This window comes from Tachyglossus aculeatus, chromosome 18 (genome assembly GCF_015852505.1).
Source record: "Tachyglossus aculeatus isolate mTacAcu1 chromosome 18, mTacAcu1.pri, whole genome shotgun sequence".
NCBI lineage: Eukaryota > Metazoa > Chordata > Mammalia > Monotremata > Tachyglossidae > Tachyglossus > Tachyglossus aculeatus.
In genome coordinates this window covers 32,607,074-32,732,288 of record NC_052083.1, presented here as the reverse complement: position 1 = coordinate 32,732,288, position 125,215 = coordinate 32,607,074, and the positions used below count along the sequence as shown (strand labels likewise).

The following is a 125,215-nucleotide window of genomic DNA, read 5'->3' as shown; positions in this document are numbered from 1 at the left end:
TCCCAGCGCTTAGTACAGTGCCTGGAACATAGTAAATACTTAACAAATGCCATAAAAAATGAGGATGAACATTTTTGACCATTACCATGCAGTACAGAACTTTCACTTTCAGGGGATCTCCTCCCGGAAATACACCCCCACCATCCCTCCTCCCAACTGCTTCCTTTCCCAAGAAAAAAAAATAACCCCCTTCTTAGGTTTCCCCAGGTCTTTGGCTAGAGGACAGGACTGGCTGCTTACTTCCTGATCCAACTCTGAGTTTTTCCCCTTGATTGAATGCAACCTTATCCTAATGCTTCCAAACTGAAGACTAGTTTGAGACTTGGTCAGGGTCGTGGTTGGAGAGGGGTGAGGTTGGGGTAAGTGGGAGGAGATGGAGAGAAAGTAGAGGAGAGTGTGATAAAAGAGTGAAGTAGATGGGGCGAGTTAAAACTGGCTCCACTCAGGAATCTTGACCTGCCACCCAAAAGATAAAAACCTACTTTGCTACCTGGCATGAACCCATGCCCACCTGCGTGTGCCAAAATCATGGTAAACAGCCAGTTCACAAGTAGCATTTGCATAAAGATAAGTTTCTACTCACAGCTTCCAATCCAAGGAAATGGGGTACATAAGATAGAAAATCCTCCAAGACCTCAGATCTCCACAGCCACTTTCCACAATGTGCCTCTGTGCACTTTTCCAACTCAGTGTAGTGCACTGAACACAGTAGACGCTCAATAAATACTACTACTTTTTATTATTATTAGGAGTAGTCATTGTAGTAACAATAATAGTAATAATAATAATAAAAAATTCAGGAGAGGAAAGAAGCAGGGTCTTCCTTGCTTTGGTGGCCTGGTCTAGGACTTATTCAACAGTATTTATTGAATACCTTCTCTACTAAATGCTTAGAGCACTGTACTAAATGATTAGATGAATATAAGAGAGTAAATAGACATGGTCCCTACCCTCAGAGAGCTTACAATTTAGTTGGGGAAAGTACCCAATTCTCACATAACTCTATGTATCACTCACTCAAGTTTTGCTCTCCTAAGCCAGAAAGTCCTCAAAAGCTAATAATAACAATAAAGGAAGTGTTAAGCATTTAATCAATCAATCAATCGTATTTATTGAGCTCTTACTTTGTGCAGAGCACTGTACTAAGCACTTGGGAAGTACAAGTTGGCAACATATAGAGACAGTCTCTACCCAACAGTGGGCTCACAGTCTAAAAGGGGGAGACAGAGAACAAAACCAAACATACTAACAAAATAAAATAGAATAGATATGTACAAGTAAAATAAGTAAATAAATAGAGTAAAAAATATGTACAAACATATATACATATATACAGGTGCTGTGGGGAAGGGAAGAAGGTAAGATGGGGGGATGGAGAGGGGGATGACGGGGAGAGGAAGGAAGGGGCTCACTCTGGGAAAAAGCACTGAACTAAGTACTGGGATAATTACAGTATTATCAGGTTGGACATAGTACCACATGGGTTCTACAATCTAAGGGGGAGGGAGAACAACTATCTCATGCCCATTTTAACAGATGAGGAAACTGAGGGCCACTTGCCCGAGGACAAACAGCAAGCAAATGGCAGAACTGGAATTCAAACCCAGGGCTCCTGAAAAGGTCTCGCCCTCTCCACCTTCTGCCGGGGCTCCAGTGTCACTTAACTGTCTACACTGGCCCTTCTGACCTTCTACCAAGTCAACTCAAAGAGGCTGCTGACAGGAGCAGAGAGCAAGAGCTGGTTCCAGATGACTGATCCAAAAAACGCTGCACTGAAGCAAAGAAAACAAGGGACAGCAAGAAAAAAAAGCCAGCCCTTAGGCCCTTTCGCCCACGCTGCCTCATTTCACTGAAGCAGCTGAGGAACCCAAACTGGAATATCCTTTAAAAAGTTGCCTTGCTTTAAAATTGAATTTTTTCCCCTAGAACAAGGACCACTGCCCCTCCTTGCAGTCAGTAACATATTAAACTAAATGTAAGATCTCACTTTAAAAGAAAAACAATCCTTCAGGTTCTCTTGGGCAAACAGCCTTCATTATTCTGAACGGGCGTTATGGAAGCTGACCAGCTCCAGACTCTAAAATCCAACCAAGATCTTGGTGGTTTTGCTTTTATTGAGGGAAGGGGGCGGCTAATACATAAAATCATTGAGCAAAAATCGTTATTATTATTATTATACTGGTTTATCAGGTTCAATCACTTTCAAGGTCACTCACTGAGTGGTGGATAAGAGGAGATCTGAATGAGAGGGTTCCTCAGCCAATTGGGGTTCTTTATCCAATTAATAACGCCCAATTATCTAAAGACCAGATCAAGCCACAAGTAGTCAACTATGTTCTAAGAACAGCCCTTCAGGGAGATGGGCAGGGGTAGCTATGTTTTCATCAGTGGCTAATGAAAATCACTGGGCAGTTTTGTTGATTCAAGAACATATCCCTAAAATATGGTGTGCTAGGACAAAGGAAACAAGAACTTGGATTCAGAAAGCTCATCTAAAAAACAACGCGGTGCTGCAATCTTTCATAAAAGCAGTTTAGTGGCAAACACTCAAAACGCTTTCTTAACATTGTATCACTTAGAACTGATTCACAGTGTGCCTGGTAAAAGTACAAAGGGAAACTCCAGATGTTGGCATATGCCAAACATGACTCATGCAACATCCCCTAGACTGTAAATTCCTTTTGGGAAGGAAGCCTAACTACCGACTATATTGCATTCTCCCAAGTGCTTAGTTCAGTGCTTTGCACACAAAACACTCAATGAATATCACTGATTGGTTTGAAGAAAAAGGATATGGGGAGAGAGGCTGGGAAAGAGGCTCATAAAGGATCCTGAATCCTTGGAAGAGAGACTGTACTCAATTGTGGGTCTTTCTTGGCTTCTGGGGCTTCCCGGACTAAACTTATAAAAATGCTTTACTCTGATGCAAACTGTCAGTGACAAGGTTTTGAAAAGACTTTCTCCCACTGGTGAAACGGAAGGGTTTTAAAAACATTAACATTAAAACTTCATTCACTTAAAACACTTTACATCACAGCTTATGAAATAAAAAAATAAACTTGAGGAAAGAAATGAGCAGCAGTGGTGAGGGACTGGCAGTATTTCATCGTGGAATGAGTACACCAGACCATTCAGCACTGGCTCATGGATTTCCACAGCGTGACACATTCCACTTTCAATGAAATGATCCTGGACTAGGGAAAGCCCCGGGAAGCTGGTAGCCAAGGCTAGGGCTGCTGCTAGGTACAGAGTAGGAAAGATGAGGATTGCAATAGCAGCCCCCTGCTCTCATAATCAAGGCTGGCATATCCCGCCATCCTGCCCGGCACACGAGCCTCTGTCAATCAGCTTAGGCACTGATCCTTGCATTACTGTTTTAGGGTCAAAAGCCAACACTTCTGGGCTCTTTGCTTCTGCTTTTTAGCCCAGACTTCTGCTTCTGGCCTCTTCCCTATTCTCCGGTTCTGCCCTGCTCAAGCTGTAGGGCTGTGGGGGTGGGACCCTGGATGGCATCATAGGTTGTCATGGAACCTGAGAGGTTGAAAGCTCCAGGTTAGATCGTCCAGGCCTTGGGGGCAGGGGCCATGTTTACTTTTTCTCTACCGCACTCTCCCAAGTGCTCTGCCTACAGTAAGTGCTCCGTAAATACCGCTGATTGATTTTTGAACTTTCCCAAGTGCTTAGTCCTGTGCTCTACAACAGGAAGCGCTCAATAAATACCACCATGTGACTGCAGTGTGGCCATGGGTGTCCCAGGACCCTTCTGAAGTCGAATCTGTCCCCAGGAGGCCTCCCCCAATTAATTTCTAATCTCCCCTAATATCCGCTTCAGCACTCACACAACATAAACATTTAAGTATTCACGTACTCCAGGAGGCCTTCCCAGACTGAGCCCCTTCCTTCCTCTCCCCCTCATTCCCCTCTCCATCCCCCACATCTTACCTCCTTCCCTTCCCCACAGCACCTGTATATATGTACATATGTTTGTACATATTTATTACTCTATTTATTTTACCTGTACATATCTATTCTATTTATTTTATTTTGTTAGTATGTTTGGTTTTGTTCTCTGTCTCCCCCTTTTAGACTGTGAGACCGCTGTTGGGTAGGGACTGTCTCTATATGTTGCCAACTTGTACTTCCCAAGCGCTTAGTACAGTGCTCTGCACACAGTAAGCGCTCAATAAATACGATTGATGATGAAGTACTTGCAGTCCCACAATCTTATATCTTCTATTGCTTCCTCCTACCTGTAACTTATTTTAGTTTCTAGTGTTCCCACTACTATGCAAGCTCCTTCAGGGCAAGGATCATGTGTTTTGATTCCGTTCTCCTTAGTACAACAGTGTTTAGAAGAGTACTCTACTTATAGTACGTTCTCAGTAAATACTATTGATTGATTGGCACATGGATCCCCTAGTCTACTTTTACACTAATCAGTGAGAAGAAGGGGGTGTTGCCGAAAGCAATGCATGCACTGAGTTACTGCAGAATTTTTAAAATGTTGACTGAAACCTCTCTGAAGATGGGAACAGTTCCATCCTTAAACACTGGAGAAGTAAAATGACAGGGATTAGGGGCAGACGAAAATGTCATTTTTGCTACTCCCTCAGACCATTTACATATCTATTCTATTTATTTTATTTTGTTAGTATGTTTGATTTTGTTCTCTGTCTCCCCCTTTTAGACTGTGAGCCCACTGTTGGGTAGGGACTGTCTCTATATGTTGCCAATTTGTACTTCCCAAGCGCTTAGTACAGTGCTCTGCACATAGTAAGCACTCAATAAATACGATTGATGATGATGATGATGATGAGCCCCAAGTGGGACGGCGATTCACTCCCATTTCGTTATTCTGTATTGACCCCAGCATTCAGCACAGTGCTGGGCCCAGTTCACTGACAAGGGTACACTTAAAGAAGTACTCTTCGAAGGGGACAATTGGATTGATAATAATAACCTAATCTGGAAGGATTTTTCAATTTGTTGGAAAACCGTTTGGCATGAACACCTCCTACGCACTTGCCCAGTAAGGGCCAGGCGAGACAAGGATGAAAAATTTGCTCTTTCCTTTCTCCTTGGAAGAAAATGGTTTACAACAAAATTAACAATCATATACCAACAATACTTATCTGTGGGAAAAGATTTCCCTCAATATAATTCTCTCCTTAGGATCTGTACTCTTTATAGATTACAAGGGCCTGATAATTTTGTGTTGCCTTACAAAACATGGAGCTTTAAGAAGTACCAATATCACTTTCAAGGACAACATCCCTGCTTTTTGGAAGACAAATCGAGCCCTTAAGGTGTGCCATCACTGTATTACCCACTGCGGAGAGTACAAAGAGGCCAAAGGCACAATCCCAACCCTCAAGACCTCGGTTATAATAAAACAACTGGTCCACCAATAGTCAAGTAGGCAAATCATGACTTAGACATTCTCCACCCTTTAATATTCTTTTAGTGATGGTGATTATGTATATCAAGCACCAACTGATCATATGTGTGTTGAAAATCAAATTACTGAGATATAAATTTGATTTTTAAATTGTGAATTGTGCTGAAGGCAATGTTACTCTAAAATGACTGAGGCAAATCTCAAAAATTAATAAAATGGGGAAACAATCAGACCTGCTCATCTGTGCTTTAGATGCTAAGATCCTTGAAGGTGAGGATCTCTACCTTACTTTCAACAACTCCTGGGGAAAGCAACTTATAATGGACTCTTCATAGGTCCTTTATGGGTGATGATGGAAAGAAAAAAAATAGGGAGGAATTTGTAAAGCAAATAAAAACACCTCAAATCACAGAAAACAGTATCTGTAGGAGTAAGTGCCTTGAGATGGCATTAAAAATAATTTTGGGGAATCCCTGACTCCAATTTCAAGTCAGTGGATCAAATCAACCTTTTAACCAGATCCCAAATACACTGGAAAAAAAAAGTGAGGTAAGTGATCCCACAACTTGGTTTGTAATCAGGCTCAAGACAGGTCCCAATGAGAAATAAGAATCATTCTTGCAGAGAAGACAATGCTTCAGAAGAATAAACTGAACTTTAACCCTTAGCTTTGGAATTTAGAGGGTGTTGGGGATAAAAAGAGAGGTCAATATTTTATGTAATTGGCATTTGAGTCAACATCATACTCTCACTTTCCACTTTAAAGGTATACCCTCAGTAGAAATAAAAAAGGCAAAGTAGGAGTTTAAAAGAAAATCAAGACCTGTAGAAAGATGCTGCCAAGGACACACTTTTTTCTTAATTTGGGGTAATTCAAAAATTGGCCTGCACTAAAAGGCGATGCTACTGTTCAACTGCACTGGTGACTTTCAATTACTATTTCGAAAATAATACTATCTATGCTTGTACTTTCAAAGAGAGTGTTAGAAAATTAAAGCTTCAAGGATGAAATGCTCATTTGGGTTTTGACTTGAATTCACTGCAATTAAATCTCAAGTGAAAATATTCCCCAAAATGAGATAGAAGAAGCCTCTTTTTTGACCTTTGCCTGGGTCATTTACAACAAAAGTCGCTCAATTTAGACTATGTACCCTAACCCAGAAGGCATTCTCTCTCCCAAATTATTCCAACTAAACCTTTAATTCTGGTTTAATTGTACTGCTTCTTTCTTTTAGGTTTGTATTTACATTGTTTTGGCACCTTTCTCTTAGGAGTATAAAAGCTATTTTTTTTTGTGTGAGAATTGAATTCACCACATAAAGGAGAAGACTTGGAGTATGAATCCTTCAGCAGCCAAATGATTGCATCACATACTACCTTCCATATCAGTAATCCCCCCGCCCTCTCTGCCCCTAAAAACGTAGCCTTGAGGAGACACAAGAAAGGGGGCACTTATATGTTCAAATTTCCAAATCTGAAATTGGGATAGGATAACATTCCCCCACTCCCTCTTCCCTGTTAAAAACAGGTGGGACAAGTTTATTATTGAAACCGTAGTCATTGACCGGAATTCAAATTGTACCTCAACCCCGTAATTGCTATTATTATTATTATTATTACTATACGTTCAGGTTAATTAGAATCCCACCTCATCCCATCTTTTTCCTCAAGACCTGATGACCTTGTACGTCCCCCAGCGTTTAGCACATAGTGAGCGCTTAACACATACCATCATTGTTCTAGACTGTGAGCCCATTGTTGGGTAGGGACCGTATCTATTTGTTGCCGACTTGTACTTCCCAGGCGCTTAGTACAGTGCTCTGCAGACAGTCATCGCTCAATAAATATGATTGAATGAATACCCTCATTTTATTATTATTATTATTAAAGTGGGTTGACACCTCACCTACATTTCACAGAGCGACCTCCTCAGATCGCACTGCCTCTAACCCCAGCGCTGAGCACCGCACAGGGGAAAAACCGTAATTGCTATTATTATTATTATTATTATTATTATTATTATTATTGTACGGTGACACACCGTAACTGCTATTACTATTATTATACGGTCAGGTTAATTAGAATCCCACCTCATCCCATCCTTTCCCTCAAGACCTGATGACCTAGTACGTCCCCCAGCTCTTAGCACATAGTGAACGCTTAACACATACCACCATTGTTCTAGACTGTGAGCCCATTGTTGGGTAGGGACTTTATATGTCGCCGACTAGTACTTCCCAAGCGCTTAGTACAGTGCTCTGCACACAGTAAGCACTCAATAAATACAACTGAATGAATCATTATTAAAGTGAGTTGACACGTTACCTACGTTTCACAGAGCAACCTCCTCAGATGGCATGGCCTCTAACCCCAGCGCTGAGCACCGCACAGGGGAAACACCGTAATTGCTATTATTATTATTATTATTATTATTACTATATGTTCAGGTTAATTAGAATCCCACCTCATCCCATCCTTTCCCTCAAGACCTGATGACCTAGTACGCCCCCCAGCTCTTAGCACATAGTGAGCGCTTAACACATACCACCACTGTTCTAGACTGTGAGCCCATTGTTGGGTAGGGACTGTATATGTCGCCGACTTGTACTTCCCAGGAGCTTAGTACAGTGCTCTGCACACAGTAAGCGCTCAATAAATACGATTGAATGAATGATTGCCGACTTGTACTTCCCAAGCGCTAAGTACAGTGCTCTGCACACAGTAAGCGCTCAATAAATACGATTGAATGAATCATTATTAAAGTGAGTTGACACCTCACCTAGGTTTCACAGAGCGACCTCCTCAGATGGCACGGCCTCTAACCCCAGTGCTGAGCACCGCGCAGGGGAAACACTGTAATTGTTGTTATTATTATTATTATTATTATTATTCGGTCAAGTTAGAATCCCACCTCATCCCATCTTTTTCCTCAAGAAGGAAACATTTTAGGGAAACAGGAGGGGAAGGGGCGAAGCAGTTGGAGGCGAGGGGGAGTGGCACTCGGTCCGGGGTGGGATTCATTCATTCAGTCGTGTTTATTGAGCGCTTACTGTGTGCAGAGCACTGTACTAAGTGCTTGGGAAGTCCAAGTTGGCAACATCTAGAGACGGTCCCGGCCCAAAGACGGGCTCACAGTCCGCCTGTGCGGCACAATGCGTCGCACCCCCCCATGACATCAATCAATCAATCAATCGTATTTATTGAGCACTTACTGTGTGCACAGCACTGTACTAAGCGCTTGGGAAGTACAAGTTGGCAACATATAGAGACAGCCCCTACCCAACAGTGGGCTCACAGTCTAAAAAACAGCGCGGGCACCGGCTGGGACGCGCAGCCCCCGCATCACGGCCAAGCTGTCGGGCCAAAGCTTCCCTCCTCCAAATAATAATAATAATGGCATTTATTAAGCGCTTACTATGTGCAAAGCACTGTTCTAAGCGCTGGGGAGGTTACATGCCTGCTGTGTGACCTTGGGCAAGTCATTTAACTTCTCTGAGCCTCAGTTACCTCATCTGTAAAATGGGGATTAAGACTGTGAGCCCCACGTGGGACAACCTGATCACTTTGTATCCTCCCAGCGCTTAGAACAGTGCTTTGCACATAGTAAGCGCTTAACAAATGCCAACATTATTATTATTATTATTATTACAAGGTGATCAGGTTGTCCCACGGGTGGGGGGCTCACATTCTTAATCCCCATTTTACAGATGAGGTCACTGAGGCCCAGAGAAGTGAAGTGACTTGCCCAAAGTCACACAGCTGACAATTGGTGGAGAGCCTGGATTTGAACCCCTGACCTCTGACTCCAAAGCCCGGGCTCTTTCCACTGAGCCACGCTGCTTCCCCAATCAAACACGGGGCCGAGAAGGGGGGAAGAAATAAAACCACGACAACCTTCTAGACTGTGAGCCCACTGTTGGGTAGGGACTGTCTCTATATGTTGCCAACTTGTACTTCCCAAGCGCTTAGTACAGTGCTCTGCACACAGCAAGCGCTCAATAAATATGTTTGACTGACTGATTAAATACGATTGATTGATTGACTGTATATGTTGCCAACTTGTTCTTCCCAAGCGCTTAGTACAGTGCTCTGCACACAATAAGCGCTCGATAAATACGATTGATTGATTGACTCTATATGTTGCCAACTTGTACTTCCCAAGCGCTTAGTACGGTGCTCTGCACACAGTAAGCGCTCGATAAATACGATTGAATGATTGATTGATTGACTCTATATGTTGCCAACTTGTACTTCCCAAGCGCTTGGTACAGTGCTCTGCACATTGTAAGCGCTCAATAATTACGTTTGATTGATTGATTGACTCTAGATGTTGCCAACTTGCACTTCCCAAGCGCTTAGTCCGGTGCTCTGCACACAGTAAGCGCTCAATAAATACGATTGATTGATTGTTGGGTAGGGACCGTCTCTATATGTTGCCAACTTGTCCTTCCCAAGCGCTTAGTCCAGTGCTCTGCCCACAGTAATAACAATAATAATAATGACGGCATTTGTTAAGCGCTTACTAGGTGCAAAGCACCGTTCTAAGCGCTGGGTGGGGAGGATGCAAGGTGATCAGTTTTGTCCCACGAGGGGCTCACAGTCTTAATCCCCATTTTACAGGTGAGGGAACTGAGGCTCGGAGAAGTGAAGTGACTTCCCTAAGGTCACCCAGCAGACATGTGGGGGGGCCGGGATTCGAACCCACGACCTCTGACTCCAAAGCCCGGGCTCTTTCTACTGAGCCACGCTGCTTGAGCGCTCAATAAATACGATTGATTGATTGGTTCACCGTACCTCGTTCTCGCCTGTCCCGCCATCGACCCCCGGCCCACGTCCTCCCCCGGGCCTGGAATGCCCCCATTCCCTCTGCCCATCCGCCAAGCTAGCTCTCTTCCTCCCTTCAAGGCCCTACTGAGAGCTCACCTCCTCCAGGAGGCCTTCCCAGACTGAGCCCCTTCCTTCCTCTCCCCCTCGTCCCCCTCTCCATCCCCCCATCTTACCTCCTTCCCTTCCCCACAGCACCTGTATATATGTATATATCATCATCATCATCATCATCAATCGTATTTATTGAGCGCTTACTATGTGCAGAGCACTGTACTAAGCGCTTGGGAAGTACAAATTGGCAACATACAGAGACAGTCCCTACCCAACAGTGGGCTCACAGTCTAAAAGGGGGAGACAGAGAACAAAACCAAACATACTAACAAAATAAAATAAATAGAATAGATATGTACAAATAAAATAAATAGAGTAATAAATATGTACAAACATATATACATATATACAGGTGCTGTGGGGAAGGGAAGGAGGTAAGATGGGGGGATGGAGAGGGGGACGAGGGGGAGAGGAAGGAAGGGGCTCAGTCTGGGAAGGCCTCCTGGAGGAGGTGAGCTCTCAGCAGGGCCTTGAAGGGAGGAAGAGAGCTAGCTTGGCAGATGAAAAATATGGAACGCTTCACGAATTTGCGTGTCAATATTTATTACTCTATTTATTTATTTATTTATTTATTTAGCTTGTACATATCTATTCTATTTATTTTATTTTGTTAGTATGTTTGGTTTTGTTCTCTGTCTCCCCCTTTTAGACTGCGAGCCCACAGTTGGGTAGGGACCGTCTCTCTATGTTGCCAACTTGGACTTCCCAAGCGCTTAGTCCGGTGCTCTGCACATAGTAAGCGCTCAATAAATACGATTGATTGATTGATTCCCCACAGCACCTGTATATATGTATATATGTTTGTACATATTTATTACTCTATTTATTTATTTATTTTACTTGTACCTAGCTATTCTATTTATTTTATTTTGTAAGCATGCTTGGTTTGGTTCTCCGTCTCCCCCTTTTAGACTGTGAGCCCACTGTTGGGTAGGGACTGTCTCTCTATGTTGCCAACTTGTACTTCCCAAGCGCTTAGTCCGGTGCTCTGCACATAGTAAGCGCTCAATAAATCATCATCATCAATCGTATTTATTGAGCGCTTACTATGTGCAGAGCACTGTATCAATAAATATGATAAATACGATTGATTGATTCCCCACAGCACCTGTATATATATATATATATATATATATATATATTTGTACATATTTATTACTCTATTTATTTATTTATTTTACTTGTACATAGCTATTCTATTTATTTTATTAGAATGTTTGGTTTGGTTCTCCGTCTCCCCCTTTTAGACTGTGAGCCCACGGTTGGGTAGGGACCGTCTCTCTATGTTGCCAACTTGGACTTCCCAAGCGCTTAGGCCGGTGCTCTGCACCTAGTAAGCGCTCAATAAATACGATTGATTGATTCCCCACAGCACCTATATATATGTATATATGTTTGTACATATTTATTACTCATTTATTTATTTATTTTACTTGCACACAGCCATTCTATTTATTTTATTTTGTTAGCATGTTTGGTTTGGTTCTCCGTCTCCCCCCTTTAGACTGCGAGCCCACGGTTGGGTAGGGACCGTCTCTCTATGTTGCCAACTTGGACTTCCCAAGCGCTTAGTCCGGTGCTCTGCACCTAGTAAGCGCTCAATAAATACGATTGATTGATTCCCCACAGCACCTGTATATATATATATATATATATATATATATATATATGTTTGTACATATTTATTACTCTGTTTATTTATTTATTTATTTTACTTGTACCTAGCCATTCTATTTATTTTATTTTGTTAGCATGTTCGGTTTGGTTCTCCATCTCCCCCTTTTAGACAGCGAGCCCACGGTTGGGTAGGGACCGTCTCTCTATGTTGCCAATTTGGACTTCCCAAGCGCTTAGTCCGGTGCTCTGCACCTAGTAAGCGCTCAATAAATACGATTGATTGACTGATTGATTCCCCACAGCACCTGTATATATAGATACATATATATACATATATATGTATATATATGTATCTATATATACAGCACCTGTATATATATATATATACACATATATATATGTTTGTACATATTTATTACTCTGTTTATTTATTTATTTATTTTACTTGTACCTAGCCATTCTATTTATTTTATTTTGTTAGCATGTTCGGTTTGGTTCTCCATCTCCCCCTTTTAGACAGCGAGCCCACGGTTGGGTAGGGACCGTCTCTCTATGTTGCCAATTTGGACTTCCCAAGCGCTTAGTCCGGTGCTCTGCACCTAGTAAGCGCTCAATAAATACGATTGATTGACTGATTGATTCCCCACAGCACCTGTATATATAGATACATATATATACATATATATGTATATATATGTATCTATATATACAGCACCTGTATATATATATATATACACATATATATATGTTTGTACATATTTATTACTCTGTTTATTTATTTATTTATTTTACTTGTGCCTAGCCATTCTATTTATTTTATTTTGTTAGCATGTTCGGTTTGGTTCTCCGTCTCCCCCTTTTAGACTGCGAGCCCACGGTTGGGTAGAGACCGTCTCTCTATGTTGCCAACTTGGACTTCCCAAGCGCTTAGTCCGGTGCTCTGCACCTAGTAAGCGCTCAATAAATACGATTGATTGATTGATTGATTGCCCACAGCACCTGTATATATATATATATATATATATATATATATATATATATACACACACACACACACATATATATACACATATATATATACAGCACCTGTATATATATATACACATATACATATATATGTTTGTACATATTTATTACTCTATTTATTTATTTATTTATTTTACTTGTACCTAGCCATTCTATTTATTTTATTTTGTTAGCATGTTTGGTTTGGTTCTCCGTCTCCCCCTTCTAGACTGTGAGCCCACGGTTGGGTAGGGACTGTCCCTATATGTTGCCACTTTGTACTTCCCAAGCGCTTAGTCCGGTGCTCTGCACCTAGTAAGCACTCAATAAATACGATTGATTGATTGATTGATTGCCCACAGCACCTGTATATATATATATACATATATATATATACACACACACACATATATATACACATATATATATACAGCACCTGTATATATATATACACATATACATATATATGTTTGTACATATTTATTACTCTATTTATTTTTTTATTTTACTTGTACCTAGCCATTCTATTTATTTTATTTTGTTAGCATGTTTGGTTTGGTTCTCCGTCTCCCCCTTTTAGACAGCGAGCCCACGGTTGGGTAGGGACTGTCTATGTTGCCAATTTGGACTTCCCAAGCGCTTAGTCCGGTGCTCTGCGCATAATAGTAAGCGCTCAATAAATACGACTGATTGATTGATTGATTCCCCACAGCACCTGTATATATATATATATATATATACATATATACGTATATATGTATATATATATACAGCACCTGTATATATATATACATATATACGTATATATGTATATATATACAGCACCTGTATATATATATATATACATATATACATGTTTCTACATATTTATTACTCTGTTTATTTATTTATTTATTTTACTTGTACCTAGCCATTCTATTTATTTTATTTTGTTAGCATGTTTGGTTTGGTTCTCCGTCTCCCCCCTTCTAGACTGTGAGCCCACTGTTGGGTAGGGACTGTCCCTATATGTTGCCACTTTGTACTTCCCAAGCGCTTAGTCCGGTGCTCTGCACCTAGTAAGCGCTCAATAAATACGATTGATTGATTGATTGATTCCCCACAGCACCTGTATATATATATATATATATACACACATATATATACACACATGTATATATATATGTGTATATATATATATACAGCACCTGTATATATATATACATATATATATATATGTTTGTACATATTTATTACTCTGTTTATTTATTTATTTATTTTACTTGTACCTAGCCATTCTATTTATTTTATTTTGTTAGCATGTTTGGTTTGGTTCTCCGTCTCCCCCTTCTAGACTGTGAGCCCACGGTTGGGTAGGGACTGTCCCTATATGTTGCCACTTTGTACTTCCCAAGCGCTTAGTCCGGTGCTCTGCACCTAGTAAGCGCTCAATAAATACGATTGATTGATTGATTGATTCCCCACAGCACCTGTATATATATATATATATATACACACATATATATACACACATGTATATATATATGTGTATATATATATATACAGCACCTGTATATATATACATATATATATATATGTTTGTACATATTTATTACTCTGTTTATTTATTTATTTATTTTACTTGTACCTAGCCATTCTATTTATTTTATTTTGTTAGTATGTTTGGTTTGGTTCTCCGTCTCCCCCTTCTAGACTGTGAGCCCACGGTTGGGTAGGGACTGTCCCTATATGTTGCCACTTTGTACTTCCCAAGCGCTTAGTCCGGTGCTCTGCACCTAGTAAGCGCTCAATAAATACGATTGATTGATTGATTGATTCCCCACAGCACCTGTATATATATATATATATATGTATATATGTGTGTATATATATATATGCATATATATATGTTTGTACATATTTATTACTCTATTTATTTATTTTACTTGTACATAGCCATTCTATTTATTTTGTTAGTATGTTTGGTTTGGTTCTCCGTCTCCCCCTTTTAGACTGCGAGCCCACTGTTGGGTAGGGACCGTCTCTCTATGTTGCCAACTTGGACTTCCCAAGCGCTTAGTCCAGCGCTCCGCACACAGTAAGCGCTCAATAAACACGATTGATGATGACGGTGATTGAGAGGAGGGGCGGGCGGAATCCGGGGGCCGAAATCCAGCCTGGGTTTTGAGTCCGATCCGCCGGAGTATCCGCCCGCCCGCCCCGTTGGCGGAATGTAACAAAGACCAGGCGGCATGGCGGAGGACGACGCGGAGGAGGAGGAGGATGGAGCGGAGAGGCAGAGCGCAAGGCCGCGGAGGGGGCGCGCGCGCGGAGTGCCGCGGGGGGGCGCGCGAGGGGGCGCGCGAGGGGGCTTGGTGCGCGCGCCTTGGGGGCCCCCCCCCCCCCCGGGGGAGGGGGGGGCGCGCGCCCGTTACCTGCCTTTGGAATGTGCAGACGCGGATCGGATCCGGACTCCAGGTTGCGATCCGCTCCGGAAACTGCGCAGTACCGGAAACCGCGGGCCCCCCCGGGGCATCATGGGAGTTGTAGTCCATTCGCCCCCCCCCACCCCCCCACTCCGCCAGCGCCGATTCGTGTCAACAGCGCGTAGGGTAGCAATTAGGCCGGTGCTCTGCACGCAGTAAGCGCTCAATCAATACGATTGATTGATCAATCAATTTTACCTGTACCTATCTATCCTATTTATTTTATTTTGTTAGTCTGTTTGGTTTGGTTCTCTGTCTCCCCCTTTTAGACTGTGAGCCCACTGGTGGGTAGGGGCTGTCTCTAGATGTTGCCAACTTGTACTTCCCAAGCGCTTAGTCCGGTGCTCTGCACACAGTAAGCGCTCAATAAATACGATTGATTGATCAATCAATTTTACTTGTACCTATCTATTCTATTTATTTTATTTTGTTAGTCTGTTTGGTTTGGTTCTCTGTCTCCCCCTTTTAGACTGTGAGCCCACTGGTGGGTAGGGGCTGTCTCTAGATGTTGCCAACTTGTACTTCCCAAGCGCTTAGTACACTGCTCTGCACACAGTAAGCGCTCAATAAATACGATTGATTGATCAATCAATTTTACTTGTACCTATCTATTCTATTTATTTTATTTTGTTAGTCTGTTTGGTTTGGTTCTCTGTCTCCCCCTTCTAGCCTGTGAGCCCACTGTTGGGTAGGGACTGTCTCTAGATGTTGCCAATTTGGACTTCCCAAGCGCCTAGTACAGTGCTCTGCACACAGTAAGCGCTCAATAAATACGATTGATTGATCAATCAATTTTATTTGTACCTACCTATTCTATTTATTTTATTTTGTTAGTCTGTTTGGTTTGGTTCTCTGTCTCCCCCCTTTTAGACCGTGAGCCCACTGTTGGGTAGGGACTGTCTCTAGATGTTGCCAGTCTGTACTTCCCAAGCGCTGAGTACGGTGCTCTGCACGCAGTAACCGCTCAATCAATTTTATTTGTACCTATCTATTCTATTTATTTTATTTTGTTAGTCTGTTTGGTTTGGTTCTCCGTCTCCCCCTTTTAGACTGTGAGCCCACTGTTGGGTAGGGACTGTCTCTAGATGTTGCCAACTTGGACTTCCCAAACGCTTAGTCCGGTGCTCTGCACACAGTAAGCGCTCAATAAATACGATTGATTGATCGATCAATTTTATTTGTACCTATCTATTCTATTTATTTTATTTTGTTAGTCTGTTTGGTTTGGTTCTCCGTCTCCCCCCTTTAGACTGTGAGCCCACTGTTGGGTAGGGACCGCCTCTAGATGTTGCCAACTTGTCCTTCCCAAGCGCTTAGTCCGGTGCTCTGCACGCAGTAAGCGCTCAATAAATACGATTGATTGATCGATCAATTTTACCTGTACATATCTATTCTATTTATTTTATTTTGTTAGTATTTTTGGTTTTGTGCTCCGTCTCCCCCTTTTAGACTGTGAGCCCACTGTTGGGTAGGGACTGTCTCTAGATGTTGCCGAATTGTACTTCCCAAGCGCTTAGTACGGTGCTCTGCACGCAGTAAGCGCTCAATCAATTTTATTTGTACCTATCTATCCTATTTATTTTATTTTGTTAGTCTGGTTTTGTTCTCTGTCTCCCCCTTTTAGACAGTGAGCCCCCTGTTGGGTAGGGACTGTCTCTACATGTTGCCAGTTTGTACTTCCCAAGCGCTTAGTCCAGTGCTCTGCGCACAGTAAGCGCTCAATAAATACGATTGATGATGATGATGATCAATCGGATTTAGTGAGCGCTTACTGTGTGCATACACAGTATATATGTTTGTACATATTTATCACCCTATTTATTTATCTTACTTGCACATATCTATTATTTATTTTATTTTGTCAGGATGTTTGGTTTTGTTCTCTGTCTCCCCCTTGTATGTATATATGTTTGTACATATTTATTACTCTATTTATTTATCTTACTTGTACATGTCTATTTTATTTATTTTGTTAATATGTTTGGTTTTGTTCTCTGTCTCCCCCTTTTAGACTGGGAGCCCACTGTTGGGTAGGGACTGTCTCTATATGTTGCCAGTCTGTACTTCCCAAGCGCTGAGTACGGTGCTCTGCACGCAGTAAGCGCTCAATCAATTTTATTTGTACCTATCTATTCTATTTATTTTATTTTGTTAGTCTGGTTTGGTTCTCCGTCTCCCCCTTTTAGACTGTGAGCCCACTGTTGGGTAGGGACCGTCTCTAGATGTTGCCAACTTGGACTTCCCAAGCACTTAGTACAGTGCTCTGCACACAGTAAGCGCTCAATAAATACGATTGATTGATCGATCAATTTTATTTGTACCTATCTATTCTATTTATTTTATTTTGTTAGTCTGTTTGGTTTGGTTCTCTGTCTCCCCCTTTTAGACTGTGAGCCCACTGTTGGGTAGGGACTGTCTCTAGATGTTGCCAACTTGTACTTCCCAAGTGCTTAGTACAGTGCTCTGCACGCAGTAAGCGCTCAATAAATACGATTGATTGATCAATCAATTTTATTTGTACCTATCTATTCTATTTATTTTATTTTGTTAGTATGTTTGGTTTTGTTCTCTGTCTCCCCCTTTCAGATTGTGAGCCCACTGGTGGGTAGGGACTGTCTCTAGATGTTGCCAATTTGTACTTCCCAAGCGCTTAGTACAGTGCTCTGCACATAGTAAGCGCTCAATAAATACGATGGATGATGATGATGATCAATCGGATTTAGTGAGCGCTTACTGTGTGCATACACAGTATATATGTTTGTACATATTTATTACCCTATTTATTTATCTTGCTTGCACATATCTATTATTTATTTTATTTTGTCAGGATGTTTGGTTTTGTTCTCTGTCTCCCCCTTGTATGTATATATGTTTGTACACATTTATTACTCTATTTATTGACTTGTACATCTCTATTCTATTTATTTTGTCAGTAGGTTTGGTTTTGTTCTCTGTCTCCCCCTTTTAGACTGTGAGCCCGCTGTTGGGTAGGGGCATTGATTAAGCCTGTATATATGCTTGTACATATTTATTACTCTATTTATCTTACTTTGTACCTATCTATTCTATGTATTTTATTTTGTCAGTATATTTGGTTTTGTTCTGTCTCCCCCTTGTATGTATATATGTTTGTGCATATTTATTACTCTATTTATTTATCTATCTTACTTGCTTATTTATTTATTTATTGTTTATTTATTTATTTATCTTACTTGTACATGTCTATTCTATTTATTTTGTCAGTATGTTTGGTTTTGTTGTCTCCCCCTTGTATGTATATATGTTTGTACATATTTATTACTCTATTTATTTATTTATCTTGTACATATCTACTCTATTTATTTTATTTTGTCAGTATGTTTGGTTTTGTTCTCTGTCTCCCCCTTCTAGACTGTGAGCCCACTGTTGGGTAGGGACTGTCTCTATATGTTGCCGACTTGGACTTCCCAAGAGCTTAGTACGGTGCTCTGCACACAGTAAGTGCTCAATAAATACGATTGATTGATCAATCGGATTTAGTGAGCGCTTACTGTGTGTATACACAGTATATATGTTTGTACATATTTATTACCCTGTTTATCTTGCACATATCTATTATTTATTTTATTTTGTCAGTATGTTTGCTTTTGTTCTCTGTCTCCCCCTTGTATGTATATATGTTTGTACATATTTATTACTCTATTTATTTACTTGTACATATCTATTCTGTTCTAAGCGCTGGGGAGGTTACAAGGTGATCAGGTGGTCCCACGGGGGGGGCTCACCGTCTTCATCCCCATTTGACAGATGAGGGAACTGAGGCCCAGAGAATAATAATAATGATGGCATTTGTTAAGAGCTTACTATGTGCAGAGCACTGTTCTAAGCGCTGGGGGGGATACAAGGTGATCAAGTTGTCCCATGTGGGGCTCACAGTCTTAATCCCCGTTTTACAGATGAGGTAACAGGCTCAGAGAAGTTAAGTGACTTGCCCAAGGTCACACAGCAGACGTGGTGGAGTCGGCATTCGAACCCATGACCTCTGGCTCCAAAGCCCGGGCTCTTTCCACTGAGCCACGCTGCTTCTCGTTGTCAGCTGGGTGACTTTGGGCAAATCACTTCACTTCTCTAGGCCTCAGTTACCTCATCTGTAAAATGGGGATTAAGACTGAGCCCCGCGTGGGACAACCTGATCCCCTTGTATCCTCCCCAGCCTTACAACAGTGCTCTGCACATGGTAAGCGTTTAACAAATACCATTATTATTGGGAGTCAGAGGTTGTGGGTTCGAATTCCACCTCTGTCACTTGTCAGCTGGGTGACTTTGGGCAAGTCACTTCACTTCTCTGGGCTTCAGTTCCCTCATCTGTAAAATGGGGATTAAGACTGTGAGCCCCACGTGGGACAACCTGATTACCTTGTATCTACCCTAGCGCTTAGAACAGTGCTTGGGACATAGTAAGCCTTTAACAAATGCCACAATTATTATTTTTAATCCCACCTCTGCCACTTTCATTCATTCAATAATAATAATACTAATGATGGCATTGGTTAAGCGCTATGTGCCAAGCACTGTTCTAAGCGCTAGAGAGGATACAAGGGGATCAGGTGTCATTGAGAAGCAGCGTGGCTCAGTGGAAAGAGCCCAGGCTTTGGAGTCAGAGGTCATGGGTTCGAATCCCGGCTCCACCAATTGTCAGCTGTGTGACTTTGGGCAAGTCACTTCACTTCTCTGGGCCTCAGTTCTCTCATCTGTAAAATGGGGATTAAGACTGTGAGCCCCGCATGGGACAACCTGATCACCTTGTAACCTCCCCAGCGCTTAGAACAGTGCTTTGCACATAGTAAGCGCTTAATAAATGCCATTATTATTATTATTATTGATTGACTGACTCTGTCCAGGGCTAGGTGTTCCAGAAAAAGGCCCTTCCACCTTCTCCCAGACCCATGCTCTTTCGACCTCATTGCTTATCGTTGTTATTAATAGTATTACAATAATATTCAATTAGAGAAATGCTGAAAATTCATGCCTGCCGATGTACACCAAGCAGGAAGCACCACACTGTTCCTGAAAGTAATGCGAAGGCTGAGCACTGTCACACGAAGACAGTATTAGTCCCTGGCTAGCCACCCTCAGTGACCATGAAATGAAATTACCTTTGAGGGGGAAAAGGTATTTTTAGGTCAGGGTTCACGCCCCACTTAGGGTAAATTCAAACCTATGAACAGTGGCTTCATTGACGGGCCAAGATTAAAAAATAATAATAACAATAAAAACACACCATATGTCTTTTACCTTTTATCCTGACTAGGATAAAGTTCTTCCTCTTAAATATGCATCATAGTTAGGGCATAAAGTGTTATATATCACAATACTTGAATCCTAAGGGAATCAATTCAGTTAAAGTGCATTGCCTGAATCGAAAACTTGCCACCTTGTACTTCCCAAGCGCTTAGTACAGTGCTCTGCACACGGTAAGCTCTCAATAAATACGATTGATTGATTGAAAAGGGAATCTCGGCGTACAGAATCCATCAAACGAAGAGAATAGTGGTTAAGATTTTGTGCATACTTTTATTAAAAAGCTCTTCCATGCTTCCCATCCATATCTATACTAGTAAATCCATGCAGATCTTAACTGCACCAAATTTAGTGTACGACGGTGAATAAAAGTGCTGTAGAGGATTACAATCAGTAGCCAAGTTTTCTTAAAACTTGATTATCAAGCCATTGCACACTTGCAGGGTGGTGGAAGTGACCTGGAAAAAGCCATAGGCTAAACCTATGGTGGTATGTTCCCGATTGCATTAGGAGTCATGCCATCATATGGAACAGTCCTACCACATTGTCAGTATCTCCCCTCTACCCCCTCCACTTGAGCAGAAAAGTGGAGAAGAATTAAATGAAGGAAACCTGAGTTTTCTTTGCAAAAAAATCTGCAATGGCCCCGTTGGTCACTCTAATACCCTGGTTGGTTTTGAGGTCTCAGCACTTGCTGGGTGCTCATAGTTCTAGCTCAGATATAAAGATGGTCAGCTTTCGTCGTCTTTAACCATCTAACTCCATATGACTTTTAAAAACATAAACCTACTTTTTTTTGAGCAAAATGAGGGAGAAGCCAATGAGTCCAGGGTTCAGGCACAGTACAGGCCTAAGGGCAAAACTCAGACCCTTCTTTCCCAGAGGAATTAGAGGCAAATTATGAGTTCAAAACCAGTTCAGCTGAGGTGCTTACACAAAGTGGAAAGTGAGCACCAGTTGAAACCAAATTAAGTCAAGAGCCAGCCATTTTACAAGCGAGGATCACAAGAATGCTTTCTGTCACTTCCAACAGACTGGGAGTTGGGACTGATGTGAAAGGCGCTGTGCTCTACAACCCATCTCCAATCAGCTGCCCCTTTTTTTAATCCCTGTAAAAATCTTCACTTTAAGCAATGAGATAGGGTATTCCTTTAACATCTTCCTGGATCAGTAGATCAACTCAGTGAAACTGTTCTGAGGACCCATCCTCCTCCCCCCCCTCCAAGAGAAAGACATTAAACAAAGTAAACATTACACAACAGTGTTATCAGCCCATTAAAACAGGTGAGCACCACACTCCCTTTGGATACACAAGGATGGAGACATTATGGTAAGAACACAAATCCAGTGCTTGACTAACTCCTAGAAGCCAGAAAATTCCTTTTAGCCGGTTCTTAAAAAAGGCTTACAAAGCCAATAAAAGCACATGAAAAAAGTGTTCTATAGATTAGTATTTAAAGTTTTGATGTTTAATCCCATTTCCAATTTAGCTTCAACTATACATACACACACACCCCTCCAGAAACAGTACATCTCTAAAGAGGGTAGCGATTCGATGGAGGCAAATATTCACAGTATCAATATGGGAGCCCTGTCATCCTGCACAGAGAATCTTTCGTATGAGCCTAAAAACGTAAACTAAAGTGGCTCTAGGACTCCATTAACATTAAAGGGAGCATCTCACATAATAATGTTACTTATTAAGAGCTCACTATATGCCAAGCACTGTGCTGTGTGCTGAGATAAATTCAAGATGACTCAGCTTGGACACAGTCCCTGTTTGTCATGGGACTCGGTCTAAAACATTACGGGGGGCGGGGAGGGGTGTTGGAAGAATATAGTTGAAAACTATTAAATCAAGTGGGGGGGAAAAAGGGACTCTCAGTAGGGTTCCAAAAAAAAAAAAAAAAAGAGGATCAGGATACTTTGGGAATTCCTCAAGCGCTAACCATTTATTCATACACCCTTCTGAGCCTGATGGGACATGGTACGTAACAGGCTAACAAGTAGTTAGGATGAAAAATCATGGCAGCGTAGGGGGCGTTCAGTAGCTCCTGAGATTGTTAGCAGTACAAAAACAGTCAGGAAAAAATAAGTAGTTATTTGTGAAGGATAATACAAAAATTAACGCAGTAGCAAAGTGGTGCGGTAGAAGCAGGGAAGGTGCCCAGTCAGGTTTGAATGCAATGCATGTTTTCACTCCACATTTTAGATGTCTACCAACTGAATATGACCCCGATATGGAACTGGCTTTGTGCACATGTTGGCGAACACGGTGTGCATACTACAACGCAAGCGATTTATCTGACCCTTGAGATTCCTTAGGACCAATAAGCCCTGCGTATTGGACAACAATTATTTTCACTTTAACAGCTAGAAAATAAAAGCCAAAAGCCTATCCCCCAAAACTCCATCTGATGCGCTTTCACTGTAGAGTGTTCAGGGATCCCACTTTAAGGCTTGGAAGGCAAGATGCAAAATTTTGGCTAAAATTGTCTTTGGTGTTCAAATATTAGCTGTTGATTCTTAAAGGATCATTTGGTTTCATTTACCTGTTCTGATTCAGGTTCTCTCTCATACCAGTAAATGGCAATTTAGAGGATATGTTGGTAGTGAGGCTACAATAGAGCAAAAAAAAATAAGTACTGAATCCTAACTTCTCACTTTGTGGCCAAGGGGAGAGGGGGGTGTTGGGAATTTCAGATTTTCCAGTAAGGGATCCTTATGCATTATATTTATCTTGAGACATCAGTAGTGTCTTAGGTTGATTTAGGGTAAGGTGTCTTGTAGGATACTGTAAAGTGACAAGGTAGTGAACCCAAGATTTTCATAAATATGTATTTTTTTAAAACTCAAAATATTTTAAATAAAAAATTAGCTACAATTTTTACTTGTCCATAGAAAATTTTTGCTAATCAATACCCTCCTCTTGCTCTTTCCTATGGTTATTTATGGAATATAGAAGATAGGTATAGACCAGTAGCCCACTGTAGATGGGTTATGGACCAGAAGCCCATTTTAGCTAAGTGTATTTGGTGGTACCCCAAAGCTCATCTTTTCTAACACAAGTTCTTCATTTAATTAAAAAAAATATATTTCCCAGTAATGTCTTTTTAATTATTGAGAAAGACATCAGAACCATGCTAAACAGTCACAATCTTGTACCTTAAAACTTAGGTCATTTGCCTTTACTGAACATGTCAACAAAAGAACTGTATGGTTCTTTTAACCTCCAGGCATATTTTAAATAAAGCTAAATTTAAAAAAATTTACAAGTACTAAGAGATAGGCATCTAGGCTATAAAATATTTGTAAATATTGAAATTCTGGGCCCTGATTACAAGATACTCACTCTGGAAAAAAAATTAAAATCCACTAAAGTGTTCCCAACATCAAAACTGGAGTTTGACAGGAGATATGAGAAATTCATGGACCGAAGTGAAAACTGTAATTTTTACCAAAATGGCATTTTTTAAAAAGACCATTATCTGAGAGACAAAATGATGTTAAGTGTCCTCAAAACTACTCAGTTTGTGGCTTTTGGTAATGTCTGGCAAATGAACTGTGGGCTAATGAAGAGTCACCTAAATAGGGATAACATGCTGAATTAAATATGTATTATTGCTCATAGCTTCAATTATGATAGGCTTGTTACGACATTGGCTTGACAAGTATTCTATGTGAATTTAACTACTGCACTGGCAGTATACCTTTTGATACAGTAGAGAAAAATGTCAAAATACTAAGAACCCGTAAATGCTTTTCATTTGCAAGTAGGTTCAAGGTAAACCTAGAAAAAGATGTTTAGTGTCCTATATGCATAGAGTATTAAGTAATTGCATAATTTATCAAGTTATAAGTTATGGCTAATATCAAAGGCCCCTTCTACGTTAGGCCTACTATATCAAATTGCCAATCTCTATTCCCATTTTTACTGTTTCTGGACATATATTTTTATCAGCCCCTTTTTTCCTTCACTAAAGGCCTCTCTCCCTCTTCCGTCTCATAAACCAATTCAAACAGGGCAGTAATGCATAGCCCCGGAGACGTGCCACCTCCTTACATCAGGGTCCAGATATCTGGCACACAGCACTTCTCAGAGTTTACATTCAGTTCAATGCTGACTCTTCAAAATCAGATTAGATATAGTAAGATTATATCCTTAGCTTAAAAAAAAAAAATCAAACTCTGCTCCATCACTATCACAAAATTAAATTTTTGGTTGGGAATAAGTTCTCACTGAACATTGCTGGCCACCCGGCTTTTTGGACATTATCTTCAAAAAGTCCATACCAAACCCTGTTTTGAGCTCTGGCCTGTCTTCCTTTTTGAAGCCTACGGTTTTGGAAAGCAAAATTGGCCCACTAGGCAGTTTATTACTCCTGGATCACCACACATTAGCGGGTTACGTTAATGCCTGTCGAATTCTACGTTCACATCTTCTAGTGTTGCCTTGTAAACAACCGGTCAGTTGACGTGCAAGTTCAAATAGTCAGCAGCACTGGGCTTTATGTACTGGGATCCACAGAAGTGCCATTCAGTTTACTCTTGCTCCTGTGCTTGGAAAGTATCTTCCTATTCAAAATCCGGGATAGCGTCGCTCCCTTTCCCTCATTTGGCTGCTGGAGGAATACAAGGTCATTGTGGGACTGACTCATCCCGGGATCCTTCTGATGATGTCGCCGTCGGAAGAAGAGTTTCGCCCCCTTCCTTAACATTCCACCTGAAACAGAAAAGGATGGCAGGGGGAAAAAAAAAGGGTTTAGTTGGACCAGGGGATGGAGCTCTTTATTTTGCATTTACTTTGGTTCATGTTAATGAAAACACCCTTTATCAACTTGGGGTGCTCATATTAGTTACTACTCCTTTAGTACGATGCAGAGACTGTGAGTCCCCCGACGCAGACTGTGAGCCTGTTGTGGGCAGCGACTGTCTCTCTTTATTGCTGTATTGTACTTCCCAAGCGCTTAGTACAGTGCTCTGCACACAGTAAGCGCTCAATGAATACGATTGATTGATTGGTTAGTACAGTGCTCGGTACACAGTAAGCGCTCAATAAATACGACTGAATGAATGAAAAAGAGACTACAGTTGAAACCTGAACTGCCCAAGGACAGAGGTTTTCCAGATGGAAAGCAGAGGAGTAACACGGAAACCAAGAATCTCTGAAATGAGCCTCAGGCAGGGTGGTAGCATCATTATCCCACATAAAATGGCCATTTTTCAAATCACTGGTTCCTCCCTGTGCTCTAGTAAGGAAGTTCTATTTTTTCTTTTAAATACAATTTGAATGACACGAAGACTCATCGTATTTGTCGCACTTTGTGCGTGTTGTATAGTTTAATGGCCACTAATGGACATAGAGATCTTGTATTTTCAGTGTCCATGCCGCGTGTGGGCTGACTGGCTTCAGTAGACATTTTTAATAAGGAGCAACCCGCACCCCAAATCCAGCCCATATATGGACTATGTGGCTTCATGAAGTGCTGATATTAGAAACTTGCAAATAAAAGGAGCCCCCCAAATGAGTTTACATATAAAATATACATGCCTCTATGCCCACCCCCTTCCAACCGCTCTTCTTCCCTACCAGTGGCGATTCGGAACTAAAGTGACACATCATTACAGACCTAGGGGTAGAATGTATTTGACGTACTTCAACAAAATGCAAAGAAATAATACAGAAGGAATAGGTCGCCTGTCTGAAATAAGTTCGGTGAGAAGGAGGGAAATGGATTAGATTAGCTCAAGGGCTCTTCTATGAATCGTTTTATAATCAAAAGGTACCAAAGCAGGGAAGTCTTAATAGGGTGGAGCTGGTTCACTTATTAAGATCGCCACTTCAGAAAAGAATACCAATTGATTTTTCAAGATGAACTTCTGAGATATCTCAGACAGACAAATGGTGACACTGGAGAAAGGAACTCGGAAACAGAGGTGGGAAACTACACAGAAATTCCCATCCAAGGCCTCTAAAACACGGGGATAGAGAAACATTTGCCTTCATCCCCAACAACAGTAGTTAAGATTTCCACATAAAGCTATTTTACTTCCTACCATTGATTCAGACAGTATCTGGCTTTGACAAGTGGGGAGAAGAAAGTTAGGGGTACATGCAGTTTGACTGGGTTTTCATGAGGCAAGATGCATTTTTGGCCAAGGATTTTTCTAGGTAAAAATTCCTCACCATCCAAATCTTCATGGAGTGAACCTAGCCTTTAACCCCCGGCTGCAGGGGTCAGGGATTGTTCCAAACTGACCTGGTTCCTGTTTTAAGGACATGTAGAACTCATGTTGACATTCTCTGACACCACTTTAACTGTCTGGCAGCCTGACAATGACTTGCCCAAGGTCACAGAGCAACGACTAGAGCCCAGGTCCTCTGTCTCCCAGACCCGTGGACTGTCCAGCAGGCCACACTGTCTCCCAGTGAAAGCTAAAAAGATTATGACCAAAGAGCTAGATTTTGCAGTAGGACTGAATTTCTGGAAATAAGCAATATTTTAAATTGGAGTAGCAGAAAAAAAAACACTTGGCCAGCAGGCACAGCTATTTGTTGTTATAATCCATAAAGCAAGTTCTCTCTGGTGGTTTCTGCTGTCTGCCCTCTGAGAAATGTGCCAACCTTTGAGGATTGCCCAACCAGTTCTTGGTACGAATGGGAGTACCAGATCAGATGAAAAAGCAAATAAACAGCAAAGGGAACAGGCAGAGATGACTAATATTTCAAAATGCTTTCAAGCCACCCAACCAAACTTAGAAAATGTATCTTAAAAATCCAAAGCAAAAACCTCTATCCAGATGTAGACCAATTAAACTTTACATAATCTCTGCCTTTAGGTCACGCGAAAAGATAAAATGATCAAAAGGGATAAAATTATCAATTTTAACCTGCCCAAATTCCAACAGCAAAAACTGTTGCTAAGACAGGAAGCCTAGGAAAACGCAGCCTGGAAAGAGCACAGGACTGAGAGTGCCTGATGTGTGACCCTGAGCAAGTCACTTCTCTGTGTTCTGTTTCCTCATCTGCAAAATGGGTATTAAATACCTGTTCTCCCTTCCCTCTTAAGACTATGAGCCCCACATAGGAGAGGGACTATGTCTGATTCGATTATCTTGCATCCACCCAGTGCTTAGTCCATAATTAAGTGATCAATCAATCAATCAATCGTATTGAGCGCTTACTGTGTGCAGAGCACTGTACTAAGTGCTTGGGAAGTACAAGTTGGCAACATATAGAGACGGTCCCTACCCAACAGTGGGCTCACAGTCTAGAAAGTGATTAACAAGTACCACAATTATTATTATGTCAAGTGAATGTTAGTGTTGAAATATGCACTGGAGGACAACTTCCCTTGCAGAAAGGACAACCACAAGGACTCCTTCCTTTCTGTATTTAAGGGAGCGGCAACTTCAGGTCCTTTTTCTCAATGGCTCTCTGATGCACTTCCTCTCCCTCATTTGGGGACCTGAAATTGGACTCTGATCTATTTTCCATCAAAGAGTTCCAGAGCATGATTTTGCATATTAGTTCTCTGCTCTTGTTCCCTTTCTAACCCAGCAAAGACCGCTCCCCCTATCCGCCCCTTCTAGCCAAAGTGCTTTTCATGAGTGCTTTTCATGATCGCTTCTGACTTTGCTACAGTCTATGTAACCTAAAATTTCCCTCCTGAGCAAACAGGGACACTTTGTCAATCAATCAGAGGTATTTACCGAGTGCTTCCTGCTTCCACTCTAGCTCCTTAACCTGGTCCCACTCCCAGCTCATTTTCTACAACAAGCAGAAGAGTGCCCAACCTTCAACAGAAATTGATTTCATTTCTTCTGCTCAGTCGCTACGTCAGTCACATCACGCACGAGTAAGCCTGGCAGGGGGCATGGAATCCAGGAGACACGTTTTCTATCGAAACTTGACCAAAAGGCAAGCAACAGCATCAAAACAGCAACGAATATTGGCTGGGGTCTGCGTGTCTTCTTTTCCTACTGGATTTCTCACGCAAATGGTAGAACTGATTCCTAAGGGAGGCCACCTTTACCCATTTCATAGCATTTTTTTCTGGTTCTTAGTGGGAGGTGAAGTAACAGTACTGGTCTCGCTGAGAAGCAGTATGTCCTGATGGAAAGGGCACAAGACCGGGAATCAGGAGACCTGGGTCCTAATCCCAGCAGCAGCTCTTGCCTCCTGTGTGACCTTGGGCAAGTCAGTAAACTTCTCTGTGCCTCAATTTCTTCCATGTTCTCCCTCTCCCACCTTTAGACTGGGCTTTATGTGGGACAGGGACTGCATCTGAGCTGATTGTCTCTGCCCCAGCACTTAGCTCAGTGCTTGGCACATAGTAAGTACCCAACAAATACCAGGCATTTTCCACGTGAGATAATCTACATGAAGGACCTTGCAAATAAAGCAATATTTTAAGGACTTCTTTGGTACCAATACGGAAACCTGGAAGAAGAAAAAGGAGGGAAGCAGGGAAAAGGGAAACAAAGAGAAAGGAAAAGAGCTCACCCACCCTCAGCCCCACAAGCATTTATGTAATCTGTACTTTATATAAATGTCTGTCTCCTCCTATAGACTGTAAGCTCCTTGAGGACTAAGCTTCTACTTTAGACTGTAAGCCCCCATGCGGGACAGGGACTGACCAAATTAATTTGTACCTCCCCAGCACTTAGAACAGTGTTGACATATAGTAAGAGTATAACAAGTACCAAAGAACACAAAAAATAAACAGTGAATGGGTCTACCAACTCTGATGTACCGTCCCAAGTGCTTAGTACAGTGCTTTGCACACAGAAAGTTCTCGGTGTATTCTATTGATGGATCGATGGGTTTTTTGAGCTGGTGGCAGACAGCAACTTTAAGCCCTTTACAACGGGTGTGTATTTTGCTCCCCAAATGGCTACACTTTCTTATAAGAGGAAAAGATGAAAGAAACTTACTGTGTAGGTAACTTAGCGGTCCTCTAAGTTAACAAAGGAAATGGGTAAAAAAGATGGAATCAGAGAAGTAATAAGAGGTAAAAGAAAACAAACTCTGCAAGAGCAAAACAAGACTGGAAGACAGTACGAGTTTCTGAACCATTTACATTTACATACATGAAGTTTTTCTTTAGAACATCTGGCAAAAAGGGTTTTTTTTTTGGTGGAGCAGGGGAAGCAGGGGAAAAAAATTGGCAATACTTTTTCAAAACCAAACCAAAAAAAAGCTTAAATTTTGGTAATAGCTTTGTAGATTAAAAGACTTGAGAGCAGGTATCATATATGCTAATTTTATTGTACTCTCCCAAGTGTTTAGTAAAGTACTATGCACACAGTAAGAGCTTAATAAATACTAGTTATAACTCAACTAGGACTCACAAAATAGAGGGAGAATGGTTTTACTTTGTAACTAGGAAGGTTCCCAGCAGTATTCTATGGACTCTCAAGCACTTTAGTGCAGTCCTCAAAATTCCTGGTTAATCAATCAAAATGCAGTCTTTGTATCCATTTGAGATCCACGCTGCATCCTTCAAAGAAAGGTTCAGGTCTTTACATTTTGCTGAGAATATAAGATTGTTGGGTGAGACGGTGAGCGCTCAATCGGTGGTACTTACTGAGCGCTTAATGTGTGCACTGTACTAAATGCTTGCCGATAAACACGATCTCTGCCATCAGGAAACGTACAAAGCTTATTGTAAACTCAGTAAATGTTAAAAACCCTTTCAGACTCTGCAATATCGCAATCTAGAACGGAAAATATACATTTATGTGGATAGTCTGGAATTGGATTAATCAACCACCACCGGAATGAATATATTCTAAAGAAAAAAAAACCCCTGCCAAATATGTTCTCTCCTAACCCTCTATTCTACGCGGCATGAAACGCTCTACGTTCCGCAAGGCTGAGCAGGGAAAAAGAGGCATTCCAGAAAACAAGTCTGTAGAATGGGACAGGCTACCACATGCTGAAACCGAGTTCCATAAGTGCTTCCTGCTGGCCAGATAGCCACACAAGCCTTTTATGGAGCTGTTCATCCACTTGCCATTTCGAGAAAAAGGCCCAATCGGACAGCTACTACAGGAGCAACAATGCAAAAACGCAAAGAGAAGAGCAAACTGTCAGAACCAAGGACCCTGAAGACGACGGGCTCCATCCCCATGCAAGTCCCTGGCGTTTTCAGAACAAGCAAGGGAGGGGCAGACCATAGCCAATGTTGCCAATTTGTACTTCCCAAGCGCTTACTACAGTGCTCTGCACATAGTAAGCGCTCAATAAATACGATTGATGATGATGATGATGATAGCCAGGTTGGGGAAGTGTCAGTTTGGCTTCAAGCTAAGAAGGGTGGGGGCGAAGAGGGAAGGGAGTGGGATGCGCAAAGGCTTTTTGGCAGCCAGACAGAAGTCAGGGTGACAGTGCATCTTCTTATCCCATGCGTTCCCAGATAGTCCTCTGGCCTTCAGCCCACTGCACGGACCAGCCTGGGGCCAGATGGGTGAGGGCTCCGAATACCACACCCTGACATGGCTCATAATACGCTGAATCCAAAGCTTGTCTCAAACAGAACAATTTACTAGAGAGAGAGATAGGGGAGCAGTACAGGTGGTGTGGGGGAAACCGGCCTGAAGCAGCTCCCCAAATTCATGTTCCAGGGCCATCCAGGCGCTGGATTAAGCGCTTGGGAAGTCCAGTTCATTCAATCGTATTTATTGAGCGCTTCCTGCATGCGGAGCACTGGACTAGGCGCTTGGGAAGTCCAAGTTGGCAACATAGAGAGACGGTCCCTACCCAACAGCGGGCTCGCAGTCTATTAGGGGGAGATAGAGAACAAAGCAAAACATATTCACAAAATAAATAGAATAAATATGCACAAATAAAATGAATAAATAAATAGAGTAATAAATCTGTACAAACATATATAAGGCCCTACTGAGAGCTCACCTCCTCCAGGAAGCCTTCTCAGACTGAGCCCCCTCCCTCCTCTCCCCCTCCTCCCCATCTCCCCCCACCCCCCCCCACCCCCCCTCATCTTACCTCCTTCCCTTCCCCACAGCACTTGGATATATGTATATATGTTTGTACGGATTTATTACTCTATTTATTTAATTATTTATTTTACTTGTACATATTTATTCTATTTATTTTGCTAATATGTTTTGTTTTGTTGTCTGTCTCCCCCTTCTAGACTGTGAGCCCACTGTTAGGTAGGGACCGCCTCTCTATGTTGCCAACTTGTACTTCCCAAGCGCTTAGTACAGTGCTCTGCACACAGTAAGCACTCAACAAATACGATTGATTGATTGACTGATTGATATACATACTCTGGGCAAGGCAGCTGATCCCTCAAAAGAGCAGCAAGTAGGTTAGTTTTTGTTTCACACACATAAACACACAGCAAAGGATAACTACTTTTTTTTCCTCTCATACACTGGTATTGCAGGGAAGAAGACAGGAAGAGAAAAACCATAAAGTGGAAAGGATAATAAGAACTGAAGCAGTGTAAGCGTGGGCCTGATGCAACAGGAAAGAGTGGATGAACACTCAAGAGGGCATATGGGGAGCCGGAAAAAGGCAGAAAGGAGAAACAGCAGAATGTGGCTTACCAAGTCGTACTGGATACCGGAGGTGAGACAAAGGAAGCAATTTTCCACTGAAAGGAGGGCCTGCCTGGGATGTCTGAAGAGAAGCCAGGACCCCAGGCCATGGGCTCAGCAAGCTAGGACCAAGTTCTCCTTCCCTCCATTTCCCATTCCCAACTCAAAGGGTCCTTGGGAATTATCACACAGAACAGGAAAGGTCTTGAATGAAAAGCCCTAAGGAGGTGGCATCATGATTACATTTGGGAGAAACTGCAGTGGCTTAGTGGAAAGACCATTGGCCTAGGAGTCAGAGGACCTGGGTTCTACTCCGAGCTCTGCCACATGCCTGCTTTGTGACCTTGGCCAGGTCACAACTTTTCTGGGCCTCAGTTTCCTCAGTTATACAATGGGGATTCAAAACCTGTTTTCCCTTCTAATTAGACTGTAAGCCCCATATGGGACAGGGAGTGTGTCTGACTTGAATATCTTGTACCTACCCCAGTGCTTAGTACAGTGCTTGGCACATAGTAAGCACCTAATACCATTATTATTATGTTTTGGAATGTTCCTTATTAAGGGTGAACTTGCACCTCAGCAAATCCAGTAACGTGTCAGCACCCCAACTGAGATTCATTATTCTGAAGTTTGTGATCTCCAGTTCTTTACAAAGTGTGCTGCCTTCACTTATGGGTTCATCAGTGGTCATTTTAACCTGCCAGACTTCTACGAGGCTCAAATATCTGGTTTGGAACAACTCCTTGTAGTTCAAAAGTCAGTAGAAGAAAGAGAGGAAGAAAACTGGACTGGAGAATGGGGGTTAGAGGAACTACAGTGGAGAAATGTGTAGAGGCAAATCTGTATGAAAGTAAGAGAGCAAAGGGGGAAGAGAAGGGAGGAAGATGGTACCTTTGGATTTCTTTAGAACTCCTGGCTCAGAAACACTTAACGAACTTCCAGACATCTCTTCAACATCCTGGTCTGACTGGGTATTACTGTTCCACTCCCCAGATGGGATGTCCTTCTCCAACTCCCAGACACCGAGTTCATTTCCCTGGGGGTCCAGGGCAGGTGGCGTATGGGTCGACAGTTTTTCATCGGCAGGGTCAATGGCCACAGCCTCCCCGTGAGGAAAAGGGACTTCCTGTTGGCCTGGGCTGTCCATTGTGGCCGCATAGTCCAGCATCAATGCAGCTTCACTGTCCTGAGTTAATGAGGTCTGCCAAAACCACAAAGAGCAATCATTCAGGAGGAAGTGGGGGTAAAGGGACATCTGGGAGTCAGAAATGGGCAAGAGAAAGAGGAGAAGGTTTGGTGGGAGACAGTGTTCGTTCATTAATTAAATTAACTGTGGTATTTGTTAAGCGCTTTCTCTGTTTCAAGCAATGTCTAAACACTGGGGTAGCTGTAACACAATCAGGTCAGACAGTCCCTGTTCCACATGGGGCTTTACAGACTAAGTAGGAGGGAGGACAGATAGTTAATCCCCATTTTACAGGTGAGGGAACTGAAGCACAGAAGTTAAGTGATCTGCCCAAGGTCACAGAGCAGGCATGTAGTGGACCTGGGATTAGAAACTAGGTGTCTGATTCTCAGGCCCATGCTCTTTCCACTAAGCCACACTGCTTTCCTGTTCATCAATTTTATCATTTCTCAACAATTTTTCTAAGCTTCCATTTGCATGGAAGGGAAGATTCCACCAAACTCATTAACAACATTGATTAACGGGCTAACTGGTAGGCGTGGGTAGGGAGTAGGGTTTGAATATTTGTAACAGGGGCTTACTGTAACATGATCAAGTGCTAGCCCAGTTTCTATAGAGGAAGTGGGGAGAAAAGAGAAGCATGGGAATTTTCACACATGTAAAATGTCACCTACAGACAGAGGCAAGTTTATAACCACAAACACACATGCACAAACACAAAGCATTAAGTAAGGATGATTGTCCAAATTCACCTTCGACACCCCTGATATGATAAGAGTGCTCTTCTTCCGGGGAGACTTGAGTTTCAGCTTTGAAGATTCACTCAGCTGTCGAATAGCTACTTCGGCCACTGGATCGGAACCATTCAACACCAAAAGCTCTGTGGAAAGGGAAAAAAGGATTTAGGGTTTTGGTTTTTTTTTTGGTAAAAGATTCTTAAATCTTTGGGAATATTTCACCTCTCTCCTGTCAGAGGTGCCAACTTTTCATTCTGAGCAAGGGAGTGAAAAAGGGCAGGCTTCCAAGCGCTAACTAAACAGGGCAAAAGCCTACCACTGTAGGTTATTTCAGCCCTGACTGAAAAGTCTCAGATCTCTTCAGAGCCCTGGGATGAGTAAATCTGGGAGTTTTAGCTCAATATGCTGTGGGAGTTGGTAGCCCCCATCACCTGAGAAGCAGTGTGACTTAGTGGAAAGAGCACGGGCTTGGGAGTCCGAGGACGTGGGTTCTAACCCCGGCTCCGCACATTTTAGCTGTGTGACTTTGGGCAAGTCACTTAACTTCTCTGTGCCTCAGTTACCTCATCTGTAAAATGGGGATTTAGACTGTGGGCACCACATGGGACAACTTGATTACCAGTGCTTAGAACAGCGCTTGGCATATAGTAAGTGCTTAACAAATACAATTATTATTATTATGCCTCCTACGCTGCTCTCCAAAATACATCAGATTCCACAGGTGTGTTGAAATGGAGAGAAACTGGCATGGCCAGAAGCGGGCAGGGTCAGTACAGACAGAGGAGTGCACACCAGGATGGCTATGAGATTGGGGTCCAAAACACAACATATCAATCAATCGTATTTATTGAGCACTTACTGGGTGCAGAGCACTGTACTGCGCGCTTATCAAATGGAGAATGAGAATAAGACAGCTAGAAGTCACAGCACCCCTTCCCCAATAGGACAGTACAGTAGATCACTAAGAGTTCACAACATCCCAGTAGCCGAAAGAATGGCAGCATAGCCAAGAGAGCAGAAATGAGCGAACTGTAATAATAATAATAATAATAATGATGGTTTTTATTACGCACTGGTTTCTAATCCCGGCTCTGCCACCTCATTCATTCATTCAATCGTATTTATTGAGCACTTGCTGTGTGCAGAGCGCTGGACTGAGCGCTTGGGAAGTACAAGAACAGTGCTTTGCACATAGTAAGCACTTTACAAATGCCATCGTTATTATTACAAGTTGGCAACAGGTAGAGACGCTCCCTACCCAACCTGCCTTCTAGACTGTGAGCCCGCTGTTGGGTGGGGACCGTGTCTATATGTTGCCAACTTGTACTTCCCAAGCTCTTAGTCCAGTGCTCTGCACACAGTAAGCGTGCAATAAATACAATTGAATGAATGAATATTTATTACTCTATTTATTTATTTTACTTGTACATATTTATTCTATTTATTTTGTTAATATGTTTTGTTTTGTTGTCTGTCTCCCCCTTCTAGACAGTGAGCCCGCTGTTAGGTAGGGACTGTCTCTATATGTTGCCAACTTGGACTTCCCAAGCGCTTAGTACAGTGCTCTGCACACAGTAAGCGCTCAATAAATACGATTGAATGAATGAATGAATGAGCAGAACAGGGAAAAGAGCTAGGGGGAGATTCACATGCAAATAGTGAAATCTTTGAAATACACAAGCTATATGGTACCAGGAATGAAGCAAAACCAGGCTGTATTGGGAAGCTGAAGAACAAACAGACCCTAGCAATCTGCAGTGGACATTATTTATGCCTAGAAACCCGCATTAATTCAGAAATTTGATTTATTCCAGAAAGGAAGTGGACTAAAATCTAAAAGAGGGTCCTCAGGAGGTTGCAACATTCAGTAGGAAAAGAAACTGTCCCATCAGAATCTGGTGAGAGGCTTTATTAGCTATCAGTCCACAGATTTCGGGGATGGTATTCAGATCAGGAAACAATATTCCATTCGTGGATTCTTGCAACATATCAGTTCAAGTTTTGAAATAAGAAGGAAATTGTATAATTTATTGCTGGAAATTCGGGGATTACAAACATGTTTAGTGTCTGTATAATTTGCCTCAGGAAGGTGATGTAAATATATTGAGGGCAAATTTCAAAAGAGTATTTGAAGGCTTAGAGAAGCTAGGCAGCTATAACATTGAGTTTGAAGATTAATTTTGGCCATAAGTGCTCAAAGGAATGTACCATTAACTTTGAGAGAAAAATTTTAAGAGAAACTTAGAACTCTAAGGAATATAAAAAGGAGCATGCTCTCTTAGATTGTATTTAGATCCCAAAGAACTAAATAGATATATTAAAAGAAGACATTTTCCCCCATCCTAGGAGAGATGAAATGTTTGGTCAAATGGCAGGACCAATTGCATTTCCTCTCCAGAAGCATCTTTAGTGCTTAGAACAGTGCTCAGTGCTTAGAACAGTGCTTTGCACATAGTAAACGCTTAACGAATACCATTATTATTATTATTATTATTTTTTAGAGTCCCAACAGATTCATTGAAAGACTTTGGGAACCCAATTCGGAAGACACTATTTTACAAAACTACTATTTGGTTTGTACTCTGCTCATAATGAAGTTTTTCAAAACGCCCATAAAACAAATATTGCAAGATGTAAAAAAAGTACAAAAGCTTCACTGATGACATCGTTTTGGGTCACATTATTACAGTACCTGGACAAAAGACTAGAATACACATGGGTTAAAATTTATGTGAAGAAGAAGCTGAAGTAAATGTAAATTGAGTTTGAGGGAAATTTCATGTTTAGGGGAAAATTGGCTGGCAGGGTTATGTAATATTTGGTAAACAGAATATAGGCAATTACAAGCATGACTGTTCCAAAAGACAAGGAAGTGTTACAGAAAATATCAGGCATGTGTGGAACTGCAGATAAAACACTGAAGGTCTTTACTAAAAAAAAACCGGCAGTGGTGTTGCGGGGAATTAGACAAGTTGAAAGAGTCCCAGCATTAAGGTATTTTGATATTGGGAGAAACAAAAACCACAGGGCAAAAGCTCGACCTGATAAGCAATAAAAGGAGAAGTGCAACAAACCTAAGAAACCATTATCCCATTTATAAAGAGATATCAAAATCCAAAATATAAATTCATTTTAACTGCAGGTTACTAAAGCCGTATTTTATTAATAATAATAACTGTGGTATTTGTTAAGCACTTAGTATGTGCCAGGCACTGTACTGAGTGCTGGGGTGGATACAAGCAAATCAGGCTGGACACAGTCCTTGTCCCATGTGGGGTTCATAGTCTCAATTCCCATTTTACAGACAAGGTAACTGAGGCACAGAGAAGTGAAGTGACTTGCCCAAGGCCACACAGCAGACAAGTGGTGGAGCCAGAATTAGAACCCATGACCAAGACTCTCAGACTCTTGCTCTATCCACCACGCCATGAATGTGCTTATAAATGGAGGACTACCACATTGTAAGACTCAGTCAATCCATCAATAATATTTGAGAGCTGGCTGTCTACAAAGTATTGTACTAGATGCTTCGGAGAGGACAACAGAATTAAAGTAAAAATAAGAATAACTGCAGTATTTGTGAAGCACTTACAAAGTGCCAGGCACTGTATTAAGCGCACGGATGGATACAAGCAAACTGGGTCGGACACGTCCCTGTCCCACATGGGGCTCACAGTCTTAATCGCCATTTTACAGATGAAGTAACTGAGGCACAGAAACTAAGTGACTTGCCCAAGTCCTCACAGCAGACATGTGGCAGATTCAGGATTAGAACCCAGGTCCTTCTGACCCCCAAGCCTGTGCTCTATCCATTAGGCCACGCTGTTTCTCTGACAAGATCCCTACGGTCAAGGGGCTAACATTAAACCCCTCAGCTGTTTCCAAAGATAAACAATGGTCTCAATCACTCTCATTACCTGTATCGGAAGAAGATAAAGTTTTACTGACTGGAGCACTGTGGCAAGAAATTGCTTGGACTGATATATCTTTTTCAATCACCTTCACTTTAATGGGAGTTTTCACAGGAGAATCTGCCGAACAAAATGCTTAATTATAAATAGCATTCAATTGGAATTCATAGCTTCATTTGAAAAAAATCTGCAGATTTCAGTTCATAATTTGTATTATCAACTAGGGCAAAATTCTCATCCTACAACCATATAAAATCAGGGTGCTCTGAGTTCAGGCCTACTTGGTCTCCTTATATAGTACAGTGCTCCGCACACAGTAAGCCCTCAATAAATATGACTGAATGAATGAATTCCCAATGGCAAAGTGAGAGTGTAGGGTGGGGAATGGGAGGGAAGAGGAAAGGAAGTGGTGTTACACAAGCTCTGGAATCTGAGCCCCCCTGCCGGAATACAACCCGTACTATCGGACTGGCTTGAAACTGTTAAATGTGAAAAGGATTATAGCAAAATGCATCTTTAAGACTCGGCAAATATCACCACATCAAACTGGCAGGTTGACAAGCACTCTCGGGCATTCAAAGCAATAGGAATGTAGCCTATTTCACGTTACTGGTGTTCACGCCGCTGTTAGTTCTCAACAGCTGGAATAGTCTTGTTTCAAAGTTTTTCAATTCAATTTGCCGCTGAGATAGCGTTCATGAACATTATGACCAGTGTTCAAGTGTTCCCCCTCAAAGGCAGCTGCTGCAAACGGGTCTGATTGGACTTGCAGTACAGGTCTGATCTACGGCTCTCCAATTCGTGTGCCACCTCACAAGGATTCAGGATTCAGGCTTTGGACTACGGGAGAGTTAGTTGGCCAAACAGAACAAAAGGACTGCTTTGTTTCTTTGAGAAAGAGGAGGGCAGGAAGCCTCTCACCTCCAACATCTCTGATGACACTGCTAACAACATTTTTGAGAGGGTTAATTGTCAACATTATTTTCTTGTATGGAGACAGTTGTGTGTGTGTGTGTGTGTGTGTGTGTGTGCGTGTTGCCAGGGGCAGTCCTCAGGGGAGAGAGGGTGACTCATTGAAACCTTCAGCCTGCAGAGGGGCAGTTTCTAAAACCAACTAAAAGTCTCTTCTAAGCAATGTGGACTGGAGATTTTTTTTTAACGGTATTTGTTGAGCACTATGTGCCAGGCACTACACTAAGCGGCAAGGGTGGATAACAAGATAATCAGGTGGGACACATTTCACGTTCCATGCTCACAGTCTTAATCTCCGTTTTACGGATGAGGTAACTGAGGCAGAGAGAATTTAAGTGACTTGCCCAAGGTCATAGAGCAGACAAATGGCGGAGCTGGGATGAGAACTCAGGTCCTCTGACTCCCAGGGCATGCCACTTCATCTGTTTTTCTTTATCTCCAGCGTCAGGAACCCTGAAAGAGCATGAACGTTTTCACTCACCAGAGTTCAGTGCCGATGCCCGCCCCAGATCCACATGTGGTTTGGTTTTCACAGCAGTTACAGTAGTGACCACAGTTCCACAGGGCATTATAGTCCGGTCCTTTTCTACTTTTGCAGCAGGAACGGGGAAGGGACTTTGCCAGGACTTTGACTCGTTGGGTTCTATATAAGAGAACTGGAGAAAAGTCACGAGTTTTAAATTACTGCACTATGAATTTAGGACTCTAAGGACTGCTAGACTGGATCAGGCCAATGGTCCACTCAATCAAAGGTATTTATTGAGCGCTTATGGTTTGCAGAGCACTGCCTCAATCAATCAGTTGTACTTGAGTGCTTACTGTGTGTGGAGCACTGTAGTAAATGGTTGGGAGAATACAACACAGTTGGTAGATACTTTCCTTGCCCACAATGAGCTTGCAATCTAGAGGGAGCTTGGGATAGTATAACAGAATTAGTAGACAAGTTCCCTGCCCACAAAGACCTTACAGCCCAGAGGGGGAGGCAGAAATTAATATAAATTAATAAATACTTAGAGACGCAGAGTTGCTTAGTGCATGGAATTGGGAGTCAGAGGACCTGGGTTCCAATTCCAGCTCTGCCACTTGTCTGCTATGTGATCTCGGGCAAGACACTTAACTTCTCGGTGCCTCAGTTACCTCATCTGTAAAATGTAGATTAAGACTGAACCCTAAGTGGGACAGGGTCTGTGTCCAACATGATTATCTTGTATCTACTCCAAGGCTTACAGTGCCTGGTGCATAGTAAGCATTTAACGAATACCATGAATAAGAATATATAGATATATCCTCCCAGTATCATCTCTGACACTGGCAAAAAGATGCTGCGAGGACTGTGTGTTGGTTGCCTGACATTCATTTTCATGTCTAACATTCCCAATTTTTCCTTCTAAATAGCCTACCACCCATCATTCTATTTAACCCCACTACTGCTTTCTAACACCCCTTTCTCTTCTACATCTCACTTTCCTTCTGAGACATCACTGACTTCTCCATGAACTTACATTCTCCTCAAACCTGTATTTTATGTTCACATAACTTTCTATGGTAACGAAGTTCAAGCACTCTCCCCTGCTGCGGAAAATGTCTTTCCATTATCACTCCCATTAACATTAAAAGTTCTTCGTATCTATCCACACGTACACAGATATCACCCTTGGAATTGAAGAGGACACAAGGGAGTCATTCCCACCACAGGTGGGAATGGCTGAATCAATCAATGGTATTGAGAGCTTACTTTGCGCAGAGCACTTGGGAGAGTACAATTCAACAAAGTTGGCAGGCACATTTCCTGCACACAATGAGCTTAGAGTCTAGAGGGGGAGACAGGCATTAATATAAATAATTTATAGGATATGATTTGTAGATATGTACATAATCATTGAAGAGACCAATGGCTGACCAAGAAAGCTTCTGTTAGCAAGAAAGGCTTTAAGTAGATACACTGCTTACACAGCACCTCTGAGAATAATGCCTGAAAAAACAGCTCCCCTTTCCCCAATTCAAGCCCCGGGGCTATTATAACTCCAGCTACAACCAGAAATTTGTCTCTGGAAATTATGTGCAAAAATTTTAGTTTGCTCTCTTACTTCTTTTTGTACTAGACATTGGTGTTTTATATTTTCCTGGGTATTTTGCGTTGGCCCTGTCTAATCCCATTAAATTGTAAACTCATGCTCTGTTCTCAACAGACTGCTCAAGCTCTGTTCTCCTCTAGACTGTAAGCTCCCTGTGGACAGGAAATGCGTTTGTTGACTCCAATTTATTGCACTCTCCCAAGCACTTAGTGCAGTGCTCTGCACACAGTTAGTGTTCCATAAATACTACTGTTTGATTGAGTAGGCATTTGTTAAATTGTTCAGCCAAAGGTATTCAACAGTACTGAGTGCTATATGCAGAACACTGTACTAAGCACTTGGGAAAGTACAATATAACAGAGTTGGAGGACATGTTCCCTGCCCACAATGAACTTAAAGTCTAGAGCGGGGAAACAGGAAGGCAGGAGATCATAACTGGGGTGGAATTAGTGCTCAGAGTTGCCAGTGGGCACTGCTACACATCCCTGCATTTTGGCTTTGATCCAGCCCCCCCTACACAAAGACCACAGCTGCAAGCAAGGAGGAGGAATCTGGGTTCTGTTTCTGACCTTGAGGTAGGGACCTGCAGAGTCCTTCTGATGCTAATCCATGGCGGAATATGAGAGCCAGACATCCCACCACACCTGAGCAGCAGCGTGACCAGGCATCAGGCAAGTTTTATTATTTATAAAAACAAACAAACAAAAATAATCACATCCATTCTGGCCTTTTGAAAGTTGAACTTGAGCACTGGGTAGGATATCGAAATATGAGAGACTGAATGAACCGTATCCAATAAGCTCCTGAGACACTGCCAGGGTCTGGAAAGAGCCCTCTACCTATCACCTTTTAAAAAATGAAGTCAGAAAAACAAAGCAAGTTCAAACACCTCTTCTGTGTTTCCTTGTTTCCAAGGAAGATAGGAACAGATTAGATCTGGAGAAGTGACTGGAAGTTCATCCCCAGCTCAGTCCCTCCAGGCCTTCAACTGGGAATATGGCTATCTCAAAGGGGCGGGTGTCCTACCTCGGCGGTGACTGATCCCAAAACGGGGCTACTGTCGCCAGACACGCTGGTCAGGGCAAAGTTTTGGGGTCCAGAAGGCTGTTTCTTGAACAAATCCAGAGGAATGGTTGCCAGAGCAAAGAACGGACCTAAAATAAAATAGAAAATACACATTGAAGGCTATGAATTGTTCACGGTTAGAGCTGTTTGGCCGCAGAAAGAAATCCTGATTAATATGATGAGGTCTCTACCACTTTGGTTCAGAAGTCCAGGAGTGCTCCCTTAAGAAGAGTTCCCTTAAAACTTCTAATGGGGCCCACGTTGTTCATGTCCTGTGGGGGGGGTGAGGTGAGTTACGATGGTGATTGACGGAAGCGATCAGAGATTCTGAATCAGTCAACTTCACTCCATATGCCGAATTGATGACACCCAGTGAAACTCCACCCACCCCTTCACAGAAAATTAGTTCTCATTCCCAAGGGCTAAGACTGTCAGCACAAAACTGCATGAAAAATCCCAGGGGAAAATGATCCAGTTGCAAAGTCCTGCTTCTGCTCCATCACCTTAGCTGCTGGAGTAGGTACACATTAATCAGGTTGGACACAGTCCCCGTCTCGCATTGGGATCTCAGTCGAAGTAGGAGGGAGTGTATGGGCAGTCTATGAGAGTCTACGGGAGTCTGTGCCTCAGTTTCCAGAGCAGCTACTGAAAGACTATCCCAGGACGTCAATAAGCAGTTGTGAATATTTACCATCTGAGGAATTCCCATCTTCTGAAATATGCAGTTGTAACTCCTTTGATTTGGCATTTAATTCACTATGGAAAGAGTAAAACGGTCAGCCTTCATTCTTCACACTGGAATGGAATGACTCTTAATGACAATAATAATGGCATTTGCTAAGCACTTACTATGTGCTAGGCCTGCATTAAGCAGATTGGACATTGTCCTACTGGTATCAAGAAAATTTCTTCCCTGCCCTCTTTCTTCCACTATTTTGCATAATTAAAAAGCACTGTAATATTGACCTATTATTCTTGGTCCTTTTCCCCTAGTTGGATGGACCAAACTATTAGATTATAAACACCGTGACAGCAGGGACTGTGTCTTTTGCTTTCATGGTACTTTTCCAAGCTCCTCAGCACAGTGTTTTGCACACAGTAGGTGCTCAATAAATATCACTGACTGAAGGCTGCATAGCTTTTATCAATAGGCCAGCAAATCCTGCTGACCAGAAGCATGTTTCAATCCCGAATGCTTCAGAGAAACCTTGGGCGGCTTCAACTACCCTAGGAAGCGGGATTTCTCCAACGGGGGCTAAATTCCAATCTCCAGTTTGTAGGAGAGTGGAAGTTCAGTTGGAGCTTCTTCATGCCTGACAATTGATGCCGTGGGTGAAGTTAGCACTCAACATCAGTCAGGACAGACCAGATAGTGCTTATATCATATTTCTTGAGATCCACTCTCTCCTCCACACTACTCTTCTTCCCTTCGCTTTTTCAATTTCATTTCTAGAGAAGCAGCATGGTTTAGTGGAAAGAGCATGGCCTTGGGAGTCAGAGGATGTGGGTTCTAATCCCAGCTCTGCCCCTTATCTGCTGTGTGACCTTGGGCAAGCCACTTAACTGTGTCTCAGTTACCTCATCTGTAAAATACGGATTAAGACTTTGAGCCCCAAGTGGGACAAGGACTCTTTCCAACCTGATTACTCTGTATCTACCCCAGTGCTTACAACAGTGCCTGGCACGTAGGAAACACTTAATGAATACCACAATTACTATTATTATAGTAGTGTTCAAGCATAAGGAGAAGAGAATTCCCTGAGCTGACCTTAAACAAATAATGTTTAAAAGTCTACATCTGTGCTAGGGTAGGAATGGCTAATCTTCCTGGAGAAAGAAACACTAACATCTTGGCTAGGGAGCAAAAGAAGTCAAGCAAATGGGGCTACAAACCATATGTCATGATGGAAAGCACCAAACTTAGTTAACCTCAGGCTTTGGTTATGTACCAATTTCCATGACTCTAAGGAAGTAGAGATTTGTTTCTTTGAGAAAGCAAAGCTTCTGGAAGGGACTTCCCTCTCAGAGGTTCTTTTCTGGACCGAGACCTACTGTGCTATCATAGCCATTTCACAGTGCTTCATATTCACATTTCACATTCAGTATTTTCCTCTAGTACTTTTATATTAAATATACATGTATTCTAAACAGGCTAAAATGGATGCTTGTATTTTTCGGATACTTATTATGACCACTTGGAATGGGTTCAAGTGGAATCTTTGGATTGTAACCTGGAACTCCGAATTGTTCCTGGGCTTCCTGGTGGCTCTCTGTGAGTTTCACACAGAAAAAAGCCCTCAGGTTACTTCCTTCATGGTCCCTTTGAATTGATTTGTGTTTCAACTTTTCCTTGATAAAGCTGCCATTTTGTTAAAAGGAAGGCAGCAAGCCTAATATGAATTGAATCTTGAGTTTGAGTTCACTTTAAAATTATTATATGGCAGGGAGAAGGGGTGGGGGGAGAGTGGAGTCAGGAAATTTCCTCCAAGTCCTGGAAAAAAAAAAGCAACTCTAAAAACTGATGGGACTTAAGAAGCAGCAGAGCCGCGTAATAGTTCCATCTTGTTCTGAACGGCTTCAAAACCCAAGAATGTGTGTAACTGTTAAAAGTTCCTTTCCTCTCCAAATCTTGACAAATGCTGATATGGAAAAACTACTGAGTTGTTGCATCGCTCATCAGTGAAACACAGCATTGCTTCAGTGCGATACAACACTGCAGCAGTTTGAAAAAGGAAATAAATACCTTATTATTCAAGCAGCACTGCAAGGGGAAGTTTAGATATTTAGAACAGAACTTGAAGAAGGAATCTGGCCAAGCCACTGGGACTGACTTCTTAAGAAAAGTTACCAGGTTGCCAAAAACAGAATCCTTCATTCAAAGCAACAGTGAGCCATGTTTGAGGATTGGCTTAGCCAATATTTTAGCATAGTGGCCTGCCAACATGAATGCTTTAGTCTTTTTAGATAACTAGCTGGTGCAATTTTCTGAATAAAGGAAGACCGACCATGACACAGCCTTTAAGGACATAGCAGTCCTCGCTTTATATGTTTACCCATAGAGAATTCAAAAACATCTATTACCAGAATGAAAAATTCTTCATACCTTAAGAATACAAACTGTAGACTATAGACTGTAAGCTCTTTGTGGGCAGGGAAATCTATCTCCCAATTCCGTTGTGTGCTCTGCACACAATACTCTGCACATAGTTAGTGCTCAATAAATGCCATTGATTGATGAGATAGTGATTATGGTAATTAATGAATCGCATTTATGTGCCAAACACGGTTCTAAGCACTGGGTCAGAGATGAGATTATCATGTAGGATGCGGTCCCTTTCCCTCCAGGGCTCATACTATAAGAGGTAGGGAAAGCTGGCATCAACTCCAATTTAATAGAGAAGGAAGTTCAAGTACAAAGAGGTTAAGTGAATTACTCAAGGTCACAACACAGGCCAGTGGCAGAATTTAGCGCAGTGCTTGGCACATACCAAGTGTTAAGCAGCATGGCATATTGAAAAAGCACAGGCTCTGAAGTCAGAGGACCGTGGTGCTAAATCCCTGCCTGCTGTATGTGACCTCTGTACCTCAGTTTCCTCATCTATAAAATGGAGATTAAAAAAACTGTTCTCCCTCCTACTTAGACTGTGAGCTCCATGGGGGATAGGGACTGTTACCAACCTTACTATCCTGTATCTACCCTAGGGCTTTAGTATTGTGCTTGTCATATAGTGAGCAATAAATAAACACTATTATTTTCACTAGTAAATACCACAATGCCACAGTGTAAAGTGAATCAAATCAAAATCAGATCTAAGAATCACTGTAAAGAAGAATTTAACCTCACCACCTTTAGCAGGTTATTTTAATTGTCAACAACAATTCACAGAGCTGCAAAGACACCTATACAACAGACATCCCAAGAGAACTGTGTTTCACCAGCCAAGTTCCCCAAACAGTTACCATGTCTTCCAGAAAGCCAACAAGGAAGTGTTCCATACCTCTTTTTCCTGCTCATCTGAAAACCTGAGCCTATAGCAACTGAATCATGCAGTACACGTGACTGAGAAAAAAAGTTTCTCAAGGTCCCCATATTGGGTTCTCCTTTGTTCAGTTGCAAAAAAGCAAGGGCACAACCTTTCAGCAACTTGTCTCCAATGAATCATGACTTTTTTCTTTTTTTTTAAATTGTATTTAAGTGGTTACTTTGCACCAGGCACTGTACCAAGCGCTGGGGTAGATACAAGGATGTCAGGGTGGACACATTCCCTGTCCTGCATGGGGTTTATAGTCTTATCCCCATTTTACAGATGCAGTAACTGGGGCACAGAAGTGAAATGACTTGCCCAAGGTCTCAGAGCAGAGAAGCAGTAGAGCCAGGATTAGAACCCACTTCTTTCATAGTCCCAGGCCTGTGCTCTACCCACTAGGCCAGTCCCTATTTGAAAATATCTTTCTAGATCTGAATAGTTTATCTTGTAGTAGGCAGGTTATAAACTCCTTAAAGGCAGGGATTGTGACCACTAACTACTGTACTCTCCCAAGAGCTTAGTACAGCTCTGAACAAAGCGCTCAATAAATGTTATTGTTGTATTGTTCCCCTAGCACTTAGCACAGTGTTTGACACATGGTAACTGCTTTAATATATACCATAATTAACTCTCCTCTAGAAACCATTTTATTTGTACATCTCAAAGTATGCTTGAAAATTAATAAATTAAGACTGTTTTTTCAGAATGGTATTTGTTAAGTACTTACTATGTGACAGGCACCGAATTTCCTTCCACTTTTAGAAATATGTCAACCAATGCCAAAAAAAATCAATTCTGAAAATCATATTCCCATTGGGAACATCACTAACACAAATTTAAGATGCTCAACAAGACACCTCCCTTCCCATTTCCATTTCTCTCAGATCCAAACATTTCTGTGAAGTGTTCTGGGACATGGAAATCCAGGGCAGATTATTATTATTATGGTATTTGTAAAACACTTACTATGTGACAAGCACTGTTCTAAGCACTGGGGTATATACAAGTTCATCCATGCTCTTTCCATAAGGCCATACTGCTTTTCTGCCTTATTGAAGGCAGATCTTCGAGGCAATGGGGACCCTGCAGGACCTTAATAAGAGGTGTACTTACAAGGTGAACTCCTCATCCCAAGAGAGGTTTGTGGTATTTTTGGCTACGGAGCTGGAGAATTTCTGCAGAGGATCATTTAGTTGAGTTATGCACACTGGGTTAATGCTACCTATAATGAGGTAATGAGCAGCAAATGTTTTAAATTACTACAGACATCCAACATATGGAAAAGCTCCAGCACATATCAAAGAATCAACATAACTGGTAAAGTTTAGCTAAAATAGTAGGCAAGACCACGTTTCATATTCAGTTAAACCCTTCAAAGCCATCCTCACAGCAAAGTTCTCACATAAGGTTTTCCCTGATTAGGAATTTTAGTAGCTGATACTTTAAAAATGCTTAAGAGAATATTGTTTTAGCACAATTACTGGGCCACTATAAAAAAAAGGATGAAAAATCCTGACTTCCTATTTGGTGGCAAATCTTGGAAATAACAAATGTTCTAAAAATGAGCCATATTGTTAACAGGTGTTTCTAGAGTTTTGAAACACTTGGAATGCCTTGCAAAGAACAGCTTATTTTCTCCAGATCCTCCCACAAAAAATGGTATTAGCACTGCAAATTAAGCTTCAAAAAATAAAGAGTCCTCTGTCTTTCTTTCTATTTACTCCCAACTATTTTATATACTTTGACACTGCAGTACCGGTGTTGAATAAGCTTCAGAATGACTTTAGAACAAACAGCAGTGGATTCTCAATATTTTCTTTAAATTGAAATACCTGCTGGTTATCCAAGGAGAAGATAATTTGAGATAATTCTCAATCCCCAAAGAAGCTAATGATTTGGGAAAATCTGAAGCCCTTGAAAAAGTGGAAATCTTTGAAGAATCTAATAAAAGCAAGGGGTGTACTAACTATTCCCTTATGTAATACCTTGGTTTTTGTATAGCGCTTTTATTCCCAAGTGCTCTCACATTACTTCTCTCATTCTTGCCCTCATTACAACCCTCTGAGGCAGGTAAAAATAATCATAATTGTGGTAGGTGAGGAAACTTGAACAGAACAGAATTTTCTGAGGGTAACAATTTCAAAAAAAGTAGATAAATGTCAACTGAGTCCATTAAAATATTTATCACTAAAAAGTGAAAATTCACAGCATTAGTTTTCCTTGGAACAGGAAAACCAACAGAACTTAAACCTCATCTGTTCTTTCCCTTCCTTGCAGGACCACCTAGACTTCAAGCTTAAGAAATGAAGAAACGCTAAAGGAAGTGATGGAGTCTTAAAGACATCCGTCTGTGCTGGTAGTTTCATTACTCTGGGAAGAAAGCAGAAAGGAGGGAGCTGAGTTTATTTGGCCCCAGGGAGGATGTAAATGCTGAAGCAGCAAAGATTACTCCTGGCAGCAGAGAGAGGCTTTTTTAACGTCCTATTTGCTGCATTCAAGGCTTCCAACGGACACACAAATTGGAACTCTGAAGACCAGACTAAATGAACCACCCCAGCAATAACTTAAGCCCTGAAGTTGTTCCCACTTTGTGCCCTGCCTCGCCACAATGCTTCTGTGCCAACTGGCCCGGGATCCTTTTCAATTTTCTAAAAACCTTCAGGTTTTCCCTACCTGCAGTCCTGGCTACGGCCAACAGCCTGGCTTGGATGTTCTTTACCCGCAGTTTGAGTTCGTGAGCCCTTGGGGGCTTAGGGGGGCAGGTACCTTGGGGAATGGGTGCTTTGTGGTGGGGAGCCTGTGGAAAGAAAACAAACGCGGAGTGACCCACCCTCGTACTGTGGGGACAGGAGTCTTGTTTTTGGCTTTTTCTACTGCTGGAGCCCCTCCTGCTCCCCTCTTGGACTATTGGTCCTATTCCCTGAAAGTCTGGTATCTGGGCTGCTTTCAGCTCCAGAAAAATCTGTTTGTTATACCACTCTCCTCCATACCGTGAGTTTCAGCAACTCATGCCACAGTGGAAGAGCTGTTACCTTTCTCCTTGAGGCCCCTACGTTCCTGCCAGGCCCCAGCCCCAACATTTGTTACTCACTCTTGGGAGGCTCTCCTGTTTTCAGCTGGCCTGACTTCCCTACATATCGCCTGGCATCCCCGCTGACCCTATCTCGGAGGAGGGCTTGACCTGGCCTTCACCAAGGCCTGACCTCAAGACACCTTAGCTTTCCCAGTCTCTCATCCCGGCCACCACATACCCATCTGCAGGTGGCCCTGCCCTGAGGAACACTGGGGCCCGTTGTTAGTTTCTGCACACTCCAGCTGGCTTCCTGGGACTGTGTAGTCTATTCCCCCGGACCCAGCTTTTTGAGGGCTATCCCGCTGATCATTTTACAAACGGAGAAATAATCCCCCTGACAGATAAATGCCAACCCCAAGAGGAGACAGTGAGCCATCTGGCCAAGATTTACCTGTACATCCTTCACATCTGTCGGTTTGGTACTCAAAACCACTGATGGGGACACTGAGCTGACCAGATTTTTCAAAATGTCTTTAAGTGTTTCAGATACTGCATCTGTCCCAGCCATTTGGCCCTGCTGAAAGATGGAAAAGTCATTACTAATCATTCAGAGAAATGAACATAATGCACCAATTTGCAGCTACATCCCTTAACCCCAGAGCAGACTTGGATTGTCTTGTCCATCTCGCTGCCAATCTCTTGACCAGGTCCTGCCTCTGACCTGCAATGCCTTCCCTCTTCATATCCGACAGACAACTGCTCTCCCTACCTTCAAAGTCTTATTGAAGACACACCTCTTCCAAGAGGCCTTCCCTGACTAAGCCCTCACATCCTCTTCCCCTACTCCCTTTTGCATCGCCCTGGCACTTGGATTTACTCCCACGATACACCCCTCCATCAGCTCACAGCACTTACATACATATCCATATTAATAAGATATTCATATTAATATCTGTCACCTCCTCTAGACTGTAAGCTTGTTGGGGGCGGGGAATGGGCCCACCAACTCTATTATATTGTTATAGTATACTCTCCCAATATAAAATTCAAAGGATGAAGCCAATAAATATGATTGATTGGCTGCACAGCAGCACTCCTGTGCCAGCAGACAGGATGGAAGAAGTCAGAAAGGAGATACTAATTTGACTTTCTATTTTATAAATAAGTTAAACAGACATGGATCTTCCGTTTTTTTTCCATCATTGGCAGAATTAAGGTAAGGAGATGTAATCACAGCTTTAGTTTCTGTAAAGAAGTCCAATTAAGTTCAGATGAGATCGTAATATATAACAATCTGTTCTATATCATTTGGTTAAGTTCAAAGTCTCCTGAAACCTAAAATGCCACGTACTTTAGGAGGAGCTTTAACTCTTTCAATCTACTACAGGACTGTTAGTCATTCTTGAACTATACCAATCAATCAGTCAATCATTCAATCAATGGTTTTTGTTGGGTACATACTGTGTGCCGAGCTCTGCACTAAGCACTTGGGAAAGTATAAGACAAGAGAGTTGGTAGATGCGTTCCCTACCCACAGTCTAGAGGGAGAGAAGGGTCTGGAAGAGTCCTGACAATGGGGCACCTGGTTTTCTTCGCTGTCACTCAGTCCCCTGCCAAACCAGTGAAAGCCCCAGATATGGGGATCCTGGATCTGACAGCCTCTTACCTGCTCCCCAAGACTCCCCCGTCTCTCTGAAGTTCTTGTCCCAACTGTCTCTGAGCCAGTAGAGACAATGACTGGTAGAAACTCCGGACCAAGGCGCAGGAGTTTCTATAAAGCCACCAATAACCACGCTTTGCTACCAGAGAGGGTGAACCCTTTGGAAGTTCGGCTTCAGCAACTGAAGCTGTGACCTTGTGAGTGCTGCAGGCTCCCCTCAGGTCAGCTGAGCGAGGAGGCAGGAAAAACAAGGTGAATACACTATTGCCAGGATGTTCAATTAGGTCCTTTGCTTAATCTCTTAAACAACAGAAAGTTATTGATCTCTCTGACAGCATCCTGAATTTTGCTCCTGCCAAGCCGCAGCACAGCTCTTAAGGACGTAAAGGTTTTGAGCACTAAGGAAGTTCAAATGAGTACTGTTGCGGCATTGAGAAGGATGATATTCTGTTTCATTCGATCCAGAACCCAACAGCTTGCTCCTCTTCGCAACAGACAGAGCTGCTAATTTGGGACTCTTACAGTCCCTAATGAAATACTACCCTGGTCTCACATTTTACAACAAACACGAAGAAGCTACAGAATGAGTGTCTTCAGGAAAAGAAGAGATGCCTTTGTCCTTAGGGAAACTGAATGAGGAAAGCAGTTTCTTGATAAATATCCTTGGGATACATATACTCAATCAAGAGGGGATTTTAATAGGCTGAGAGAACTTTCAAATAAAACTAATGTTGATTCAACAAAATAGTGATCTTGAGGACAGGAATCATGTCTACTAATTCTACTGTACTCTTCCAAGCACTTAGTCTAGTGTCTGCACACAGTAAGCTCTCAATAAATACCACTGATTGAAGGCATTATGACCTTATGGAAAGAAAAGATGACTAGGAGTCAATAAATCCGGGTTCCAATCCCAGCTCTGTCACTTACCTGCTTTGTGACTACGTACAAGTCACTTCATCTCTCTGTGCTTCAGTTTTTTCATCTGTAAAATGGGGAAGAGGAAACTTGCTCTCCCTCTCTCAGACTCAGAACTCCATGTGGGACAGAGATTGGGTCCAATTTAATCACCTTGTAGCTGCCCCAGTGCTTACTAAAATGCTTGGCACACAATAAGCACTTAATACTATTATTATTACTCTCATTGTGGGCAGGGAATGTGTCTGTTAGACTGTACCCCCCCAAGTGCTTAGTACAGTGCTCTGCACACAGTAAGGACTCAATAAATATGATTGAATGATTGATGATTGATTGATAACACAAAGGCCGTTCTGCTACGACAAAACTCTCCTAGAGTTAACCCCAAATTTGCTGCAAAGAGTGACTGCAGCCCAGCAGAACAGCTACAAAAGAAAGGAGAAAGATCTTTGCAGTTGTGGTCTGACAGTGCTGTGAAGAGAGATATGCAGAGACTATTGTTTTCAAGTAGAAGAATAAAAACTTACTGACTGACCTTCTGCACTGCTTTAGGCTGGACTTCCACAGTCATTTCCGGGGCATTAATGAAGGACCACTTTATCAGGATGTCTTCCCGTTTTTCTTTCATATTCAGTTCCAACTGTCAGAAAGAGAGTTGATTACTAGGAGATTAGGTGAACCAAAGCCACCATGAGGTTACTGATTTCAATTTCTTCAGGCCTCTCAGTCTTTATTGATATTGGAATGACTGGAAAGACATACCTACAACTACTTCACCATACCCATACAGGTAGAACCTGGTCACCACAATATTCAAGGGATCAAGGAAACACTAAAGCCAAATGTCATGCCAACAGGGATAATGCTCCATGTGGCATCTTTTGTCCAGCCAAGGGAGCAAGACTGTGAAAGAGGCTGTATCAGTTCTGTCAGTGCTCCCTAAGAACTGTAAGCTAGTTGTGGGCAGGGAATGTGTCTGTTACATTGTTCTCTCCCAAGTGCTTAGTACATTGCTCTGCACACAGTAAGTGCTCTATTTTCTACCCTGCTGAAAATGTCCATCTCCCACCCTCCACTATTTTTCTCTGTAACTCCTAGAATGATGCAAGACCAGAAACTGTAGCTCCATTAATGTTTAGCAAATTTAATCTCACAAGAGGTGAGGGTATTAGGAGTTAAAGTCCCTTTGATTACCAGCACCATTACATCTTTCATTACAAGCACACAAGAGAACTGGGAAATACAACATGCTCTTAGCATGAATAATTTATTGAGTCTTTAAAAAAATAATGAAACAAAAACAATGGTGCTAGGACCAACCAGAAATGAGGGTTGCTCAGTACTAATACGTATGATGTATTTAAACTGTTTAAAAGCAGTATTTTCATTGTGGAAAATACCTTACACCCCCCCAGCCTCATCTGAGGCTGAAGACCCCCAATCCTGGGTCAGAAAGGAGACCAGTCTCAGGTTAGTCTGGTCTCTAGTGGCATAGGAAATGCAGAGAAGGTGAGAGGATGAAAAATATAATCTATAATCACTCTGGTTTGGAGCTGCTGTGGGGAGTGGAGTGGGGAGAGAGAGGGAGGGAACAGGTTCTTGGCTCTCCTTGCTACCCAGCAGAGCATGACTCACAGGACAGGGTGGGAGCATTAATAAATCACTCCCCTTCCTAACCCCACCACCATTCCTTCCCACTCCCAAATCCTGAATCACAAAACCAAGCAAAGGACCTTGGTTGGATTTGCCAGCAACCAGATGAAGTGGCAGGAAAGTCCCAAATATCGGGACTTTTATGGGCAGTCTGGGGTCGAAGGTCACACCATTCTCAAGGAAGCCATCATACCCATTTTCTTGGCCCCAAAAATGTGTTCTGCTTTTATGGCTCAGGCTAATCTGTCCCATTGTTCTTCCAGGACCAAGACAGGGAAATGAAAATCAGCCCACTTTACCTGTAAATGAAAAGGCGCTAGCAGCACCCTGAAAGCTTGGTCTCCTGAGAAAGCAGGGGAAGAAGGCAGCACGTTGACAGTAAACTGGATCGAATCACCTACTACATTACAAGACACCACCTTAAGAAAGAAAGCATTTAATAAGCAAATGAAACTCTTCTAGAGGATGACTACTAAATAAACACAACTTAAGGTACATTATTTGCATTTGGGGTGTGGGGGAGAGAAGAGGGAAATCAAATCCATATAAAGTACTACGGACAAGAGTCTAAAATCTTCACTTTGGTGCATTCTATCTAGCATGCGGTTCTACTATACCAGGGAAACGAATGTCAGGGAATTCTCACTGGCTGATTTTGAAGGTACTCTAAAGACCATTTCCGCAAACCCATTTCTTCCCCCGACCTGGAGGCAACACCCCGAGGATCTAGATGCTTTTAATACAGAAAATGCAACTGGTCATCTTATCTCTCCATATGAAAGGGCCCTAACTATACTGACTCCAAGACTATTTTGCTGTAAAGGATAAGAATGCCTGCTGTGTGACCCTGTGCAAGTCACTTAACTTCTATGTGCCTTAATTTCCTCAACTGTAAAATGGGGATTCAATACCTGGTCTTCTTCCTACTTAGACTGTGAGCCCCAAGTAGGTCAGGGACCGTGTCCAACCTGATTACTTCTATCTGCCCCTGCACTTAGAACAGTGCTTGACACATAGTATAAGCATTTGTACACAGATATACATATATATATATAGTGAATTCCACAGTACATATTCATTCAATTGTATTTATATATGGTATAGAAACAAAGATGACTACTAAATCCGAAGTTCGGAGTTTTTATGAAGTTCCTGAATTCCCTTCACACCATGTGGCCAAACCCTAATGAAATGGGATTACAAGGATTATTCTCAGAGGAAAGACAACAAGAAACCATAAACTCTGAACTGATTTGGGCTATGAAGGTTTATTTTTGGTTACCAGAGGACTGAGAAATAGCTAGACTCAGCAAGGCAAGTCCTTATAAAGAACTTCAAGATGGTGAACAACATCTATAAATTTATTGGGGGATGGAGAGAAGAAAGAAAATCAAGATGAACAAATCATCTGGGACAACATTTCCCAGGATTAAAAAATGCCTCAAGTGGGAAATTACTAAAGCCTAAAAACAAATTGTCTAATTTACCCCAGTGCTTCCTTTTGGAAAAACTCCACCCTCGTTCCCTCTATTTCAATCCCATGCCCTTCCCCCCTATAAAAAAAAACAAAACAATTCATTGAAAAAAATAATATAAAACCCAAATGATTACACCCAAGCCCACTTAGTGGAAGGTGATGATACTGGGGCAGAATTCCATCCTATTGAACTTGGAGGGGATGACAGTGTTACGCTGATTAGGCATTAGGAAAAAAACGGGGGGGAGGGCTTGATTTGAGTAATAATAATGATGGTATTTGTTAAGTGCTTACTAAAGTGCCAAGCGCTGTACTAAGTGTGGGGGTAGATACCAGTTAAGCAGGTTGAACACAGTCCCTAGACTGTTTGAAAGAGAGTAACGTTTATCAAAATGGACAACTTTAAACAGTCTATCACGGTCCATCCTCTGGATTGACCAAAGGGTCAAATTTCTCTCCTTAAATAAATGATGTCTCTAGGGAGTTTGCTTACATAATCAAACTCCTTCCCCCAAGGGAAAGGGGCCTTCCAGAATAACCAATCCTGTTTTTAAAGTTCATTATCTTCAGATAGGGCTACTTAGTTTGACAGAACAAGCCTTCACAGCCCAAGTTTTCAAATCTCTCTTGAAATGTTTTTGCGCCGATAATATGACAGCTAGAAAGGCCAGGGGATCAAAAACACCATCCAGGGCTGAGAGAGAATGCATGGCTAGTGCCCTTGGGTTTGCCATGTGTCATGCAGCCACGCTAATAATATTTCCTAAATGTTTTAATGAGATCATGAGCCGTGGGAATGGCAGCACCTTTGATAACTCCCATGCTCCTCTCATGCAATGAGAATGTTTATAAAACCAGTAGGGAGAGTTCAGACCTCCTGCGGCACCACACACTAAGAGCCCACCATCCACAGAAAGAAGACGCTGGAGACGGGAGAGGAGGCCATAGTTCAACACTGGAAAGAACCGTGTGCTGGTTACCAAAAACATCTAACTGTTCAGCCAGGGAGGTCAGCCATCCCCTTATTCAAAACCTTTCTCCACTACGTCGGGAGGCGGTAGAGATTTTGTATCACTCCGTTTTTTAATCTTGGCAAATAAATCGGGAGAGGAATTGCTGCTTTCTCTTGGGCTTTTTTTTTCCTCTCCCAGAATCTGACTTGGTAAAACTCTTCTGGAGCCAAAGAATTTCAGGTTTTTAATAGTACTGTAACTCTTTGTTTCTTCTAAAACTGCTGCTTTCCCAAAGGAAAACGATGTTATCTTGTAAATTCCCAGCGCCCCTTTCATTTTCCTTTTCATTCCTGCATTTTTATGGGTTCTAAGACATGCTTTTTTCAGAAGAATACATTGTTTTCAGAACTTCAGAGCCAGTCAGCCAGTGTTGTCTATAGAACGGGGGTGGGGGGGGGGGGGGGTGAGGCCTGTAATATCAAGGTCACACTCTAAAATGGGGTGATCTCCAGGAAAGGCCAGATGGACGTGAGCAGACAGAATGGAAACCTAGTCTAGGTTGGAGGTGGTGCTACTCTGAGGACAGCCATGACCCTTCACCTCCTCCGGATGCAGCGGGAGCCACCTGCGTAGCTGCGGGTAGTGCCACAGATCATAGGAAGGGCAGGTGGGCTCTACAGCCCAGGGACACTTCTCCATTTTCCTGGCCATTTAGGGCCTTGTTTGGTGAAGGCTCAATGCACCTGTCCTACTGGAACCCCCCTCCCCGGTCCTAAAAATCTCCCCTCATCTTGCCTCCTCCAAGAGAACGAACTGGAACGTACACTGTAAGCTTCTTCTACTGCAGCGTGGCTCAATGGAAAGAGCCCGGGCTTTGGAGTCAGAGGTCAGGGGTTCAAATCCCAGCTCCACCAACTGTCAGCTGGGTGACTCTGGGCAAGTCACTTCACTTCTCTGTGCCTCAGTTACCTCATCTGGAAAATGGGGATTAAGACTGTGAGCCCCCCGTGGGACAACCTGATCACCCTGTAGCCTCCCCAGCGCTTAGAACAGTGCTTTGCACATAGTAAGCGCTTAATAAATGCCATCATTATTATTATTATTATTACTGAGTGAGAAGCAGCGTGGTTTAATGGAAAGAGCTGGGGCCCAGGAGTCAGAGGACCTGGGTTCTAATTCTGGCCCCGCCACTTGCTTGTTGTGTGACCTTGGCAAGTCACTTGAACTTCTCGGTGCCTCAGTTCCCTTATCTGCACAATGGGGATTCAATACCCATTCTCCCTCCTACTAAGACTCTGATCCCCATGTAGAACCTGATTTTCTTGTCTGTAACCCAGTGCTTAGTACTGTGCTTGGCAGAGTAAGCACTTAAATACCACAATTATAATTATTTCTGTACTCCCCCGAGCAATTCTGTAGAGTGTTCTGCACACATTAAGCACTCAATCAATACTGCTGATTGACTGACTGATGAACAAAGCACTCTGCTAGTCTCAGAAAGCCAAGGGATGGACAGGAAGAGGTGTTGATAGTAAAAGTGGCTTTAATCTTAGGTCACCGGAGGGGAGAGGGGGTAGGAGTACCAGACGGCTCTAGGCTCTGAAAGGCAAATATTTTAGGCAATTTTCCTAATTTCTGCATCCAGAGCATTTGTGTCTTCTATGGTCCAAGGCCTCTCGTAACCTGATGAATACTATGAGCCTCCCCTCCTGCTGCCTAGCTACTAGTTCTTTTCCCAGAACCCTCTAGGGAGCTGAAAATAATTTAATTCTATTCTTCTCCCTGGGGAACAAGAAACAAGCTTTAAAAATAAACCTAAATGGTATATTTTACTGAATATTTTGCACTTTAATTTAGTTATACTCTCCCCAGAGGACTACCCAAAAGTAAAAACTCTTCAAAACACACTTACATTTTTGAATAAAAAATGTTACTTTCCCCCATCTTTTTTCACTCCAAAAGAGGTCAGATTAGTTTTTAATGGATGGCATTGCTTCTCTAGAAACTCACCTTGAAATCCTCCCTTTTTGATCGACCATGCTGCTTTGTGCCTCTTAAAACATCTCACAGAATACACGGTTACAGGTAAAAAAAAGTTCTGACTAATAAAACCTCACTCCAATTATTAAAGTCCAGGTTTCCCCTTGGGTACACACATTATTATTGCAGGGCTAATGAAAAAGAAAAAAAAAACTTGGAATTTTATTGGCTGGGCTGTCTATGATGCAACTTCAAAACAGAAAAACATCACATCCTTCTGGCCTATTTGTCAATCTCCTTGGGAAAACACCCTCTCAAGAGGTCAGGTTTGCCTGGCACTGTTCAGTACAAGAGTATAAATGCACCAGGGACACCCTGTGATATTTTATATACAGGTGCTTTCATTTGTACACTCACTTTTTCAACTATTTCATCTTGATTCATTTGTATTTCATCTTGTTATACCCTTCTTCTTTCTTCTGCTTCCTCTATTTGTATATATTTATCTACAAATGCACCGGGGACACCCTGGGATATTTTATATACAGGTGCTTTCATTTGTACGCTCACTTTTTCAACTATTTCATCTTGATTCATTTGTATTTCATATTGTTATACCCTTCTTCTTTCTTCTGCTTCCTCTATTTGTATATATTTCTCTGTCTGCCCATTTTATTTGAATATAAACTTCTGGAAGTCAGGAAGCACGTGTCTTGTTTCTGTTGTCCTCCCCCAAGTGTTTAGTACAATGTTCTAGACTCAATAGTAACAATAATAATAATAATAATTAAGTGCTTACTATGTGTCAAGCACTGTTCTAATTACAGGGGTAGATACAAGATCATCAGTTTGGACTCCGTGTCTCCCATCTGGCTCACAGTCCAAGTAAGAGGGAGAACAGATCCTGAATCCCCATTTTATAATAATAATAATAATAATGGCATTTATTAAGCACTTACTATTTGCAAAGCACTGTTCTAAGCACTGGGGAAGTTACAAGGTGATCAGGTTGTCCCACGGGGGGGCTCACAGTCTTAATCCCCATTTTACAGATGAGGTAACTGAGGCACAGAGAAGTTAAGTGACTTGCCCGAAGTCACACAGCTGGCAATTGGCAGAGCGGGATTTGAACCCATGACCTCTGACTCCAGAGCCCATGCTCTTTCCAATCAATCAATCAATCGTATTTATTGAGCGCTTACTGTGTGCAGAGCGATTGGGAAGTACAAGTCGGCAACATATAGGGACAGTCCCTACTCAACAGTGGGCTCACAGTCTAAAACGGGGAGACAGAGAACAAAACCAAACATACTAACAAAATAAAATAAATAGAATAGATATGTACAAGTAAAATAGAGTAATAAATATGTACAAACATATATACATATATACAGGTGCTGTGGGGAAGGGAAGGAGGTAAGATGAGCCACTGAGCCATACTGCTTCTCTAGATGAGGGAACTGAGGCACAGTTAAGTGACTAGTCCAAGGCCACACAGCCAGTAAGTGGCGTGACCAGGATTAGAACCCTGGTCCTCCCAGGCTCATGCTCTTTCTACTAGACCACACTGCTTTCCTCCTAATTCAATATTTTTCATGTTGATGATAGTTGTCTCTGGCCAACACCAGGTAACCCTTGCACTTTCCACGCATGTTGTATCTGGGAGCCCCGAGATAGCCTAATAACCCAGAGTTTCAGAACAAAACGCATAGCAACATATACACCTGGGAAACAAGTCCCCTTTTCATAATTGAAAAGGCAAATACTGTCACGCCGATGAAGTTCACTTTGCCCTGGTGAAGCAACGAGCCTACAATGAGCTTCCAGTCTTGCAGCTTACAGACTAGATTTACTAGTCTAGTTGCAGCAGTCAGTGTTGTTCCGGGCTCATCGAGTGTTTCACTGCAGTTGGAAAATGGTTCCTCAAATAAAACCACCTCTTATTCCCAGGTTTATCCCACAGATCCTTTACACTGCAAATACAACTCAGTTGAATTGTCCTCTCCCAAGCACTTAGTATGGTGCTGTGCACCCAGTAAGCACTCAATAAGTACGATGCGTGGGGTAAAAGCACTCAAATACCACTGATGCAATGTTTCTCGCACTGGGGATTCTTTGAGAAAATAAAGAACGCCCAGAGCCACTGTCCAAGTAAAACGTTCCATCTGTTGGGTTTTGAGTTTTCCAATAAGTACATTTTGACCCTGCCATGCTTAGGCCTTAAATGGTCAGCTTCAGCCAAGTTATAAATTCCAGGGAGCGTGGTCTGGTAATGGAGCTAGTATTTGCTACCAGAAATACTCTATCTCCTTTAAGTATGCGCAGAAAGGCTTTTTGTTTCTGGAACAAATGTTCGGGTCCCATTTTCTCCCAGGAAGTAGTGGGGAGACAGTAGGAAGAAACCTGCTGCTTTGATACAGCCTCAAACATCGGTGGGAGTGAAATAAAGAGAATGCAGGATTGGCTGGAGAGAAAAAGACAGAAATGTAGAATGTATCTTCCCTTTAACCAGGAAGCAGATTTGCCAATCTGTATAAAGGAAGGGGAGCAGTGAGGCTTAGTAGAAAGAGCACAGGACTACATGTACTGAGTCCTGTGTTCGAATCCCAACCGCACTGCGTATGGCCTGCCTGCTGGGTGACTTTGGACAAATCACTTAACTTCTCTGTAACCCAGGTTCCTCATTAAAACGGGGATAAAATACCTGCTCTCCCACCTAATTTGATTGTAAGCTCCGTGTAGGATAGGGACTGTCTCATCTGATTGCATTTTATCTTCCCCATTGCTTACTATGGTGCTTGGCACCTAGCAAACTCTTAAATACCCCAATTATTATTATTATTCTATCACCACCACTGGACAGTTGAGTCCTTATTCTAGAGGTGAATCCAACTTTGGGAAAATTTCGTTTCCCATTTTCTGGGTAAAAAACGGTATTCTTTGAGATAAATAAAAACATCCCAAGAATCAGAGAGCAGTATTAGAACTCAATTAAGCGTTGGTTTTCAAAGACAAGATCTCAGACTTCAATCACCGCCATCCCTCGCCAACTCATCTGGAATCTACTCACTAGCAATGGAATGAAGAGGAAATCACACTTCCCATTTCAAAAGCGTCAAAAGCTAATGCCTAGAGGTAAAGCCACAAGAAGCAGCCTGGCCTAGTGGATAGAGACCGGGCCTGGGAGCAAGAAGGATCTGTATTCTAATCCTGGCTCTTAAACTTGTCTGCTGTGAGACCCTGGACAAGTCACAACTTTTCTGTGCCTGTTACATCATCTGTAAAATGGGGATTAAAACTCTTGAGTCCCAAGTGGGACATGGGCTGTGTTCAACCTGATTAACTGGTATCTACCCAGTGCTTAGTACAGTGCATGGCACATATTAGGTGCTTAATAAATACCACTTAACAAAACAAACATAAAGACCTAGTTTAAAGAAATAACTGAGTTGACAAAAAAAAACAACACCAAGAGTTTGCATATGTGTGTAAGGAGAGGTGATGCAAATCATAAAAATATGGTGTAATATGGTGTAAGTGACTGATGGTTTAGGTACCCAGGTACCCAGGTAGTCATTGGCATAAAAATCATAAAAATATGGTGTAATATGGTGTAAGTGACTGATGGTTTAGGTACCCAGCTAGTCATTGGCATAAAAACAAACCTTTAGCCAATTAAAAGATGCTCTTTGGTACCACAACAAAATGGAAAGAAAGAAGGAACCACAATTCATAATGTATCACATCATTAAATATGAAAATAAGGTGAAGGGCTGCATTTAAGCCCCATTAGCTGTTTAAAGATTAAAATGAAAGAGGAAAATCTTGACTCCACCAGATGTTTGGAAAGGACTCATCAGAGGGAGCTGTGCTGCTGATGAGCACATCACAGCTATTACTTTGCACTTCTTTTGCATGCATCACAGAGTATTCAGGAATCAAGCCACACAACATGCCTGAGACAAGTAAAGCAGCCTCAATCTCGCCTGAGTGCTCGATCAACAGATGGGATGGAATCAAACCATGTTTAGGGATACTTTCGAAACAGAATACAAGAAATCCTAGCTGTCTGTCCCCCTCACCCATAACGAGCTTACAGTCTAGAGGGAAGGAACATGTTTGCTGATTCTGTGGTACTGTACTCTCTCAAGTGCTTAGCCCAGTGCTCTGCACATAGTAAGCGCTCAATAAACACTATTGATTGATTGTATGATAGAGAGTAGGCCAAACAACTCCTGGTTCCTTGGCTCAGAATCATAACAATTCTTATATGTTTCTACCACTGTCATCATCATCAGCAGTGTTTATTGAGCATTTACCGGGGGCAGAGCACAGTACTGTTTACTCAATTGTATTTATTGAGCGCTGTGTGCAGAGCATTCATTCATTTATTCAATCGTATTTATTGAGCTCTTACACCGTACTAAGCCCTTGGGAAAGTACAATAAAAGAATAATAATGATAATAATGGTATTTGTTGAGCGCTTACTATGTGCCAAGCATTCATTCATTCAATTGTATTTACTGAGCGCTTACTGTGTGCACAGCACTGTACTAAGCGCAAGCACTGTTCTAAACTTTGGGGTAGATACAAGGTAATCACGTTGTCCCACATGGGGCTCACAGTCTTAATCCCCCTTTTACAGATGAGGTAACTGAGGCACAGTGAAGTTGAGTGAATTGCCCAAGGTCATTCAGCAGACAAGTGGAGGAGCTGGGATGAGAACCCATGACCTCTGACTCCCAAGCCTGTGCTCTTTCCATTAAAGCCACGCTGCTTCTCAACAAACAGACACATGCCCTGCCCACAACGAGATTACAGTCTAGGGGCTGTAAGCACTGTAAGAGTGTACAAAGCACTTGAGAGAATACATTCCAACAGAGTTAGTAGACATGAGCTCATAGTCCACTGGATGAAAAAAGAAAAGAAATTGTGGACATCACCCCAAAATGCTATTAGCCAGTATCTACTCCTGACATCTTCAGTGAGTGAGAAATAGAGTGACTGAGGTGGTGTAAATTAACCAAGGAAGGCTTCCTGCAGGTGGTGGGATTTGGGGAGGGTTTTGAAGATGGGGAGAGCTGTAGTCTGGGGGACTTTTTTGGAGGAGAGAGGGCGTTCGAGGACAGAGGCGGGAAAGTGCCTCTACTGCATGTGATCTGCAGAAGATGATCTGGGGATATATTAGGGGCTTCTTCTGACCTCAGGTAGTGAGCTCTAAATGAGGCAAAGACTACACAGATAACCTGATCTACCCCAGTGTTTAGCACAAAGTAAGCCCTTAATAAACACCTACAGTAAAGAGAGTGGTAGGTGGGGCTGTCAAGTTTATTTAAATAATCATGCTATTTATAAAGCACAGACCTCATGCCAGCACTCAAGCAGATATAATATAATCAGATTGAGATAGAAAAGCAGTGTGGTCCAGTGGATAGAGCACAGACCTGGGAGTTGGAAGGACTTGGCTTTTAATTCGGGCTCGTTCCTCAGTTACCTTATCGATACAATGGGGATTAAGACTACTGTGAGCCCCATGTGAGACATGGACTATGTCCAACTTGATTATCTTATATCTAGCTTAGTTCTTATATCTAGCCTGGCAGACAGTAAGCACTTAAACACGTAACTGAGTGGACTAGGAGGGAGAACAGATATCTTATCCCCATTTTACAGATGGGGAAATTAAGGCACAGAGAGGGGAAGTGACTTGGCAAAGGTCACAAGGCAGGAAAGTGGCCAACCTGGGATAGGAACCCTGTGGTCTTTCCACCGAGCCAGGATCTGACACTACCTCCTGACTCTGGGGGTAATTTTAGCCTTGGGCCTTCAGACCGTCACATGGGCATACACCTTGCTCTACCTACCAAACTGGACATTTTCCCCAAACTTGTGCCCCAATCCTGTTGGCCAGACGCTGAATGTGGAGGGGAGGAAAGGAGAGGTGGCAGTGGGAACCTGTGACCTCCTCCTTTGCCCCTCTCCCCACTCAGAACCAGAGAGAGGGGATCCTTTCTCCAATAAACCATGGCACGGGAGCCATATGCCTCTCTCAATGAAGCCCCAGATCTGTTAGCATCAGGTACTTCCCCCATTACAATTCTTAAAGAGTTCCCAGGTTCATGAGCAATTCTCAAGGCATCCTACCAGCAAGGGGACAAGTCAGCCATGGGAGAAAAGTAATTCATCCCGGTGGTCTCCCTTGACCTCAACTGGCCCCTTTTACCTGCACCAAGTGTGGGGCAGAATTCACTATTACTTCGCCTGGCTATGGTTGGGGGTAATGAGAGAGACTTTTGCAGCCCCAAATCCCAGGCCCAGCCCAAGCCAAACCCTTGGAAAGTGGACCTGGGTGAGACCCAAAAGCCAGCCAAACCCAGGTGGCCATCCTCTCCCCCTTGTCCCCTTCTCCATCCCCCCGTCTTACCTCCTTCCCTTCCCCACAGCACCTGTATATATGTATATATGTTTGTACATATTTATTACTCTATTTATTTATTTTACTTGTACATATCTATTCTATTTATTTTATTTTGTTAATATGTTTGGTTTTGTTCTCTGTCTCCCCCTTCTAGACTGTGAGCCCACTGTTGGGTAGGGACTGTCTCTATATGTTGCCAACTTGTACTTCCCAAGCGCTTAGTACAGTGCTCTACACACAGTAAGCGCTCAATACGATTGATTGATTGACTGACTGATTTCCTGGATGGGTGGCGGGGAGAGGAGGAGAAGAGGAGGCTGCAGTGCGGCACAATGTGAGTGTGTCCCCACCAGATTCTTAATCCCCGGGAGTAGAGCCTGGCACAGACTGGGTTTTCCCTGTCTGGCTCATTCGACCCAACCTGCTCAGCCGGAGCCAAGTCAGGCCTACCATTCCAGATTCCAAGTCCAACCTTGGTGCAGAAATACCATGGGAGAAAGGAAGTGTACCCACACGCACGGTGCACTAATCGGGAATGGTGTTCCCCAGGGGCTGCTGGGAATTAAATGGGGGGAGGAAGCAGGAAAACAGGGGATAGGCTACAGGGTCACTAGGGCCTAGCCCACCCTAGCCCAGGCCTAGCCAGATTTGGAGAGTCCCGGCCCACCTCTGAGTCGTGGGAAGTAACGTGGCCTCGTGGAAAAAGCATAAGCCTGGGAATCAGAGGACCTGGGTTCTAATCCTGACTCCACTATTGGCCTACTTGGGCAAGTCACTTAACTTCTCCATGCCTGTTTCCTTAACTGTAAAATGGGGATCCGATGCCTGACACACAGCATTCAACAGATACCACAATCATCACCGGTTCACAAAACGCACACCTCTTTCAATGCTCTGATTACTTGGTATCAATCTAAAGCAGCAAAAACATTACAAAGACCGAGATCAGCTCAATCTGAGGATCAACTGTTGGCAACAGTGAAGTATCCTCTATAATGACTGCAGAAATGAACGAAATCCAGAACGTTGTGAAGACCAGAAATCCTTTCAGCATTCTACCCACAGGCTTTCCCTATCTTTACAATCTGCATACCCCAGAGTCTATCCATCATCTTTAAATCAAATTCACCCATAGGTCCACTGCCCAGATGGCAGCTCCAGGCTCCACTCACCTTCTCCTGGGCAGACTTGACAACGCTCACAACTTGTTGGACTGCCAGTTCTAAAGGTGGCTGAAGCTGGTCCTCTTCAAACTTGAGCAACAGCGGGCCCTGAGACAAGGCAGAGGAGAGAAGGAGGAATTAAGGGGATTCATTTTCATTCTTTCATTCTCTCTCTCTCTCTCTCACACACACACACACACACACACACACACTCTATAAGTTCCCTGAGGCCAGTGATCCCATCTATCAACTCTATTATATTTTATACTCCCAAGCACTTAGAAGAGTGCTGTGCACAAAGTAAGCACTTGATAAGTACCACTGACTGACATCCTGAATGTTAAGTTTATCCAAAGTCATATTATTAAAAAGCTACGATCAGCCACAGGTTCTGTTCCTTGGGTTTGCAATGCATTTAGACAGACACAAAAACAACCAAAGGGAAGATGGGAAGCACATAAACAAGAGGAAAGTGTCCACGGCTAAAGAACAAGGAGTTATCCACTTGTGATCCAAAATGTAATCACAAGAGCACCTTGAATCCTAAAAAAAACCCACAAAAAACCTCCTTTGGGGGAACAGAGTATAAAACTAAATCATAGGAAATGGCTGCATAAATGTCAAAAAAAGACCTAAAACTGTTATGAACAATTCTAATTATAAGCCATTAACAGTTAAAAAGGCCAAATGGCCAACTCAAAAGCTAAGAGGTTCAAACTGTTTTTATTTGTATATTTTAGCCTTACGCTGCTTCAGGGATTTTCCTGTCTCTTGCCCCCCCCACCCAAAAAACAGTCCACAAGGGACTGAAATGTATTTCTTCAGCGGTGAATCATGTTTTCTGAGAAAACTGTAATTGAGATGGCAGTACTGTGCAATGGGGTTGGCTGCTCAACTGATCTCTCTGGGTTGAGTTTTGTTTTGCTGAAGCACACAAGCAAAGGAATGTCATTAGCTTTGTGATGCAGCTGACATTGTTTTGTAAACTGGGAAGCTTGACTGGGAGAACAGAAACAGAGCACTGTGCCAGGCAGAGAATGTATTAAAAGGAAAGATTAGCTCTGATGTCTACTGGGTGTGTGAGACAATGTTTTCCTCTGTATTAGTCTCCCCCCCCCCAAAAAAAGCCCACAATATTATTGCAACATGGAGAACATATACATTGCAAATGTTTTTAAATATTTTAATATTTTTGCCACTGAAATCCTGTGTCTTTTTAATGGTTTTTGTTAAGCACTTGCAATGTGCCAGGCATTGTACCTGTTGATATCAGAGTCAAGCTGGATTCACTTAATGAAATTAATAATAATGTCTTCTCACTTTCCTCTACTGTTTTTACTTCACATACAGAGGCTAGCATGTTAAAGGAATAACGTGCACTATTAAGTCCACACATCGATGGTGTTCTTGAGGGATGAAGTAGCCCCATAACCTGGGTTTTTTTTACCGTCTGTGATGTGGAGTTTTGTTCTTTTTTACGGTTTCTGTTAAGGGCTTACTCTGTACCAAGCACTGGGATAGATACAAGACAATCTTGTTGGACAGTCTCTGTCCATTATGGGACTCAATGTCTAGGAAGGAGGGAGTAGGGTTTAGTCCCCATTTTATAGAGGAGGCTACTGAAGTACAGAAAAATTATACACATTGACCACCGCAGCTGTAGTCCAGGATCCGATCAAGAAATTTAAAATTTTCAGGAAGGAATCCAGAGAGGTCATTATACTCAACTTTGGTTCTGAAATGTTGGGTTTTTTTGTTCCATTTAAAATACTTATTTTCAGAATAAATATAAGGCAAAGGACATGGCTATAAATAAAATACCTCTGATTTTATGCAGTGCTTTTCCTCGCAAAGAACATACCATGGTTCACATATTTTCCTTCATTTGCCCAGATTACAACCTGAAGGAATCTGGGAAATGAGTGTAGAGGCCAGAGAGGTTGTGTTTTCTCCAGAATCACACGTACCCTGATTCAGAAGCAGTGTGGCCTAGTGAAAAGGCCAGGAGACCTGAACCTTAACCCCACCTACACCATTTGCCTACTGTGTGACCTTGGGCAAGTCACTTTGTTGAACTTCAATTTCCTTATTTGAAAAATGGGGATTAAACTGTGAGTCTCATGTGAGACAGGGCCTAATCTGATTGTTTCTACCCTGGTGTTCAGCACAGTATTTAGCACATAGTAAGTGCATAACAAATACCACAATTATTATTATTATTACCAGTTCTCTAAAGCCTGAAGAGACAAGATTGAAGCATACAGGCTATGATAAAAGACAAAAGCAACCCATTTAGGACAGTTTGGTTAAAGAGGCGTGTTTTGTCATCACCACCTTTTCAATGCATGTGTGGGATTTGAGTCAATGACCAGTGGCGTTCAGGACACGCCCAAGATCTGCAGTAGGTCAGAGTTTAGGTGTTGGCCCTTGTTGCAATTGCTGCTCTTATCAAATACCATTTTTTAGATTTTTCAAATATTCCCTAACCTTCCTACCCCCCAGATCTGTCATCAAAATTCCCACGGGAAGGATGTATATCACCTGTATATATGTATATATGTTTGTACATATTTATTACTCTATTTATTTATTTATTGATCTTACTTGTACCTATCTATTCTATTTATTTTATTTTGTTAGTATGTTTGGTTTTGTTCTCTGTCTGCCCCTTCTAGACTGTGAGCCCGCTGTTGGGTAGGGACTGTCTCTATGTGTTGCCGACTCGTACTTCCCAAGCGTTTAGTACAGTGCTCTGCACACAGTAAACGCTCAATAAATACGATTGATTGATTGATAGATGCCGTAGTGCTTTTATAAGTCTTGGATAATCCGAGGACCAAACACCCCCAGTTCACTAACCCCAACCCAAGATGGCTGCATACGAAGTAGGGTTACAGCAGGAACAGATCATTTGGATCTAAATGAGTCGAGATAAAATCCAGGTTAAAGTCTTTCCAGGCACAGAAAAAAGTGCTAGTTTGTAGCTGACAAACATAAAACAGTTCCTGACTGATCACTCAGTTTCCAGCAGTTTCCTTCACAGGTCTAGAACAATGCTAGCCAGTTAGAGTAGTTGCTAAGACAGCATCCTGACCGGCTTTGGGGTCAACAATAATTTCCTCTCCCTCCCACTACTTCATCCTCTCTCTGTATAAAAAAGGGTCTCGGCTGCCACATCCAAAGGTTCTGACTGGCTCGGAGAGCTTCCAGGAGGAAGATGGTTGGGAATGGAGAGGTGTACTTTGGCGTGCATTCTCCTCTCCCCCTTTCCTCCCAACCCCTAGCCTAGTTGGGTTCCTGCAGTACTGACTCCTGACAGAGAAGGTTGTGGTTAAAATGGCCTTGAGGAAGGTGGCAAAGGAAGGCGGCAACCCTCTCCTCTCGGTCATGGCTGCCACAGCCAGAAGAGTTTGATTTCTGAGCCTGGCAGGCTCTATAAACGTTCTACTTTCAGTCACGGGATGCAGTGTGGCTTTGTGGAGAGAACACGAGACAAGGAGTCAGAGGACCTGGTTTCTAAACGCGGCTCTGCCACTTCGCAGCTGTGTGACCATGGGCAAGTCACGTAATTCTCTGTGCCTCAGTTTCCTCATCTGTAAAACAGGGATAAAATCCTACTCCCTCCTAAATGAGTCTGTGAACCCTATGTGGGATCGGGACTATGCCCAAACTGATTATCCAGAATCTACCCCAGCTCCTAGTACTGTGCTTGGCACATAGAAGCACTAAGTACAATAATAATAATAATAGTAGTAGTAATACTAGTAAAGGCCATGTCGGTCATGATAGCTTTATCAGCAACAATGAAGCAGAGCAACAACCATGAGTCCTTGAGAGCAATGCACTCACACCTACAAAATGCTTTTTTTTTTTACCAATTCTTTCTTATTGAATGTTTTAAAGTGCCACTGAGATACATCTCTAACCTAGTCATATTCTTTTCAAGAAATACAATTTGAATTGTTACAATGTCTTCCTTTGAGAAATTCAAAGAGCATATCAAAATACTCATCTCACAAATCTTTAAGAACAGGGTCCCTCCTGCTCCCCTCATGATTTGAGGAAAAGAAGTCTAGATCTCCATTTGGAAAAGCAGGGGGTTTTATTTATATACTTTTGCCTGTCACTGGCAATTGGAAATATTTCCAAATACTTTCCTCCATTTCCCACTTCACTTTCAAGAGACGCAGACCCTAAGTAATACACACAGGAAGTCATCATCTTGTAGGTCCTGCCACCTCAAACCCGTTCATGGACATCAGTTGCGTTCTACATAGAAATGTTAGATCAGTGGACTCCACACCCATTTAAAATTAGGAAATGTTTTCCTATTTATTCTGTCACCTGATTCTCATTCTGTCATTCTTCAGATAATAACAATAATAATGGCATTTATTAAGCCTACCATTCCTCTCCCCCTCGTCCCCCTCTCCATCCCCCCATCTTACCTCCTTCCCTTCCCCACAGCACCTGTATATATGTATATATGGTTGTACATATTTATTACTCTATTTATTTATTTATTTATTTTACTTGTACATTTCTATCCTATTTATTTTATTTTGTTGGTATGTTTGGTTCTGTTCTCTGTCTCCCCCTTTTAGACTGTGAGCCCACTGTTGGGTAGGGACTGTCTCTATGTGTTGCCAATTTGTACTTCCCAAGCGCTTAGTACAGTGCTCTGCACATAGTAAGCGCTCAATAAATACGATTGATTGATTGATTGATTAAGCGCTTACCATGCAAAGCACTGCTCTAAGTGCTGGGGAGGTTACAAGTCCCACAGGGGGCTCACAGTCTTAATCCCCATTTTACAGATGAGGTAACTGAGGCACAGAGAAGTGAAGTGACTTGCCCGAAGTCACACAGCTGAGAAGTGGCAGAGCCGGGATTTGAACCCTTGATCTCTGACTCCAAAGCCCGTGTTCTTTCCACTGAGCCACGCTGCTTCAGATGCGGTGCTTTATGAAATATTCAAAACCCCAGCACTGGTGACCCCTAGGGCCAGTGAACAATGAAAACGTTTATAAAAACTGCATGTACATTCCAAGGCTCGCATTATTTCCAAAATGTATATAGTAGTAGGCCATGTAGCTAATGGGATGATGTCAGTGTCAACAAACCACTCCCAGGAACTAGCCCCTTTATCCCCAACCCCCAGCATTGCTGGGGAGGGTGCTGATGGTGACACTCACCCCTCCCGACCTTCAGCCTCGGCGGTGACTAAACCACCGTCCTTCAAGTGCGACAGTGTAGAACAGCGCTGCGCTTGTTGCACCTGTGCCGCTCCTCACCGACCCTGGAGCTGGGGCTGATGTGGAGAATCAGTAATATATTTTCAAAATAAATACCCTATTCTCAAAATCAGCATCCTTTTTCTCAAAGATGATGGGAAAATTCTCATTCTTTTTTGAAAAATCACATTAAGGGACTTAGAAGATGCGATCCCATATTAAAAACGATCAGTAGTATTTACCGAGCACCTACTGTGTGCAGTACACTATGTTAAGCACTGGGTATCCCGAAATGACAACTAAACGTCAAGAGAATGTGGGTGAAGCGTAAGTGCATAAGCAGTGCCATCGCCGCGCTGAACCAATGATCTAACCAGTCCTGTCCTTTGCTTCCCACGGTGTTTCTGAAGTTACTGAAATGTGTAACATAAACATGTGAAATACTACAAAATTGAGAAAAGATGTCTGAATAGCTGAACAAGCAACCCTATCCTACTGTAGGAGAAAGTTGGTTTGGCTACTGGAAATAAACTAACAGACTTTCAAGGGAGGGAAACATTTTTGGCAGTTATGTTAAACAGTGGCAGGACAAATTACATAATGTAAAAGGCTTTCTTGGTGAAGTTCAACTCCCAGGAATTGGAAGATGCCGTTAAATTAAATTTAACATGCCCAAAGAAAATAAATGCGAGCTCATGAACCGGCATTTTAGGAAACCTCATTCAAAGCCCACGCATCCTGAAGAAATCCGCTGAGGCAAGAATGGATAGGCAGTGGATTCGGCAACTGGCTTTGGCCCTCTTCACCTTTGACCTCATTCACCTCTTTGTGTTGGATTTCCCCTTCCTCCTCAAGCTCTTCCTTTCTCTCCATTGTCATTTTTTTTCCCTTCTCCCACATTTTCTTTCACTCCTCTGGGCGTGCAGCCTCTGCCCCCCCCCCCCCCCCGCTTCTCCCCCACTCCAAATAATTGTAGTTATTTGTTAAGCGCTTACAATGTACCAAGCATTGTACCAAGCGCTGGGGTGGATACAAGCAAATCGGTTGGCCACAGTCCCTGTCCCTCTTGAGGCTCACAGTCTTAATTCTCATGTTACAGATGGGGTAACTGAGGCCTAGAGAAGTGACCGGACTAGCCCAAGGCCACACAGCAGACGAGCGGTGGTGCTGGGATTAGAACTCATGATCCTCTGACTCCTAGACTGTTTTCTATCCACCTCGCCATGCTGCAAACCCCATCCCGGGATGCACTTAAGTTTAAGACTGTGAGCCCCACGCGGGACAACCTGATTACTTGTATCAAAACACAGCTCTTAGAACACTGTTTGGCACACAGTAAGCGCTGAACAACTACCATAATTATTATTTCAAATTATCATTACGAAGAAGGCCGCACCGGCGCACCTTAAGTGCTCTCCGGCAGACAATAAAATCAAATAGCAATAAATAAATACAAAAATCGCGACAAAAGGAGTCAGAATCTCATCGGCTCCACCACCTCTCTGCTGTGTAACTTTGAAGCAGCATGGCTCAGTGGAAAGAGCACGGGCTTGGGAGTCAGAGGTCATGGGTTCGAATTCCGGCTCCACCACTTGTCTGCTGGGTGACTTTGGTTAAGTCACTTCACTTCTCTGTGCCTCAATTCCCTCATCTGTAAAATGGGGATTAAGACTGTGAGCCCCCTGTGGGTCAACCTGATCACTTTGTAACCTCCCCAGGGCTTAGAACAGTACTTTGCACATAGTAAGCGCTTATTAAATGCCATCATTATTATTACTATTATTCTAACTACCTTATATCTACCCCAACACCTGGAAAAGTGCTTGGCACATAGTAAACACTTAATTCCTTTTATCTTCCTTGTATCTACGCCCGTGGCTTGGAACAGTGCTTGGCACATAGTAAGCGCTTAACCCCTTCTATCCCCCTTGTATCTACGCCGGTGGCTTGGAACAGTGCTTAGCACATAGTAAGCGCTTAATAAATTCCATTATTATTATTCTTCTATCTACCTTGTATTTACCCCAGCGCTTGGAACAGTGCTTGGCACATGGTAAACGCTTAATCCCTTCTATCTCCCTTGTATCTACTCCGGCGCTTGGAACAGTGCTTGGCACAAAGTAAGTGCTGAACCCCTTCTATCTCCCTTGTGTCTACCCCGGCGCTTGGAACAGTGCTTGGCACACAGTAAGCGCTTAATAAATTCCATTATTATTATTATTAGCAGTATTATTCTATCTATTTTGTATCTACCCCAGTGCTTGGAACAGTACTTGGCACATGGTAAGCGCTTAACCCCTTCTATCTCCCTTGTATCTACCCCGGTGTTTGGAACAGTGCTTGGCACATAGTAAGCGCTTAGTAAATTCCATTATTATTGTTATTCTATCTACCCTGTATCTACCCCAGCGCTTGGAACAGTGCTTGGCACATAGTAAGCGCTTAGTAAATTCCATTCTTCTTCTTCTTATTATTCTATCAACCCTGTATCTACACCGGCGCTTGGAACAGTGCTTGGCACATAGTAAGCACTTAACCCTTCTACTTCCCTTGCATCTACCCCGGCGCTTGGAACAGTGCTTGGCACATAGTAAGCGCTTAGTAAATTCCATTATTATTATTATTCTATCTACCCTGTATCTACCTCGGCGCTTGGAACAGTGCTTGGCACATAGTAGGCGCTTAACCCCTTCTACTTCCCTTGCATCTACCCCGGCGCTTGGAACAGTTCTTGGCACATAGTAAGTGCTTAATAAATTCCATTATTATTATTATTCTATCAACCTTGTATCTACCCCGGCGCTTGGAACAGCGCTTGGCACATAGTAAGCGTTTAACCCCTTCTACCTCCCTTGCATCTACCCCGGCGCTTGGAACAGTGCTTGGCACATAGTAAGCGCTTAACCCCTTCTATCTCCCTTTGTATCTACCCCGATGCTTAGAAGAGTCCTTGGCACATAGTAAGCGCTTAATAAATTCCATTATTATTATTATTATTCTATCTACCCTGTATCTACCCCGGCGCTTGGAACAGTGCTTGGCACATAGTAGGCGCTTATCCCTTCTATCTCCCTTGTATCTACCCCGGTGCTTGGAACAGTCCTTGGCACATAGTAAACGCTTAATAAATTCCATTATTATCATTATTCTATCTACCCTGTATCTACCCCGGCGCTTGGAACAGTGCTTGGCACATAGTAAGCGCTTATCCCTTCTATCTCCCTTGTATCTACCCCGATGCTTGGAACAGTCCTTGGCACATAGTAAGCGCTTAATAAATTCCATTATTATCATTATTCTATCTACCCTGTATCTACCCCGGCGCTTGGAACAGCGCTTGGGACATAGTAAGCGCTTAACCCCTTCTATCTCCCTTGTATCTACCCCGATGCTTGGAACAATCCTTGGCACATAGTAAGCGCTTAATAAATTCCATTATTATTATTATTCTATCTACCCTGTATCTACCCCGGCGCTTGGAACAGTGCTTGGCACAAAGTCAGCGCTTAACCCCTTGTATCTACCCCGGCGCTTGGAACAGTGCTTGGCACATAGTAAGCACTTAACCCCTTCTATCTCCCTTGTATCTACCCCGGCGCTTGGCACATAATAAGCGCTTAACCCCTTCTATCTCCCTTGCATCTACCCCGGCGCTTGGAACAGTGCTTGGCACACAGTAAGCGCTTAACCCCTTGTATCTACCCCGGTGCTTGGCCCACAGTAAGCGCTTAACCCCTTCTATCTCCCTTATATCTACCCCGGCGCCTGGACCAGTGCCTGGCACCTAGTAAGCGCTTCATAAATATCATTATTATTATTATGATTCTATCCACCCCAGCGTTTGGAACAGTGCTCGGCACCTAGTAAGCGCTTAACAAACACCATCACGATTCAGAACAAATGCCGCAAGACTGACTGTCGTTATTAATCGAGGCCACGGTGGGCCTTTTCCGTCCGGGGTGAGGGGCTCACCCCTCGGCGCTGGGCCTCGGCGTTGAGGGCATCGATCCAGGCGGCTCGCCACTGGCCGGTCCAGCTGTCGAGGGCCACCACCCAGCTGAGGATTGAGTCCGTTTCGCTTCTTTGCCCCTCTGCAGGGGCTCCTTCCCTCCTCCTGCCCCGGGGCATTGCCAGGGCCCGGGCATATTGCACCAGGTAGATGCCCACGGTGACCAGGGCGGCCAGGAACACTGTCACCAGGGCCGGCCACTGGGCCTCACCGAGCCAGGAGCCCAGGCTCGCCATGGTGGCACATGCTCGGCCGGGCGAAGGCCCAATCCACCTGGCACCGACCTGGGCTGCAGGGAGGAGGAGGAGAGGAATAAGAATGAGTGTTAAGAAGCTCCAAAGAGGCGGTGGGTCGGCTCTGCTGGGGAAGGAAGTCAGCTCGGGAAGGGGGAGATGGACTGGGAGAAGGAGGAGGAGGAGGAGGGAAAGCTTGCAATCCGGTGGGCAGGTCGGAAGAGGGAGGGGGTGGAAACCTAGTTGGTCCTCGCCCACCGTGGAGGTGGAGGAGGAGAGGAATAATAATGAGTGTTAAGAAGCTCCAAAGAGGCGGTGGGTCGGCTCTGCTGGGGAAGGAAGTCAGCTCCGGAGGGGGGAGATGGACTGGGAGGAGGAGGAGGAGGAGGAGGAGGAGGAGGGAAAGCTTGCAATCCGGTGGGCAGGTCGGAAGAGGGAGGAGGTGGAAACCCAAGAGGTCCTCGCCCACCGTGGAGGCGGAGGAGAGGAATAATAATGAGTGTTAAGAAGCTCCAAAGAGGCGGTGGGTCGGCTCTGCTGGGGAAGGAAGTCAGCTCCGGAGGGGGGAGATGGACTGGGAGAAGGAGGAGGAGGAGGAGGGAAAGCTTGCAATCCGGTGGGCAGGTCGGAAGAGGGAGGAGGTGGAAACCCAAGAGGTCCTCGCCCACCGTGGAGGCGGAGGAGAGGAATAATAATGAGTGTTAAGAAGCTCCAAAGAGGCGGTGGGTCGGCTCTGCTGGGGAAGGAAGTCAGCTCGGGAGGGGGGAGATGCACTGGGAGGATGGGGAGGAGGAGGGAAAGCTTGCAATCCGGTGGGCAGGTCGGAAGAGGGAGGGGGTGGAAACCCAAGAGGTCCTCGCCCACCGTGGAGGTGGAGGAGGAGGAGAGGAATAATAATGAGCGTTAAGAAGCTCCAAAGAGGCGGTGGGTCGGCTCTGCTGGGGAAGGAAGTCAGCTCCGGAGGGGGGAGATGGACTGGGAGAAGGAGGAGGAGGAGGAGGGAAAGCTTGCAATCCAGTGGGCAGGTCGGAAGAGGGAGGGGGTGGAAACCCAAGAGGTCCTCGCCCACCGTGGGGGAGGAGGCAAACAGGGAGGGTGGGAGGAGAGGGAGGAGGAGGAGGAGGAGGAGCCCAGTTGCACGCAACAACAGGGCTGCGGCCTCCTCCTTCTCCTCCTCCTGCTGGCGGGGAGGCCTGCAGAGCGCCCCCTGCAGGCCGCGGGGAGCACAGGCCGGGCTCGCCCACTCAATCCATCAATTATCAATCGTATTTATTGAGCGCTTACTGTGTGCAGAGCACCGTACTAAGCGCTTGGGAAGTCCAAGACGGCAACATATAGAGACGGTCCCTACCCACAGTGGGCTCACAGTCTAGAAGGGGGAGACAGAGAACAAAACCAATCAATCGATCAATCAATCAATCGTATTTATTGAGCGCTTACTGTGTGCAGAGCACTGGACTAAGCGCTTGGGAAGTACAAGTCGGCAACATATAGAGACGGTCCCTACCCAACAGTGGGCTCACAGTCTAGAAGGGGGAGACAGAGAACGAAACCAAACATATTAACAAAATAAAATAAATAGAATAGATATGCACAAGTAAAATAAATAAATAAAAAGAGTAATAAATATGTACAAACACATATACATGTATACAGGTATATATACATATATACAGGTAACTGCACACAGCTTACTGTGTGCAGAGCACTGTACTAAGCGCTTGGGAAGTCCAAGTCGGCAACATATAGAGACGGTCCCTACCCGACAGTGGGCTCACAATCTAGAAGGGGGAGACAGAGAACAAAACCAATCAATCAATCAGTCAATCAATCGTATTTATTGAGCGCTTACTGTGTGCAGACCACTGTACTAAGCGCTTGGGAAGTACAAGTCGGCAACATATAGAGACGGTCCCTACCCAACAGTGGGCTCACAGTCTAGAAGGGGGAGACAGAGAACAAAACCAAACATTAACAAAATAAAATAAATAGAATAGATATGTACAAGTAAAATAAATAGAGTAATAACTATGTACAAACATATATACATATATGCAGGTGCTGTGGGGAAGGGAAGGAGGTAAGATGGGGGGGGATGGCGAGCCCCGAACCGGTCCTGGCCAGTTGCCAACTTGGACTTCCCAAGCGCTTAGTCCAGTGCTCTGCACACAGTGAACGCTCAATCAGTACAATTGAATGAATTTCAGTCGTATTTATCGGGCGCTTACTGTGTGCATTTCACTTGGACTTCCCAAGCGCTTAGTACAGTGCTCTGCAGACAGTAAGCGCTCAATAAGTACCACTGAATGAATGAACCGTCTCTATATGCTGCCGACTTGGACTTCCCAAGCGCTTAGTCCAGTGCTCTGCACACAGTAAGCGCTCAATAAATTGAATGAATTTCAATCGTATTTACTGAGTGCTTACTGTGTACATTTCAACCGACTCTATATGCTGCCGACTTGGACTTCCCAAGCGCTTAGTCCAGTGCTCTGCACACAGTAAGCGCTCAATAAATATGACTGAATGAATTTCAGTCGTATTTATTGAGCGCTTACTGTGTGCATTTCAACTGACTCTATATGTTGCCGACTTGCACTTCCCAAGCGCTTAGTCCAGTGCTCTGCACACAGTAAGCGCTCAAGAAATACGACTGAATGAGTTTCAGTCGTATTGATTGAGCACTTACTGTGTGCATTTCAATCGTATTTCTGGAGCGCTTACTGTGTGCATTTCAATCGTATTTATTGAGAGCTTACTGTGTGCAGGGCACTGGACTGGGCGCTTGGGAAGTCCAAGTCGGCAACATATAGAGACGGCCCCTACCCCATAGCGGGCTCACAGGCTAGAAGGGTGAGACAGACAACCAAACAAAACAGGTAGACAGGTGTCAAAACTGTCAGAAGGAATAAAATTTAATAATAATAATAATAATGGCATTTATTAAGCGCTTACTCTATTTTATTTTGTTAGTATGTTTGGTTTTGTTCTCTGTCTCCCCCTTTTAGACTGTGAGCCCACTGTTGGGTAGGGACTGTCTCTATATGTTGCCAACTTGGACTTCCCAAGCGCTTAGTACAGTGCTCTGCACACAGTAAGCGCTCAATAAATACGATTGATTGATTGATTGCAAAGCACTGTTCTAAGCCCTGGGGAGGTTACAAGGTGATCAGCTTGTCCCACGGGGAGGCTCACAGTCTTCATCCCCATTTTACAGATGAGGTAACTGAGGCCCAGAGAAGTGAAGTGACTTGCCCAAAGTCACACAGCTGACAAGCGGCGGTGACAATTAAAGCTATATGCACATCATTAACAAAATAAATAGAATAGTGTAGAATAGAATAGAAATAGAGTAGTCATGAATGAATGACCCCGGCGCTGTAGAGGCCCAGTGGCCCCTCGGTGTCTCCTTTCTTTTCCCCGACTTGGGGCCGCTCACCGCCTCCGCCGGAGAGGGTTTGGGCTCCTCTTCTTCCCACGGCTTTTTATTTTGGGGTGGGGGCGGTGGCCCCCCATCGTTGCGCCTTTGGGGGTGCGAGACCCGCGCTGACCAAACCCGGGGCCCGGCCTTCGTGACTTTAGCGCTCCTTCCTTGAATCACAGTTGACACGACTCCAACATGACGTCGTCGTGGCGCTTGATGCCATGGTGCTTTCCCAAAAGTTAAAAACACACACACACACACACACACAAAACCACAACAACAATACAAAGTCGAACATCGACCCTTTCAGTTTCATTATTTTATTATTATTATTATCATTTCCGGGGTCGTTTCCTAGAAAACCGAACTCGGGCGAGAAACCGTGTGGGAGTCAGGGAATTCCCTGGAAATGAATAACCGCCCCAAGGGAGGGAGCCGGGAATTTCTACTTGTAAGCTGATGGCAGCATCTTCAAACTCAATTGCTTCCCCCATAAATCAATCGATTATAATAATTATGATGGACTGTGAGCCCATTGTTGGGTAGGGACCGTCTCTATATGTTGCCAACTTGGACTTCCCAAGCCCTTAGTACAGTGCTCTGCACACAGTAAGCGCTCAATAAATACGATTGAATAAATAAAAGGATGGCATTTGTGAAGCGCTTACTGTGTGCAAAGCACTGTTCTAAGTGATGGGGAGGATACAAGGGGATCAGGTTGTCCCACGTGGGGTCACAGTCTTAATCCCCATTTTACAGATGAGGTAACTGAGGCGCAGAGAAGTTAAGTGACTTGCCCAAAGTCACACAGCTGACCATTGGTGGAGTTGGGATTTGAACCCATGACCTCTGACTCCCAAGCCCGGGCTCTGATTATATTTATTGAGTGTTTACAATGTGCCGGGCACTGTACTAAGCACTCAGAGTTGGTAGACACATTCCCTGTCCAACCTGTAAATTGATTTAGCTAGATTGTAAGGTCCTTGGGGCCTGGGGGCATGTCTTCTAACTCTTGTATTTTCCCACGCGTTTACTACACTGCCATGCACAAATCAAGTATTTACCCAAATCAGTACTACTGAGAGCTCACCTCCTCCAGGAGGCCTTCCCAGACTGAGCCCCCTTTTTCCTCTCCTCCGCTCCATCCCCCCTGCCCTACCTCCTTCCCCTCCCCACAGCACTTGTATATATGTTTGTACAGATTTACTACTCCATTTATTTTACTTGTCCGTATTTATTATTCTATTTATTTTGTCAATGATGTGCCTCTAGTTTTACTTCTATTTATTCTGATGACTTGACACCTGTCCACATGTTTTGTTTTGTTCTCTGTCTCCCCCCTTCTAGACTGTGAGCCCACTGTTGGGTAGGGACCGTCTATATGTTGCCAACTTGTACTTGCCAAGCGCTTAGTACAGTGCTCTGCACACAGTAAGCGCTCAATAACTATGATTGAATGAATGAATGAATGAATGATGGACAAAGGGTTGATGATGCTGGACTTTAATGTCTTGCTTTAAGGCTCTGGATTACTTTCTCCGTACAGGCTACCACTGGTTTTTCCCATACCCACACCGCCTACCCCGAAATTCCAGACTCTGAAGAGAAGGCACTCAAAAACCCAGGAAGTTGTATTCAATTTTTGATGATGAAAATGTAAAACAACAATAGTTCATACTGTCCACTGGTAAAGTATTAATCCTTGACCAAGACTGTTCACATTAAATTCAGTTCTTTGCTTTTCAGGACTTGGGCCCTCACTGAGTGACCTTAGGGTATTGAACTTAGACGAATTCTGTTTCTTCCATCTGTAACACAAGATTTTTCTTTGCAACTCACTGAGTTGATGACCCTAATGTTAGTAGTCTTATCATGAAGCTTGAAACTGGATGAATGGCCATCTTATATTAGAGGTTAACCCGTTATCTTGCTTTTCTCTCATCTCTTGCCTCCTCCATTGTCTGTCTCTGGTTCAGTTTCTTTTCTGGTATATGTTGCCCTTCTTGGCCCCTCAGAGATTTCCTTCTCCTCTCTTGAAGCCCCCCATCTTGGCTCTTCTGGCCCTCAGAGACCCCTATCCTTTGCTATTCACCCATTCTGAGAGCCAGCTAAGCTCTGTTTATTTAACTCTGACTTGATGTAAGCAAACTCAACTTAGTTTTTTTTCTCTTCTCCCTCCTTTTCCGCCTCCTCTTCACCTCCCCTGCCCCACGATGATTCATTTAAGGCTCTTTTCCTCCTCATCTGTCCTCCCTCTCCTCCTACTGTCAGTAGAGATCGTGACAGGTGATTCTTTATTACTGTATTTACATAGAAACGCCAAACCTTTAAAGCCTTCCAAGTACCTTGGAGTTGGAGTTATGTAAGGAAATTATCCATTCATAATAAATCTGATTTGTTAAACCAGAATGGGGTGGAATGTTTCATAAAACACTTAGCTAGTGGTGTTTATTACTCTTAGCTTACCTAAGAATATATGTATAATGCTGAGGATAGGAATAAAATAGAGTACATAGGTACCAAAATTAGTTTGGAGGTTTTCTGGAGGAGGTGGTGCACCTTTGGAATGACCCATTTGACCCATGTAAGTGCAGTAGGCATGTCCTGACATTCAGAGGGGTGACTTTAGGCAAAACATGATCAAGTGTATGGGAAAAAAGCAAAAAACAAAAAAAAACGACAGCTCACGATATAAAATTTGGGGTGGTATTCTGTGTCCCTAGACAAATCATTTATTATATAGGGAGGGGTAAAATAGGCAGAAGAGGCAAACATCAGCGTTGACATTCCTGGAGTTTTGAGGGTTAAAGATTATAAGCTGTAAGCTCCTCAAAGGCAGGGCTTATATATCTACCAACTATTTTGTATTCTCTCCCAAACGCAAAGTGCAGTATGCGGCACACGATAAGTGTTCAATAAATACCCTAATTATGATTATTATTAAAAATTATAAATACCATTGAATAATTCACTGAAAAGATTTACTGGTGATTGTTTTAGAAAGTTCAAAGCTCACAATGTAAAATTTGGGGTGGTATTCTGTGTCCCTAGAAAAATCATTTATTATATAGGGAGGGGTAAAATAGGCAGAAGAGGCAAACATCAGCGTTGACATTCCTGGAGATTTGAGGGTTAAAGATTATAAGCTGTAAGATCCTCAAAGGCAGGGCTTATATAGCTACCAACTCTTTTGTATTCTCCTCTCCCAAACGCAAAGTGCAGTAGGCGGCACACAATAAGGGTTCAATAAATACCATAATTATGATTATTATTAAAAATTATAAATACCACTGAATAATTCACTGAAAAGATTTACCGGTGATTGTTTTAGAACGTTCAAAGCTGTGCAAAGGTTAGGAATTAGCCAAAGAGCCCAAGAAACTGATGGTGGGGTCGGAGGGAGAGGAGGTAAAGAGAGATTGGGTCCAGGAGGGGGGAGAGCAAAAGTGATAGGGAGCCTGGCTATTTCTCCCCTATCTTTCCTACGCAACAAAGCAGACTCTGTTCTCAGGAGCAGAGCAAATGACATTTTAGCCCTAAGGCCTCCGTTTGAGAGTATCCTAATGTATTTTAATGAAATAAAGCACAGGTCAAATGGCCCTTAGGAATACTGAAAGGAATAACAAAATAGGTAAGCTGAGTCACCAGAATCCACTCTTCAAGTGAATTGGGAGAATGCTGTAACTGAGAAGACTAAACAGATCCAGACCACCCTTGTTTTGAATAACTCGATTATTTGCTTCTGTCAGCCTGCATTATCACCTGGGTTCCTCCTCTTGACTTTTTTTTTTTTTAACTCTCCTATTCCCTCCTAAGCTCCTCCTGGTTTTCAAATTTTTATGGCTAATTTATAATGGAACTCTATGAATAGCAGTTCAGGCTCTTCAGAGGAAAACTGTTAAAGAAAGCATATAAATGCCCTCTCCAAGACACTTGTTCCATTAAAGTGACCTGTAAAACAGCTAAATGATGATGCTGCCTCAAAAGAATTGAAGGGGCTACCTTTGACTAATATTTTCACACACATCCCAGAAACTATAAATGAATTCTGATGAATTGCTCCAAGACCCTACCAATGAGAGGCACTTAAAACTCAAAAGAAATGAAGTATAAATTTATTGGACTCCAACAATTCTCAGTCAAGATCTAAGCAAAGGAAACAACACAGACAGTAGAAAAGTGATACAAAGAAGCAATGGATTAACATTAGATTAAGAGAGTAACCTATACTTATAAATTTAATTCAAAAAACTTTATTCCTAATTAAAATTCAACAATGATATACTATATCAAGAAAAATATACAATAGCTACAAAATATACAGTATTATAAAATTGCTCCCCTGATTTGACTTCCTTTCATGACCACTTTACTAAAATTTAGAAATAGTGAGGTTAATTTCAAAAGATTTTTCACTCGAAGATTGGTTTTAGGCTAGGTTGTGTCTACACAGCGGAAACCTCTTGAAAGAAAAAAAATGAACAAAATAGTACTGAATCGTTTTTAAAAGGGTTGCCATGAGACACTTGAGAGTTGTCAATAAAGCGTTTGACAAAACATAATACAAACAGATAATATTATGAAATGAAAAAGGTCCAGTAACTGACCTTTCCCTAAGGAGTACTGAATAGCCTTCACTAAACTAGGGAATCAAACGAAACAAAACCGAAGCAATGAGCTAACTTACGCTGGTCAAAATGAGTAAAATGTAAACAGGGAGAAAACTAAATTTTGAAACTTTTTTCAAGTTTAAAAGTTATAGTATTATACAGAAGAATATTTACTGAAATCATTTTTACTTCAATGTCCCTTTAAGTTTTTTAAAACTGCAAATATACATTAATGGACATTAAGAACTAATACAACCATATTTAACTCAGTACCCATATACTAAGTGCAAAATACCAAAATCTATTTCTGCGTCGCATTGTCATCTTACTGTGGTGAAAAAAAAATAATCTAGGTAATCATACCTTAAAAGTACTGGACTATCCTAACCCTATCTTTGTTCCATATCGAGCCATATTCTACCTTTGCTCCTCATCCAGTCTCTTATTAGTACCCAGCAGCAGTTTCATGCAAAAATATTATTAGACTTTAGTTTCTGGAACAAGAAGACTGGAATTACATTCAAATTCGACCCACCGCTTCCCAGAATATGACGGCTGGAGACAGATCATCTATCAGTTAAGGCAAATACAGTGACGTACTCCTACTAGAATGTTCTCTGAATACTTGGCAAAATTTTAAATTTATACAATAAACTCTAGGATTAGCTTTACACGAAACCCTCAACTGCATGAAATTTCAAGTTTCGCTCTGTTAAACCCACCAGTGTTCAGTTATATCCCTTACTTACTTGGAATGGTTGATATGATATAACATTGCAGGATTTGTCATAGGACCTTTTTTGTATTTGTGAGAAAACAACCATTCAGGAATTAAATTCTCAGTGTAACAAATAGAGAGAGAGAAGCAGCGTAGCTCAGTGGAAAGAGCCCGGGCTTGGGAGTCAGAGCTCATGGGTTCAAATCCCGACTCTGCCACTTGTCAGCTGTGTGTCTTTGGGCAAGTCACTTAACTTCTCTGTGCCTCAGTTACCTCATCTGTAAAATGGGGAGTAAGACTGTGAGCCTCACGCGGGACAACCTGATTACCCTTTAACTACCCCAGCACTTAGAACGGTGCTTTGCACATAGTAAGCGCTTAACAAATGCCATCATTATTATTATTATATGAAAACATATGTATGCCCTTCCCATAATACTTTAAGAAACAGGCATCCTGAATGCCCACAAGGAGAAATATAAGCTCTCTATATTTTTAAATGTAATAACAGAAAAGGAAGGCCTCGCCAAATGGACATTTTAACATCAAAATAAAGAACTGCAAAATTAATGAGAGACGACTTCTTTTGTATCAACAATCTGCCTTTTATTCTGGTTATGGCCAGGCTAAACATCCTTAAAAGCTCTTTACTGAATAATAAGCAGTTAACATTTCTTTTCCATTATTTTACCCTTAAATATTAAAGTTACACAAGTGGAAGCATATTTAAGTTCATATTCTCCAAAATAAACACACTCTTTCAGCCCAATGCTTTTAAGGTACTGTATAAAAAGCAATAGAAAAACCAGAACTATGTATAAATGTTTCAGATTCAAAACTCTATTTGGAGCTCCTGTGTTCTTTGATTGGATAAAATCGGAACTAATTTATGACACAAGGCAAAATATCCCCCAAATTAGAAACTTTTTCAAATCTGACAAACCGAGAGACTATTCAGATAAAAAATATTTTACAATACATATTACATTTGGAAAAAAATATTCAAAAATGTGGCAAAGTTTCAGGCCCCTGTATTTAGAATTCTACAAGGCCAAAGATATAGTATCAAAGAATTATTCCAGATTAAATTAATCTGATTTTAATAATTACGCTGGTTATCTCTCTGAGGGTGAGAGATCATTTTTGAGGCTAAGTATACTCCAGGTTTACTAAGAATACAAAGTAGGGTTTATTGAAGTGAAAACCCAGGGACCCTCCTATTTCTCAAGAATAGCATGTCTTCCAATTTGTTTCTATCTGATGCATAGATTTCTTCTCCAGGGCAATTGTCAAAATGGCAATTGTTAAATCTGGCTAGAATGTGGCTTAGTTTCACTCTCCTATAAATTAAACTTGTTCTTATACAAAAGTGAGTTAAAAGCAGGAAAAAAGAAAGGGATGTACTTATTTTGTGTGGCGTTCCCACATTCTATTGCATTAGTTTATTTTAGGGAAAGTATGTTGTTTCAATTGCTATTAAGAAAACATAATGAATTCAGTCGTGCCTTTTACCCAAAGATCCTGGTGGATACTGAATTACATTTTTTAAAAAAGCCTAATAGTTTCTTCACACCATTGGTCTGGAATGTGGGGAAAGATTGAGATAGGCGTAATGCTGGTCAGCTACAGCAATAGCTTTGTAAGCACAGAGAATTATTTCCTAGCTATAGCAGTTTCTCATGCGTTTGAGAAGCATCTGAATTTTAATCAGATTGGGCTCTAGTATTACTTGTGTAGTGTTAACTGTATTATTTTAATTTTATTCCCCCCCACTCCACCTTAAAGCCTAACTGGAATACCAAAACGGAGGACCATAGTTACGTATCATTTGCAATAGACCGCATCGTTTTTACTCAGTATATTCCCATATTGCCAGCCACACCTGCAGAAACGAGAAAGACTTGGCTAAAATTGACAGTTCCAATCAGTGACAATGGAAATCCAAATGAATGGCGAAGACTAGTTTTGGACGCATACCGTTGTTCTAGCAATACCTGTGGTATTACTAGCGTTAACTTTTCCAGGTGTGACTTGAAGCAATAGGATGGTATTACAGTTTCGATATGGAAATCACAATTGTTACTGTGATTTAAAGAAACCAAAAAGATACACCAGCAAACCCTACAGTATAAAAATTTCTATACGAATGACAAGATGTGGCAGAAAAAAACTTCTCATGTTTTATACATGGTATCTGAAAAACATAAAAATTTGTAGTGTGTTTTTCCTCTGCTTGAAGCTAGGTATGTATGTAAAATTATTAGAAAGTCTGATATTTTATGCACTGGTAATGTCCGGTGTCTCCGCCAATACCTGTTCCAACCCAGCCCCGGAAATTATTCTTGGTAGTCAATCCAAATTAGTGCCCCATATAAAGGGGCACTAAGCCTTCTGTTTCAAGGCTATGTCGTGCATTTCAAGTTACTGATTTCATACATTCCATCTCAAAATTCTTAACAGAGGAAACACAAAACTTTTCTATCTAGCCAAATGTTATTTTGCATTAATAAACAGAACCATAGCTTGTAATAGGACAACACAGCTGAGTCATAGTGCTGTTTTGTTACAATTACTATAGTTACTGACGTGCCTACAGTTAAACTGGCCTCAGGCCTTTCACAAAACAGTACGTTTTCATTTCCAGAGTCTTTCTTAGAGCTTGGCCATTTTAAATTACGGTATTAAAAGCTGACACGTGTTCTGCTCTTTGTATATAAAAATCCAAGTATTACTATTGCTGATGTTAGCTTTTTCTAAATTTTGCACGATGTCCATGTGATGACAAAACAATTTCACATGACCATAGAATGCCAAACAATCGTTTTCATTAAGTGTCAGGTGAACTCATAAAAGTTGAGGTCTATATTTATTATTGCTAAAGGTTACTAACTCTAAATCAGTACGGCAAAAATACCCCAACAACTTCTTCCCTAGAAAGTCAAGACTCCAAGTGCATGGCTTGGATTCGTATGGAGCTTACGTGTTTAATAGAATCAAAACAAGAAGTCTGTTACAGAATTCCACTGAATTTGAACTCACGGTCAAAAGCCAAGATTTAAAAATATATACTGATACCATGGGACGTGGAACCATGCATACAGTCAGGATGTGATATTTCACCATTAAATTCAATCACTGTGTTTCTAGAAGGTCCCAGATCACAATACTTTGTTATTCAGAAGTTTACTTAAAATTCTACTTAACTCCATCGTTACCCCGAATCTTAAATCGAAGCAGCATAACAAGTTCTAATCTTTATTTCCTTCCCCCCCGCCCCCCGCCCCCATTTTGGGCTCTTACCCATTTTGCAACCCACAGCACAAAACTTCTGAAATATCTTGGAAACGGCCTCTCCAATTCTTCGACAGCAGGGAGAAGGTGCCTGGCTCTTTTAATTGTGCGTCTGCTCGTGACTCCAAAGGCTAAATGCAGTCTTGAATGTCCTGTGACAAAGTTTACACATATACTGCCTTTTAAATGTGATGGCCGAAAGGGGAGGAGCGTGGTAAAAGAGGGTGTCTGACTCTTGGGGGACGAATAATTTCTCAGTAGTAGTTGGACCCTCGCTCATCCCAGTGGGGCTGTCGGGCTCCAGGGGTTGAATTTTGGGCAACGGCGGAGGCGGAGGCAGAGGTGGCGGAGATGGTGAGTTAGCGGGGGGACACACCTCGGGTTCTTTCTGCACAGGCTCTTCCGTAGCCTGAGACATGTGGGACTGGAAATGGCTCCAGAGACGAAAGTTGGTGCGAAAAGCTTTGTTACACACGTGACAGATGAACGGCTTCACGGAGCACAGGAGCTCCTGGTGCCGCTCTAGCTGCTTGTGCACGGTAAACATTTTCCCACACTTTTCACAGGGCCACAACCCAGTGTCCTTGTTGGGGACGGCTTCCTTGGGGGCGGCGCTGGTTTTGGCCCCCTCGTCCTCGATATCGTCTGCGGGTTCCTCTTTGATTTGAATTTTGAATTGCTTGGAGATGCTCAGGTCTTCCGGGAGACACGAGGAATCCTCTGAATCGAAATTGATCTGTTCTGAAGAATCGCTGAATACCCCGTCTTCTTTTGCGGTGGCAAGATGATTGATTTTATTAGGCTCCGACTGGGACTGCAGCCTTGAAGCGCCGGGGACTTCACCATTGTGGTCAAGGACGGGTAAGGGGAAATTTTCGGCGGCCGACATGGTGTTCTGATTATGGACTTCGACCTGATGACGCCAGATGCTGAAGGAAGATTTGAAAGTACGCATACACTCAAGGCAAGTCAGCTTCTTGTACTCGCACTTACTTTCATGTTCATGCTTCAGCTCTGGGGAAAAAAACCTAAGGCTACAGTAAGGACAGACGGTTGCATTTCGGCAGAGTCGCTCGTGATTCCCCTGTTCTACGAGAGAGGACAGCTTAGCGCTGCAGAGGCGGCACTGGTAAACCTCCTTGCTCTCAACTGGATTTTCAAGGCGGACGTGCTCTTTCTGCTTCGCCACTTTATTTACGGCGATTGGCTTTTCTCCAGGGTGCATTTTTATGTGCTGCTTAAACTGGGAGAGGAAACGATAAGCTTTCCCACAGTAAGTACAAATGTAGGCTCCTTTGGTTCTGGATCTCAAGTTCCTTTTGATGACTTGCTGTGCTTGTGAGCTGGACTGTCCCTGAAAGCCCTGCTTGCCCCGCCTTAGCTTTATGATCAGAGCTTTTTTGATCTCTCGCTCTCTCACGATATCGATCAGTTTTCTCTGGAATTTCTCATCCAAGATCGCGTGGGAGCTGGAGGCTGGTGACGGGTTCTTCACAATCCCGTGTTGTGTCTGGCAATGGGTCCACACCTTGAAGTTTGTGTGAAATCTCTTGTGGCAAATATCACACGCGTAGGGCTTCTCTGGATTGTGGTACATGTTGACGTGACGGTGAAGACCGGCGGTGGATCTGAAGATCTTAAGGCAATGTTTGCATTTAAATTTCTTGTTTGGCCTGGTTTCTTCCAGCTCACTGTATTCGTCTTTACTGACGTCAGAATCCGGGAAGTCGGCATCAAGGTGAGAAGGGCTGGATCCTTCTTCGAAATTATCCTCCGATCCGGGAGAACCCTGCTCGCTCACCTTCAGTTTTTTTAACGGCAACCTCCTGTCCGCTTGAAAGCGCCTCTTGGCTGGAAGTCTACTGATATCCCTGTGATCATCTTCTGTTTTAAAAGAACAGTCTTTATTGGCTGACGCCGAAGCATCCCCCACCGTGACTCTGATGATTTCCGAAGGGTCGGGGAGCGGGCTGCTCGGCTCGGTTTTTATTCGGACCTCGGTGACGGGAGACGCTCCCTCCCTGTCTGTCGACTGAGAGGCACTAAAGGACCTAAGGCGATGGGGGTGGACCACCTGGGCCTTGTCATCGGGTGCGGTTTTCTCTGCAGGATCTTTGGCCGACGGCTTGTGGGACGCCACGCTAAATGGGTTCCCCAGTGAGTCGCCTGTCCCCGAAGACGAACCCGGCACCGACTTCAGATCGGCTGAAGGTGAATACACAGGGACCTGGCTGTCCATCGACAACGACCTTCGGAGGAGGCTTTTGACAAGTGGCCCGCTCCGGTCGATACTTTGGCTTCCGGGACCGGACCCACTAGATGGGATCACCAGTCCTAATTTGGAGTAGTACAACAAGTTTCTGTTTTCTCCTTGATCGTTCCCTTTGCCCACTTCTCGCAGCACATATGGGGCCTCGGCCGAGCCACGGAGAGCCAGAACAGGTGGCCGGGACCTCTTGGAGGACAGCTCCACAGGTTTCCCTCTGGGGAGCTGGCCACTTCCACCAGGTTTATCGTCTGCAGTTTCTCTGTCCTGTAGAGGCTTCGAAGGCAAGACTGCATTTCTCTTCCCCAACCCACTTCGGTGCGGATCATCCAGGGACGCAGGAGGGTCGGAAAGGTTGCCGTAGCTGACGGAACTTTCCTTTGGCCACCTTCTTTCGCTGACTGCCGCAGTGTGAAGTGGCTCGCTGGGTTTGGTCATGAGGGATCTGCTAGCATTAGTCTTGACGGCAATGCAGGGTGGAAGCTTTAGGGTATGGCTTAGGTCATGTTGGGCTTGACTGACATTCTTCCCTTGTGCTTCACTTCTGCTTTGACAAACAATGACACTTCTCTTCTGAGAGCTGCCTTCATCCTCTTCTTGAAATGCTATTTTTTTACTAGGGCAGGTTGGAAAGGGGGCTTGAGGTGTCTTGGAAACAATGTTAGTGAGAAAGGAAATACCTAGGCTATAACCCAGTTCTTGGACAGCAGCAAGGCTGCTTTTCTCAACAAATAAAGATGAAGAATAAATGTAATTTAACACATTGTCAAACGCATCTGGTTCACAGAAATCAAGCTGAAACACTGACTGGGTTGCATTCTCCTTGTCTGTGAATAAAGTCTGAAAGTATTCACTGCTGGCAGCCAAGACATTTTTATGAGCTCGAAATTTTTGATCTCCCACTATTAGAAGAACATCGCACAGTTGTCCTTTGAGACGTTCCTCATTTAGTGCACTTAGCAGAGAAATGGCATGTGCTGGGTTTATATAGTGCAGAAGTCCCTCCATTGTTTGGGTTTATCTAAAAGACAAAAGTATTCAGTGTTATGAACAATCTGATTAAAAAAAAAATCCGTGACAGCACGTGTACGTAAGAATTCGAAGTTTTGGGTACAGACCCACTGCATCCCAAGTTAACATTAACACTGAAGAATTTAAAGAACCAAAGAATGGTAAATAGGACAGTGGGCTTAGTACAGTGCTCTGCACATAGTAAGCACTCATTAAATATCACTGATTGATTAAGAACTGTGGCATCTGTTCAGCATTACTAAGTGCCATGCGTTCGGGTAGATACAATGAAATCAGATTAGGCATAGTCCCTTGTCCTATGAGAAGCAGCGTGGCTCAGTGGAAAAGAGCCCGGGCTTTGGAGTCAGAGGTCATGGGTTCAAATCCCGGCTCCGCCACTTGTCAGCTGTGTGACTTCAGGCAAGCCACTTCACTTCTCTGTGCCCCAGTTCCCTCATCTGTAAAATGGGGATGAAGACTGTGAGCCCCATGTGGGACAACCTGATCACCTTGTAACCTCCCCAGCGCTTACAACAGTGCTTTGCACATAGTAAGCGCTTAATAAATGCCATTATTATTATTATTGTCCTACATGGGGCTCACAGTCTAAGGTAGAAGTGAGGAAACAAGCAAAGGGAAGTTAAATAGCTCACCCAAGATCAAACAACAAACAAGTGTGGGAGCCCAGAGGCCTCCTGACACCCAGTCCTGTGCTCTTGTCACTAAGCCACACTTCCACGCCCACTGGAACATGGTTTTAAAGAAAGGTTGAATATAACTGGATCGTAAGCCCTTCTGCTGCTCCCAGTAGACTCTGAGCCTGCCACGGGGGCACTCGCCAAAGCCTTGCCAGGTCTTTCCCAACGCCCCGGAGATGCTGGCGCAACTGGAGGCGCGAGGTTCGGAGGTTGCTTTGGTCTGAGTGGCAGATTTGATGCTGGAAGGCCTGCAGCGGGCAGAAGTACAGCAGTTTCTGGCTCTGAACCTGCCAGGAATTCAACAATCCCCACGTGCTGCAGCCCCAGCGCGGAGACAGCTGAAGTTCGGAACTGCTGAGGCCGTACTGAAACCAAACAGTTCAGCCGACACGGAGAAGAGGAGAAAGCGTGGGATTTGAGGAACATCTTATGGGCACTAGATTTCTTCTGTCTCCTCCAGGCAGACTTCTCACCTATGGTATTTCAAACATCCTTCCTGGGTACAGCCAGACATTGAACTCGAAGTGTAACAGGCACCTAAATCGGGTCACGGACGTAGGAGCAGGGGGCACAGTGAAGGAGTAGCCGGGGGGCAGTAGAACAGGTTCATCATGTTTTATACGCACTCTTCGGCTTTATTTTCACTTCTGGAAAATTTAGAGAGGGCGAAATTCTGGCTGTCCGTCAGCAACATTAGCTGAAAGTCCGCTTTGGGCAGAGCATTCTATCAGGCACCGTGAGGTTGAACGAAGAAAGTAGAAGAAAAAGTTTTTGCTCCCAAAGAGCTCACGGCTGATTCAATGGTAAACACCCTTACACAGAAGTTGATGAATTTTTGCAGAATACTTATAATGCAAAGCTATATTATTTGCTTCGTTTTATAACAAGGAATTAAGAAGTTAAGCCTCAAGGTCTCCAATTAAAAGAAAAAGAATGGGCAAGCATTTCTTCAGTAGTGTATATTCATTTCTTAAGAAATGAACAGTGTATTCTTAAATTGATTTTTTTTCTTTATTTCTGTGTTCGTGTGTCTGTTCTATCTAAATTCTTGGGGAATGTTGGGTTTTTTTTGTTTGTTTGCGGGGGCGGGGGGAAGGAGCGGTCGCCTCTTAATTATGATCTGTAATTAGGATTCTAAATTCTGATTTTCTTTAGAAAGCTAGCTCGCTCTCTACTGAAATCTTGTAGCATGGCCTGGTTGTTAGGGGACCTGGGTTCTACCCCCCATTCATACACTTGCCTGCTGTGTGACCTTGGGCAAGTCAATTCACTTCTCTGTGCCTCAGTTTCCTCATCTGTAAAATGGGGAATTCAATACCTGTCCTCCATCCTTCTTAGACTGTGAGTCCCATGTGGAACAGGGACTATGTCCAAGCTGATCATCATATATATACCCACCCCAGGGTTTAGTACAGTGCTGAACACATAGTAAGTGCTTAATACCATTATTATTATTACTACTACAATTATCATCTGAACTTGGATGAACAGGCCTAATTCCCAAATCTTTGTGAGTCCTCTCAAAACAGACTAAAGGCCATCTTGAACATTGCTGGGCTTGGCAGTGGGTCTCCTCACCAAACTGTCATGCTATGAGTACGACCACTGTTGGGTAGGGACTGTCTTTATATGTTGCCAACTTGTACTTCCCAAGCGCTTAGTACAGTGCTCTGCACACAGTAAGCGCTCAATAAATACAATTGATGATGATTAAACCTGTGGCACTTGATATTTCAGTTTCACAGGCCGACTTTATTTATGCTCCTACTTGGGAGTGTGATATGTGGTGAACCTGGCTGGCCCTCTCCTCTGACCAAACCAGAAATTACCTGGTCAAATAATTCTGTTGATGAAGTCTTGGGGGAGGTAATTGTTTACAGTCCTCCAATGACTTCATTTTATAATCTTATTTCTTGTTACATCCTGGATGCAGTTGGTTTATTTGCCATTCTCATGACAGTCATTTACATTGAGATGGAAGAAATAAAGTACTCTCCTTTTTGGGTGAACTCTTCCCTGCAGTCCTAAAGGAACGCCTCACACTCTGACCCACGCACCGCATTACACAGCTAGTTTCCTTACAATGTATTCTCTGTTCTCCTCCGAAGCTCTAGGTATTGTCCATTGCTATTAGTGAGAAATCAAGACAAGATAAACTAAAAGTCTGATTTAATACAGCACGTTCCTGGTCACAAATTTCAGTTTTGTTCAGTGGTAAAGACATTCCCCTTTATTTTCCTCACCCAATAAAAAAACTCAATCAGAGCTCAGAACCCGTGAGAATCTGAGTCAAACTCTGAACTTAGGCATTTCTCACTAACAAGATCATCTTAAGAATTCACTTACTGAATATTTAGAAAACGAGGCACAGAACAATAAACATTTTATGATGAACTGAATGGGGATGGAGTCTCCGGTAGAGTTTGGTGAAAGAGCCCAAGCCATCAGGTTGCAGAACCTGTGGGAAGGAATTGATTACAATGCTAATGGTTTGCTACTTGCGCTGTCTGTCTCTGCCAGAAGCGTGCCGGCTGCTGGAGCAGCAGCGGGCTAAAATAAGTGAATTGCCGAAGCTATACATAGCGATAAAAGCTATACATTTTTAATCCTATAAAGAAGTGCAACTCTTAATTACAAGGATTATTCATCACATGATCAAAAACTTCAGTATTTTACCCTAAAATTAAGTTTAAAGGACAAAAACCACAAACCATTACACTTGCAACCGCTATTATATACTTGCCCTGTGATTGTGACGTAGTACATATAAAAGCTAGCTGTACTCTGGACTATGGTTAATCAGCCAATCAATGGTATTTATAAAGTGCTTTCTATGTGTAGAGTGCCGTATTAAGTGCTTGGGAGAGTAGCGTGGCTCAGTGGAAAGAACCCAGGCTTTGGAGTCAGAGGTCATGGGTTCAAATCCCGGCTCCGCCAATTGTCAGCTGTGTGACTTTGGGCAAGTCCCTTCACTTCTCTGGGCCTGTTACCTCATCTGTAAAATGGGGATGAAGACTGTGAGCCCCTCGTGGGACAACCTGATCACCTTGTATCCCCCCACCCCAGTGCTTCGCACACAGTAAGCATTAACAAATGCCGTCATTATTATTATTAATTATTATTACAATGCAATAGAGTTAGCAGACATGATTCCTGCCCACAAGCAGTTTACAATCTAGAGGGAAGGCTTACAGTCTAGTGAGATTTAGTCCACTGCAGATCTCCTCTCCCTGACCAAGGCCTCTCCCTTCCTGCCACACCTCCCCTCCCCATCCCACTGGTTATAGTCACAATGTGATGATGTAACCAGAGAGTACGGTCACAGTCAAAGCAAATGAAATCAACAGTATTTACTGAGGGCATAATGTGTGCAGACACCGTAATAAAGGGGATGGGAACAGAATTGAGTACGATTCCTGTTCTCCAGGAGCTTACAATCTTGAACGGGAGGCAGACACTAAAATTAGATAGAATAGGGTACAAAGATAAGTGCTGGTAGGGCGTGAAAACCCCAGTGTCGAAGTAGTAGTAACAGTAATTGTATTTATTAAGCCTGTAATGTGAACAGAAAACTGTTGTAAGCACCGCAAGAGAATATTCGGATGGGAATTAAACCTGGTTCTTGTCCCCCGGCGGGGGCTCGCAAGCCAGGTGTACACGCGGGGAAAAGGGACTGGAGATAGACACGTCAAGAGTTAAATAGGGGAAAAGTAAAGCGGGGGAATTAGAAAAATCAGAGACAGCTTTCTGGAGGGGATGTGATTTCGGAAGGATTTAGGATCCCCCTTTTAGACTGTGAGCCCACTGCTGGGTAGGGACTGTCTCTATTTGTTACCAACTTGTACTTCCCAAGTGCTTAGTACAGTGCTCTGCACACAGTAAGCGCTCAATAAATACGATTGATGATGACGATGATGATTTAGAAGATGGGGAGAGCTGCGGTTGACAGATGAAGAAATGGAGGGGATTCCCACAGAGACATTTTAGGCGGCTGAATCTGAATCACTAAAATTTAATGTCTACTTTTAAATATACAATTGTACAACCAAATGTTAATAGGCCGGCTCTATGATTCTCAGCTTTCCTCCAAGCGTTATCTTAATGGTTCAGCTCCACCTTGGTAATCTGGGAGGCATTAAAACAACTTCTGGGGTGAGAGGTGCTACCCCTATTCAAAAGGCAGCTCTAAGTACTGAAATTAAACAGCAAACGCGTCCGCTTCTGGATCTTCACTGTATCGCCTATCTGAATAAGGTTTTTGGAAACAGCAAAAGTGGTGGTTTGGATTCTTACGTTAGAAGGGCAAAATGTCACTGTTTTTTTTCCCAAGGTCTCACTGGGTTGTTAACAGCAACCAGGACCGGGCTGAGGTCGTGGCCAGAGCGGTAACCGCCCTCGGATAAACTCCGGAGAAGAGAGGGCGAGATCCCGGCCTTTGGACTTTTTAAGATTCAATCATTCATTCAATCGTATTTACTCAATCAATCAATCAATCGTATTTATTGAGCGCTTACTGTGTGCAGAGCACTGTACTAAGCGCTTGGGAAGTACAAGTTGGCAACATATAGAGACAGTCCCTACCCAACAGTGGGCTCACAGTCTACTGGGGGCTTACCGTGTGCAGAGCACTGTACTAAGCGCTTGGGAAGTACAAGTCGGCAACACTCAGAGACGGGTGCATACATAATAACAATAATGGTATTTGTTAAGTGCTTACTGTAATAATAATAATAATAATAACAATAATAATAATGGCATTTGATAAGTGCTTACTATGTGCCGAGGACTGCTCTAAGCGCTGGGGAAGATAATAATAATAATGATGGCATTTATTAAGCGCTTCCTATGTGCAAAGCACTGTTCTAAGCGCTGGGGAGGTTACAAGGTGATTAGGTTGTCCTACGGGGGGATCACAATCTTAATCCCCATTTTACAGATGAGGTCACTGAGGCCCAGAGAAGTCAAGTGACTTGCCCAAAGTCACCCAGCCGACAATCGGTGGGGCCGGGATTCAAACCCACGAACTCTGGACTCCAAAGCCCGGGCTCTTTCCACCGAGCCATGCTGCTTAGTCAGGTTGTCCCATTTACTCTAAGACTGAAATAATAATAATAATGGTGGCATTTATTAAGTGCTTCCTATGTGCAAAGCACTGTTCTAAGCGCTGGGGAAGTTACAAGGTGATCAGGTGGTCCCACGGGGGGGATCACCATCTTAATCCCCATTTTACAGATGAGGTCACTGAGGCTCAGAGAAGTCAAGTGACTTGCCCAAAGTCACCCAGCCGACAATCGGAGGGGCCGGGATTCAAACCCATGAACTCTGGACTCCAAAGCCCGGGCTCTTTCCACCGAGCCGCGCTGCTTAGTCAGGTTGTCCCACTTATTCTAGGACTGAAATAATAATAATAATGGTGGCATTTATTAAGCGCTTCCTATGTGCAATGCACTGTTCTAAGCGCTGGGGAGGTTACAAGGTGATCAGGTTGTCCCACGGGGGGGGGGATCACAATCTTAATTCCCATTTTACAGATGAGGTCACTGAGGCTCAGAGAAGTCAAGTGACTTGCCCAAAGTCACCCAGCCGACAATCGGAGGGGCCGGGATTCAAACCTACGAACTCTGGACTCCAAAGCCCGGGTTCTTTCCACCGAGCCGCGCTGCTTAGTCAGGTTGTCCATTTATTCTAAGACTGAAATAATAACAATAATGGTGGCATTTATTAAGCGCTTCCTATATGCAAAGCACTGTTCTAAGCGCTGGGGAGGTTACAAGGTTATCAGGTTGTCCCACGGGGGGGATCACAATCTTAATCCCCATTTTACAGATGAGGTCACTGAGGCCCAGAGAAGTCAAGTGACTTGCCCAAAGTCACCCAGCCGACAACTGGCGGGGCTGGGATTCAAACCCATGAACTCTGGACTCCAAAGCCCGGGCTCTTTCCACCGAGCCACGCTGCTTAGGTTGTCCCATTTATTCTAAGACTGAAATAATAATAATAATGGTGGCATTTATTAAGCGCTTCCTATGTGCATGCACTGTTCTAAGCGCTGGGGAGGTTACAAGGTGATCAGGTTGCCCCACAACCTTAATCCCCATTTTACAGATGAGGTCACTGAGGCCCTGAGAAGTCAAGTGACTTGCCCAAAGTCACCCAGCCGACAATCGGCGGGGCCGGGATTCAAACCCATGAACTCTGGACTCCAAAGCGCGGGTTCCTTCCACCGAGCCACGCTGCTTAGTCAGGTTGTCCCATTTATTCTAAGACTGAAATAATAATAATAACGGTGGCATTTATTAAGCGCTTCCTATGTGCAAAGCACTGTTCTAAGTGCTGGGGAGGTTACAAGGTGATCAGGTTGTCCCACAATCTTAATCCCCATTTTACAGATGAGGTCACTGAGGCCCAGAGAAGTCAAGTGACTTGCCCAAAGTCACCCAGCCGACAACTGGCGGGGCTGGGATTCAAACCCATGAACTCTGGACTCCAAAGCCCGGGCTCTTTCCACCGAGCCACGCTGCTTAGGTTGTCCCATTTATTCTAAGACTGAAATAATAATAATAATGGTGGCATTTATTAAGCGCTTCCTATGTGCATGCACTGTTCTAAGCGCTGGGGAGGTTACAAGGTGATCAGGTTGCCCCACAACCTTAATCCCCATTTTACAGATGAGGTCACTGAGGCCCTGAGAAGTCAAGTGACTTGCCCAAAGTCACCCAGCCGACAATCGGCGGGGCCGGGATTCAAACCCATGAACTCTGGACTCCAAAGCGCGGGTTCCTTCCACCGAGCCACGCTGCTTAGTCAGGTTGTCCCATTTACTCTAAGACTGAAATAATAATAATAATGGTGGCATTTATCAAGCGCTTCCTATGTGCAATGCACTGTTCTAAGCGCTGGGGAGGTTACAAGGTGATCAGGTTGTCCCACGGCGGGGGGATCGCAATCTTAATTCCCATTTTACAGATGAGGTCACTGAGGCCCAGAGAAGTCAAGTGACTTGCCCAAAGTCACCCAGCCGACAATTGGTGGGGCCGGGATTCAAACCCATGAACTCTGGACTCCAAAGCCCGGGTTCTTTCCACCGAGCCGCGCTTTTTAGTCAGGTTGTTCATTTATTCTAAGACTGAAATAATAATAATAATAATGGTGGCATTTATTAAGCGCTTCCTATGTGCAAAGCACTGTTCTAAGCGCTGGGGAGGTTACAAGGTGATCAGGTTGTCCCACAATCTTAATCCCCATTTTACAGATGAGGTCACTGAGGCCCACAGAAGTCAAGTGACTTGCCCAAAGTCACCCAGCCGACAATTGGCGGGGCTGGGATTCAAACCCACGAACTCTGGACTCCAAAGCCCGGGCTCTTTCCACCGAGCCGCGCTGCTTAGGCAGGTTGTCCCATTTATTCTAAGACTGAAATAATAATAATAATAATGGTGGCATTTATTAAGCGCTTCCTATGTGCAATGCACTGTTCTAAGCGCTGGGGAGGTTACCAGGTGATCAGGTTGTCCCACAGGGGGATCACAATCTTAATCCCCATTTTACAGATGAGGTCACTGAGGCCCAGAGAAGTCAAGTGACTTACCCAAAGTCACCCAGCCGACAATTGGCGGGGCTGGGATTCAAACCCATGAACTCTGGACTCCAAAGCGCGGGTCGGGGGGGGGGGTGGGGGGGGCTACAACCCCAGGGGTCTGGGCCGAGAAGTGGTTCGGGGCACGGTTCTGGACTTGTACTTCCCAAGCGCTTAGTACAGTGCTCTGCACATAGTAAGCGCTCCATAAATATGATTGATTAATAATAATGATAGCATTTTTTAAGCGCTTACTATGTGCAAAGCACTGTTCTAAGCGCTGGGGAGGTATACCAGGTGATCAGGTTGCCCCACGGGGGGGCTCACCGTCAATCCCCATTTTACAGATGAGGTAACTGAGGCCCAGAGAATAATAATAATAATAATGATGATAGCATCTTTTAAGCGCTTACTATGTGCAAAGCACTGTTCTAAGCACTGGGGAGGTTACCAGGTGATCAGGTTGCCCCACGGGGGGGCTCACCGTCAATCCCCATTTTACAGACGAGGTAACTGAGGCCCAGAGAATAATAATAATAATAATAATGATAGCATCTTTTAAGCGCTTACTATGTGCAAAGCACTGTTCTAAGCGCTGGGGAGGTTACCAGGTGATCAGGTTGCCCCACGGGGGGGGCTCACCGTCAATCCCCATTTTACAGATGAGGTCACTGAGGCCCAGAGAATAATAATAATAATGATGATGATAGCATCTTTTAAGCGCTTACTATGTGCAAAGCACTGTTCTAAGCGCTGGGGAGGTTACCAGGTGATCAGGTTGCCCCACGGGGGGGCTCACCGTCAATCCCCATTTTACAGACGAGGTAACTGAGGCCCAGAGAATAATAATAATAATAATAATGATAGCATCTTTTAAGCGCTTACTATGTGCAAAGCACTGTTCTAAGCGCTGGGACTGTGAGCCCACTATCGGGTAGGGACTGTCTCTATGTGATGCCAATTTGTACTTCCCAAGCGCTTAGTACAGTGCTCTGCACATAGTAAGCGCTCAATAAATACGATTGATTGATTGATTGATTGGGGAGGTTACCAGGTGATCAGGTTGCCCCACGGGGGGGGCTCACCGTCAATCCCCATTTTACAGATGAGGTAACTGAGGCCCAGAGAATAATAATAATAATAATGATAGCATCTTTTAAGCGCTTACTATGTGCAAAGCACTGTTCTAAGCGCTGGGGAGGTTACCAGGTGATCAGGTTGCCCCACGGGGGGGGGGGCTCACCGTCAATCCCCATTTTACAGATGAGGTCACTGAGGCCCAGAGAAGTTAAGTGACTTGCCCAAAGTCACACTGCTGGCTATTGGCAGGGCCGGGATTTGAACCCACGACCTCTGACTCCAAAGCCCGGGCTCTTTCCACTGAGCCACGCTGCTTCTCATTATTGATTGATTGATTGATTGATTGAGGGCAGGAGGAGCCGGTCCTGGGGCTGACCTGAGTTTGGACGCGGGCGGGGCCCGGAAGAAAAAAAGCAGTTGATGACACTGAGGGAGCCCTATGTTGGGTAGGGACTGTCTCTATATGTTGCCAGCTTGTACTTCCCAAGCGCTTAGTACAGTGCTCTGCACACAGTCAGCGCTCAATAAATACGATTGATTGATTGATTGATTGAGGGAAACTATGGTTGCCACCTGGGTGTCTGAGAGAGACGAATTGGGGGGGAACCCGGAGGAGGAGGAAGAAGGCTGCAGGAACGACAGCGGGCAAGGAAGCGTCTGCAGGGGCCAATCAATCAATCAATCAATCGTATTTATTGAGCCCTTACTGCGTGCAGAGCACTGGACTAAGCGCTTGGGAAGTACAAGTCGGCAACACACAGAGACAGTCCCTACCCAATAGCGGGCTCACAGTCTAGAAGGGGGAGACAGAGAACAAAACCAAACATACTAACAAAATAAAATAAATAGAATAGATATGTACAAGATAAATAAATAGAGTAATAAATATGTACAAGCATATTGGGGAAGTATGGGCTGATAGGGTTAGACGAGACCGTGGTAATCACTTGAGGAAATGGCTAGCGGGGTAGAAACCTCCTCCATCATCACCATCATCATCATCAATCGTAATTATTGAGCGCTTACTGTGTGCAGAGCACTGGACTAAGCGCTTGGGAAGTACAAATTGGCAACATTTAGAGACAGTCCCTACCCAACAGTGGGCTCACCGTCTAAAAGGGGGAGACAGAGAACAAAACCAAACATACTAACAAAATAAAATAAATAGAATAGATATGTACAAGTAAAATAAATAAATAAATAAATAAATAGAGTAATAAATTTGTACAAACATATATACATATATACAGGTGCTGTGGGGACAGGTGCCTGGCCTCCTCCAGGAGGCCTTCCCACACTGAGCCCCCTCTCCCTCCCCATCCCCCCATCCCCCCTCCTTACCTCCTTCCCCTCCCCACAGCACCTGTATCAATCAATCAATCGTATTTATTGAGCGCTTACTGTGTGCAGAGCACTGTACTAAGCGCTTGGGAAGTACAAGTTGGCAACATATAATCAATCGTATTTATTGAGCGCTTACTGTGTGCAGAGCACTGTACTTTCCAAGCGCTTAGTGCAAGTTGGCAACATATAGAGACAATCCCTACCCAACAGTGGGCTCACAGTCTAGAAGGGGAGACAGAGAACAAAACCAAACATACCAACAAAATAAAATAAATAGAATAGATATGTACAAGTAAAATAAATAGAGTAATAACTATGTACAAACATGTATACATATATACAGGTGCTGTGGGGAAGGGAAGGAGGTAAGATGGGGGGAATCAATCAATCAATCATATTTATTGAGTGCTTACTGTGTGCAGAGCACTGTAAAATAAATACATAAAGAGTAATAACTATGTACAAACATATATACATATATACAGGCGCTGTGGGGAAAGGAAGGAGGTAAGATGGGGGAATCAATCAATCAATTGTATTTATTGAGTGCTTACTGTGTGCACAGCACTGTACTAAGCGCTTGGGAAGTACAAGTTGGCAACATATAGAGACAGCCCCTACCCAACAGTGGGCTCACAGTCTAGAAGACCTGTATATATGTTTGTACATATTACTCTATTTAGTTTACTTGTACATAGTTATTCTATTTATTTTGTTAATCTGTTTTGTTGTCTGTCTCCCCCTTCTAGACCGTGAGCCCGCTCACAGTTGGGTAGGGACCGTCTCTATACGTTGCCAACTTGTACTTCCCAAGCGCCTAGCGCAGTGCTCTGCACACAGTAAGCGCTCAATAAATACGGTTGAATTTATAAGAGCGCCAAGCTAGCTCTCTTCCTCCCTTCAAGGCCCTACTGAGAGCTCACCTCCTCCAGGAGGCCTTCCCAGACTGAGCCCCTTCCTTCCTCTCCATCCCCCCCCATCTTACCTCCTTCCCTTCCCCACAGCACCTGTATATATGTATATATGTTTGTACATATTTATTACTCTATTTATGTATTTATTTGTTTTACTTGTACATAACTATTCTATTTTATTTTGTTAGTATGTTTGGTTTTGTTCTCTGTCTGAGCCCTAGTCCCCCTCTCCATCCCCCCATCTTACCTCCTTCCCTTCCCCACAGCACCTGTATATATGTTTGTACATATTTATTACTCTATTTATTTGTTTGTTTTACTTGTACCTATCTATTCTATTTATTTTATTTTGTTAGTATGTTTGGTTTTGTCCTCTGTCTCCCCCTTTTAGACTGTGAGCCCACCGTTGGGTAGGGACTGTCTCTAGATGTTGCCAACTTGGACTTCCCAAGCGCTTAGCACAGTGCTCTGCACACAGTAAGCGCTCAATAAATACGATTGATGATGATGATATAGAGACAGTCCCTACCCAACAGTGGGCTCACAGTCTGGAAGACCTGTATATATGTTTGCACATATTTATTACTCTATTTTACTCTTACAGAGTTATTCTATTTAATTGCATTTCGTTAATCTGTTTTGTGGTCTGTCTCCCCCTTCCAGACTGGGAGCCCGTTTGTACTGTTTCTATATGTTGCCAACTTCATCATCAATCGTATTTATTGAGCGCTTACTGTGTGCAGAGCACTAAGTGCTGGGGAAGTCCAAGTTGGCAACATAGAGAGACAGTCCCTACCCAACAGTGGGCTCACAGTCTAAAAGTGTGTATATGTAAACTGTATATATGTTTGTACATATTTATTACTCTATTCATTTTACTTGTACATATCTATTCTATTTATTTTATTTTGTTAGTCTGTTTGGTTTTGTCCTCTGTCTCCCCCTTTTAGACTGTGAGCCCACCGTTGGGTAGGGACTGTCTCTAGATGTTGCCAATTTGTACTTCCCAAGCGCTTAGCACAGTGCTCTGCACACAGTAAGCGCTCAATAAATACGATTGATGATGATGATGATGATGATAAAAGGGGGAGACAGAGAACCAAACCAAACATACCAACAGAATAAAATAAATAGAATAGATACGTACCAGTAAAATAAATAAATCAGCAGGGTAATAAATATGTACAAACGTATTGTACATAACATACGAGCCAACTTGTACTTCCCAAGCGCCTAATGTAGTGCACAATGTAAGCGCTCAATAAATACGGTTGAATGAATGAATGAATGAGTGAATGAGTGAATGAAAACGCCGACATTCCGCGCATGCCCAGTAAGCCCCGCCTCGCGCCCTGGGGGGGGCGCTCGCGCTCGCGCCTCAGCTCTCCCCGAGACCGCGAGCGCGCGCGCCTCACATGACGGCGTTTCAACCGCTCTACGCAAGGGGCGCGCGCGAGCGGGCGAAGGAGGGTTAAAAAAAGGGGGGGGGGGTAGGGGAACGGAGCATGCGCACTGGGAAGACCGAGGCTAAGTGTGGGCACTGAGCCTGCGCGGTAGGGACCGCCGCGCGGGGACCGGGCATGCGCAGGCGTACTGGGGCCCTTCGGGGACCGCAACCCGCTGAAAAGCGGAGAGAAACCACCTCAGAGTTACGTCAGGAAAGGCCGCGCTCGGCGGGGCGGCCGGAGCCGGCCACGGGGCCCCGCGGCGCTCCGAGGGCGGGGGACGGGGCCGTTACTCACCGACCCCTCGGCAGGAGGCGGGGCCCGGGGCCCGTCCCGCTCCCGCTCAGCCCGCGCGCGCCGCAGCCGCCGTGATTCCATCCATCTTGAATTTGACGTCATCCCACACCGGGGATGAGGTCATCGCAGGCAGCCCTCGTCACGTGCGCAGCGTTCCCATTGGCCGCCGCGCGCGTGCGCGCGGGGCGGGGGGGGGGGGAGCGCGCGCGCGCGGCGACCGTTGAGGTGACTCGCGCTCGCTGAGGTGGGTCGCCATGGCAACGGCTCCCCTCCCTCACACCAATCTCTCTCCCCCGACCCTCACCCCGGTTCCTGGAGCCGAGGTAGGTCGGATGGTCCCTTCCCCCCTTCTAAAAACTCCGTCCCCAATAATAATAATAATAATAATAGTCCTTAATAATAATAATAATAATAATAATAATAATAAATAATGTCATTTATGAAGCGCTCACCATAAGCCAAGCGCTGTTCTGAGCGCTGGGGAAGGTTGCCAGGTGATCAGCTCCTAGACTGTAAGCCCGCTGTTGGGTCGGGACCGTCTCTATATGTTGCCGACTTGTACAGCGCTGTGCACACAGTAACCAATCACTAATAATAATAATAATAATAATAATGGCATTTATTAAGCGCTTCTTATGTGCAAAGCACTGTTCTAAGCGCTGGGGAGGTTACAAGGTGATCAGGTTGGCCCACGGTGGGGGGGCCACAGTCTTGATCCCGGCTCACTACTACTACTAATAATAATAATAATATAATATGTATATACGTTAGTACATATTTATTACTCTATTTATTTATTTATTTTACTTGTACCTATCTATTCTATTCATTTTATTTTGTTAGTATGGTTGGTTTTGTTCTCTGTCTCCCCCTTTTAGACTGTGAGCCCACTGTTGGGTAGGGACTGTCTCTATATGTTGCCAATTTGTACTTCCCAAGCGCTTAGTCCAGTGCTCTGCACACAGTAACCGCTCACTAATAATAATAATAATAATAATAATAATAATGGTATTTATTAAGCGCTTACTACGTGCAAAGCACTGTTCTAAGCGCCGGGGAGGTTACAAGGTGATCAGGTTGGCCCACGGGGGGGGGGCCCACAGTCTTGATCCCGGCTCCCTAATAATAATATAATATGTATATATGATTGTACATATTTATTACTCTATTTACGTTACTTGTACATATCCTATTTATTTTATTTTGTTAGTATGTTTGGTTTTGTTCTCTGTCTCCCCCCTCTAGACTGTGAGCCCACTGTTGGGTAGGGACCGTCTCTATATGTTGCCAATTTGTACTTCCCAAGCGCTTAGTACAGTATCCTGCACACAGTAAGCGCTCAATAAATACGATTGATGATGATGATGATGAATAATGGCATTTATTAAGCGCTTCCTATGTGCAAAGCACTGTTCTAAGCGCCGGGGAGGTTACATGGTGATCAGGTTGGCCCACGGGGGGGCCCACAGCCTTGATCCCAGCTCACTAATAATAATAATTATAACATAATATGTATATATGATTGTACTTATTTATTACTCTATTTATTTTACTTGTACATATCTATTCTATTTTATTTTGTTAATATGTTTGGTCTTGTTCTCTGTCTCCGCCTTTTAGACTGTGAGCCCACTGTTGGGTAGGGACTGTCTCTATATGTTGCCAGCTTGTACTTCCCAAGCGCTTAGTACAGTGCCCCACACACTCAGTAAATACGATTGATTGATTATATGTTGCCAGCTTGTACTTCCCAAGCGCTTAGTACAGTGCCCCACACACTCAGTAAATACGATTGATTGATTATATGTTGCCAGCTTGTACTTCCCAAGCGCTTAGTCCAGTGCTCTGCACACAGTAAGCGCACAATAAATACGATTGATGATGATGATCAGCTCCTAGACTGTAAGCCCGCTGTCGGGTTGGGACCGTCTCTATATGTTGCCGACTTGTACAGCGCTGTGCACACAGTAACTGCTCACTAATAATAATAATAATGGCATTTATTAAGCGCTTACTATGTGCAAAGCACTGTTCTAAGCACTGGGGAGGTTACAAGGTGATCAGGTTGGCCCACGGGGTGGGGGCCCACAGTCTTGATCCCGGCTCACTAATAATAATATAATATGTATATATGATTGTACATATTTATTACTCTATTTTACTTGTACATATCCTATTTATTTTATTTTGTTAGTATGTTTGGTTTTGTTCTCTGTCTCCCCCTTCTAGACTGTGAGCCCACTGTTGGGTAGGGACTGTCTCTATATGTTGCCAGCTTGTACTTCCCAAGCGCTTAGTACAGTGCTCTGCACACAGTAAGCGCTCAATAAATACGATTGATGATGGTGATGAATAATGGCATTTATTAAGCGCTTACTATGTGCAAAGCACTGTTCTAAGCGCTGGGGAGGTTACAAGGTGATCAGGTTGGCCCACGGGGGGGGCCACAGTCTTGATCCCAGCTCACTAATAAGAATAATAATATAATATGTATATATGATTGTACATATTTATTACTCTATTTTACTTGTACATATCTATTCTATTTATTTTATTTTGCTAGTATGTTTGGTTTTGTTCTCTGTCTCCCCCTTTTAGACTGTGAGCCCACTGTTGGGTAGGGACTGTCTCTATATGTTGCCAGTTTGTACTTCCCAAGCGCTTAGTCCAGTGCTCTGCACACAGTAACCACTCACTAATAATAATAATAATGGCATTTATTAAGCACTTACTATGTGCAAAGCACTGTTCTAAGCGCTGGGGAGGTTACAAGGTGATCAGGTTGGCCCACGGGGGGCGGGGGGGACACAGCCTTGATCCCGGCTCACTAATAATAATAATAATATAATATGTATATATGATTGTACATATTTATTACTTTATTTTACTTGTACATATCTATTCTATTTATTTTATTTTGTTAGTATGTTTGGTTTTGTTCTCTGTCTCCCCCTTTTAGACTGTGAGCCCACTGCTGGGTAGGGACCGTCTCTATATGTTGCCAGCTTGTACTTCCCAAGCGCTTAGTACCGTGCTCTGCACACAGTAAGCGCTCAATAAATAGGATTGATGATGATGATGAATAATGGCATTTATTAAGCGCTTACTATGTGCAAAGCACTGTTATAAGCGCTGGGGAGGTTACAAGGTGATTAGGTTCTCCCACGGGGGGGCCCACAGTCTTGATCCCGGCTCACTAATAATAATATAATATGTATATATGTTTGTACATATTTATTACTCCATTTATTTATTTTACTTGTATCTATTCTATTAATTTTATTTTGTTAGTATGTTTGGTTTTGTTCTCTTTCTCTCCCTTTTAGACTGTGAGCCCACTGCTGGGTAGGGACTGTCTCTATATGTTACCAACTTGTACTTCCCAAGCGCTTAGTACAGTGCTCTGCACACAGTAAGCGCTCAATAAATACGATTGATGAGGATGATCAGCTCCTAGACTGTAAGCCCGCTGTTGGGTAGGGACCGTCTCTATATGTTGCCAACTTGTACAGCGCTGTGCACACAGTAACCGCTCACTAATAATAATAATAATAATAATAATGGCATTTATTAAGCACTTACTATGTGCAAAGCACTGTTCTAAGCGCTGGGGAGGTTACAAGGTGATCAGATTGTCCCACGGAGGGGCCCACAGTCTTAATCCCGGCTCTGCCAGTTGTCAGCTGTGTGACTTTGGGCAAGTCACTTAACTTCTCTGGGCCTCAGTTACCTGATGATGATGATGATAATGGCATTTATTAAGCGCTTACTATGTGCAAAGCACTGTTCTAAGCGCTGGGGAGGATACAGGGTGATCAGGTTGTCCTACGTGGGGCTCACAGTCTTCATCCCCATTTTACAGATGAGGGAACTGAGGCATAGAGAAGTGAAGTGACTTGCCCAAAGTCACCCAGCTGACAAGTGGAGGAGCCGGGATTTGAACCGAGGACCTCTGACTCCAAAGCCCGTGCTCTTTCCACTGAGCCGTGCTGACCAAATACTATGATTATTATTAATAACAATAATCGTTATATTTACTATAATATAGTCTTTAATATAACAAAACCCATGATTAATAGTCATATTTAATTACAAGATTATATTTTGCCCGGGCTCTTTCCACTGAGCCGTGCTGACCAAATACCATGATTAGTATTAAAAACAATAATCGTTATATTTAATATAATATATAACAATAATCGTTATATTTGCTATAATATAGTCTTTAATATAACGAAACCCATGATTAATATTCATATTATATTTAATTACAAGATTATATTTTGCCCGGGCTCTTTCCACTGAGCCTCGCTGACCAAATACCATGATTATTATTAATAACAGTAATCATTATATTTACTAGAATATAGTCTTTAATATAACAAACCCATGATTAATAATCATATTATATTTAATTACAAGATTATATTTTGCCCGGGATCTTTCCACTGAGCCGCGCTGACCAAATACCATGATTATGATTAATAACAATAATCGTTATATTTAATATAATGTAGTCTTTAAAATAACAAAACCCATGATTAATAATCATATTATATTTAATTATAAGATTATATTTTGCCCGGGCTCTTTCCACTAAGCCACGCTGACCAAATACCATGATTATTATTAATAGCAGTAATCGTTATATTTAATATAGTCTGTAATATAACAAAACCCATGATTAATAATCATATTATATTTAATTACAAGATTATATTTTGCCCGGGCTCTTTCCACTGAGCCGCACTGACCAAATACCATGATTATTATTAATAACAATAATCGTTATATTTAATATAATATAGTCTTTAATTTAACAAAGCCCATTATTAATAATCATATTATATTTAGTTATAAGATTATATTTTGCCCGGACTCTTTCCACTAAGCTGCGCTGACCAAATACCATGATTATGATTAATAACAATAATCGTTATATTTAATATAATATAGTCTTTAATTTAACAAAACCCATTATTAATAATCATATTATATTAAGTTATAAGATTCTATTTTGCCCGGGCTCTTTCCACTAAGCCGCGCTGACCAAATACCATGATTATTATTAATAACAATAATCGTTATATTTAATATAATATAGTCTTTAATATAACAAAACCCATGATCAAACAATCATATTATATTTAGTTATAAGATTATATTTCATTCATTCAATCGTATTTATTGAGCGCTTACTGTGTGCAGAGCACTGTACTAAGCGCTTGGGAAGTGCAAGTCGGCCACATATAGAGACGGTCCCTACCCCACAACGGGCTCACAGTCTAGAAGACTAGTAGTCTTCTAATTTAGTTATAATATTTAATACTATACTTACAATCGTTAATATAATAATGGTATTTGTTAAGCGCTTACTATGTGCCAAGCACTGTTCTAAGCGCTGTTGTTTCCTCGGCCCCTGTTTTTAGAACGGCGAATGGCGGGAGCCCCGGCACCCCCCGACTGGGCGAAGAAGCCGCTTTCCCCTCCGCCGGCAGCGGCAGGTGTTGGGGGCCGCCGGGTTATTCAAAAGAAAACCAGAAACCTGCCTCGACGAAGTTCGCGACGATCCCGAGTGTAGATAACGCGCTTCCCGGAGTGTCCCCCCCCAACCCCTCTCTCTCATGATCAGCACATTCAGTCATTCAATCGTATTTATTGAGCGCTTACTGTGTGCAGAGCACTGTACTAAGCGCTTGGGAAGTACAAGTTGGGGACATATAGAGACGGTCCCTAACCAACAGTGGGCTCACAGTCTAGAAGGGGGAGACAGACAACAAAACAAAACACGTGGACAGGTGTCAAGTTGTCAGAATAAATAGAATTCCGTTACCACCAAAGTACCATCAACGTAGGGTGTCCTCGGCGAGGCCGAGAAACCGTTGACCAAACCGGGCAAAGTGAAAACCCAAACCACAGCGAAGTGAAAGCCCAAACCACAGCGCAACGGTCAACCAGACCCCAGAAAACGTTAAGAGGACGAGGGGGAGGCCAGGGGCAGAGGCGGCTAGCTTCGATATAGCCTGGAAACCTCAGGGTTGCCGCCCCGGCTCTCTACCAAAGGGGCCGAAGCCCCCACCTTGGGGCTTTGGGGTACAGAAATCCGGATTCCCAGGAAGCCCCCAAAGTAGCAGTTGTAAGGGGCACGGCAAGATTTAGCCATGGCTTAACCACCTCCGTTAAGAGAAACAAACCCTAGAGATGAGGGAGTAGTGCAGTTGTACTTTCCAAGCGCTTAGTACAGTGTTCTGCTCACTAAATACGACTGAATGAATGAAGTGAAATTACTGGACAGCTTTGCATCCCTGGAGCTCCTGATTTTTTGTTTCAGAGCCACCAATACATGCCAATTTGGCACGTAACCTTTTCATAATAGTTAAGCATTACCATGTTCTGGGAGGGATACAAGGTGATCAGGTTGTCCCGTGTGGGGCTCACACTCTTAATCCCCGGATGAGGTAACCGAGGCTCAGAGAAGTTAAGTGACTTGCCCAAAGTCACATGGCTGAAAAGTGGTGGAGCTGGGATTTTAGACTGTCCCCCTTTTAGACTGCCCCCCCCCCTTTTAGACTGTGAGCCAATTTGTACTTCCCAAGCACTTAGTACAGTGCTCTGCACATAATAAGCGCTCAATAAATACAATTGATGATGATGATGATTAGAACCCATGACCTCTGACTCCCAAGCCTGTGCTCTTTCCACCGAGCCATAATAATAGTTAAGCATTACCATGTTCTGGGAGGGATGCAAGGTGATCAGGTTGTCCCATGTGGGGCTCACACTCTTAATCCCCGGATGAGGTAACCGAGGCTCAGAGAAGTTAAGTGACTTGCCCAAAGTCACATGCCTGAAAAGTGGCAGAGCTGGGATTAGAACCCATGACCTCTGACTCCCAAGCCTGTGCTCCTTCCACCGAGCCACGCTGCTTATCATTCGTACCTTTACTTACCTGTCACGGTATTCCAAGATGAGCAAACCAGACAATCGATTTGATGCCTTTCGAGAATCTTTGAGGATGGAACTGAAATCCAGCGTCACATTGTACGGTAGTAATCAAGTGACCAACCCAGTCTCCCTGATATTTAGTTCCTAAAGTCATTTCTCCAATAGTTTAATCCAGACATATTATTACTACTAGTTCTAGCGGGGGCAGGAACAACCGGTTTGCCCCCCACCCCGTTAATGGATAACCTCTAGAGCTCTCTGAGTGTGGAGCCCCGAAAGATACTAGGAAGTTCAGTTTGTAGCGGAAGTTCGTAGGATATGGAGCTGGTTAAGAATTAAGTCTTGAGATTTCCCACTTCTTCCCTCCTGAAATTTTCTGGACACCCGAAAGGATTGTCTGATGTAAAATTCAGAGTAAACTAGTAGTTTTTCAGAATTTGCAATCCTACTTGCCCAAATTGATCTTCCTTGGGTTTCCAGCATGCAAGCTATATTACTTGAGACCACCTTCAATTTTACCTATGTAGGCTTTTGTTTAAGATAATAAAAATGTATGATAAATCAATATGCAATCAATACTCTTTGCTTGTTATCCATTTTATTTTCTAGAATGCAGCTTTGCCCAAATAATTTTATTCACTCATTTTTACCCATTTTTAATAGTTTTTCATTTGCAACTTGATTAGAAAACTCAGGGTATGTCTCTTCAAAATGCCAAACCAGAATAATTAATATATAACAAGTAGGAACTAAGATACACTTGTTTAATGCTAGGCTAACTGAAGATAATAATAATAGTGGTATTTGTTAAGTGCTCAGCTGTGTGCCAGGCACTTTACTAAACACTGGGGTGGATACAAGCAAATCGGGTTGGACACATAGTCCTTGTCTCATGTGGGGCGCACAGTTTCAATCCCCATTTTACAGATGAGGTAACTGAGGTCCAAAGAAGTAAAGTGACTTGCCCAAGGTCACACAGCAGAGTGGTGGAGTGGGGATTGGAACCCATGACCTTCTGACACCCAGGCCTGTGCTCTATCCACTAGGCCATGCTGCTTCACAATGAAGATGATTTACTGTGTGTGTGTGACTTTTGTTGCTTGATGGTGTTATTCAGATAAGAATGTGTGTGGGGGGCGGAGGGGAAAATGACTAGCCAGTAAGTGTTTTCAGGTGTCTTGGCGAGAGAAACCACCTGCAGGGTAGCTAGCACTTGGACAATATTAAGATTTATAGGTTAAAATGAGATTTTCACATACAGATTAAATTGACTCCCTTCAGGGTTCAGAGCACAGATGTAATGTGCCTCAGGCAGGAAATACTCTTAAACAAATGGGCAGTATCAGATCAAGGTTCTGTAATCTTCAAAGGATACCAAGATTACTATAATGTTAACACTTTCCTAGTTTTGTGAAAAAGGCACTAAAATTGAAGTGAAAAAGGTCAAATAACTTCAAATTCTTTAAGGTGATTTTGTTGTGTTAGTGAGATAGGCAGTATAATTTATTTTAAGGTGAATTTTTAAACACAGTATATAGTTAATTGATATATCAATTGTGATAAAGTATATTGGTGTGAGTGTCATCAATTAAATGTTTGAGGCAGTGAAAATTTCAATTTTGTAATAATAATAATGGCATTTATTAAGCGCTTACTCTGTGCAAAGCACTGTTCTAAGCACTGGGGAGGTTACAAGGTGATCAGGTTGTCCCACGAGGGGCTCACAATCTTAATCCCCATTTTACAGATGAGGTTAACTGAGGCACAGAGAAGTTAAGTGACTTGCCCAAAGTCACACAGCTGACAATTGGCGGAGCCGGGGTTTGTACCCATGACCTCTGACTCCAAAGCTCGGGCTCTTTCCACTGAGCCACCCTGCTTCTCCAAGTAAGACTTGGATTTAAGACAGTATGGACTTAAGAGCAAAAATCACTCACTCCCTGTTGATACATTAGATGTTTTGGAAAGTGCCGTAACTTTTAGGCTACTAAGGGTACAATTTAATGCAAAGTATGATCCAGCCACCAATTACATGTTGTGGTTTCATTAGGCATTAAAATAGGACCCAAAGATCATGCTTATTTCAACTGTCCCACTCTGGAGCTGAAGATAGTACATCTGCATCCAAAACCAAGGAGTAGAAGGTATGTCATTTGGGGTGTTCAAAGAATTTTCAGGAATAGTAAATATTGTGAGGGGATGAAGTCAACAAAGCGCACTGCACCCAGCGCTTAGAACAGTGCTCTGCACATAGTAAGCGCTTAACAAATGCCATCATTATTATTATTATTATCACCAAACCGTCCAGTTTAACCATAGAAGCAAAGAAGGCCCATCATCCTCCCCTCAATCCCTCCCCAAACCGGTCAACAGAATACCACAAAGCTCTGCCTTTTTTTTTGTCACATTTGGGTACCCTTTAACATATATCATCAATAACACCTTACATGTAATCACACTTTCCAATGCACTAAACAACCAAGTAAGCTTTATTTTAAAACCAAAAAACCCCCCAAAACCATGAGATTATGCCAATGTTTTGGGTTTTTCAAACTTTTCCCACCCACATGAACTCAAGTCTGTTGAAGAGTGTTTTTTCTTAATAGTTAACATTATTGCATTCTGTCTTTGAAGCAGCAGACAACAGGTCGCCCTGGCTATGTAAACTTGCAGTCAAGGGAGGGATACTGTTCGCACATCACTATTTTCAGTCATCCACGTGCACAAAATGTCATAATTGTCATCTTCAGATGTAAAGCCTAGCAAAGAAACGGGGCTGGAGAGATTCCAATTTAATCAGTGCTTGTCTTTCTTGGCAGACACCTCATGGTTGATTTTAATTTCTAAAGGGCCAGGTATTTAAAGTGATGAAGTGCCAGAGAATTAATGAAAAATACCAAGAGGACTGATGAGTTTAAGGTGAGAACGTTTCTTCCCATTAAACCCAACTCTTTCATTAATTTTGTAGTTGTGATGGCACTGGAGAGAATATTAAAGGAAAAATAGAGTTCAGAAATGATTTCGGACAAAATAATCATATAATCAAGAAATGGAAGGAGAAATCCATCATCATCCGATGCAAAGCATTTATTGTGTCTAATACATGCATAACACTGTATTAGGGAACATGCCATAGAAATAAAGATAGAGGCTCTTCTTTGGAGGGGCTTCTTTGGGGAAAGGAAAGAGCACAAACCTGGGAGTCAGAGGGCCTGGGTCTAGTCCTTGTTCCTCCACTTGTCTGCTATGTGATTTTGGGGAAGTCACTTCACCTCTCTTTGCCTCACTTACTGCATCTGTAAAGTGGACATTAAATTTTCCTCCCTCAGACTTAGATTGTAAATACCAGGGGTATTTGGGGGTAAATGTCTTAAATGTATGTCAGGTGCAATTAGTTCTTGATCCTCAAACAGGTCTATTCTCTTCAGGGAAGGGAGTGTGAACTGGAGAAGTTTGGGGAAACATTGATCAATGAGGCTTTCAGGGATGTTTTTCATCATCATCATCATCATCATCATCAATCGTATTTATTGAGCGCTTACTATGTGCAGAGCACTGTACTAAGCGCTTGGGAAGTACAAATTGGCAACATATAGAGACAGTCCCTACCCAACAGTGGGCTCACAGTCTAAAAGGGGGAGACAGAGAACAAAACCAAACATACTAACAAAATAAAATAAATAGAATAGATATGTACAAATAAAATAAATAAATAAATAAATAGAGTAATAAATATGTACAAACATATGTACATATATACAACAAACATATATACATATATGCATATATTTTCTTGTGACAGTCTTTAGCCCGCCGAGGAGAAAGAAAGCCCCAGAAAATGAGACTATCTAGTGCAAAATAATTATTGTAGCATTTGTTAAACGTTTATTCAGTGTCAAGCACTGTTATAAACGCTGGGGTAGATGCACATTAATCAGGTGAGATGCAGTCCCTGTCCCACAGCATGTCTAAGTAGGAGAGAGAACAGGAACAAATTCTTACATGAGCCCCACCCTCTATCTTGATATCACAGTGCCCCTCTTGCATGGAGGGCACAACTCCAAGAAGCAAGGGAGGGAAGGGGAAGTGGGGGAGGGAAGTTCCTACAGGATAGACAGAAGCAGAAGGTTCCGATTGATGCAATCGTTAGACATCTATACAACTAATTTTATGCTGTCCAAAAGGCTGCATGGTGATGTGCTAGTTGGGTGCCAAAAGAGTGACCCTTTTGAGGCAAACAGACAGGCTGTTAGAGGGGCCTGGGGAGGAGATGCTGCAGGTCGTTGTTAGTGTCGTTGAAATGGTGTTGACCACCGTATCAAATGCTGGGAGAGAATACCCAGGTGGGAATTAGAAGTGGTCCCTGACCCTCGATGGGACTTGCAGTCTCTTGGTACCAATGACATTGAGAAAGGAGATATTGGAGGGCAAATTTAATATGCTAGTTAGGAGACTGAAGTCAAGATTCTCCGGAATACCTCCAGTCCAACTTGCAACCCGAGAGGCTAGTAAGAACTCTGAAGTCTCAGTGCATGGATGGGGCAATGAGACTAGAGACAAGAGGAACTGAGAGACTTTGGAGGATAAGTGAAATTTATATAGAAAGGACATTCTCAACCTGAATTAAAATATCTTGATTTAATTATAGCACCTTTATTGCCAAAGCACTTTCACATCACTTAAGGCAATGTTTGTCCTTAAAATATCCCTGTGAGACAGGAAAAGGTAAGTATTATTATCCCCATTTTGTAGATGAGGAAACTGAGACTTGAAGCAGCTAAGCAGCAAACAGGATGTGGTAGGGTTTTTTGGGTTCTCCAGTTCCCAGACCTGTATTCTTTCCACTACAAAAACACCTGACTGCTGGAATTAACCTTTTATAAGGTGGCAGGACAATTTCTAAATGGAAAACCAGGGGGGAAGTTGGTGAGGGGAAAAGCACAGGACCTCAGATCGACCCTGTTCCAGTGAAGTGACTCAAGAGTCTAAGAGTACTAAGTATGGGAGGGGGATTCAATGGAACATTTGAGGTAAATGAGGAGGGACAAATAGTCTGCATCAAATAGGAAAATTGGTAACAAAAAAAGTCCAAATATACAAATGTTTCTACACTGCTGTTGGTAGGCTGAAAAAACAAAGCACACTTTTCACTGGAATAATTGGGATCCCTGTGATCTGGAGTCTGACTGTCTTAAGGCACACACTCTCAGGTCACAACACTGAGAAGCAGAAATAAAAATGCTTGCTAGTCCCATGACAGCGAAGCCATTCTTCACTGCTTCAGTACTGTCTGGACAGAGCAAGAAATCTCAGACCAATGCAGCTTTTTATTTATTTTTTTTGTAATTGAAAAAAACTCTAAAAGGCCATCAGACTATTTATTAATGGAAGGGCAACTTATCCCTGAAAGGCCACTAATAATCATAGTAATGATAATATTTGTTAAACACTATGTGGCAATCAATTAATGGTCTTTATTGATCACTTACTATGTGCAGAACACTGTATTAAGCACTTGGGAGAGGTATTACAGTGGAATTATCCTGTTCCACTGCCTATAATGAGCTTTCAGTCTAGAGGCATAGACCAAACACTTTATGAAGTGCCGGGATAGATACAAAATAATTAGGTCAGACACAGTCCTGGTCCCACATGGGGCTTATAATTGGAGGGAGGACAAATATTGAATCCCCATTTTACAAATGAAATGGGGGCACAGAGAAGTTAAGTAATTTGCCCAGGGTCACACAGCAGGCAAGTGGCAGAGTCAGGATTAGAACTTTCCTTTAAGAGTCCTGCAGCCACAGCAGTCAATTGGTGAAATTGCTCTTGAAGGCGATCTAAAGACCAGGCCCCTGGTGAAATCCTGCTTGACTCCATTCACAGATCACTGTGTTTAATTTTACCTCCTTTGCTGAGCAAGCTGTGTATTTGCCTGTAGTCATACGCTGATGAGGCCTTTCCTACTAGGGTGGCCAGCAGCAGCCAGTGAAAAATCTGGACCCTAAGATGCATGAGAGGGGACACAGGCTACTCCAGCTTGTAGTTTGATGATATCACGTGGCTGTCATTTTGAAGCTGTCTGCCCAATTCAGCTACAATTGGCCCTAAACCACAGTGTTTCTCTAGGATACCCTGACCTATCCCCCTGCCCCGGCCAACTTCTTAAGAGGTACGAAGTTTCACTCCCAGGTCCCTGTGAACCTGGACGCTACATCTGAGCTGCAGAGCTTAGCAGCGGGATGCTAAGTGCTGCAAGACAGGATGTCTTAGATCATCATCATCAATCGTATTGAGCGCTTACTATGTGCAGAGCACTGTACTAAGCGCTTGGGAAGTACAAATTGGCAACATATAGAGACAGTCCCTACCCAGCAGTGGGCTCACAGTCTAAAAGGGGGAGACAGAGAACAAAACCAAACATACTAACAAAATAAAATAAATAGACTGTCTGGCACTATATAGATCAGCACCAGGCAGGGGCCCAGGCCAACTGAAAATTGGGATGCCTCATAGAAAACCCTATTTACTTACCATCTTTGGAGAAATTTACCTGGAGATATGCTTCTACCGAAGTAGCACAGGCCATTATTGACATCTTCCCTAACCTTTATGCTTTACTATTCTGTAAACTGTTGCTGTACAGAAATGCAGCACTAATTAAGAAAACCGTAAGAACTTCTGTAAGCGGTTTTTCAAATATCAACTTCAAGAATCAATAAAAGAGAATTGTACTCAGAGCAGAGTGGCTCTTATGTTTCCTCTGAGACAATGGGCTTATCAGTGATCTCTCTTCCCAGTGTTTCTTGCTACAGATTACTCAGTTTCTCCACCATAGCTTGATATCATGGCAATATTTTACTTGCTGAACCTGTTTGACTTCCTGACGGGGTTTTCTTTTTTCTTTTTCTTTTTTTTTTGGAAAGGGCACGTGTGCTCAAAATATTCCCCTGAAGACTGTTTTTAAGAGCTCTGCAGACCAGAATGCCAACCTTTGGTGTGAACTGCAATGGGTTTCCAATGTTTCCTGCAGAAAGCTGGGAAGTGGCATTAAATAGAAGATTGGTACAACAGTACAGAATGAGTCTTTGGACATTCTACAGTAAGTAAATTAATCAGTGGCATTTATTGAGCACTTTGTGTAGAGCACTTTACTAAGCTCTTGGAAGAATACAATAAATTTAGTATATGTGATCCCTGCCTTTGAGGAGTTGAGCAACTCTAGCAATAAAGATGGACACTAAAGCAAATTTCAGGTAGGGAGAAGAGCCTAATAACATGAATGTAAGTATTGGTGCCGGGGCCAGGTGTTGGAAGGTGAGAATAAATATGGATTAACAATAAATGGAAATTTAAATCATGAGCCTGTGTGGGATAGTAACTTCGGTTAACTTATCTTTGTGGAACTGTAATACTTAGTGTAGGGCTTTGCCTATTGTAAGTGCTTAATAAGTAGTAGTGGTGGTAATAATAATAGTAATAAATAGCCTTGGGTTCTGTTCTTGATCACCATTCTTGGCCCCGCCCATGTCGTAGTCTCTTCCCATGTAGGTTCTCCCGTGAGATAATTTGTCTTGCTTATTTGGTGATTGAGCATTTGTTTGGTAGATTGAATTGGTGGATGCATACTGACAGATTTGTGAGATTGATCTCCAGAAAGTGAAAGAGATTTAAAGTGGTAGTAGTATCCCAACTCTCACTCTTAAGCCTTTCTTACTTTCCAGGTACAGCACAATCCCACCTCAAAATATGTGGACAGTGTGAAGAATAACATGGATATGTATTGACCTCTTCACTGTCAAGGGCCTCATAAGAACCCACCTTGTCCAGGAGCCCTCCTCATTTAATTCACAATCCCTGAGCCACGCCAACACAACAACCACTTTAGCGCTTTCATAGTTTAATCCCATCCTCAGCATTTCTGTACCTGGGTATATCAGTGATTTATTTACTCAATTCATACTGACATGTTTGGACTACTGCTATTATATGCTTGTTTTTCCTCCTGTTCTCCCCATTTGTCAATTTCGTTTTGACTCTGTTTACCCTACTAGATTGTAAACTCTTTGAGTGGCAAAGAACAGTAGCCTTGCTTCTGCTGTCACATACCAAGAGCTTAGTACAGTGCTTTATGTTCAGCAGGCCATCAATAAATACCATTGATGATGATCGTCTGCTTTTAAAAACAATCTATTTCTTGGATTTTTGTGGATTAATTTTGTGTATCTTTTCTACAAGGAAGGGCTAATGACTCAAATTGCTTGCACAAATTACCACTGATACATCTTATTTGTCTCAAGAAAGAGTGTATAGATGTTATTGAGCTAGCATAAATGAGCATTTTTGAAAATTTAAGACATGAGCTTTCTCCTTTCTCTAATACCCGCCATTCACATGGAACTCAAATCCTAGTTTTGAAAGAGGAAAGGGTTTCTGATGATTTGAAAAGGACTACTGTGTTCATCAATGTATGTATTATCCATTTGGGTTCAGTGGAGTATTCCAAATGGGGCTATTGTAATTATTAAGTTCTTCACACTAAGAGGATAAAATGATTTGTTTTTGTGAAAGTCCAATTTTACAATTTTCTGATGGTCCAGTTGAGCACAGAAGCATTACCCAGAATGTCGAGTAAGGGACTGTTGGAGTGTGTATCTTCTTTGCATGTTAAATTCCCATACTCACAGACAGAATATTGTTATGCCTATAGCAGCCCTTCTCTAATGTCAATATGTGCATTTCTAAGAGAGCTTAAGAGTAGTGAAATTGGCTTTGGTGAATTCTGTCTTCAGTGGGAAATAAAGGGATGGGTTCCGACCCCCTCCCCGACTGCTTCCAATCAATCAATCAATCAATCGTATTTATTGAGCACTTACTGTGTGCAGAGCACTGTACTAAGCGCTTGGGAAGTACAAGTTGGCAACATATAGAGACAGTCCCTACCCAACAGTGGGCTCACAGTCTAGTTCCATATTTGCTTTTGCAGATGCTATAGGCTAAATTCTGTCGATCAGTTCTTTAAGTTGATTGTCCGGGTAAACTCCAGTTGGGTGGAATCTCCTATTGAGAAAAACTGACACAGCTTGGTCCTGAGACTTCAGGACTGAGAACATATGTAGAAGAAGACTTTAGCCCAGGGCTCTTTCTGCACACAGTAAGCATGCAGTGAATACCACTGATGATGATGAGAATTGGTTACAGTGCTAGTGGCTTGCGTAAGTGCCACTTGTGCTCTCTTGTCCTTGCCAGTTGTATTTCCACTGAGATGTGGATTGTAATGAGTGAGTAGGTGGGCAGAAGACGACCACCTAGCAAAATGCCTGTGAAGGGTGCTTTGTACTAAAGGCATTGTACTAAGCACTGGGATAGATGCAAAATAATCAGGTCAGACACTATCCATGTCCCACATGAGGCTCACAGCCTTAATCCCCATTTTACAGGTGAGGTAACGGAGGCACAGAGAAAGGAAGTGATTTGCCCGAGATCACACAGCAGACAAGTGGCAGATCCGGGATTAGAAGCCAGGTCCTTCTAAGTCCCAGGCCCGTGCTCTAGCCATTAGGCAATGCTGGGTCCCATAGTAGAGGATGCTACATACAAGTCAACATACCAAAGTTTTCTGCTTTGCCCAGAGGGATAGAGATCTTGAGCTGTCATTTAAATGCTCCATTTAGTGGCTCCTCCTGCAAGCCTGGGCCAACTGGACTTCCCAGCATCTGACCCTCTTGGCCATCATAATGGCTGTCTCTCTACGATGCTTTGAAGTATCCCCAACCATTTACATACTCTGAGCTAGTCCAAGACAAAGAAGTAGAAAAATCAAGAAAATCAGTGTGCCCTCTGGGAGACTGTCAAATAGAGTGTGGTGCCCTCCGAGCATTGAACTTTAGATTAAATCAAAGAGCTGTAGTGCACTCCAACCTTGTGTGTGGCTATGAGATCAGGACCCAACCCAGGCATCCCAGCGAGTTTCTAGAGCAGTTTCGTCAGTGTCACCAGTGGCTACACTTCATGTCTACGAGGAAGGCGGGATCACCCATTCTGAAGTTCTGGTATGCAGTCAGCCTACCTACTCATCTGCAGTGCTCACCTCATCACTTCACTGCTTTGAAATAGGGATAGAATGGACAATGGCAGGTTACCAAAATGACAGCTCTATGGAGAGCTGAAATGGGGTGGCCCAAAGGAGGGAGATCAGAGCAAACTTCAAAGAGGCTCTGAAGTTAGAGAATGGGCCTTGGAGTCAAGAGGCTCAGGTTCTAATTCACCTGCCAGGGCAAGTCACTTAACCTCGCTGTGCCTCAATTACCTCATCTGTAAAGTCATATTTTGACTGGTAGCCCCAGGTGATGCAGGTACTGTGTCCCATCTTCTGCTCTTATATCTACATAATAAAAATAATAATGGCATTTAATACATGCCTACTATGTGCAAAGCACTGTTCGAAGCGCTGGGGAGGTTACAAGGTGATCAGGTTGTCCCAAGGGGGGCTCACAGGCTTAATCCCCATTTTACAGATGAGGGAACTGAGGCACAGAGAAGTGAAGCAACTTGCCCAAGGTCACACAACAGACATGTGGCGGAGTCGGGATTCAAACCCATGACCTCTGACTCCAAAGCCCATGCTCTTTCCACTAAGCCACGCTGCTTCTCTGTGCACATCAGTGCTTAGCACAATGTATGGTACATTGGAAGCCTTTAATAATTTTAATTCTTATTATTACTAATACTAGCCTCAGGCTCTGAATATGGGAGTAGAATGTTAGAGTCTGGTGAGCTGAAGTCAAGGAAGATGTGGCTCTTCTAGAGAAGTTTTAAGAGGATCATAAGCCTAGAAGTAAATCCCAAAACAATGTCAGGCACTCGAAATGGTAAATGTCTCAGCCTTACAGGGAACGGTCGTTATATGTGCAAATTCATCTTCAAATAGAAAGAACATTTAGGGAATTAGATACCACACATATAGCCTGGCTTAGAAAGCCAGTGAAGAGCAGAAACTGATGTTAGCAATGTGCCGTACAACTGTCCTACGAGTGTCTCCAATAACATGGTCTTGGAACCCAAAAATTCACTGAGCATTGATGCTTTACTACCACTTCACTGAAGTGGGTGAGAAGTTGTGGGAATGAATGACTGGGATGTTAAATTAGCTGTCCTGGAATGGATTGAAGAAGGGCAATTGGAATGCTCAGCAATCGTAACATCCACATGAGCACCCTGGCAACAATAGCCGCAGTGGGAAAGCAAACTAGAGCCTCACTTAAGCCAAAATGTCTTGTAGGGGACCAAACCTGGAGGTCAGACCGTGACAAGGCAAGAAGAAACTTCAGGCGTTGTCCAAAAGACAAGATCTACATGCAGTCCACCCGACAGCCTTTGGCATTCATGAGAGACCCTCATAACTCCAGGAAGCTGTCAGTTGCAACCCGGTAATGATGCTCTTCATTACTGGCCATGGGAAAGCAGGTAGTCTGATCAAACAACTGTAAGTCAGTAAAGAGTCACATCTTTGAATCTGATTCATGTACGTCCTCTGAGTTACAAGGAGGGCAGGCAGTCACAAAACCAGCAAGAGAGCTGTAGTCAGCTCTGGGCCTCTGGCTCAGTTCACTCCACCAGTCTGGGGCCCCTTATGAGTTCCACTTGCTGGTCCTCTGTAGGAGATTCACTGTTTTTTTCTTTCCTCCTTCTTCAGCTTGCCTTTTTTCTGTTCTTGCCAGGCCTTTTGAACTCCCCTGTTGGTGGTCTCTTACTCTCTGATCCCACCTTCGCCTCCTCCTAAATCCTGCTTTGTTCTCAGGGGTTTTATGTGGGGAAATTGGTAGTCATGTTCAACGGGATGGATTTGTTTGTGTGTGAGGGTCGCCATAGGAAGTAATCCCCCAATTTACATGCCAATGAGCTGAATCTTCCTGGCTCTTTGGGCCCAGCAGTTGACACCGGGCCCAATCTTGTGCAGTTCTGCGGCAAAAATTCCTATTGGTTTCCAAGGACGAACATGGAAGTAATACGCTCATTTCAGTGGTAGTTCAGCTCAAGCCAGGTCTGTGAAATGAGAGGCAGCCAAGCCTTCTGGCAAGAACATGGGGCTGGCAGCCAGGGAACCTGGGTTCCAAGTCTCAGGTCATCTACCCGCCTTCTGTGTGACCTCTGGGAAGTCACTTAACTTCTCTGGACCTCAGTGATCTCATCTGTAAGATGGGACTACGTTAGCTGCTCTCTCTACCTCTTAGATTGCGAGCCTTATATGGGACAGGGGCTGCATCTAATCTGACTATCTTGAATTTACCCTAGTGCTAAGCACAGTGCTTGACACATTCACAGACATATATTAAACCTTCTAACTAATAATTAACTAACTCAAAGAAAGCACTTGGCTCATGTACTCCAGAATTCCAATCTCCAGGCGTGGATAACATCCACAATAACGTAAGTCACGGCTTTCTGACGAGGGAAGTTGTTGTAAACTGCTGTTGACCTTATATTAAAGTACGTCTGCACCCACCGGGGTGAACAAGGGATTTAAGATCTTAATTTACAGTAATACATGTTTACAAGCAAGCATAGGTGACATAATCACGTGGAAGTTTTGAACCATGGCCAGCTCACCCTTTTCTGCGGTGGTTGCATCATTTGAGTCCCTAGTTGAGGGCTCCTTCAGGCCTTGCCTGAACCTGCTGCCGCTGCTTTTAGTTAGGTGCGGTGAGCAGTGGGAACCAAGTCCAAACACGTCCTCCAGATTTTATATTTAGCAGGGCAACTCTGTTGAAATTTCCAAGCCGACAAAGGCACTAGGAAGCAAAATACAGAACTAAGATGTTACAGAAATATGTTAGTTTCTCCTTCCTTTATTAGTTGAGACCCTAATTCAATTTGGTGATTCCTTTTTTTTTTTTTAGGTGATGTATGTTAAGCGCTTACTATGTTCCAGGCACTGTACCAACTAATCAGCTTGGACTCAGTCCATGTCCCACATGAGGTTAATTCCCATTCTTAATCCCCATTTTACAGATGAGTTGACTGAGGCACAGAGAAGTTAAGTGATTTGCCCAAGCTCACACAGCTCCTTCTGACTCCCACGCCCATGCTCTATCCTCCGGGCCACGCTGCTTCTCCATCTGTAGATTCACAAAAGGCAAACTTTCTGCAGAAAAAAAATCCTTTCCCATTTTAAATGAGAGGGCAGAGTATAAGCTACGGGCTGCTATAATAAGTCATCAGTAATATTTACTCAGCGCCTACTGGGGTAGAGCATTGTAGTAAGTGCTCGGGAGAGTACAAAAGACTTAGATAATAAACCCAGGGGCAGGGATTGTGTCTACTCAATCTTTTGTACTCTCCCAAACATTTATCCCTGCCCTCAAGGAGTTTACAAACTACATCCTAGCAAATCACTTGCATACCATTGCTGAGAATCATGTCTCATATTCCTTACTCCCAGGGTTGGCACTAGAGATTTGCTGACCCTTGACTGATCATCCAAATTTACAGCCCTGCATCTGGATTTGACCCAGTTAGAGTCTGATAGTGAAGGTGGGCCTTGCAGTAATGCTCAAGGAGTGACGTTCCTTGCCAGGGCAGTAGTTCTTTTCCTTAAAACACTGCTACCCCCTTTTTCCGACCTGCCGGTCTCAGCTCCGCAACCTGCTGGTCTCAGCTCCGCAACATTGCCAAGATCCGCCCTTTCCTCTCCATTCATACCACTACCTTGCTCGTTCAAGCTCTCATCCTATCCCGTCTGGACTACTGTATCAGCCTCCTCTCCGATCTCCCATCCTCTTGTCTCTCCCCACTTCAATCCATACTTCACGCCGCTGCCCGGATTGTCTTTGTTGAGAAACACTCTGGGCATGTTACTCCCCTCCTCAAAAATCTCCAGTGGCTACCAATCAACCTACGCATCAGGCAGAAACTCCTCACCCTCGGCTTCAAGGCTGTCCATCACCTCGCCCCTTCCTACCTCACCTCCCTTCTCTCCTTCTGCAGCCCAGCCCGCACCCTCCACCCCTCTGCCGCTAACCTCCTCACTGTGCCTCGTTCTCGCCTGTCCCGCCGTCGACCCCCGGCCCACGTCACCCCCCTGGCCTGGAATGCCCTCCCTCCCAACATCCGCCAAGCTAGCTCTCTTCCTCCCTTCAAGGCCCTACTGAGAGCTCACCTCCTCCAGGAGGCCTTCCCACACTGAGCCCCCTCCTTCCTCTCCCCCTCCTCTCCCTCTTCATCCCCCCCACACCTTACCTAATAAACGTAAGCACTTTGGGTCCTTTACTATTAAATATGTTAATATTTATTTTTGTTAATATGTTTGGTTTTGTTCTCTGTCTCCCCCTTCTAGACTGTGAGCCCACTGTTGGGTAGGGACTGTCTCTATATGTTGCCAACTTGTACTTCCCAAGCACTTAGTACAGTGCTCTACACACAGTAAGCGCTCAATAAATACGATTGATTGATTGATTCCCCACAGCACCTGTATATATGTATATGTTTGTACGTATTTATTACTCTATTTATTTTACTTGTACATATCTATTCTATTTATTTTATTTTGATAATATGTTTGGTTTTGTTCTCTGTCTCCCCCTTCTAGACTGTGAGCCCACTGTTGGGTAGGGACCGTCTCTATATGTTGCCAACTT

General features: G+C 43.2%; 2 protein-coding genes and 1 long non-coding RNA gene across 6 annotated transcripts; 1 reads left to right on the top strand and 2 right to left on the bottom strand.

Moving 5' to 3' along the window:
- Positions 1–20,952: 20,952 nt before the first annotated feature.
- Positions 20,953–75,343, bottom strand: C2CD2 (C2 calcium dependent domain containing 2). 2 transcript variants are annotated; one of them, XM_038760604.1, is made up of 14 exons: positions 74,691–75,343; positions 65,494–65,592; positions 53,792–53,911; positions 52,375–52,479; positions 49,713–49,838; positions 48,922–49,045; positions 47,362–47,470; positions 42,912–42,976; positions 42,182–42,309; positions 39,562–39,736; positions 38,115–38,228; positions 34,213–34,340; positions 33,166–33,475; positions 20,953–25,426 (listed from the first exon to the last, which is right to left on the bottom strand). In XM_038760604.1, exons 1-14 carry the CDS (start codon positions 74,961–74,963, stop codon positions 25,212–25,214), a joined length of 2,091 nt encoding a protein of 696 aa, XP_038616532.1. In that variant the 5' UTR covers positions 74,964–75,343; the 3' UTR covers positions 20,953–25,211. The 2 variants fall into 2 exon arrangements, with proteins under 2 accessions (XP_038616532.1, XP_038616533.1); XM_038760605.1 differs by having other exon boundaries at positions 49,713–49,835.
- Positions 75,344–85,469: 10,126 nt separating this feature from the next.
- ZBTB21 (zinc finger and BTB domain containing 21) lies at positions 85,470–103,733 on the bottom strand. 3 transcript variants are annotated; one of them, XM_038760241.1, is made up of 3 exons: positions 103,635–103,733; positions 87,013–90,290; positions 85,470–85,594 (listed from the first exon to the last, which is right to left on the bottom strand). In XM_038760241.1, the coding sequence occupies exon 2, from the start codon at positions 90,275–90,277 to the stop codon at positions 87,104–87,106; it is 3,174 nt and encodes a 1,057-aa protein (XP_038616169.1). In that variant the 5' UTR covers positions 90,278–90,290; positions 103,635–103,733; the 3' UTR covers positions 85,470–85,594; positions 87,013–87,103. The 3 variants fall into 3 exon arrangements, with proteins under 3 accessions (XP_038616169.1, XP_038616170.1, XP_038616171.1); XM_038760242.1 differs by lacking the exon at positions 103,635–103,733 and adding an exon at positions 93,325–93,417; XM_038760243.1 differs by lacking the exon at positions 103,635–103,733 and adding an exon at positions 90,934–90,968.
- Positions 103,734–103,895: 162 nt separating this feature from the next.
- LOC119940260 lies at positions 103,896–118,898 on the top strand. Its single transcript, XR_005454899.1, has 5 exons — positions 103,896–103,957; positions 112,630–112,723; positions 113,399–113,498; positions 117,506–117,681; positions 118,304–118,898. It is a non-coding gene; the product is annotated as an uncharacterized LOC119940260 (long non-coding RNA).
- The last annotated feature ends 6,317 nt before the right edge of the window (positions 118,899–125,215 follow it).

Coding starts and splice junctions, on each gene's coding strand:
- C2CD2 (XM_038760604.1), bottom strand. CDS start 74,963: ATGGCGAGCCTGGGCTCCTGGCTCGGTGAGGCCCAGTGGCCGGCCCTG. Junction 47,471..48,921: donor GGCCGTAGCCAGGACTGCAG/GTAGGGAAAACC, acceptor ACCTCATTATAG/GTAGCATTAACCCAGTGTGC. Junction 33,476..34,212: donor TCATATCAGGGGTGTCGAAG/GTGAATTTGGAC, acceptor TGGTTTTGGCAG/ACCTCATTAACTCAGGACAG.
- ZBTB21 (XM_038760241.1), bottom strand. CDS start 90,277: ATGGAGGGACTTCTGCACTATATAAACCCAGCACATGCCATTTCTCTG.